This window comes from Ziziphus jujuba, chromosome 10 (assembly GCF_031755915.1).
Source record: "Ziziphus jujuba cultivar Dongzao chromosome 10, ASM3175591v1".
Taxonomy (NCBI): Eukaryota; Viridiplantae; Streptophyta; class Magnoliopsida; order Rosales; family Rhamnaceae; genus Ziziphus; species Ziziphus jujuba.
The window spans coordinates 5964592-6108770 of NC_083388.1; the positions used below are offsets into that span (position 1 = coordinate 5964592).

At 32.8% G+C, this 144179-nt stretch overlaps 5 protein-coding genes and 1 long non-coding RNA gene across 38 annotated transcripts; all 6 read right to left on the reverse strand.

Moving 5' to 3' along the window:
* Positions 1-970: 970 nt before the first annotated feature.
* On the reverse strand, positions 971-10938 carry LOC107410624 (10 kDa chaperonin, mitochondrial-like). 11 transcript variants are annotated; one of them, XR_009634558.1, is made up of 7 exons: positions 10693-10926; positions 9402-9507; positions 7837-8737; positions 3514-3996; positions 2485-3415; positions 1512-1626; positions 971-1367 (listed from the first exon to the last, which is right to left on the reverse strand). XR_009634558.1 is itself a non-coding variant. In XM_025070736.3 (2 exons), the coding sequence occupies exons 1-2, from the start codon at positions 10795-10797 to the stop codon at positions 9398-9400; spliced, it is 249 nt and encodes an 82-aa protein (XP_024926504.2). In that variant the 5' UTR covers positions 10798-10936; the 3' UTR covers positions 8781-9397. The 11 variants fall into 11 exon arrangements, 1 of the variants encoding a protein (XP_024926504.2); XR_009634556.1 differs by having other exon boundaries at positions 1512-1616; positions 10693-10924; XR_009634557.1 differs by having other exon boundaries at positions 1489-1616; positions 10693-10924.
* Positions 10939-12122: 1184 nt separating this feature from the next.
* LOC132799747 (disease resistance protein At4g27190-like) lies at positions 12123-25363 on the reverse strand. 3 transcript variants are annotated; one of them, XR_009634532.1, is made up of 6 exons: positions 21657-25363; positions 19124-19555; positions 14435-14890; positions 13417-14349; positions 12544-12648; positions 12123-12400 (listed from the first exon to the last, which is right to left on the reverse strand). XR_009634532.1 is itself a non-coding variant. In XM_060812254.1 (4 exons), exons 1-4 carry the CDS (start codon positions 24441-24443, stop codon positions 13420-13422), a joined length of 4605 nt encoding a protein of 1534 aa, XP_060668237.1. In that variant the 5' UTR covers positions 24444-25363; the 3' UTR covers positions 13177-13419. The 3 variants fall into 3 exon arrangements, 1 of the variants encoding a protein (XP_060668237.1); XR_009634531.1 differs by having other exon boundaries at positions 12521-12648; XM_060812254.1 differs by lacking the exons at positions 12123-12400; positions 12544-12648 and having other exon boundaries at positions 13177-14349.
* Positions 25364-35215: 9852 nt separating this feature from the next.
* LOC132799750 (uncharacterized) lies at positions 35216-86225 on the reverse strand. Of its 2 annotated transcripts, none has more exons than XR_009634534.1 (3): positions 85836-86225; positions 36222-36311; positions 35216-35309 (listed from the first exon to the last, which is right to left on the reverse strand). It is a non-coding gene; the product is annotated as an uncharacterized LOC132799750 (long non-coding RNA). The 2 variants fall into 2 exon arrangements; XR_009634533.1 differs by having other exon boundaries at positions 36222-36335.
* Positions 75689-85714, reverse strand: LOC107405336 (probable disease resistance protein At4g27220). Of its 4 annotated transcripts, none has more exons than XM_060812258.1 (5): positions 82509-85714; positions 78280-78762; positions 77252-78181; positions 76209-76313; positions 75689-76065 (listed from the first exon to the last, which is right to left on the reverse strand). In XM_060812258.1, the coding sequence occupies exons 1-3, from the start codon at positions 85305-85307 to the stop codon at positions 78107-78109; spliced, it is 3357 nt and encodes a 1118-aa protein (XP_060668241.1). In that variant the 5' UTR covers positions 85308-85714; the 3' UTR covers positions 75689-76065; positions 76209-76313; positions 77252-78106. The 4 variants fall into 4 exon arrangements, with proteins under 4 accessions (XP_060668241.1, XP_060668242.1, XP_060668243.1 ...); XM_060812259.1 differs by having other exon boundaries at positions 76186-76313; XM_060812260.1 differs by having other exon boundaries at positions 76209-76323.
* Positions 86226-89294: 3069 nt separating the features above from the next.
* Positions 89295-95436, reverse strand: LOC112490580 (uncharacterized). 14 transcript variants are annotated; one of them, XR_007239000.2, is made up of 4 exons: positions 95166-95424; positions 90991-92878; positions 90675-90826; positions 89295-89847 (listed from the first exon to the last, which is right to left on the reverse strand). XR_007239000.2 is itself a non-coding variant. In XM_060811694.1 (4 exons), the coding sequence occupies exons 2-4, from the start codon at positions 92873-92875 to the stop codon at positions 90714-90716; spliced, it is 516 nt and encodes a 171-aa protein (XP_060667677.1). In that variant the 5' UTR covers positions 92876-92878; positions 95166-95436; the 3' UTR covers positions 90547-90713. The 14 variants fall into 14 exon arrangements, 4 of the variants coding, with proteins under 4 accessions (XP_060667677.1, XP_060667678.1, XP_060667676.1 ...); XR_007239004.2 differs by lacking the exon at positions 89295-89847 and having other exon boundaries at positions 90547-90826; positions 90991-91444; positions 92109-92878; positions 95166-95434; XR_007239002.2 differs by lacking the exon at positions 89295-89847 and having other exon boundaries at positions 90547-90826; positions 90991-91063; positions 91151-92878; positions 95166-95425.
* Positions 95437-107106: 11670 nt separating this feature from the next.
* Positions 107107-113307, reverse strand: LOC107410629 (probable disease resistance protein At4g27220). 4 transcript variants are annotated; one of them, XM_025070972.3, is made up of 6 exons: positions 112592-113307; positions 109662-112462; positions 108958-109422; positions 107620-108579; positions 107400-107459; positions 107107-107301 (listed from the first exon to the last, which is right to left on the reverse strand). In XM_025070972.3, exons 2-5 carry the CDS (start codon positions 112455-112457, stop codon positions 107403-107405), a joined length of 4278 nt encoding a protein of 1425 aa, XP_024926740.1. In that variant the 5' UTR covers positions 112458-112462; positions 112592-113307; the 3' UTR covers positions 107107-107301; positions 107400-107402. The 4 variants fall into 4 exon arrangements, with proteins under 4 accessions (XP_024926740.1, XP_015873565.1, XP_015873564.1 ...); XM_016018079.4 differs by having other exon boundaries at positions 107107-107459; positions 109662-112458; positions 112592-113304; XM_016018078.4 differs by having other exon boundaries at positions 107107-107459; positions 112592-113304.
* Positions 113308-144179: the final 30872 nt, after the last annotated feature.

A 144179-nucleotide genomic window follows, 5' to 3' on the forward strand; every position in this document is an offset into this window, starting at 1 on the left:
CATCTATTTTCTTTTGTAAAAATAGAATAAAAAAAAAGACTAAGAGACTTACAAATTTATAAGCAAATAAACTTGACTTGAAAAACAAAAATATTAGACAACCACCTTAGTATTTTTCCTTTACATTTTTAAGAAATATTTTGAGTGTTTATTTATTGATAAGCAATCAAAAAACTAATTCAAAAAAAAAATATATATATATATATATATATATGATTGAAGGTACAGGCAACGCGGCTATATGTGAATGCGTCGCCTATTACTTTAATTTAAAAAAAAAATTATTTCTAACAAACTTGCAAATTTGAATAGCAAATATGCTGTACTTGAAACAAAACAAAAAATAATAATAATAATTTCGGGGCAATGTTTGCCATTTTTTTGTTTGCAATTTCCACTTAATTTATTTTTGTAATAATAACTACTTTGTTTGTTAAATTAAGGAGTTTCAATTTTTTTTAATCGTATTAAATATTATGTGACACATTTTCTATTATAAATGTCACCTATTTTCATATGTTTCTTTGGTATTCATATAATTAAACTTTGTGATTATGTAAACATAGATAAGTAGTTGGTTAATCATTTTGCATGAGTCTAGCATTTAAACAATACAATTGAAATAAAAATATAAAAACAATATTAAAGACGTCGCATTTCAGATACATATTCAGTGAAAAAGCAGCATCGCCTATTTATGTTTTTAGCGACCTTTTAACTTCGTCAGTTTTTGAATGCGTCGTATATTTATAGAATTTTAACTGATCTGTTTGCCTCGGCAGCACAGTTTAATTTTTTCAAACGCTTTTGTTTCTTAGCATCGCTAAGTTAGTGTCGCTAGATCTCAATTTTCAAATATTGGTATTTCAGTATATGCTGCTAGTTAATGTTTTTTTCTGTTATGCTCTTTCATCTCTCAGTCTCACTTGTCGTTACTCCTAATAGGATCTCATACAACAAACATTTGCACTTCTAATCAAAAAATGATAATTTATTGTTGATTTAAAAAACTATTTTACATTAAAATATACTACAGGTCCACTAACACACATAAATAATTGACATACAGCCAAATTCACAACATGCATACAATGGAAACTGTTCAAATCCCCACGCACAACTGAGCCAATATATAATAAAGAACTACAAATTAATAAAGAAGATCAACCATATCAGGATTGTTGACCACAATGTCTAGAGGATGTACTCTGAGCGTGTATCAACTTCATATAGATTAATCAGCTTTACTTCTGGCTTCAAATCTAATAAAAGCACAAATTAAGATATGGGTCATCCTCTTTAATTACAACCATAAGCTACCACTCAGCAAACAATCTCGGCCACCCTGTGACAGCCAATCTTGTACCCTATTATAAAACAGAATAGAAACATGAGTTCCTTTATTTGTGATACTGTACTGATTAGATAGGTTTACAGAATCTCCTAAATATAAAAGTCTCAAGTAGTGAATTAATGTAGTATTCAAACCCTTTAAGTGTTACTGTGCTCACTTCAATATCTACAGCCAAAGAGCATTGCCGCCACAAGGAGATGTTTGAGTGCATGAAAGATTTTTCCTTGTTGGATGTTTCTGATTCTGATAATTCTGAATATATCTGTATAAAACTTTATAATATGTTAAAGAGTCTCATGAACCTAATAAAAGTTATGTAAGAGTTAGCTAATTAAAATCTTTTACATTCTTAAGTTTGTTTTTTCCTAACACAACTTGTTTTTAGTACACGAGTAATAGCTGCATAAAATTTAAATATGTTTACTCTGCAGCTTGTGGTATTTGGACTTTAGCCTTTATTTTTAAAATGTTGCAATAAAATTGAGATCTTCTAATTCAAATTGCCTAACAATATGGAGATATGTTCTAAAATGAAGGTCTGAAGTCCAACTTCTCCCAAACTATAGGCACTAAAAATGCAATTACAAAATGAAAATAATACTAATAAACAAATTGGCAGGTACAGATAAGTGAACATGTGGATATATATTGTACTCTTGATAGCCTACAAATACATGAACTGGCCTTCGACTGTCTCTGCTAATCCATTCAGGGATAGAGAATTTTAGTCCAAACACCTTCACCTTTCTTTATATGATTCTTTTCCTTAGATAAGTTGGTTCATGGTGTATGGGTGTATGTGTGTGTGTGTGTGTGTGTCTATATATATATATATTTCCAGCGGTTATAAATATTATAATTTCTCAGATAATAGAGAAAGGATTACTAAAGCAAAAACAAGCCTCATGCTCATATAGTCATATTTAATTAATCAATGTTGAAAATTTTATTATTTTGAAAGAATATTAATGGTGATGAACTGAATTAATAAGATTGTATTTACTCTCTGACCTAATCCCTCTTATCAAATGCATGCCTCGTTGACATATCTCCACCACCACAAACATTAAATTTGTCTTCTTCAAGAAATTAATAAATAAATCATCATCTTCTAAAGAGATAATACATACCATGTAATGTTGCGTTGTGATGAGATAGCAGCAGCTTGATGGTCCTCCCAAAGCTTATGTAGAGTTGTATTAACATCACCCTCCAAAACTCCTGGTATTCCACGTTGTAATTTTTTACAAGCTCCGTAAGATCAATAAGCAAATTATATGCTAGTTTAATCGTTATTCTATACAACCTTGGGCTGTGTACAGTACCATGAGAAAAAGTTCTCAACTCAGGGCATTCATTCACAATTAATTGTTCCAAATTCGGAAGTCTTATTATGTTATTTCCAGAGTAGAACATTCCGAGGCTGCACAACTCATGAAGTCGTAAAATCTTCAGGTTGCTAAACCCAATCTCGTTTTTCTCTGTTTCAACATCAAATTCTGCTTCATGATTACTCCCCATTATTTGTGTCATTCTTTTGCAATTGCATAGTATCATTTCTGTAAGTTGTTGCAGACTTTGAGCCGCTGCTGCCGAAGCCATTAAATTTTCCAATGCATCACAATCTGATACGTACACTCAAAAGTTGTCAAATTTTGGAAACTCATTGAACAAGTCATTAGGCTCTTTAATCTCTCACACCTCCATACTTCTAGAACTTCCACAACCCGAAAGGTTTTGCATGTTTGGACACTTTCGTCACACAGATGCATCAACTTTGGAAGTGAAATCAAATCCATTCTTAAATGCAATGAGTATGTCATGTGCTTCATCTGAACTAATTAGTGATTCCATGAATAGACAGTAAATACGAACATGCTCAAGATGTTTAAGTCTTTGAACGAATTTGAATGAAAATTTATATGATTCAGAGAAATTGGAATCCAACGCTATACTCTTTAGCTTCGGAAAAGGCAATGTTGAGGACTAATCACCATGGCATATCTCACTAATGACATCAATCTTGTGAATCTTCAGTACTTCTAAGTTTGGGAATTTAACCTGATTATTAAGATATTTAATAATAAATAAATAAGTAAATAAAAATACCAAAAATAATTAAAAAAAAAAAAAAGGGGGAAAGAAAGAGTGGAAACTACCTTATCCTTGACGAAGAGAGGTTGTTTATTGACTGATTCTATTTCTTCATTTTCATTGTCAATGTGACTTGGAAGAGAGTTGCTGATGAAAGTCTCCATTTTTCGGCAATTTTTTATATCTAGTTCTTTTAATGATGGACATTCAATACAATCTCCGGCACAAAACCTCTTAAGCTTTGAAAGGTCATATAGCTTAAGAGATTTAAGTTGAAGGAACAAAATCTTTCCCGGCTTTTCTTGTCCTTCTGATTCTTCTTTGGAAACGACCTCTCTTATGTTTTTACATCCACCTATTTCCAGCCATTCTAAATGCACGAGACTTCCACACAAAGATGAAGGCATTAGACTTTTCAAATTATGACAGCCATTCACAGTCACTCTCCTTAAATTATTATCAAACTTTTCAAGAAGTTGCATGTCCCATATCATTTGCAAACTATTAAGTGATAGCAACTGCAATTCCTCCATGCTGGGAAACTGATCCTGTGGAATAAATAATAAATAATAATCAATCACTTATTGTTTGAAATAATAATCAATCACTTAATCAAGCATGGCACATGGGCTTAATTATTTAATTAAGACAATGCAATGAATTAAAAACGACATTGATAACTAATTATTTAATTAAGAACAATGCAATGAATTAAAAACGACATTGATAAATAATTCATATAAACTGTATATGTGGGGAAGTTCGCCTTGCTTAAAGGTTAATATTTTGTATTGCCACTCCAAATAATAACAATACTAATAATAACTATAACTCACTACAATAAATAAATTATCAAAATAAATTTATCTTTTGGCCAAATAAATTTCCCAATTTTTGTTTGCTAAGAAAATAAATTTCCTAAGTAAAAGCATAGTTTAAAGCAAATTTATTTTCAATGAAACTAAAAGTACCTTTCAGTAAAAATTTACAACGTTAACGTACAGCGTAACATTAGGTTATAAAACATTTTGTTATCTAGATCTATGCTTGCCTTTGGTAAAAGTGTAACCAAATATGGAATTTCATTTTTTGCACCCCACCCACCAAAAAAAAAAAAAAAAACAAAACAAAACAAAACAAAAAAGCATTTTATTTTATTTTATTTTATTTATTTATTTATTTTTTTGGTGCTAAAAATCACCAAATTATGGTTGTGATATCAAATACATAACATCTTGTCACAACATATATATCACTGCAAAATATATTTTGAATTGGCAATTCCACACCATAAATGGTTAGACACATATTCATATCAAGCATAAAAAACAATGAAAGAGAAAAAATTAATTAAAAAAAAAAGGACTATTAACACTTAAAAAAATAAGTAATACAAATATGAATAGAGACGATATTTTCACTTCACTAAAATCTTACACACTTCATTTTAACTTTTATAAAGTTTTCTGAATCGAATTTAACCTCACCTAAAAATGGAAAATATATATATATATATATATATAAGTAGATAAATAATTCAGTTCAAATAAGATCTATTTTAATTTATTAAATTAAGGTTGGAAAACTCAACATGAGAATTCATTCCACAAACAAAACAATAAATTAAACTCAGAAGACACACACACATATACATACACATACACATACATACATATATACATCTATATATATATATATATACACAATTGAATTTATAACTCAATTTTTTTAACTCAATTTTTTTATGTGGCAACCAATATAAATGACATAGTTTGCCATATAAAATGTCCTTACGATAAGGTTTTTCCAGCATCCTTACTATATCAAAATTCGATATATATATATATATATATATATAAATCAACTAGCTATACAAATTAAGAACATTATCATTTGATTGAAGAAAAATTAGTTGGTCAACAAATTCTTACATGGGAGATAAAACAAAACATTTTGTTATCCAGATCTATGCTTGCCTATGGTAAAAGTATAACCTAACATAGCATTTTATATTTCACCAACACCCCACCCCATCCCCCCCCCAAAAAAAAAAAAAAAAACAAAAAAAAAAAAAAGAAAAAAGAAAAGAAAACATAGCATTTTATCACCAAATTATTATTATTTTTTTTTTTGTTTTTTTCATTCAATCATCAATTATGGTTGTTATCAAATATATAAAATCTTGCCACAACATATATATTAGTGAAAATATTGGCAATTCCACCCCATAAATGGTTGTCATATATTCATATCAAGTATTAAGAAAAAAGAAAAAAAAAAAAAAAAAAAAAAAAGAGAAAATTAATAACAAAATATAAATAGGACTATAACAGCATTTTCAATAGCTTTATGGATCGTTTCATATATCTCATATAGGTTGAGAACAGTTCTAGTCTATGTGGTATAAATGTTTATTTAATAGACATTCAACCCAAAAATCGTTCTCCAATGATTTTATCTAAACCTCAATTGATAATGTCTATATATATATATATATATATTTTTTTTTTTTCCCCTTAAAAAAATAATAATTAAAAATGATTTATTTGTCTATTTCTTCTTTTTGAAAAATATCATGATGAGGAATATTTTGATAAATCATACTATCTAATAGACGTCTAAAATACACAGTTTTTTTAACAATGTTTATTTTATTTTTTGCCACATCAGTTTGCAGGGTTCATAGACAAAATCATTGGAAATGTTTTTTTTTTTTTTTTAAATATCTATTTATATTTCTCAAGTAGCAGCAAAAATATAACAATCCATAAAGCCATAGAAGTTTTTTTAATTGACTAATTTGGCCTCACTTAAATATGGAAGTGATATATATATATATATATATATATATATAACTTTGATCAAGTGGGCTATTTATTAACCTTAGGGGCCAAACAAGAGTTGCATGAAATTTTCATTTTTCAAAGAAAAATTTAGTACAGCTACAATTTAATTGGCTACTATTAAAGGATTCACTTTCTCCTACTAAGCTTTTAGTATTAAAAATTAAAAAATAGAAAGGTATTGAAAATTAATACTACCATTTATGATTTACCAATTATACTCCAATGTAGCTAACCAAAAAGTAAGCTAAGTAGTTCGCTGAATCATAATTGGATATATATGTATATATATATATATATATTTTTTTTTTGACATGCTTGTTATAAAGAATATTAATAGAAAATAATGTGTATGTATATAGAGCTTGGGATAGAGTGAGCAGTCAATGATAATTAAGCACCACTTATTATTTAACCTGGAAGAATATGATTTCCATTATATTTTTTTTTTTCTCAGCATTTTATCATCCTTGCTCTTATATTCCTACCCGTCACTCATGTAACATGAAAACAACCTTCAACATGGAAAAACACTCCATAACCTGAAAATTTACATGTGCAAGATTGTTTTTACATGATTAGTGAGAGATGACCAAGAATAATATTAAAGCAGGGATGAGAAAATACAGTGGAACAATACAAGATAAATATTTTTTCTTTCCGTGTTAAAGAGGCGCATACCATAAGCATTTAAAGTGCTTTTATGATCCAAAGCACTACTTTTTCTTGCCAGTACATTGCCAAAATGCTTTTAATTCTTAAAAGGCATATCAATCACATGCACTTAGCAAATGGCCTCTTGCTAAGTGGCCATCTTTCATACGTTGAAATTTTCCAAAAAAGTTCAATGTTGTTTAAAAAAAAAAAAAAAAAAAGGGATGAATTCGTTAATAAATGAATAAAACTATAATTTTCATATAAGATAAAACTATAATTGCTGTTTGTAAATTATATTCTTTATATATATGGATAGATAAGATAAAAGATTAGATGTGTCATTATGAATAAAGTATATAACTTCACAAATAATTTGATTAATATAGGGACTAAATAACTAAATATGAAATGTAAGAGAGTGTGAAACATATTTTTCTTTTTATACTGAATTATAATATTACAAAATCATATGGTAGATTAAAGAAGATGGCAAATAATCCATTTAGACTTAGAATCTTAAAATACATAAAACTCAATAAATTATTAGAGAATATTTACATCAAGACAAATTGATAGAAAATATTTATTCAAGCAGGTCAGAATTTTGTTCAACCAATTAAACTAAACTTCAAGTTAAGTTAGAATACCCAGAGAATAGCATATATATATATACACACACGTAGATTGAAGAGGTATTAATTTTTATTCTTTTTGAGAATTTGAAGAGGTATTAATTAATTAGAGAAACAAATGAACACCGAAGAAACCATACATGCGAAACCAAACCAATTCCATCCGTAGACCTTGGCAGATAAGAAATATTATGGACATCAAAAGAAGAAAAATCAACTATAAATCGAATTTATAGAATAGATATATGTTACATACCTTTTCATTAAAAAGAGGAATGGAACTGGTATTAGTTGTACTCTTTGGTTGATGATCAGAGCAATACTGTAGAAGCTGCGGTAATCCTCTCAACCGTAATGAGCGCAAACGAGGAAACTCAATCTTAGCATTAATGGCTTCATCGTTGTCAACTATCTCCTCTATCATCTCGCAATCTATCACATCAATTTCCTCAAGAAGTTTGGCTATGGAGAAACAGAAGATACTCTTCAACCTATCACATCGAATTACAGTAAGCCACCTCAAATTGCGAAAAGAGTCCGGTGCGAGTCTTCCACAGCAAATCTTTTCCAACTTCACCAATCTTTCAAGTCTCAAAATCTCCAAATTCAGAAAGGCAGTTTGTCCAACCGAGTTTACGATGTACAGAATGCTAGCGTTATGTGCAACTATAAGATGCTTACAATGTGGAAAACCCTCTTTATCTAATTCATAAGCAACACTATTCACACCCTCTAATCCATCTAGTCCTATCAAATCAGACCTTTATAACAAATCTCCAAGCCCAAGCTCATCTAATTGACTGCTTCTTTCCAGCTGCATCGACAATTTTCTGTAATGATAACTTCGATCTTCGTCATAGTCTATCAAACTCATTCCCAATTTTATGGAATCGCTTTCCAGTTTTTCCCCGAAGATGCCTTTTGGTAGAACATTAACATCGGGAATTCTTAGATGTAAACTATATCTGGTTCTTCAACTCCCTAACACTCTCTCTGCCCTTTACTCATGTCTCACCCTGATCTCAATTCTCAACTACACTTCATAACCTCAGGCACCATCAATACCTCACAGCATTAACATCAATCATTCACTATTATTGGTTCCTTTAAGAGCTTGGCTCCAACGCAAACGAACAGGACATGTGCAATTCTATGCTCTGCCATTGAAATGAAATTCAATGAATTGTTCTAAAGCTGTAAAAAAACTCATGTTTGGCCACACATAACATTAGAGGCTATACTGATTTGACTAACAGATATCAGCAGCAGACATGAAATTCACTACCACTTACAAAGCATGATACAGATTTACACACTGCAAGAGAAATGAAACTACAATGCATAATTCTAAGCAATTGACTTTTACAACTAAATAACAATGGGACTTCATTTGTAAATCAGAATACATTGAACCTCATAGGATAAGATTGCCTCTATGGAATCACTGCCCTGGAACAGGCTACTATAACCCTACAAGCCTTTCATATATGATCATTGTAGATAGACAGCTTGCCTTCTTAGAGAATGCTCCAAATAGCACAAAGGTTAAGCAAGCCAATTCTCACCATGAAGAAAGGAAAAAAGAATGCTTTCTTGGGAATCAGGGAAAACTTTATTATTTATAATTATTTAAATCATGTAAACTGTAAAGTGATTCCAAGTGCCATTACAATGATGCTAGAAGATAATATATCTATTTCTACACCATTCTCTAACTGTAGCTCAATGAGCTTATAAACTGATAGTAGAAATTAATTACTTGCTGATAAAGCCGAAATGGTATGGGTGACAAGCATATAATAAAAATAAACAAAATCTTACTCCTTATCATTGAGCTTCACTTCAGTTCCTCCATATTCAGGCAAAAGAACTGTGTCTCCTTCCTTCACATGTAGAGGAATAAGTTTCCCATCTCTGTCCCGAGCTCCTGGGCCAACAGCAACAACTTTTCCAGAGTTAAGCTGAATTATCAAGCATTGACAAAGAAGATATAAATCAATCCAGACGTATAACAGCCATGATATGAAGTGGCTCAACTTAGAGGATAAGTATGTAATCTGTCATTAGAGTATTGCATTTTCGGCAACCTTCTAATGTAGAAACAACTTTTGCAGGAGTCATAGACATCAATTTGAAACCATCAAGTGTATTCAATTTATAACAAGAGGACAAAAGGAAGTCGGATAAGCTTTGTCAAATATTTCAGTCTATCATTTTTCATGAAACAGGGAGAAAGTAACTAACAGCTTAATAGTTGTCTCTACTTTACAAAGACCATCAGCATATTAGTCAACTTTACGTTTTAACTTTCTGCTAGTTGTTATCTGATTTTCCAATAGATAAGCAAGAGAACAGAAAAACATAATTTTAAAGATATTAAGACTTCAGAAAGGGGTAAAATTACAGTACATATATCAAGTCCATGAACCAAAAGGCAAAAAAAAAAAAAAAAAAAAAAAAAAGAGCAGAGAAAAATGAACATATGGAATTAATATAATGAATTGAGAAACAATCCGTTACTGCCAAAAAAAAAAAAAAACAAAAAGGTAGAGAACAGCGTAGAACCACACATCAAAACGCACTCAGAAGATTAAAATCAAAAAGCGATTACCACACTAGGAAAAAGCTTAGGCAAAGAAACAAACTAGATTTCTTCTAGATACAAATAAATTCACAAAATCAGCTTAAAAATATTGAATTACCAACAAGGAACAAAACCCATTTTCAAAAAATATAGCTAAGACCCAGATGACGTGCATTACCGATCAAAACAAGAACCAAAATCCAAAGAGAAAAGAACTAAAATCCTAACTACCCAAGACCCAATCGCAAAAGATAAACAGAACCCAAATGACTCAAAGTTGGAAATTTTCAAAACCATCCAGTTTTGCATAAGCTCTGCAGAAGAAGAATGGTGGTGAAGAAAGGGGAAATGGAGAAGAAACCAAAATCCAATGAGAAAAATACTAAAATCCTAACTACCCAAGACCCAATTACAAAAGATAAACAAAACCCAAATGACTCAAAGTTGGAAATTTCCAAAACCACCCAGTTTTGCAACAGCTCTGCAGAAGAAGAATGGAGGTGAAGAAAGGGGAAATGAAGAAGAAACCTTGGTGGTTTTCTCCGGAAGAATGATCCCGGAGTTGGTCTTAGAAGGAGGAACAATTTTCTCAACCAGAATGCGATTGAATAACGGGATCAGACGCTTCGCCATTGCGACCCAAAACAAGGCAGAAATGGAGACACAGCTTGAAAGCGACAAGAAGCTTGTTCTTCTTCTTCTTCTACAATGGGTTCGTAGCCTAATTTGTAGGGTTTTAGAGGGATTTAGTGGATCCGTGAAGTTACGTTATTAACCCCCGTGACTTTAAAATATGAAATATCATATTCAGTATGGGCATGCCACAGCCCACTCTGTGTGCGGGGTTCGATCCTGGGGGGGACGGGTGCCTGGAGGCCATGCCACACTAGCCCAAAAAAATAATAATAATAATAATAATAAATAAATTCTCAGCCCAAAAAAAAAATAATAATAATAATAAATTAAATTAAACTTCTTTTTTTTATATGTATATATAAATATATTTTAAAAAAATATATTTCACGTTTAGTCCTTTGGTCTTTTTAATTTTATTTGAATTTAACCCATCATGATAATTTAAATTGTATTATTCCTGTTTGGCTATTTGCTTAATCAATCGATCACTGTACATATAATGAAATAAATATATATGAAGTAGTTTTTTGGAGCAAATTAACTAAAGTATTGCATTATTAATATAAAACCAATAAATTCTATTACTTCTTTAATTAAGAGTAAGCAAGTAATTAATTATTAAAACTGAATAGCTAGATTTATTATTAACGAGAGGTAGCTCAGCAAGTCTATTTCTACGCGGACGACAAGTTCATCGATAGACTGGAGATGAACATCCTATGCTGATGACAAACTCCTACTAAAAGTAGATTAAATTGGGAAATTCTTCTCAAACATCCATATCATTACATAAAGCATCTTGGATTTCGTAAACAATGGCTTCCCTTATCTTCTTTACTTTCCTACTTGGCCGATGCCTTGAAAGTTGAAACCAAATTCAGAAATGACCAAATTGATGAACAATTGGTTGCTTGGCCTTCAAGGCATTTCTCCGTCTCTTAACTGATTCCACATACTCTATTCAGCCACTTTCAAAGTTGATCTTCAATTCCATCACCTTTATTCTTCTACCATCATCAATAGAATGCCTAAACTTATCTTTCAAATGTCTCAAATGCTGGATCTTCTGAGGCTGTCAAGGTTGTTTGCTCTTTCCTCTCTCACTCTCGCTTGTCTTTACTCCTGATAGGATCTCATACAACGAACATTTGCACTTCTAATAAAAAAACCGATAATTTATTGTTGATTTAAAAAAACTATTTTACATTAAAAAAATATACTAGAGGTCCACCAACACATACAAATAATTGACATAGAGCCAAATTCAGAACATGCATACAACGGAAACTGTTCAAATCCACATGCACAATTGAGCCAATATATAATAAAGAAGTACAAATTAATAAAGAAGATCAACCATATCAGAATTGTTGACCATGATGTCTAGAGTGAGTATTCTGAGCCTGTATCAACATTAAACAGGGTTTTACACTAAAATGTCATCTTCAAAAGTACAACTTCACATAGATTAATCAGCTTTATTTCCGGCTTCAAATCTAATAAAAGCAAATTGAGATCTGGGTCATCCTCTTTAATTACAACCATAAGCTACCACCCAGCAAACAAGCTCAGCCTCCCTGTGACAGCCAATCTTGCACCCCTATTATAAAGCAGAATAGAAACATGAGTTCCTTGTTTTTGATACCGTACTCATTAGATAGGTTTACAGAATCTTCTAAGTATAGAAGTCTCAAGTAGTAAATTAATGTAGTATGCAAACCTTTGAAGTGTTACTGTGCTCACTTCAATATCTCCAGCCAAAGAGCATTGCCACCACAAGAAGATGTTTGAGTGCATGAAAGATTTTTCCTTGTTGGATGTTTCTGATTCTGATAATTCTGAATATATCTGTATAAAACCTCATAACAAGTTAAAGAGTTTCATGAACCTGATGAAAGTTATGCATTATGTAAGAGTTAGCTAATTAAAATCTTCTACATTCTTAAGTTTGTTTTTTTTTTCCTAACACAACTTGTTTTTCGCACAAGATTTCACTGCATAAAATTTAAATATGTCTACTCTGTAGCTTGTGGTATTTGCGCTTTAAGCCTATTTAAATATGTCTACTCTGTAGCTTGTGGTATCTGCATAAAATTGAGATCTTCTATTTACAGTTTGTTATCTATAGGTCCAATCCAAATAATTCAAATTGCCTAAAAATATGGAGATAAAGTTCTGAAAAATGAAGATCTAAATTCCAATTTCTCCCAAACTATAGGCACTAAAAATGAAATTACAAAATGATAATAATAGTAATAAACAAGTCCGCAGGTAGAGATAAATGAACATGTGGAAATATATATATATATATATATATATATATATTTCCAGCAGTTATAGATATTATAATTTCTCAGATAATAGAGAAAAGAATACTAGAGAAAAAACAAGCTCCATGCTCATATAGTCATATTTAATTAATTAATGTTGAAAAGTGTATTATTTTAAAAGAATATTAATGGTGATGAACGGAATTAATAAGATTTTATTTTCTCTCTGACCTAATCCCTCTTATCAAATGCATGCCTCGTTAATATATCTCCACCACCACAAACATCAAATTTGTCTTCTTCAAGAAATTAATAAATAAATCATCATCATCTAAAGAGATAATACATATCATGTAATGTTGGGTTGTGATGAGGTAGCAGCAGTTTGATGGTCCTCCCAAAGCTTTTTTAGAGTTGTATTAACATCACCCTCCAAAAGCCTCTGGTATTCCACGTCATCATCACTTGCATATTCCAGAAAATCAATAAGCCAATCATCTTTTAATTTAATCGTTATTCTATACAGCCTTGGGGTGTATACAGTACCGTGAGAAAACGTCCCCATCTCAGGGCATTTATTCACAATTAATTCTTCCAAATTCGGAAGTCTTATTATGTTATTTCCAGAGTAGAACTTTCCGAGGCTGCACAAGTCATGAAGTCGTAAAATCTGCAGGTTGCTAAACCCAATCTCGTTTTGCTCTGTTTCGACATCACATTCTGCTTCATGATTATTCCCAATTATTTGTGTCATTCTTTTGAAATTTCGTACTATCAGTTTTGTAAGTTTTTGCAGACTTTTAGCCGCTGCTGCCGAAGCCATTAAACTTTCCAATGCATCGCAATCTGATACACTCAAAGTTGTCAAATTCTGGAAACACATTGAAGAAGTCATTAGACTCTTTAATCTCTCACACCTCGATACGTTCAGAACTTCCACAACCCGAAAGGTTTTGCATGTTTGGACACCTTCATCACAGAGATGCACCAACTTTGGAAGTGCATCCAAATCCAATTTTCTTAAAGGCATGGGTATATCATGTGCTTCATTAGAACTAATAAGTGATTCCATGAGTAGACTGCTAATACCAACATGGTCAAGATGTTCAAGTCTTTGAAAGAATTTGAATGAAAATTTACATGATTCAGAGAGGTTGCAATCCAACTTTATACTCTTTAGCTTCGGAAAAGGTAATGTTGAAGACTGATCACCATGCCATATCTCACTAATGATTTCATTCCTTCGAATCGTCAGTTCTTCTAAGTTTGGGAATTTAACCTGATTATTAAGATATTTAATAATAAATAAATAAGTAGATAAAAATAATTTAAAAAAAAAAAAAGAAAGAAAGAGAGGAAAGTACCTTATCTTTGACGAAGAAAGGTGTTTTATTGACTGATTCTATTTCTTCATTTTCATTGTCAATGTGACTTGGAAGAGAGTCGCTGATGAAAGTCTCCATTTTTCCACAATTTTTTATAGCTAATATTTCTAATGATGGACATTCAATACAATCTCCGGCACAAAACCTCTTAAGTTTTGGAAGGTCATATAGATATCTAAGTTGAGGGAAAAAAATCTTTCCCAACTTTTCTTGTCCTGCTGATTCTTCTATGGAAACTACCTCTCTTATGTTTTCACATCTACTTATCCCCAGCCATTCTAAATGCACGAGACTTCCACACAAAGACGAAGGTATTAGACTTTTCAAATTATCACACTTATTCACAGTCACTTTTGTTAAATTATTATCGAACTTTTCAAGAAGTTGCGTGTCCCATATCATTTGCAAACTATCAAGTGATCGCAAATACAATTCCTGTGGAAGAAATAATAAATAATAATCAATCACTTAATTAAGCATGGCACATGGGCTTAATTATTTAATTAAGAAAAAGCAATGAATTAAAAACGACATTGATAACTAATTCATATAAACTATATATGTGGGGAAGTTGGCATTGCTTAAAGGTTAATATTTGGTTTTGCCACTCCAAATAATAACAATACTAATAATAACTATAACTCACTACAATAAATAAATTATCAAAATAAGTTTATCTTTTGGCCAAATAAATTTCCTAATTTTTGTTTGCTAAGAAAATAAATTTTCTAATTAAAAGCAATATTTTAAAGCAAATGTATTTTCAATGAAATTAAAAATACCTTTTAGTCAAAATTTACTTTGTGATAAAAATTTGCAACATACAGCGTAACATTAGGTAATAAAACATTTAGTTATCTAGATATATGCTTGCCTTTGGTAAAAGTGTAACCAAACATAGCATCTCATATTCAGCCCCCCAAAAAAATAAAACGACGTAGCATATTATCACCAAATTATGGTGGTGATATCAAATATATAACATCTTGTCACAACATATATATGACTGCAAAATATACTTTGAATTGGCAATTGACACCAAAAATGGTTAGACAAATATTGAGACCAAGTATTAAAAAAAAAAAGGTAAGAAAGAAAATTAATAATAAAAAGTAAACAAGACTATAAAGACTTACAAAAGAACAAGTAATACAAATATGAATAAAGACCATATTTGCACTCCACTAAAAGTTTACACACTTCATTTTAATTTTTATAAAAGTTTTTTGAATTGACTAATTACCTAAAAATGGAAGTTATATATATAAATATATACACTCCAGCTTAAATAAAATTCATCTTAATTTATTAAATGGATTGAAATCAAGTATAAAAAAAAGGAAAGAGATTAAATTAAAAATAAAATGGACTACAAACACTTACAAAAGAACAAGTAATACAAATATGAAAAAAGACGTTATTTGCACTCCACTAAAATTTTACACACTTCACTTTAACTTTTATATAAGTTTTTGGAATCAATTAATTTGACCCCATCTAAAAATGGAAGTTATAGATATGAATATTTACACTTTGGCTTAAATAAGATGCATCTTAATTTATTAAATTAAGGATGGACAATTTAATATGAGGATTCATTCCAAAAACAAAATCATAAACTAAATACAGAACACACACACACACACACACATATACACCATACATATATATATATATATATATACACACACACAATTGGATTGATAATTTATTTTTCTTATGTGGCTACTAACATAGATGATATAACTTGTCTTATAGAATGTCCTAACCAAAAGATTTTGATGGCGTCTTTACTATATCGAAATTATATATATATATATATATACTAGCTATACATAAGATTATCATTTGATTGAAGAGAAATTGGTCTGGTCAACAAATTCTTACTTTGAATTTCATTCTTGAACGCTTATAATTTGGTAGCAATAGCACAAATTAATTAAGTTTGAATAGGAGTTTTGGCATTAATCTAGGCTAGAAGAAACGATGATGTGTCTCGTCTTCGTCGACTCTAATTAATTAACAACCAAACCATTCATAACAGAAATGTTAATCATTGTTTCATGGAAGATAAAACAAAACACTTTGTTATCTAGATGTATGCTTGCCTTTGGTAAAAGTGTAACTTAACGTAGCATTTTATATTTTGCCCACAAAAAAAAAAAAGAAAAAAAGAAAAAATAAGCATTTTATCACCAAATTATGGTTTTTTTATTTTATTTTTATTTTTTTTATAATTCAATCACCAATTATGGTTGTGATCAAATATATAAAATCCTGTCACAACATCTATATTAGTGCAAAATATTGGCAATTCCACCCCATAAATGGTTAGTCGTATATTCATATCAAGTATTAAAAAAAAAAAAATAGAGAAAATTAATAACAAAATATAAATAGAACTATCAGAGCATTTTCAATGGCTTTATAAATTGTTTCCTATAGTACATATAGGTTGAGAAGACTTCTAGTCTATGTGGTATAAATGTTTATTTGATAGATATTCAACCCAAAAATCATTCTCCAATGATTTTATTTAAATCTCAATTGATTGATGATGTTTATATATATATATATATATATATATTTTCCTTAAGAAAGAATAATATGATTTAACTTATTTATTTTTTCTTCTTGAAAAATATTATGATAAGGAATATTTTGATAAATCATACTATCTAACTAACCACCTAAAATAAACCGTATTTTTAACAATGTTTAATTTATTTTTTGCCATATCAGTTTGCAGAGTTAATATACAGTCATTTGAGTTTTTTTTTTTTTTTAAATATCTATTTATATTTCTCATATAGCAGCAAAAATAGAACAATCTACAGAGCCATGGAAGCTTTTCTAATTGACTGATTTGACCTCACTTAAATATGGAAGTGATATACATATATATATATATATATATACATATATACAGTTTCGCTATAGAAAGGACCAAGTTCTCTCCATAAGGTAAAAACTTAATGTTAAATATCATTTTGGAAGAGCCAATTTTACACCGGTACAAACAGGTGTATATATATATATATATATAACTTTGATCTAGTTTGCTATTTATCTATTTATCAACCTTATGGCCTAAATAGTGGCAAAATAAGAATTGCATAAAATTTTCTTCTTTTTTTTTTTTTTTAAGAAAAATTAAGTATGAGTGATAATTTATGATTTGCCAATTATACTCCAATGTAGCTAACCATAAAATAAGCTAAATAGTTCTCTAAGTCATAATTAGATATATATATATATATATATATGTATGTATATGTATATGTGCAGGGTTCCACTTACAAAAGTTTTTGGACAAAGATATTTAACAAATAATCTAATATTTTTAATTTATCTAATCTAAAGGTTCATATTTGTCTTTTTAAAAACCTTTAAATATCTCATATTCATATCCAAACAACATTATTTTTATTTTTTTACCTAAACTATTGATTGCTTCCAAAATAATCTTTCTTTTTTCTCAATCACAATCATCTATCTCTCTCCTTAATCCCCAATTCTTTTTTTTTTCTTTTTATATGTATTATACTTATTATTTGAAATAGATCCTTATATCCTTCAGATCTCTCTAAAATATACTATTTAAATAATTAAATGATGAAACTGAAGAATAAACTCTTTTTTAGAAGAAAAAAACTTATAATTTTTTGTGCCAAAAATCACTAAAGCCATGAAACTCTTCTTCAATCTTCATATATATATATATATATATGAATTTTGGTGAGAATAAAATAAAGTATATATGTTATAATTAGAAACCAAATAAGAGCGCGAAAAAGCATTTGAACTTTATTAGGAGAGAATTGAGTGTAATTTTAGCAATAATAAATGACATAGGTAAATAATAACAATGTTTGAATATGAATATAAAATATCTAAGGATTTTGAAAAGATAAATACGAACACTTAGTTTAACATTATTTGCCAAATATCCTTGTCAAAAACTTTGTATGGGAACACTCCTCTATATAGCATTTCTTGTATGGTTTTTGACCAATATTTATGATAACATAATGGCCATTTAAATGGTCTAACCCAATGTTGGATAAAACAGGGGAGGTTATATATATATATATATATACACATCAAGGGATACTTTTAAAACTTCCCTTTTAGTTTTAAACTTTTCCACATTAACCATTTTATTTTAATTCCTTTTGTGGTTTGAATTTTTTTTTTTTTTTTGGGGCAGACTTCACTTTTTCTACGTACAATTTATTTATTTTTTTAGAATAACATATAAAATTTAATTGTAAAGTGGAAAAACATAATAAAAATAATAATAATAATAACCATCTCATTGATAGAGTAAAATAAAAATATTAGATTTTATAATGACAATATTTAAATTATAACATCTTTGGAAATTAAAATTTTGAGCATTAGTTATTACTTTTTTTGTATTAAATCTGAAAATATACATGCTAAATTAATAAAAACTAGAAATAAAAAATATATATGATAAAAAGACAGTTGATATTTTAATAATGTAATAATTAATATTTGTTCACAAATAATAATTAATATAATTTTCTTTTTCAAGTGAGAGCAAAATTAGTTTATTTAAAGAAAACAATAAACGTGGGAATGCAATTGAAAAGATATATAACAAACATAAAACAAGAAGGAAAGTAAAAAAGAAGAAATTACCTTAGAATTGAAAAGAGGTTGTTTATATGCCACCGAGTCAATTCCTTCAGCTTCATTGTCAATGAGTGTTGACTTGGAGTCCCTGATGATTGTTCCAAGCTTTGGAATCGATCTTAGAGAAAGACTTCGAAGTTTAGGGAACAAAATATTGTCCAGCCTAATTTCTTCCCCTGAATCTTCTGTACTGTAAACTATCTCTTCCATGACCTTACAACTTTCAACTTTTAGGTCTTCGAGATGCACAAGACTTGTAGCCAAAGATAATGGTATTAAAGCCTTCAAATTATCACACCCAGACACTTCAATGTTTTTTAAATTACCTAATGCTCCTTGGTCAACAAATGTTTTCTGATAATATTGAAGTTGATCACTCCATACCTTTCCGATATTGAGGTGGAACAATCTCAGCCGCTCTAAGTTGGAAAACTCAACCTGAGGATTCATTCCACAAATAAAGCAATAATTATTTTGACATGCTCATTATAAAGAATAAGAATAGAAAATAAAGTATATATAAAGCTTGGGATATGGTGAGCACTCAATGGCAATTAAACACCACTTATTATTTAACCCAGAAGAATAGGATTTCTATGATATATGTTTTTTTCTCAGTATTTTATCATCCTTGCTCTTATATTCTTGTCCTCTCATGTAACATGAAAAACAACCTTCAACATGGAAAAACACACCATAACCTGGAATATTACATGTGAATAATATTAGAGCAGAGATAAGAAAATACAGTAGAACAATACAAGATAAATATTTTTTCTTTCCGAGTTAAAAGAGGCGCATACCATAAGCATTGGCGTTTAGTATTGAGTGCTCAATATATCAAAGTTCTATTTATGCATCAGAAAATTTACAGCAATTACTTAAAAGGGTATACAATATATATATATATATACACACACACACAATTGATTCGATAAATACCATGAATATATTTTTTACAACTCTGCTATAGTGGACAGCACACATCCTATTATTGTTGGTGGAACGAAAAATAATAATAATAATTCAACATGATGGATACATCTCATCAAAATTTGTGTGATGTGTGTTATCACATGTACATTGGAAATTGGGTATTGTTAAACCACGCACTGCATGCCCAGTTGGAATTATGTTTTTCCAAAAGAGTTAGGGAATGTTTGGTAGTGTTTTTCTATAAGCACTTCTGTAGTAATATTTTCTTCAGTGGTACTTTTTCAAATAGCACTAAAAAAAAAAAAAAAAAAAAAAAACGAAAAACAAAAAACAAAAACAAAACAAAAATGAAACAGTTATCGGTTAAATATTGTATAAAGAAATTTTAAAACCAAAATTGAGTAATTTTAAACAAAATGTTTCAATTAAAAAAAGAAAATTATTTGTCACCACCACTAGGTGATCATCATCAGTAAAATCTATATTTACATTTCAATTAGTAATAAATTCATGGTGCCAAAGGTTATTTTCCTTTTAGGATTTTAGTTTTAAAAAGTCAAAACTGATTTACATGTATTCAATTACTAATTGTTTGATATGTAAGTATTTATACCACTAAATGGTCACTAATAATGATAAATAGCAACACTCATTAATTAAAGCATGAAAAACTTTTTGTTTTGCACCTTATGTGCTTTTATTATCCAAAGCACGACTTTTTTTCGCCAGTACATTGCCAAAATGCTTTTAATTCTTAAAAGGCATATCAATCACATGAACTTCGCAAATTGCCTCTTGCGAAATGGCCATCTTTCGTACTTTGAAATTTTCCAAAAAAGTTAAGTGTTGTTAAAAAATAAAAAAAAATAAAAAAAGGGATGGATTTGTTGATAAATGAATAAAACTATTATTTTTATATAAGAATAAACTATAATTGCTGTTTGTAAATAGATTCTTTATATCTATAGATAGATAAGATAAAAGATTAGAAGGTCATTATGAGTAAAATACATAACTTGACATACAGTTTGATTAATAGAGGGATTAAATAACTAAATATGAAATGTAAGAGAGTGTGAAACGTATTTGTATAACAGAAAGGCTATGTAATTTGGCCTTTTACTATTACCATTTTGTTATACTGAATTATAATATTACAAAATCATATGGTAGGTGGCAAATAAACCATTTAGACTTAGAATCTTAAAATACATAAAATTCAATAAATTATTAGAGAATATTTACATCAAGACAAATTAGTAGAAAATATTTATTCAAGCAGGCCAGAATTTTGTTCAACCCATTAAATTAAACTTTTAACTTAATTTAGAATCCCCGGAGAATAGCACATATATATATATATATACACACACACACACACATGTACATTGAAGAGGTATGAATTTTTTATTCTTTTTGAGAACTTGAAGAGGTATTAATTAGAGAAATAAATGAACACCAAAGAAACCATACATGAAAAACCAAACCAATTCCATCCGTAGACCTTGGCAAATAACAAATATTATGGACATCAAAAGAAGAAAAATTAACTATAAATCGAATTTATAGAATAGATATATATATATATATATATATTACATACCTTTTCATTAAAAAGAGGAATGGAGCTGGTATTAGTTGTACTCTTCGGTTGACGATCAGTGCAATACTGTAGAAGCTGCGGTAATTTTTCCAACCGTAATAAGCGCAGACGAGGAAACTCAATCCTAACATTAATGGCTTCATCGTTGTCAACTATCTCCTCTATCATCTCGCAATCCTCCACTTCAATTTCCTCAAGCAGTTTGGCGATAGAGAAACAGAAGATATTCTTCAATCTATGACATTCAAATACACCAAGTCGCCTCAAATTGACAAAAGAGTCCGGTGCGAGTCTTCCACGGCAGATCTTTCCCAACTTAACCAATCTTTCAAGTCTCAAAATCTTCAAATTCAGAAAGGCAGTTTGTCCAACCGGGTTAACGATGTACAGAATTCCAGCGTTATTTGCAACTAGAAGACGCTTACAATGTGGAAAACCCTCTTTATCTAATTCATAAGCAACACTATTCATACCCTCTAATCCATTTAATTCTATCGCATCAGACCTTCTTAACAAATTTCCAAGCCCAAGCTCATCTAATTGACTGCTTCTTTCCAGCTCCACCGACAATTTTCTGTAATAATAACTTCCATCTTCTTCTTCTTCGTAATCATAATCTGTAAAACTCTTTCCCAATTTTATGGAATAGCTTTCCAGCTTTTCCCCAAAGATGTCTTTTGGTAGAACATTAACATCGGGAATTGTTAGATCTAACAAAGAGCTAAGTTGAGGTAGATTTTTTAGCTCACCGAGACTGGCATTTCTTCTTTCATGGCCATTTACTCCTTCAACCTCCCAGTTTGTAAAGCTGGGATATAAATTCAGCCATTCTAGATTTCGCAAACTCCCCAGGACATTTGGTTGAATAACTTTAAGTTTCTCACATTTTCTTAAATCCAACACCCGCAGTCGAGTCAGTTGTCCGATTTCACTTCCCAACTCCACAACTGTAGATCTTGAAAGGTCAAGAATTTCTAAATTTTTGAGCTCTCCAATTAGAGCTATGTTGCCCAATCTGCATCCCTCCAAACGCAATGTTCGAAGATTCTGAAGAAAACGAAAGGATGAAGGCAGTGGATCCAAAGTCACAGAACCCAAATATAAAACTCTAAGCTCTTTCAATCCTTCCAAAAATCGATCTGCAATTTGACAATCAGACGATCCACGGCGGTGCCCGGCAATCAATAATAACTTAAGCTGTGGACATTCTGGAAGCTGTTCAACGACATCTGGGCAGCTAAGGAGTGAAATTGCAATGGCATCTTTGAATTTTTTGTGGTCCCTCCTCATGTATTCATCCAACTCATGAAGATTTCTGATATTATACCAACGCCTCTCTTTGGATGCAATATCTATAGCAACATCACGGATCACATCATGCAATTTTACCCTGTCCTTGTAATAACCATCCAACAGAAGACTAGAACGTTTAAGATTTTCAACAAGCGTATTCATCTTACTTTTTGCCGTTTCCATCTCAGGAAAAGGGCCTTGAAGCAAGTCCAAACCAAAAGCATATTTCAACAAATCACCAGTGTCGATGTTTTCATCTTCTGGAAATAAACTACAGAGCAACAACAATGACTTTGCTTCTTCACTTGGCAGAAAATTGTAACTTAACTTGACACTGGAGTACACTTTGTCATGCATTCCTTCGATGTTATCTGGCCTTGCCCTTCTTAACTCATCCAAAGCATTCTTCCAAACGTGGCAATTAGGTTCCTTCTTCAATGCACTTGCTACTACTGTTATCGCAAGCGGTAAGCCAGCACATTCTTTAACAATCTGAGTTGCCAAATCTGGAAACTCGGGCTTTCCATCTGAATCGTCTGTTGCTGTTTTATTAAATAAATCCATGGATTCACTTTCAGATAATTTTCCAACCTCAAAAGTATTTTCATTTCTCACATCATTCTTTAACGCATTATAAAACCTGGATGTCAATAGTATCTTGCATTGCTTCTGATCACCCCCAAATGATATACCAACATCTTCATCCAAGTCGATCCTCTTCCACACATCATCTACAATTATGAGTATCATCTTTTCTTGCCTCAATCGACTTCGTAGTCGATCTGCTCTGGCAGTTAAGCTTTTCTCGTCGAGTTGTAGACGAAGCTTCTCTGCAATTTGTTGTTGAATATCTTCATACTTTGGGTTTTGGGATACAGTAACCACAATAGCTTGAGTGAAAAGCTTTTCTTCCACTGCTTGTCTAGCAACTTCTTTAGCCAGCATGGTTTTACCGACGCCTCCCATCCCATACAATCCAATCATATTGACATTGGGATCTCTCAGTGCCTCCATCACCTTCGTCAAAGTTGACATTCTCGATCCAAATTCCTCGTAACCTTTGTTTCTGATTGAACTTTGACGAGTGGGCAGGTAAGAAACCTGATCAAACCTGTCTGCAACTTCAATTTTACTGGTAATGCTCTGTACCGTCTTCTTTGCTTTTCTGCTCAGCCGATGTCGCCACACCGGGTTTGGAAATGAAACATTTAAACACCTCGTATTTGCTCGGCATTCGTCTCTTCGAAAATTTCTAGCCTCCTTAGTGACACTGTCAAGCCACTCTTGAACAGCCGGATAGATTTCATGACCATTGTTTTTGGCCTCATCAACAGATTGTTGAAGCCGGTCTTTCTTATATTCCAACTCATCAATTTTGGAGTCGAGGTTTTCCATATTGCTTCCATACGAAAAAACATAGCCAATTTGTCGACCAATCGGTGCGACTGTGTATTCAACAATTTTCTCAACAATTGGTGCAATCACAACATCCATTTTTAATTCCAAAGCCCTGCCTCCCTGTTAGGTACTGTAGCTCTCTATGTCTCTCTGTATTCGCTTCTTTTTTTACTTTTTTTTTTTTCAATTTCACATAAACAAATAAAAAGGACAATACAATATGACAGCAAACGAAATGAAATGATGCTGATCAATACATAGCGTAGATGAAAATATGGAAAAATAAATGAGAATCAATATCACCAGCAGAGAAAGGCTCCGTCATGGATACTGATTAACAGAGGAAGCTGAAATAACAGGTATAAACTATGGATTCCACAACAACCTTCTTTTTTTTTCTTTTTTTTTTTTTTTTAAATATTCTTTAGCAAAACTAAAACAGATCTATGTGCAAAAGTGCTCCCTTCTTTTTTTTTTTTTTTTTTTTTTTTGGGGGGGGGGGGGGGGGGTTTCAAACAAACAACAAATCAACAGCAAGGAGACTGAAAATCAAGAAAAAGAAAAATAAAAAAGGGAAATTAAGTGCATACGCAATTATATACTGAAACGGGGAGAGCTGCTGCTTGCCTGCAAATGAATTCACTCAATTGGATCATAAAGCAATCAAAGATAGTCCACGCGACCTAGCTGATGAACGAGTGTTGGATATGAAAATTGTTGAATAATATTGGTAAAGTGTTGCTTTGAACAATAATGGATGGTAAAGTATCCTTTCTTTTCTAAAGGGAATCCTACAATATCCTACAACACTGGTTTAAATTTAATACTGTAAGTTTATCTTTAATCAAAGATAAGATGCTCCCATTTCTTTTGATTAATTTATTTTGACCTTAATCCAATTTACGAGTCTTCTGAATAATTCTCCACAACTTTCAAAAGTTACTTTTATTGTGGGGTCATACATGTTCACAAATTACGTTGTTTTTTGGACATATATGATCACCAATTTGAGATGCAGCCAGAAATTAAAGGAATGCAGATAGACAGCCTTTTATAAAGAGGAGACAATGAGGACACCGATTTTGAAATTTCAAAAAGTATATATTTTCAAATTTTATAATTTTGCCCCTTTAACACGAGGGACCCATACACTGTCCGTTTGTAATTGTACCTTGTAATTTTTAAAATTGGAACGCTAATGGACCTTTGGACCAATTTGCACCGATTTAAAAAGTTGAGAGTCCAATTATAATGTTGAGGGCCCAAAGTTAAGAGGCAGAGCTTTACCATCTCTGTTTTATAATGGAAAGAGTAAAAAACAATTAATAATTCAAATATAATAATGTGAAAATACAATTCTAAACCATTAATAATAAAATTTTACTGATGGAAGGTAAGTTAATAATGATTTTTCAAAAACGTATGATTTAAATGTAATGAAGATAAAATTAAAAAGTCTAAATCAAAATTTCTTAAATATATATATATATATATATTATTTGTATATGTATAAAGTTCCTTTATTAGCTTGTAGTAGTATTTCATGTAAGCTTCCATCAATTATCTCTTTTCTATGTTTTAATAACTATATCTTTTCTCTTTATTATTTTATTGGATGGACTGACTACAATTATATTAGGTCTATAATATATTAGATTGCGTTCAATTATATCTGGTCTAAGGCATTTATGATCCTCTCTCACTTTTTATGTCAACAACCATGAAATGATCATTTAAACCTTGCATTTTACATATAAATTTAAGTCTAAATCCATATCCATGCACATGCATGTTAATAAAAAAAATTATATTTAAAAAAAAAAAAAAAAAAAAACAAAGACGAAGCAAATTGTGATAGTAAGTACTCAAACAACTACTAGCTGCTGCATATTGTTTCCAGCGTCGTTTTTTGCTTTCCTATACAAACCGTGTGTAATCAAATCCCTTTTTTAAAAAATCCCTTTAAAGATTTGGACAAATTACATTCCTCATTCCTATTACTAGAAGAATCATTGAAATTGATGAAGAACATTCATTCTTCATTATTTTTCCCTTTTATTATTATTATTTTTACCTGACTTTTGTGATCTTTCTGTTTGCTTTCGTATCCGTACTGTCGTTATATATATATATATATATATGTATACACATATATACATATATATATATATATGTATAAATATATATATATATATATATACATATCAGCGTGCACATATGCACATATATAAACATATATATATATATATATATATATAATTTCATAAGAATTTTTTCTGTTTTTTGTTTTGTTTTTTTCCTTGTTCCCTCAAAGCCCAAGCCTGAAACCTGGCCTCGTTCTTGGCTTCTTGGCCTTATTCCCCTTTGGGCTGGATATGGAGCCCTGAACTGAATTCGTACTTCCAAGTTGGTTCAGCATGGCTCAGTCCAATATCTCGATAAACTGAAGGATCTGCTCCCACATTGACGTGCTCAAAATTAAAAACAATGTTTCACAACAACAACAACAACAACAAAATCCCAAAATTTCATGTTTTTTAGTGATAATTTGTTCACGTTGAATATAAGTATGCAATTCAAGTAATATATCAATGAATTTATCATTTATAAGACAGTTATATATGTGTATACATGTAACCCTTATAGGCTTATACAGCAAAATATATATATATATATTGGAGCACACCTCAAACATTTTTTTTTTTTTTGGACAAATCATCTCACACATTTTTAAGTTGTCAATTAACAAGTAAATTCTAATATACTGTTATTTATCCTCTTTGCAAGAGAAAATTCTTATAGTATATCATCAGTTTATATTCTTAAACCCCACCAATGACATGCATGTTGCTAATGCCACGTCACTCGTGAAAACTTTTTTTGTTCTGACAACTGACAAAGATAATTTATCCTGATCAATAAATTAACTATTCAATTTTTCTAACCGCCAAACAAAATTTAAAGTAATTTCTACTGTTATGTTCCATTTTTCTACTTTTAATTTCTAACGGCCAAACAAAATTTAAAGTAAGCTAAGCTAACTCTAATTGTGGAATGTCTATAAAATATGCTCTTGTTAATTTTGTTACGTTTATTTCCAACTTCGAGTTAAATAGTTAGAGTAGTTACTCTTTATTATAAAATTAATTTCCGTATATATTATTAATTTGTGTATTTCGTTTTGTCTTTTGGTGCAGATCTACAGGGGGGATAGTGTTGATGATGAAGCAGTAAAACGAAGAGAGGGGAATATGAATATAGTTTTTGTGGAAAATGTGAAAATATTTGAATTAAAAACAAACATTAAATATTTTTTTCATATTATTTTAATAAAATTCCATAGTCTTTAATTTATTTTTGGATTTGTATTCAAAGCGAGCCCACTTAAAACATAATTTCACTACACTAAAACAAGCTTAATTTACCTTCTTTGAACTCAATAAATTGATAAGCTAGTGGATTCAGAACTAAGCTTACTCATCATAATTTGATAAACTCAACCATAAGATTTTTTTTGTTTTATTTTTTTGTTTTATTTATTTATTTTTTTTTGGGTGACCAGCATAATTTGATATAACTCAACCATAAGCTTGTTTATAGCTGACCAGCATTACTCAATTGTGAAAGCTTAACAAATATGATAGTGATACACACACACAACACACATAAATTTCACCACTAATTAAAATTGAGGAAATATTACAAACATTTATTTATTACTTGTCCCGTTTTATTTGTATTAGTTTTATAAAATTACTTGTGCTTTATGAGTTCTTTTGTAATTTTACAATTAGCATTTTTTTTTTTTAAAAAAGAAGAAGAAGCAAAAGCCAAGCTTCGGACTCAAATATCAAGCCCAAGCCAGGTACTAATTCTCGGCGTTATTGTATCCATAGCGGCTGAGTTTGTCCAAGTTCGAAGATCTATTTGTAACTCACGAACGACCAAAGAAAAAAGGGGGGAAAAAAAATTATAATTTTGCTTTTCGGGTTTAGATACGACCTCAATCACATAAGTTTGATTATATTGGTAACATAGCCGAACTGCATTTCTCAACTAGCATACTATATTATAAATATTATAAATTTACACATTGAAAAGCAAGGCAACGTGAAAAATCTACACTGTATCCTCAAGGCAATGCCGCAATGGCATACTATACCATTTTCAATGATATTGGAACAGGTGTTGAAATGCGGTAGCTGGATGGCACTCCCAAAGACTCTGTAGAGTTTATTAACATCACCGTCATCATCGTCCAAATGCCAAACTTGTTTTTCAATTTTCAAATCATCAAAATGCTTTGCCAAATTTTCTTGTCGCCAAAACCGCTTCCTTTATAGTTCAACAATTATTCCATCCAACCTTGGTGTATCCACTAAACAATGGGAAAAGCACCAAATTTCTAGACATTGATTCACCATCAATGTCGTCAAATTTGGAAAACTCATAAATATTATTTCCACTGTAAAATTTCCTGAGACTGGGTTAATCATGGAGTATTAAAATAATCATGGAGTATTAAAACCTTCAGCTGGTTAAATACAATCTCATCACTTTCTCTTTCAAAACCTTTTATTTATGTCATTCTTCTGCATTTCGACACACTCATTTCGGTGAGTTGTCGCAAACTCTTTGCAGTTGAAAAAGACATTAAATTTGTCAATGAATGGCACCCTGAAATACTCAAAGCTTTCAAGTTTTTGAGACACATTGAGGAAGCAATTAGGCTTTCCGATTTGTAACATCTTCGAATGTCCAGAATTTCCACAGCTTCCAAAGGCTTTGCAGGGTTGGAGTAGACTAATTTTATGACATAGATGCATCAACATCGGAAGTTCGAACAACTCCAGTTTCACTTCTATTCTATGTTTTTAATTTTTTTTTAAATCTTTAATATATAATGTGATTCCATTTGTTCTTAAAAAAAAAAAAAGAAAAAAAAGAAAAAACAAAGAAAGAAGAAAAAAATGATTCATCAATCTTTAAAAAGGTAATAAATAAAAATTGCATTGAAAAAGATATAATTAATGCTTTTTTAAGATAATAATTAATGTATGTAGTTGTAAGACATATTTATTTTATTATTATTTTTTTAAAGCGACTATAGTTGGAAAGTCTTTTAATTTAACTAGAAGAGAAAAGTAATCTTAACCGTATAACTGCTTGCTTGCCATACGTCGTTAAATTTTTAAATGCTTAGGTAAAACTTTAGATGATAAGAGGATCTACATCCATATATAAAAAGGAACTAAGAAATAAATGTTAATGCTTCTTCACATTTGCCTAAAAATAAAAAATAAAATATAAAAATTGGTACAAGTAATAAATAAATAAATTGCTGAAGTATTTTCCTTTTGGATATGGTAATGAAATATGATTTAAATATTGAGTTATAGTTTATGTCAATTTAGAACTGATATGAATAATTCCCTTTTTTTTTTTATTGCTTCAAATAAATTTATTTATTTATTTTTGGGTGGATTAATATTTCTATTACATTTTTACTATTGATTTAGATTTTTTTTAATAAAAAGAAAACTTTTTTTAAATTTATTACATTTGATCCTTGAAAAATGACCAATCATACCTCTGACTGACATACCTCGTGACATGTACGTGCCACTAAGCGGATGGAAAATTTAAGAAGAATTAGGGTGGACTTTTTATTGTATTTGAGGATCAAAAGTAAGAAAATAGATAGAGGAACGAAAGTTAGAATCACCCTATATAGTCTAGGGATTAATAGTTAGGATTATTCACAAAATAATGTTTTTTTATGTTTTATTATTATTTACAACTCTTTAGCAAAGGAAAGTTAAAGGAAAGATATAGGGAAACAATAACAAATTAAAGTCTAGAGGATAAAAAATGGAAACAGAGTTAAATGATCAGAAAGTGCAATACACACATACACACACACACACACACACATATATATATATATATATATAGCCAATTTCAATGAAAATGCTAATTGAAAGATATTGTGGGAGTCAAATTCATCACACCTCCCACAACATGCTGCACAATATATATCCATATAATATTCTCAAATTAACATCTTCATTAGAGCATATATATATATATATATATATATAAAACAAAACGATTTACAAAGAATATTAAAAACGAAGAGACAGAAAATAATGATAAAGACAAATATTAAGGAAAGGAAAGTGCGTACCTTATAGAGGAAGAGCACTAGCTGCTTGTGTAGGTAGGTGCACCTTAATCAGCTAACTTAGACCAATCAAAGCTCACAGGGCTCCAATGAATTTTGAATGGATATGGGAAGTGGATTTGAATATTAGTGCTGTAAAGTTTAGGATGTGAATGCTCTTGAATAAAAAAATGTAATCCTGTTCTCATTGTCTACACGGTGCTATATAATGCCCCTATTCTAGCTACTATTTTATTCCAAACCCATAGCTTTTATTTAACCCAATGTCTGAGTTTGGAATAAAGAGTGTTTTTTTTTTTTTTTCCCCTGCTATGAGTTTTGGAATAGAGTATCATATGTTTATCTTTTGCTTTAGGTTAATATTTAAAGAACAAATTTCCGCCTAAGCAAAGCATGGTGTTCCTGATGACATAATATTATAAAGTTTTCTTCTTTCTTCTTTGGGCTTTGATTTCTCTCAATTTGTGGGGTTATAGAGGTATTAAATGGAGCTGTGAATTTACGTTGATGCCTGCGACTTGTCATTGAATTATGCTTTTCTTTTTCCAATAGTGCTACTTAAAACTTCAAGTTTCCAAACACAACCTCAGCATTTGTGTCATCTCCTTCATTCGCCACGATTTCAATAATCCCCTCGCAGTCTGTTATGCTTAGCCTTATAAGTTGCGATAGACTTGTGGCCATTGAGGAAGCCAGTAATGCATAGCATTCTGATACTCTCAGAGCTGTCAAATTCCGGAAGGACATTGAGGATGGCACTAAGCTCTTTAATCTTCCACATCTTATTACACCTAGAATTCTCAAGTTTCGAAGGACCTTGTCCTTTTGAACTTCTGTCAGCAAATGCATCAGATTAGGAAGTCTGGACAATTTCAATGCACTTAAGCATATCGGTATAAAAGCAGATCCAGCAACAACCCCTTTATGACAGTAAATCTCTTTCAGAAAAACACCACTCAAACAAGACTCTCAAGATTCTGCAATCTATAAATACGTTCGAAAAACAACTGGTTTATGTAGAACAACTCAAATGCAGTACCTTTAGCTCGTAGAAATATGCTGCTGGAGATTGTGTATGCCATATCTCATCCATGACTCCACTCGAATCCACTGTCAACTCTTCTAACTTGTCCAAGACGACCTGTGAAATGAAAGTTTAATTATTAAACTTTAGGATAGTATAATCCTCGAGAACATCAATGAAACTTAAATATTGTTGCAAAATATGGAGTAGGCATACAGTATTTGCCCCTGGTTAACGCATTCTCTGCTATATGTTGGTATTAATTATTTTACAAAAATTACAAAATTAAGAAGATGACAATGACAATGTTGTTACCAAAGAAAAGATGGAAAGAAAAAGACAGAAGGTAATGGTATTGTAAACACAACAAAATCAGATTTCCAAAAAATAAGGCCTAAAGAGATAAGAAAACAAACAAGGATATTGGGAAAGGAAAGACAGAGAAGATGAAAAAAGAAAGAAAAAAAGAAAAAAAAAGAACCTACCTTATCGTTGAATAAAGGTAGCATAGCCAGCGAGTTTATTTCTTCAGGTTTATCAGTAAAATTTGAAATGAATGTCCTTAGTTTACAATAATTTTCTATCATCAGTTTTAACAAGGATGAGCATTCAATACAATTTCCCGAACAAAACTTTTCAATGACCTTACATTCACTTACCTCTTGGTTTTTCAAATGAACAAGGCTTTTTAAAAATACATGATATTAAATTCTTTAGCTTACGACAGCTTTTCACAGCCAATCTCGTTAACTTATGCGTGTATAACCTTTTTGGAAATTGATTGTTCGAATTTTTTTGTAAAATTAAGTGAAAATAGTTCCAAGATCTCCAAGTTGGGGAACTCAATCTGTGAATCAAACACAATCATGAACACAAGTACTTTTCTTTCATGAAATTTGGTAGAGATTGCAATATCAGGGAGTGTAACTATGGAAAACTCAAAATCACATCATCAGCTACATTATTAATGCTGTGAGCTTCATTTTATCTTCCACATGTGACTATCTTCTGCATGATTCTGCATTCACTCATTTTGGACAGCCTATACTTCCCTTTCTTGTGCTTTGTTTTATAAATATAAAAATCATGTCTACCAAAATAGCCATAAAAGTAAAATTCCACAGTCTACCCATCAACCAAAATGTACACAGCATGACTTAAGGGGGGAAGGAATTCCCCTACTCTTTACAAACTGACAATTTGCTAGTAGATTGCATACCACTTCAATAAACAGTTTTCCTAAGTAAGCGGTAACTGGATGGTCCTTCCATAGCTTTTTCTTGGTTGCACTAATATCACTCTTCCAAAGATGCTAGCTGTTTTGGTTTATGATATTCAATGAATTGAAAATACCAATCTATTTATTTTATTGTTTCCAAATGCATTTTTTGTCCTCTATTTCTGTTGAAATACCACTTATTTCAAAAGCTTAAGCTGATGGAAGGTAGACTTTTATCATTTGATTTATATTTTTCTCTAACACTCCCCCTCAAATGTAAGCCCGCCTCTTTTGGATTTCTTTTTGGGTATTTACATTTGTTTTTTTATTTTTGGTGGAGTTGTTAAGTTTTGAACTCAAGACCTCTTGGATCTTTGGCTCTGATACCATGTTGAAATACCACTGATCCTAACAATTTCTATTGTTATAGCCTCATAAGAGTAAATCTGCATCTCAGGGGCACATTGACTCCCACTTTCTTTTTCTGAAGATGGAAATTTCATTATACTATATCCAGAGTAAACTCTTCATCGAATTAGGTAAATGGTGGGGAGCCTAAATCTTCAAGTTGCTAAACAAAACTTCAGCATTGTTGTCACCTACCACATTTGCAGTTATTTCAATTCACTCTCTTGCAGTATGCTATTCTTAGTCTTGTAGCTTCTGAGGAAATTAATTGATTTATCGATGCTGTCAAATTTAGAGAGGACATTGAGGATGAAACTTAGCTCATTAAACTGCCATATTATTTCCCAAAGTCTAGAAGGCTTTATGGACTTCTGTACATATATGCATCAACTTAGCAATTCTATCCAATTTTCAATGCTCTTATGCATGTGGATCGTTCAATCCATTTTCAGCTTTTCTAAGATAACCAAGACTACCTGTCAAATGATTATTAGAATGTTTAAGTAAAATAGTTAAATACACCTTCTTAGTTAAAAAAAAAGAAAATGTTAAAATACACCTTAAAAGCTTTAGGATCAACTTATGTTTTGGCATTGTTCTTTTAGAAGGGGAAAGAAAGAATACAAAATTCTACAAAGAATTTAACACAGTGATCATGTTGCTAGATGGGGGGATAAAAAATGAAAGGAAAAGGACATCAGGTAATGACATATAAACACAACAACAATTAAATTTCTATAACAGAAGACCTAAAGTGAGAAGTAAACAACCAAGGATACCAGGAAAGGAAAAATTGAGTAGCTAGAGTTATTATTGATTAGAGTTAGCTCAGCAAGTCTATTTCTATGCTAATGACAAGTTTATCTGTAGAATGTAGATGAACATCCTACGCTGATGATAAGTTTGTATCCAAAGTTTTAACAACGATGGACAGTCAATAGAGCTTTCCATAATGTACAGCTTCATCTGCCTTGAAAGATTTGAGTGTATTTTTTTTTTTTTTGGCCCACAATGTTGGTAAACAAACTCCATGCTTCATTTTCCGCTAAAAGTAGATTAGGAAATTATTTTCAAACATCTATATCATTACATAAAACATCTTGGATTCACTAACAATGGCTTCATTCATCTTCTTTGCTTTCCTGCATGGTCGATGCCTTGAAAATTGAAACCAAATTTAGAAACGACCAAATTGATGAACAATTGATTGCTTAGTCTTCAAGGCATTTCTCTGTCTCTTCACTGATTCCACATACTCTATTCAGCCACTTTCAAACTTGATCTTCAATTCCATCACCTTTATTCTTCTACAATCATCAACAGAATGCCAAAACTTGTCTTTCAAATGTCTCGAATGCTGGGTCTGGCTTCTGATGCTATCAAGGTTATTTGCTCTTTCCTTTCTAACTCTCAATTGTCTTTTATAGTATCTCATACAACAAAAATTTGCACTTCTAATCAAAAAATGATAATTTATTATTGATTTTACAAACTATTTTACATTAAAACATACTAGAGGTCCACTAGCACATACAAATAATTAACATATAGCCAAATTCACAACATGCATACCATGAGAAACTGTTCAAATCCACCACACACAACTGAGCCAATATATAATAAAGAACTAAAAATTAATAAAGAAGATCGAACATATTAGAATTGTTAACCATGATGTCTAGAGTAAGTATTCTGAGCCTGTATCAACATTAAACAAGGTTTTACACTAAAATGTCATCTTCAAAAATACAACTTCATATCGATTAATCAACTTTATTACCGGCTTCACGTCTAGTAAAAACACAAATTGAGATTTGGGTCTTCCCCTTTAATTACAACCATAAGCGACCAGCCTCTATAGGACATCCAATCTTGTACCCTAAATAAAACAGAATAGAGAGTAAGAGCTCTTTAGCTGTGATACTATACTCATTAGATAGGTTTACAGAATCTCGTAAGTATAGAAATCACACGTAGTAAATTAATGTAGTTTTCAAACCTGAAGTGTTACTGTACTCTCACTTCAATATCTTCAGCTAAAGAGCATTGCCACTACAAGGAGATGTTTAAGTGCATGAAAGATTTTTCCTAGTCGGATGTTTCTGATTCTGATAATTCTGAATATATCTGTACAAAACTTTGTAATATGTTAAAAGTTCCATGAACCTAAGAAAACTTATATAGCTTTTAATATGTTAGGAGTTCCATGAACCTGATGCATCATGCAAGAGCTAGATAGTTAAAATATTTTACATTCTTAAGTTTGTTTTTTTCTAACACAACTTGTTTTTTGGACAAAAGTAATCACTGCATAAAATTTAAATATGTCTACTATGTAGCTTGGGGTATTTGCACTTTAAGCCTTTATTTTTAAAATGTTGCAATAAATAAAATGTTGCAATAAAATTGTGATCTTCTATTTACAATTTGTTATATATAGGTTTGAAGTCCAACTATTCCCAAACTATAGGCACCAAAAATGCAGTTACAAAATGATAATAATAGTAATAAACAAATTGGCAGGTAGACATAAGTGAACAAGTGGAAATCTATTGTATTCTCGATAGCCTACAAATACATGGACTGGCCTTCGACTGTCTCTGCTTATTCATTCAGGGATACAGAATTTTGGTCCAAACACCTTCAACTTTATTTATCTGATTCTTTTCCTTTAGTTAAGTTGGTTCATGGTGTGTATGTGTGGCTTTGTGTGTGTGTGTGTGTGTGTGTGTATTTATGTGTGTGTATATTTCTAGCAGTTACGAATATTATAATTTCTCAGATAACAGAGAAAGGAATACTAAAGAAAAAACAAGCTCCATGCTCATATAGTCATATTTAATTAATTAATGTTGAAAATTGTATTATTTTGGAAGAATATTAATGGTGATGAACTGAAATAATAAGATTGTATTTTCTCTCTGACCTAATTATTAAATGTATGCCTCGTTGATACATCTCTAACACCAGAAACATTAAATTTGTCTTCTTCAAGAAATTAATAAATAAATCATCATCATCTGAAGAGATAATACATACCATGTAATGTTGGGTTGTGATGAGGTAGCAGTAGTTTGATGGTCCTCCCAAAGCTTTTTAAGAGTTGTATTAACATCACCCTCCAAAAGCCTCTAGTATTCCACGTCATCATTACTTGCAAGATCCAGACGCTGAATAAGCCAATAATGTTTTAGTTGTTGTGGTTCTCTGACCATTTGAGAGAAGAAATGTGAGAAGAAAAATAAAAATAAATCTATTACTCTCTTAGAAATAAATTACAAAACATGAAAATTCTCTCTTGGAGGATTCTCACGTGGAACCTCTCTCTACATTATCAAATTCTCTCTGGAATTGCTCACTCTTCTCTCAAGCTCTCTCTGGAAGTTAGACACTCTCTCATGGAGTTTACTCTCAACACTCCCCACTTAGGATAATATTGAGCTTTCTTGGGTTTGCTTGCCATGCATGCAATGGGATAAGCCTATTTATAGGCTTACAAGTTCTGACAGTTGTCCACAATTGTTGAGCAAGTTGGAGTTCGGTGTTAAATGCAGCAATGGCCATTGTCATAAATGGTGAGCTGCTGGTTTCACACTGTCGGTGCAGTGTGGTGTAGCTGGACTTCACAATTCTACCCTTCCAGCCGCATTTAAACTAATGGCCATCTGCCATCCATTCCAGCTATGTCTCTGCACAGCTTAACTTCTCTTGAGCAACGACTTTTGTTAGCATATCCACTGGATTCTCCTTTGTATGGATCTTCATCAGTTTCAACAACTGTTGATCTATTACTTCGCATATCCAATGATAGTGGATATCAATGTGCTTTGTACTGGAATGATACATTAAGTTCTTGCTCAAATCTAGGGCACTTTGGTTATCACAATGTATCTTGTAGTTTTCTTGCTTGATGCCCAATTTTGTGAGAAAACGTTTTAACCACATTGTTTCCTTACCCGCTTCTGCTGCAACACTGTACTCTGCTTCTGTAGTGGATAAAACAACACACTTTTGCAATCTTGATTGCCATGACACAGCTCCCCTTGCAAAAGTGTAGAGATAACCTGATGTAGACTTTCTATTATCATGGTCTCCAGTTATATCTACATTTGTATAGCCTTCTAAGACTGGATCACCTTTCCCGTAGTACAAACATAGCTTTGATGTACCTTTAAGATATCTAAGAATCCACTTGACTGCTTTTCAGTGTTTTTTTCCAGGATTTGAAAGAAATCTGCTCACAATACCTACTGTGTGAGCAATGTCTAGTCTGGTACACACCATTGCATACATCAGACTTCCTATCGCTAAAGAATATGATACTGAAGCCATCTCCTCTATCGTTTCTTTGGATGAGGGGCACAATCTTTTGCTCAACTTGAAATGATTTGCAAATGGAATGTTGACTGGTTTGGCTTTATCCATGTTGAACCTCTTTATCACTCGTTTAACATACTTCTTTTGAGTTAGCCATAACCTTTTGTTCTTCCTGTCTTGGATTATATACATTCCGAAAATTGTTAAGCTGGTCCTAAATCCTTCATATCAAAGGACTTAGATAGTTCCTTCTTCAGCTGACTAATTTTCATTGCATCTTGTCCAATGATCAACATATCGTCTACATATAGCCAAAGTGCAATGAAGTTTCCATCTGGAAATTTTTGAATATAAACACACTGGTCTGCTGCAGTCCTCTTATAGCCTTGACTCACCATAAACGAATTAAACTTTTTGTACCATTGTCTTGGTGCTTGCTTGAGGCAATATAAGCTCTTCTTTAGCTTACATACGATTCTTTCCTGAAAACCTCAAATCCTTCTAGATGCTCCATGTAGATTTTCTTATGTAAATCACTGTGAAGAAATGTTGTCTTCACATCCATCTATTCAAGCTCTAGGTTTAGACTTGCTACTAAACCAAAAATGACTCGAATTGAAGTCATTTTTACTACTGGTGAAAAAATATCGTCAAAGTCAATTCCTTTCTTCTGAAGAAATCCTTTGACCACCAATCGAGCTTTGTATTTCACTACCCTTTTGCTGCCATCTTTCTTGAGCTTGAACACCCATTTATTCTTTAGTGACTTCTTTCCTGTTGGAAGCTTAACCAACTCATAAGTATGATTTTTCTACAAGGATTCCATCTTATCTTGCATTGCTTGCAGCCACTTTTCCTTGTTTTGATGAGAAATAGATTCCTGGAAACTCTCTGGCTCCCCTTTTTCAGTAAACAGAATATACTTAGATTCTGGAAATCTCTTTGATGAAATTCGACCTCTCTCAAATCTCCAAACTTGTAAACTACTGGCTTCAAGAGGTGTACCATCATTTAACTACTGTGATGGCCCTGCAGCTTCTTAAAAGGATTGAGTCTCCTCCTGCTCAACGTCCCCTTCTTCCTCCTGGTTTACTTCTGGCATATCTTCACGCACCTCATTATCCTCTGTGGCTATTTGTGCTGGTGCTAGATTAGGACCAAAATTCTTGGCACTAGAACTACAATTAGAAGACATGCTAGGCTAGAACTACAATTAGGAGACATTCTGGGCTTTTTGATGTCTTCAATTGTCTGGTTTTCATGTAATATTACGTCTCTACTTCCAATAACTTTCCTTATTTTTGGGTCCCATAACCTGTATCCGTATTCTTCATCTCCATATCCTATAAAGATGCATGGAGTAGATCTTGCATCGAGCTTCTGTTTGAGCTCCTTGGATACATGTACATAAGCTAAACAACCAAATACTCTTAAGTGAGAGTAGGAGGGAATCTTACCCGATCATATTTTCTCTGGAATTTCAAAATTCAACGGTACTGACGGTGATCTGTTGATTAAATAGCAGGCGGCATGAACAACTTCTACCCAGAATGGCTTTGGCAGCTTAGCCATACTAATCATGCTTCTGACCTTTTCTGTAATTATCCAATTCATCATCTCGGCTACTCCGTTATGTTGTGGGGTGCGAGGGACCATCTTCTCATGTCAAATGCCGTGTCTTATGCAATAGGCATCGAACTCCTTGGAAGTATACTCGCCTCCATTATCTGAGCGGAGACATTTCAGCTTCTTTCCTGTTTCATGCTCTATCATGGCATGAAATAGTTTGAAGTAATCCAATACCTGGTCCTTTGTCTTCAAGAAGTATACCCACACCTTCCGAAAAGCATCATCAATGAAGGTCAGAAAATACCTGTTGTCACTTAGTGATTCCACCTCCATGGGACCACAAACATCAGAGTGCACCAGACTAAACAACTCTGATCTTCTCGATGCATAGGAATTGAAAGAGACTTTATGTTGGTTACCAAACAAGCAGTGACTACAAGGATTTAGCATAACATCCTTGCAAACAGTGATAATCTTTTTCTTTGCCAAAGTAGACAACTCTTTTTCACTTATGTGATCGAGTCTCTGGTGCTACAGATTTTGAGATGCCTCACCTTCTGCAATGATGAGGCTGTCTGCACATATCTTCACATGAGTCTTGTATAACGTTCCATAAATATGTCCTCGGGTAATAACTATGGCACCTCTCATCATTTTCCATATGCCTTTGCTGAAATGGTTATCATAGCCTTACTTATCTAAGGCTGCTCCCGAAAGTAGATTAAGCCGAAGGTCTGGAACATGACAGACATCCTTCAAAGTGATTGTACAACCAACATTTGTTTTTACCTGAATATCACCAGTTCCCACTATTTTTGTGAAACTGAAATTTTCCATCTTTACTGTACCAAAGTCTCCTGCTTTGTACATTTTGAAGAAATGTCTATGTGGAGTGACATGGTAGAATGCTGCAGTATTGACTACCCACTCAATGTCTTGGGTTGATATATGACGGTATGTCTCTTCTTTGGTGGAGCAGAGCGCCACTACTCCTATAACAATGACTAGTGTCTCTCCATCCTTCTTCGGCTGATTACCTTGGAGTCTCAGCTTTCTCAACAACTTTCTGCAGTTCTTTTTCAAGTGACCCTCCAGGCCATAATGATAGCATTTATATGATGATTTCCTACTGTCTGTAGATCTACCTCTGCTCTTTCTCCTTCCTCTCCCCCTATCTCGACCACCTCTTTGCTGTCTTCTCTTTCTGTGACGAGGGCATGTGATTGGTCCATGCCAATGTCCTTTCTCCTGGCCTCTTCATTAAATAGGGCATCCTTAACCATAGATATAGTAAGTTTGCCATTCGAGGCTAAATTATTGAGAGAGACTACCAATGTTTCCCAACTTATCGAAGAGAGATTAAAAGTAGGAGAGCTTGATCATCATCCCCTAGTTGGTAATCCACAGCAGATAGTTGATTTACCAAGCTCTGGAACTCACTGGTATGCTCGACTACAGAAGTTTCACTCTGTGATTTTAGATTTACCAATCACTTAAGCAATAGGGCTTTGTTCCAAGCAGTCTTGGTTTCGTACATTTCCTCCAATTTTGTCTAGAGGACATATGCATCCATTTCCTTCACTACATGATGGAAGACACTGTGGTCGATCCATTGTCTAATCTGACCGATCATTTTCTTGTTTAATTTCTTCCATTTTGCTTCTTTGCTGGGATCATGGTTTGCTCCTTTAGCTTCTATAGGATCAAACAAATCCTTACAATTGAGGAGATCTTCCATCCGAGGTCTCCAAAGTATATAATTTGTGGCAATGAGCTTAACCATAGCTCCGAAGATGATTCTTCCATTGACATAATGATTTGATAAAAAACAGAGCTGAATTTGGTAAAACGAAGTTAACCATTGCGTTCGGAATAGCCGAAAATGGTGGACTTGACTTGTCCGAGGTCAAAATATAATTACCAGAAATTTTAAGGCAAAAATGCAGTTTTCCAAAATTTTGGAGTCAAACTATAAATATAGAAACTACAGTGGTCAATATGTAAATTTTGAAAATACAGGGGTTGTTCCGTAATTTCAAAAATTTTTGCTGGCGTCGCAGATTGTGATGACGTGGTGATAGCGTGGCTGATGATGTGTTGGATCGCGTGGCTGATGTGTCTGATGATGTGTCAGCTGACGTGGTCATTTTCAACCTCCAGACGGAGCGTGTGGTGCGTGACCTATTATAGAAAATTTTGGGAGGCGCGTGTGGGCACGTGGAACATCGCGTTACTCTTCTAAGAACTTCTTTTTTCTCATCTTGTCATGTTCTTTCACCTGGTATTTTTAAATTATTGATTTGAACAACTTTTTGAAACACCATCTTGAAGAACAGAGGCTATGTTTCTTCAAATTTGGAACCCAAGCTCTCAACCTGGAGCTCTGATAAAATTTGTTGTGGTTCTCTAACCATTTTAGAGAAGAAATGTGAAGAAAAAAAATAAAAATAAATCTATTACTCTCTTGCAAATAGATTACAAAATACGAAACTTCTCTCTTAAAGGATTCTCATGTGGAACCTCTCTTTACACTATCAAATTCTCTTTGGAATTGCTCACTCTTCTCTCAAGCTTTCTTTGGAATTTAAACACTCTCTCTTGGAGTTTACTCTCAACACTCCCCACTTGGGATGATATTGAGCTTTCTTGGATTTGCTTGCCATGCATGCAACTGGATAAGTGTAACAACCCAGTCCACCCGTATGAGATATTGTCTGCTGTGGGCCCAGCCTGCACGGTTTTAAAAGACCTCTCAAGGGAAAGGTTCACACCCTCTTATAAGGTATGCTTTGTTCTCCTTTCCAACTGATGTAGGATCTCACAATCCACCCCCTTTAGGGCCCACCGTCCTCAATGGCACACTGATCCGGGTCTGGCTCTGATACCAACTTAACAGCCCAGTCCACCTACATGAGATATTGTCCGCTTTGGGCCAGGCTGTACGATTTTAAAAGGCCTCTCAAGGGAAAGGTATCCACATCCTTTTATAAAGCATGCTTCGCTCTCCTTTCCAACCGATGTGAGATCTCACAATGAGCCTATTTATAGGCTTACAAGGTCGGTTGCAAGGCCACCATCTTCAACAAGTTCTAACAATTGCCCACAATTGTTGAACAAGTTGGAGTTCGGTGTTAAATGCAACAATGGCCATTGTCAAAAATGGTGAGCTGCTAGTTTCACACTATTGGTGCAGTGATGTGATTCTGCCCAAGCCCGCTCAACCGATAACCCGCTGTGGTGCTAACTCGACACGGATGAAGACTAGGCCAATCACAAGAGCTCAAATTAAGAGATTTAAGGAAAACCTGGGAGTATTTATACAGGGGGTAATCAATCTCAACAGAGCTTGTCCATACTAGAAGATACAAAGTCTATTCTAAGCATCCAAGTGGTGGAAGCCGATACGGACCCGGGTGACGGTTTTGGTACATTTTTGGAGTCCGAGAAGCATGAAATGCTTCCAATGCTTTATGGGTTCAATACATATGCCTAAGAGGTCATGGAATCAAGTTAAAGCAGCCTCAAATGCAATCAAAAAGGGCTTGTACAGACAGCTTCAACAATTTGGCCGAATTTGCTGTATTGCTTGCTGGCTTTACTGTATTAGCCTTTTCTTATTTTTCCAAGCATGGGCAACGTGTGGGCCTTCATATTCAGTTTATTTGGCATCCTACAAAGCATCTAGAAGCTGATTTGGAGCTCAATTTGGTCAAAGATTGATCAAAGTCAACTTAGTCAAAAAACTAGTATTATAGTTTCCTAATTTGATTCTACTTTTTGTTTTAGGAAATTACCATTACTTTTTAGTTTTTATTTATTTATTTTCTGGAAAAATAAGTTTAGGAAAGTTATTATTTTATTAATTTCATTGTAAATTAATTAATTCCTAATTCAAAATAAAGGAATTAATTAATCCAAATTAGATTAGGAAAGGAGTGAGAATTTCGGCCACCATAGAACTCTTTATTGTGTGGCCTGTTTTACCTAGGGTTTTTAGGGTTTACTTTGTTTCTTTCAAAGCCTATTTAAAGGCTTATTTTTCAATATGAATACAACTTGGATTTGATAAAGAAAATACTTGTGAGATTAATTATCTCTTTGTTCTTTGAGAACACCTAAAACACCATTAGAGAATTGGTTGTTTTAGCTTCACTTATCAATAGGTTTTCCATCCCCTATTGTGGCGTCTACATTATACCAAGGTTTCTAACCACAGGTTGGTTAGGGGTTGAGGTCAATTCCATTAGAACCTAAACTTAATTAAGATCCGGGCTAATATAATACGGGTTTAGGAGCAGGTCGTCCTAGGTTCGTATCATGCAGTGTGGTGCAGCTAGACTTCACTTTAGTTTAATTGTTATTCTATACAGCCTCGGGGTGTATACAGTACCATGAGAAAAAGTCCTCATCTCAGGGTATTTAATCACAATTAATTGTTCCAAATTCGAAAGTCTTATTATGTTATTACCAGCGTAGAACTTTCCGAGGCTGCACAAGTCATCAAGATGTAAAATCTTCAGGTTGCTAAACCCAATCTTGTTTTGATATGTTTCAACATCACATTCTGCTTCATGATTATTCCCAATTATTTGTGTCATTCTTTTGCAATTGCGTACTTTCATTTATGTAAGTTGTTGCAGACTTTTAGCGACTGCTGCCGAAGCCATTAAAATTTCCAATGCATCTCAATCTGATACTGTAAGAGCCCAATTCACCCGCATGAGATATTGTCCACTTTAGGCCCAGCCCGTAAGGCTTTAAAAGACCTCTTAGTGGTTTAGGGGTCCCACCCCTTCACCTGCTAGTCCCACTGACCTGGACCTCCCAGGCCCAACCGAGATATTGTCCGCTTTGGAAGCTAGGTGGTGAGCCCAATCCTACCCCTCACAGTTTTATTTCCTCACATGAAGGCCTCTCAAGGGAAAGGTATCCACACCCTCTTATAAGGCATGCTTTGTTCCCTTTTCCAATCGATGTGGGATTTCACAATCCACCCCCCTTGGGACCCAGCGTCGTCCCTGGCACATCGATCCGGGTCTGGCTATGATACCAATTGTAATAGTCCAATCCATCCGCATGAGATATTGTCCGCTTTGGGCCCAGCCCGCACGGTTTTAAAAGGCCTCTCAGTGGTTTAGGGGTCCCACCTTTTCACCTGCCAGTCCCACTGGCTCGGGCCTCCCAGGCCCAACCGAGATATTGTCTGCTTTGGAAGCTAGGTGGTGAGCCCAATCCTACCCCTCACAGTTTTGTTTCCTCACAGGAAGGCCTCTTGAGGGTAAAGGAAATGTATCCATACCCTCTCATAAGCCATGCTTCGTTCCCTTTTCCAACCGATGTGGGACTTCACAGATACACTCAAACTTGTCAAATTTTGGAAACACATTGAAGAAGTCATTAGGCTATTTAATCTCTCACACCTTAATACATTCAAAACTTCCACAACCCGAAAGGTTTTACATGTTTGGACACCTTTGTCATAGAGATGCATCAACTTTGGAAGTGCATCCAAATCCAATTTTCTTGAAGGCATGACTATGTCAAGTGCTTCATCAGAACTTATTAGTGATTCCATGATTGGACTGCGAATGCAAACATACTCAAGATGTTCAAGTCTTTGAACAAATTTGAATGAAATTTATATGATTCAGAGAATTTGGAATGCAACTTTATACTCTTTAACTTTGGAAAAGGCAATGTTGAAGACTGATTACCATGCCATATCCCACTAATGACTTCAATCTTGTGAATCTTCAGTACTTAAGTTTGGGAATTTAACCTGATTATTAAGATATTTAATAATAAACAAATAAGTAAATAAAAACAATTAAAAAAAAAAAGAAAGAAAGAAAGGAAACTACCTTATCTTTGATGAAGAGAGGTTGTTTATTGACTGATTCTATTTCTTCATTTTCATTGTTAATGTGACTTGGAAGAGAGTCGCTAATGAAAGCCTCCATTTTTCCACAATTTTTTATATCTAGTTTTTTTAATGATGAACATCCAATACAATCTCCGGCACAAAACCTCTTAAGTTTTGGAAGGTCATATAGCACAAGAGATCTAAGTTGAGGGAAAAAAATCTTTCCCAACTTTTCTTGTCCTGCTGATTCTTCTGTGGAAACTACCTCTTTTATGTTTTCACATCCACGTATCTCCAACCGTTCTAAATGCACGAGACTTCCACACAAAGATGAAGGTATTAGACTTTTCAAATTATCACACTTTTTCACAGTCATTCTTTTTAAATTATTCTCGAACTTTTCAAGAAGCTGCGTGTCCCACATCATTTGCTAACTATTAAGTGACTGGAAATACAGTTCCTCCATGTTGGGGAACTCAACCTATGGGATAAATAATAAATAATAGTCAATCACTCATTGTTTGAAATAATAATCAGTCACTTAACAAAGCATGGCACGTGGGCTTAATTATTTCTTGAAGACAATGCTATGAATTAAAAATGACATTGATAACTAATTCATATAAACTATATATGTGGGGAAGTTCGCATTGCCTAAAGGTTAATATTTGGTATTGCCACACCAAATAATAACAATACTAATAATAACTATAACGCACTACAATACGTAAATTATCAAAATAAATTTATCTTTTGGCCAAATAAATTTCCTAATTTTTCTTCGCTAAGAAATAAATTTCTTAATTAAAAGTTTAGTTTAAAGCAAATGTATTTTCAATGAAACTAAAGATACCTTTTAGTCAAAATTTAGTTTGTGATAAAAAAGTACAACGTACAATGTAACATTAGGTTATAAAACATTTTGTTATCTAGGTCTATGCTTGCTTTTGGTGAAACGTAACCAAACATAGGATTTCATATTTGGGTCCCCAAGAAAATAGAACAACATAGCATTTTATCACCAAATTATGGTTGTGATATCGAATATATAACATCTTGTCACAACATATATATGCCTGCAAAATATAATTTGAATTGGCAATTGCACACCATAAATGGTTAGACAAATTTGAGATCAAGTATAAAAAAGGGAAAGAGAGAAAATTAATAATAAAAAGTAAACAGGACTATAACACTTACAAAAAGGACAAGTAATACAAATATAAATAAGACATTTCACTTTAACTTTTATAACAGCTTTTAGAATTGATTATTTTTACCTCATCTAAAAATGGAAGTTATATATATAAATATATACACTCCGGTTCAAATAACGTTTATCCTAATTTATTAAATTAATGATAAAAAAACTTAATTTGAGAATTCATTCCAAAAGTAAAACCGAAAATTAAATACAGAAGACACACACATATATAAACACTACACATACACACATGCATACATATATATATATATATATATATATAAACATAATTGGATTGATAATTTTTTCTTTTTTATGTGGCGACCAATATGGATGAGATAATTTGGCATACATAATATCCTTACTATAAGGTCTTCACATCTTTACTATACAGAAATTATATATATATATATATATATACAACCAGCTCTACAACTTAAGAAGATTATCATTTGATCGAAGAGAAATTGGTTTGGTCAACAAGTTCTTACTTTGAATTTCATCCTTGAACGCTTATGATTTGATAGCAATAGTATAAATTAAATAAGTTTGAATAGGAGTTTTGGCATTACTCTACACTAGAAGAAACGATAATGTGTCTAGTATTCGTTAACTTTAATTAATTAACAACCAATACAATTCATAATAGAAATGTTAATAATTGTTATGTGGGATAAAACAAAACATTTTGTTATCCAGATCTATGCTTGCCTTTGGTAAAAGTGTACCCAAACATAGCATTTTATATGTCGCCCATTAAAAAAAAAAAAAAAAAAGACAGCATTTTATCGCCATATTATGTTTTTTTTTTTTAATTCAATCACCAAATTATGGTAGTGATCAAATATATAAAATATTGTCACAACATATATATATATATATATATATATAAGTGCAAAATATACTGAGTTCACAATTCCACCCCATAAATGGTTAATCATATATTCATATCAAATATTAAAAAAAAAAAAAGAAACAGAGAAAATTAATAATAAAAAATAAACAAGATTATAAGAACATTTCCAATAGCTTTGTAGATTATTTCCTATGTGGCACATAAATTGAGAGGATTTCTAGTTTATGTGGTATAAATGTTCATCTGATAAACATTCAATCCAAAAATGATTCTCTAATGGTTTTTATCTAAATCTCAATTAATTAATGATATCTCTTTAAATTTTTCTATAAAAAAGAATAATAATTAATAATGTTTTATTTATCATTTTTTTCTTTCTGAAAAATATTTTAATGAGGAATATTTTGATGGGTTATACTGTCTAGCAGACCATCTTTGACAGTATTTATTTTATTTTTTTACTGCATCAGTTTAAAAGAGTTTATAGACAAAGCTATTAGAGATGCTTTTTTTTTTTTTCCTTTTATTAAATCTATGTCCATATTTTTCATGTGGCAACATTTGCACTCCACTAAAATTTTACACAGTTTACTTTTAACTTTTAGAGTATCTCTAAAGGTTATGTCCATTGGAACTTAGATGGCAAGGGATTTGGAAAGTGTTAAAGCTTGGATAGCATAGTATCTATTAATGAACAATGTCTATTTAAATTTCTTTTCCAATGGATCATGTTTAGAATTTTAAATGAAATGAGTTGGCATTCTGTAAGAGGATATGAGAAGAGATGAGAAAGAAAAGGCTGTAAATTAATGATAAGAAAGGAGAAAGGAGAAAGGAGAGGGAATATATTGAATTTATGATTCACATTGTCTAACAAATCTCCTATGAAGAGAGGGTACAATTTCTTTTCTTTTCTTCTTTTTTTTTTTTATCACTTCACCTTAACAAATCTCTTGCACATGCCAGTAGAAAATATTGATTTAAAAGGTTATTTATCCATTTGATGTGGTAAAAATATTTTTAGACGGATAGAACTAATTGATATTCTATTGAAGATGCTCCTATAGAATTTTTTGAATAGACTAATCTAACCTTGCTTAAAAATGGAAGTGATATATGTATACACATATAGTTTTGATCTAGTGAGCTACTTAGTTCACCTTATGGTCAATGATATGATGTGCACTATACTCAATGCGAGCAAAAAAAAAAAATTGCATAAAATTTTCATTTAAAAAAAAAATTAGTATAAGTGACAATTTAATTGGCCGCTATTAAAAGATTCATATTCCTTTCTAAGTTTTTCATATTAAAGAATGAAAAATAAAAAGATATTGAAAATTAATATTACCATTTACAATTTTCAAATTTTACTCCTATGCAACTAACCATAAGATAAACTAAGTGGTTCACTAGATCATAATTCGATATATACACACACATAGGTGTTAGGTCCCATGCAAAATTCCTCACCGGAATTCTAGACAAGCCCTAATCCCAAAGAAATCCTATTGGACCTTCCGATGGAAAATCCAGCAGCATCTCCCCTAAGGGTTGGACTTACTACAAAATTCCCTGCCAAAAAAAAAAAAAAAAAACACACTTCTAACAATATCTCCTTATTCCTCCCACCTTACTACAATTTATTCCCACAAAGTTTAGCACATCAAATTTTAACAGGGAACCAGTGAAATATTTTATAAATACATCCATATAATATACGGTGCGTCAAAGGTTTACAATTAATTTTGGAATTAATACAACAAAGTATATAAACAAATAGTGCAAGGTAGAACAGAAAAGAAAGAAAGGACTCCTTGGAATTCGGCAGCAACTAAAACATCGAGCTCACTCCAGTCGATCACATCTACTAACCTGGGTCTAGGGAAACAAAATTTAAAAACGTGAGATGCTAATCATCTCCATGAGTGATCCAATCCATTATACAAAATAAACTTAACCAATTAATAATAAATAAGTTAATAAATATATACTAAGCATTTGAAATAATGTTGTCTCTCAAAACCCTCACAGTTCACTCAGTTGGAAATGTTCCCCTTTTAAAACATTTCACAAAACCCAATAATTGTATATGACCCAAAAACCAATAAAGTAATTAACCAATAAAATAAATAGAATACAAAATAATTTTAGAATCTAAAATTTACACTTTGAGATTAATAATAACAAATAATTGAATCCATAATAATGATCATAATACAATCACAAATAAATTAACCAAGCCAAGGGAATAATCAAGGAATATTAATAAATAAAATGCAAATAATATGCAACAAATCAATTTAGTAATAAATGGGTTTAACGTAAAACAAAATTGATTTTAATGAATCTTAAATTTATGTAATCCTTAAAAACATGATAAAATATATTTTTGGACACAATAAAAATAAATAATAAAATCAATATAAATAAGATTCATGTAAAAACCTCGATTTAAATAAATAATAAAAACATGAATAAAATACTTTTAATTTCAAATATCACTTTGAAAAACATTTAATTTTTGATAATCGATCGGGAAAATATCTTGACGCATCATACTATATACCAGTGATGTCAAACGGTGTCCAGCGTCCCAAAGCACTGTCTGACGGGGAGATTAAGAGAGAACCCGCATTCGATCACCGTGGTGTCCCACCGGGCCAATGCTATCAACAGTCACCAGGCCATGGAGGGGACGGCTGATGCTCACTGTGCATTATATCCTACCAGCCCTCAAGTCCAATGGCCTAATCATGTGCCCTAATCATATCCATGTAAATCCAATACAGAATACTAGTATTGTATGAGTGCATCTAAAAATCATAAAATCAATATATTTTTAAATATCCAAATCTCATAAATCCCACTTTTCAAATCCGTTGGTTCACATCACATTTAAACCCATAATATTTTTACATTTCTTTTTAATCATCAACATCATAAATCCACCACTTAAAAATCCATCAATTTCAAATCCATTGATTTAAATATAACAATTTTCAACACCATGAAATCCAGATCAATAATCAAACGTATAAATACGGATTTTGAACTCAATACTTTCATACAACTATTTTTCTCAAAACCTTAAAATCAATTTATATCAAAATCACATAAATTTCATATTTGCTTAAATCCACATCAGTACATTTATTATACGCAATAAATTCCATAATATAAATTTAACAATAATTGACCATAATTTAAATCCATAACTTCTTTAAAACCAAATATATGAATTCCATGCAATATGTGCTTAAATCAATAAACTTTTGGCATCATAAATTCAAAAAAATAAATTTAATAACAATTTAAAACATAATTTATTTAAAAACCTGAAATATAATTTTTGATGCAATACATGCACTAAGTCAACATAAATCATCATCATAAATTCAAATAACAATTTCTTAAATATTAAACATATATAGCACATTTTTCATAAACTAGCACATTTTTCATAAATTCAATTAACACCATATATATATATATATATTCACAATCCCAAAATATAGTTTGGTGACATTACATATATTAATTAATCATAAATTGACATTATAAATTTTAAATACCAATTTGTCTCAAATATCAAACACAATTATTTTTCATAACTTCAAATAACATAAAATATTCATAATTTAAAATCTGAAAATAATTTGAAGGTGGGTCACTCACATCAAGCATGCAATTCAATCAAGATCCTCCATAGGATCGATTCCACAATCCACACATGCTCCTCTCGGAGATCGGACCCGTGGTGGCTAGGATCTCACCGGAAAGCTCTCGGATTTAATGCCCTTGATTCTCTCAAACCGTTGCGAATTGGAGAAAAATGATCTCAAATTTGGGTTTAGGGAGGTCAAATTAGTGGAGAAGAATAGGTGGGATGATAGGAAACTCACTGGAACTGGGTTTTCTGGCGAGCCGACATGGTCACCGGAATCCGCCACCTCCGGCGGCCATGGGCTATAAAATTTGGTGGGGAGGTAGATCTGGTGATGGATTAACCAATGGGATCGGCGGTGAGGAAACGTAGATTTGGTTTGGGAGAAATCGACCGAAGAAGGAAACGGGCCACTCACCGAAAAACACCCCGATCCCGGCACGTCGCAGCTATCTAGCCATGATTTTTAGCTAGTCGGCCAGTTTTGATGGGTGGGTCAAGGTGGTCAGGCATGTGTACTGTTCTAGTGGCCAGAAATGGGTGAACAGCGATTGCCGATGGTGGTGGCTTCTCTCCCTCTCTCTCTCCTCCCCTCTTTCTCTCTCTTTCCCCAGGCCCACAAGAGTTTTGGCCAAATAAAAGCCACTCGTGGGTGACACTGTTCACTCATGGGATTGGCTGAGAGAGCAACACGTGGCACACACTGTTCACTTAATTCAAATATATATTAAAATATTACGGTATTCGGAAAATGTTGCAGGTTCATAACTTTTCAACCAAATGTCCAAATTAGGCGTGCCGTTTGTCTATGAACTTGTATTAACAAGTACTTTATCATTATATAAGAGTCAAATCAAGATTCTACATAAATAAAAAGTCAAACTCGGCACCCTCGGACAACTTGGACCGCAACTTGTCTTGCTCATAACTTTCAAACAGTAATTCTGATTTTGACGTGCTACTTGTCAGGACCCATCCAAAATTCCTCACCTGGAGCATGCCTCACCTCAAACCAAATAGTTTCCAAAATGATTTAAAATCTCAATTTAAATACCAAAATATTTAACTACTCCAAGTTCACTTATGAACCCATTAGAATATAAAACCATTTAATACATTGTCAAACCTTACGTAAAATGACAACTCATATTTAATAAGGCAAATATTTTATATGCATAATCCAAACATTCAATCAAATGGTATATAAGCCAAATTATTCGAACACATATATATTATATTATACCCCAAAACAATTTTTTTTAAAACTAATAACCATAGCAATAATTACAATAAATCAAACCACAATTTCTTTAAATTTCCAATATATTCTTTTGGCACCAAAACGTATATTAAAAACATTATAAATTAGCAATACCATTTTAGATAGAAATTCTCATGATATCGAACACATAAACATATTTTAGAAATATTCAATTATGAAATATTCCAACAAATTAATTTAATAATTAATAATTTCAAATTCAATTTCGTAAAATTCTTTGAATCAAAATATTTTTTTAATATATAAATATTTTGATTCACTCAATTGGGCATCAAATTTTCACAAATAAATCCACTAAATATTTGGCACATAAAAATATCAATTTCAAATATTCAATTCACACAAAATATTCACAAATTTAATTCCCGAAATTAATTTGAAGGTGGGTCACTCACCTGGAGCACGCCGTTAAACCAAGATCCTCCATGGGATCAATTCCACGACGCATCCGTGCTCCTAAAACAACAATATTACACAACTCAAATAAATTAATATTTTATTCGGGTAAATAATACCCGGTACCCGAGGGGTTAAACACAAACGTTAACCAAAATTGACGGGTAATATATCGAATCGAAGCTTGAGTGACAAGGATTACGAATCTGGTCTTACTTCCCGGAGATCAGACCCGAGGTGGCCGGAATCTCGCCAGAAAGCTTTCAGCTTTTAGAGCCTCGATTCTCCCAAACCGTCGAGAATTGGAGGAAAAGGACACTGGATCTGGGTTCAGGGGGTTGGAATTAGTGGGGAGGGACCGGAGACGTGACTAGGTACTCGCTGGAACTGGATTTTCCGGCGAGCCGCCGCGGTCACCGGCAACCGTCACCGGCGGCGGCGCGACCGGTGGCCGATGGTTGAGATTTTTGGGGGTTTTGTAGATCGAGGGGAGAGGGTTCCAATGGGACCGGCGGTGAGGCAAACGGAGGTCGGACGGCGAAGAGATCTGGGTTTGAAGATTTTCGACCCCTTGCCGGAAAATACTCCGATCCCGTGGCCGTGAAATTTGGTGGGCTGGCCGGAAATGAGGAGGTGGTGAGGAGTGGCTGGAGCGTGTGGCCTGAAAATGGCCGGAAATGGGTCAAACGGCAGTGGCCGGTGGTGGAGGGGAAAAATCACCGTCGCCGAAAAACGCTCCGATCCCGATGCGTTACTAGCAGGTTGGCCGTGAGATTTGGGTTGCCGGTCGGAATTGAGGAGGTGGAGGTAGTGGGGTGGCACGTGTGGCCCTCCGGTGGCCGGACGATGGCCAATCGGTGGTGGCCAGTGGTTCTCTCCCTCTCTCTCTCTCTCTCTCTCCTCTCTCTCTTTCTCTCTCCTCCCCTCCCATTTTGCCAAAATAAAAGCCACCGTGGGTGATACTATTCACCCACATGGACCTCTCAGATGTCGACACGTGGCATCACTGTTCACTGATTCAAAAATATTAAAATATTACGGTAGTCGGAAAACTTCACACGTCCATAACTTTTTAACCAAATGTCCAATTTAAGCATACCATTTGTCTATGAACTCGTATCGATAAGCACTTTACAACCATACAAAATTCAAAGCAAAATTTTACAACCATAAAAAGTCAACTCCCCGCACCTTTTGGACAATTTGAATCTCGACTTGTTTTGCCCATAATTTTCAAACCGTAGCTCCGTTTTCGACGTGCTACTAGTCTACGAACTCTTGCCAACGTGTACTTCGTAACGGTACTTCAGTCAACCTAGAATTCCATCCGAGTCAAAAAGTCAACTTTTGACCCCTTGTTCAACGGTCAACGGTCAACGGTCAACCTCGATCAAAGTTGGAAAATTTCCTTTGTACTTTGGGACGGGGTGTTACACTACCAGTCTACAAACTCGGGATGATACGTACTTTGTACTGGTGCCTCGCTCAATGCAAAATTTTACCCGAAACAAAAAGTCAAAAATTTACCCCTTCTCGGTCATCAAAGTTGGTCAATCTCGGTCAATGTGAGAAATTTTCCAGCGTACTTCGGGATGTGGTATTACATAGGTTTCACATATGAAGTTTTTGGACAAAGGTATTTAATAATAATCTAATCCTTCTAATTTATCTAATCTAAAGGTTCATGTTTGTTTTCTTCAAAACCCTTTAACATCACATAATCATATCAATTAAACAACATTTATGTTTTACCTAAACTATTGATTAGTTCTAAAATAACCTCTTTCCTCAGTCTGAATCATCTATCTCTCTCATTCCCCAATTCTTCTTCTTTTTTTTTCCCTCTTTATCTACATTACTATTATTTTTATTTGAAATAGATCCTTATATCCTTGAAACCTCTCTATCTTATACTATTTAAATAATTAAATAATGAAGTTGAAAAATTCTCTACATGATCAACAAAAGATAAAAATTCTATATTATATCCTTATAGATTGTTTGTATACACAGACAAATAAGATAAAAGATTAGAAGTATCATTATGAATAAAATATATGACTTGACAAATAGTTTGATTAATATAGGGACTAATAATAAATATGAAAGTAAGAGAGTGTGAAACATATTTCTATAGTAGAAAGGCTATGCAATTTGCCATTTCTATTATTACCATCTTGTTATACTGTAGGTCAAAAGAAGATGGCAAGTAAACCCTTTAGGTTTAGAATCTTAAAATACATAAAATTTAATAAATTATTGGAGAATATTTACATCAAGAGAAATTGGTAGAAAATATTTATTAATTTTTTATTCAAGTCGGCCATAATTTTGTTCAACCAATTAATTAAACTTCAACTTAATTTAGAATCCCCATAGAATAGCGTACATATATATATATATATATGCGCATACGTTGAAGAGGTATTAATTCTTTATTCTTTCTGAGAATTGGAGGAGGTATTAATTAGAGGAATAAATGAACACCTAATAATCCATACATGAAAAACCAAACCAATTCCATCCGTAGACCTTGGCAAATAAGAAATATTATGGACATCAAAGGAAGAAAAATTAACTATAAATTGAATTTATGGAATATATATATATATATTACATACCTTTTCATTAAAAAGAGGAATGGCGCTGGTATTAGTTGTACTCTTCGGTTGATGATCAGAGCAATACTGTAGAAGCTGGGGTAATTCTTCCAACCGTAATATACGCAAACGAGGAAACTCAATCTTAGCATTCATGGCTTCATCATTGTCAACTATCTCCTCTATCATCTTGCAATCATCCACAACAATTGCCTCAACTAGTTTGGCTATGGAGAAACAAAAGATACTTTTCAATCTATCACATTTAAATACAATAAGTCGCCTCAAATTGTGAAAAGAGTCCGGTGCGAGTGTTCCATGGCAGATCTTTTCCAACTTCACCAAATTTTGAAGCTGCAAAGACTCCAAATTTAGAAAGGCAGTTTGTTCAACCGAGTTTACAATGTACAGAATTCAAGCGTTATCTGCAACTAGAAGAAACTTACAATGTGGAAAACCCTCTTTATTTAATTCATACACAACACTATTTTTACCCTCTAATCCATATAGTTCTATCACATCAGATCTTATTAACAAATTTCCAAGCCCAAGCTCATCTAATCGACTGCTTCTTTCCAGCTCCATCGACAATTTTCTGTTATAAAAAGTTCTAAACATGTATTCGTGATGATGTATCATGGGAAGTCTTGGACACGGTGCTAAGTTTATGGAATAGCTTTCCAGTTTTTCCCCAAAGATGTCTTTCGGTAGAACATTAACATCAGGAATGCTTAGATTTAACAAAGAGATAAAGGTAGATTTTTAGCTCACTGAGACTGGCATTTCTTATTTCATGGCCATTTACTTCTTCAGCCTCCTAGGAAATTTGGTTTAATAACTCTAAGTTTTCCCCATCCTCCCAAATCCAACACCCACAGTTGAGTCATTTGTCTGATTTCACTTCCAAGCTCCTCAACTTCAGAGTAGGAATGGTCAAGAATTTCTAAATTTTTTAGCTCTCCAATTAGAGCTATGTTGCCCAATCTGCATCCAATCAAACGCAATGTTTGGAGATTCTAAAGAAAAGGAAAGGATGAAGGCAATGGATCCAAATTAACTTTATTCAAATATAAAAATCTAAGCTCTTTCAACCCTTCCAAAAATCGATCTGTAATTTGAGCATAAGACAATCGAATCAATAATAACTGAAGCTGCGGACCTTCCAATCTTTCATCTGGAAGCTGTTCAATGACATTTGTGCAGCTAAGGAGTGAAATTGCAATGGCATCTTTGAATTTTTTATGGTCCCTCCTCATGTATTCATCCAATTCATCAAGATTTCTGATATTATACCAACGCCTCTCTTTGGATGCAATATCTATAGCAACATCATGGATCACATCATGCAATTTTATGCTGTTCTTGCCATAAAAAGTATAACCATCCAACAGAAGACTAGAACGTTTAAGAATTTCAACAAGCGTAAGCATCCTATTTTTTGCCACTTTCCAATTAGAAATAGGGCCTTGAAACAAGCCCAAACCTGAAGCATATTTCAACAAGTCACCAGTGTCTATGTTTGTATCTTCTAGAAATAAACTACAGAGCAACAACAATGACTTTGCTTCCTCACTTGGCAGATAATTGTAATTTAACCTAACACTGGAGTACACTCTTTCATGCATTCCTTTGATGTTATTTGGACTTGACATTCTTAACTCATGCAAGGCATTCTCCCAAACATGGCAAGGTTGCTTCCTCAATGCACTTGCTACTACTATTAACACAAGCGGTAAGCCATCACATTCTTTAACAATCTGACTTGCCAAATCTGGAAACTCGGGTTTTCCATTTGAATCGTCTGCTGTTTTATTAAACAAATCCAAGGGTTCACTTCCAGATAATTTTCCAACCTCAAAAATATTTTCATTTTTCACATCATTCTTTAACGCATTATAAAACCTGGATGTCAACAGTATCTTGCACTGCTTCTGATCACCCCAGAATGATATACCGACATCTTCATCCAAGTCGATCCTTTTCCACACATCATCTACAATTATGAGGATCATCTTTTCATGCCTCAGTCGATCTGCTCTGGCAGATAATCTTGTTTGATCATCCAACTTTAGACCTAGCTTGCCTACAATTTCTTGTTGAATACTTGTTAGTGTAATGTCACTTTTGTTGCTGTCATAAGTTGCTTTGTAATGATTAGTTACTGTACTTCAATTTTTGGTAAAAACACTATTGTATTAGGTAGCCAAAGTATGGCTTGTCTTTTGGCAATATGATTACTACAGTAGTAGGTGAAAATTAGGTGGTTTACTGTTTCTGAAAACTTGTGGTTATATGTTCTGTCCAAAATGAATGATGGTGTACACCACACCAATTTAAGCTTCTTTCTCTTTCATTTTTGTTGTTTTTTTTGTTCAAAAAATCCTACAAATGGTATCAGAGCTCTAATGATCTTAGTGGGGCTATAAGTGAAATAGCAAAAAATACAGAAATCTTCCTTCTACCTTTCCTTCCTATTTTAAATGGCTTCAACTCATTTTTTTGCTCCATCACCTCCTATATTTTCTAGAGAAAATTATGCCATGTGGTCTATAAAAATGAAAGCTTACCTTTAAGCTTTTGACTTGTGGGAAGTAGTAGAGACCGAAAGAAATCATCCCCCTTTGACAACAAATCCCACTATTGCTCAAATAAACCAACATAGTGAGGAGGTTGCTAAAAAGTTTAATGCTTTATCTACCTTATATGCTGGTGTTTTAGAAGTGATGTTCACTAAAATTATGGCTTGCACTACAACTAAAGAAGTCTGGGACAAACTGAAAGAAGAGCTCCAGGGAAGTGCAAGAACAAGAAAAATGTAGGTATTGAACTTAAGGAGGGAGTTCGAAACTTTAAGAATGAAGGATTCTAAGTTGGTAAAAGACTTTATTGATAGACTTATGAAGGTAGTAAACCACATCAAAATTCTTGGAGAGAAGCTAGGAGATAAAAGAGTGGTGGAGAAAGTGCTGGTCAACTTACTAGAAAAGTTCGAAGCAAAGATCTCATCCTTGGAGGAGTCAAGAGACCTGAATCAGATTTCTTTTTCAAAGCTTGTTAATGCTTTACAAGTAACTGAATAAAGAAGATCTATTAGACAAGAAGAAACCTCATAAAGTGCTTTTTTAGTATTACAAAAAGGTAAGGCTTCAGTAAACAATAATCAAAGGAACCAGCAAGGTGGAGGAAGTAATGTCAAAGAAAAACATGATGTTGGTACAAGCAGAGAGGGTGAAAGAAAGAAGTTTATGAAGTGCTCTCATTGCAAAAAGGACAACCATCTTGAAAAATATTGTTGGTTTAGGCCTAATATTCAATGTAGAGCTTGCAAACAACTTGGACATATTGAAAAAGTTTGCAAAAACAAAGGAGGACCAGTGCAACAAGCACACCAAGTACAAGTTGCTGATGAAGCACGGCAAAGTGAGGAAAGGATGTTTGTTGCTACATGTTATGCAGAAAAAGGCAGCAAAGAAGCTTGGTTGGTGGATAGTGGCCACACTCAACATATGACTCATGATGCTGATCTCTTCAAGACCTTGGATAGAAGCTTTGTTTCCGAAGTCCAAATAGGAAATGGAGATTTTATTCAAGTTTAAGGCAAAGGAGAAATGGATGTGGAAACTTCAATAGGTACTAAACTCATTTCAAATGTGTTATATGTATCCGAAATTAATCAAAGCTTGTTAAGTGTGGGACAAATGCTTGAAAATGGATATTCTTTGAATTTTCAAGATAAGTCTTGCATAATATATGATCAACATGGAAGTGAAATTCTAAATGTTGGAATGAAAGATAAAAACTTTGTGGCAGAGTGGAATAAGAAGGAAAATAATATTTTTTACGCCAAAACTAGTGATGAATCTAAGTTGTGGCATAAAAGACTTGGTCATTTTAACTATCACTCATTGAATCTAATACATGAAAAGAAATTGGTGGAGAATATACCTGCTGTTAGCAAAAACCTGGAAGTGTGTGAAGTGTGTTAGCTTGATAAGCAACAAAGGCTACCATTCCTTTTGAAAGGTCCCTAGCGAGCCTCTGAAAAGCTTCGGTTGATTCATAGTGATGTATGTGGACCTATGAGTGAGAATTCTATCAATGGTACACTTTCATAGACGATTTCTCCAGAATATGTTAGGTGTATTTTCTTAAACAAAAATCTGAAGTTGCTGAGATATTCACCAGCTTTAAAGCCATGGTAGAAAATCAAGCAAAATGTAGCATAAAGGTGATACGATCAGATAATGGGACTGAATATACAGCTCAAAAGTTTGAGTTGCAATGGAAAGAAGCTGGAATTCAACATCAACTGCCTTCTCCCTATACTCCTCAGCAAAATGGGGTTAGTAAGAGGAAGAACAGGACTATTATGGAGATGTGTAGATGCTTGTTGTTTGAGAAGCAATTACCAAAGAAGTTTTGGGCTGAAGTAGTGAATACCTTAGTGTATTTGCTAAATAGATTACCAACTAAAGCATTGGAGTTTAAAACTCCATATGAGGTATGGTATGGGGTCAAGCCTACTGTAGAGCATTTGAAGATATTTGGGAGCATTTGTTATACACATGTTCCTGAAATTAAGAGAGACAAGTTAGATCAAAAAGTTGATATGGGAATTTTTATTGGTTACAGCAGCAACACAAAAGGGTACAGAGTATATCATTTGAAGACTAATAAGTTAATTGTTAGTAGGAATGTTCAAGTTGATGAAGTTACTGTTTGGAATTGGGAAAAGAGTGAAGTTCAAGCCTCAGAAAAGAATTTTATCCAAGAACATGATGAGATTCAGGAGGAGAATGATTCAAATGATGAAAATGCTATTGGAATCGAGCTACAAAATCCTTGACTGATGTATATGAGAAAAGCATCCGAGGTACAAGACCTCTGAATGATGCATCCGAGGTACAAGACATTTGACTGATGCATCCGAGAGAAGCATCCAAGGTACAAAACCCTTCATTGATGCATCCTAAAGAAGTGTCCGAGTACAAGACACCTATCTGATATCCGAGATACAAGATCCCTATCCGATGTCTGAGCTATAAGACCCCTGTCTGATGTCTGAGATACAAGACCCCTGTCCGATGTCCGAGATACAATACCCCTGTCCGATGTCCGAGCTATAAGACCCATGTCCGATATCTGAGATACAAGAACCCTATCCGATGTCTGAGCTATAAAATCCTTGTCCAATGTCTGAGATACAAGACTCCTGTCCGATGTCCAAGTTACAAGACCCATGTTTGATGTTCAAGGTACCAGACCCTTGACTGATGAATATGAAATATGCAACCTAGCATTGTGTGATCCAATTACTTTCTATGACGCCAATCAGTTCGAGACAAGGAGAGAGGCCATGAAAACCGAAATCAATATGATAAATAAAAACAAAACTTGGAAATTGGTGAACAAACCCCAAGGCAAAAAGGCCATTGAAGTTAAATGGGTCTTTAGGACCAAGGTCAATGTAGATGGTACAATAAATAAGCATAAAGCAAGATTGGTAGTTAAAGGTTTTGTGCAGCAACCTGATATTGATTATGGAGATACGTTTGCACCAGTTGCAAGACATGAAACAATCAGATTTCTACTAGCACTTGCCGCTCAAAAAGGCTAGAAAGTTTACCATTTAGATGTGAAATCTGCATTTCTAAATGGTTACCTACAAGAAGAAGTATATGTTGAACAACCTGAAGGCTTTGTTGTTCAAGGAAAGGAAGACAAAGTTTATAAATTGCATAAGGCTCTTTATGGCTTGAAACAAGCTCCTAGAGCTTGGTATAGCAGAATTGACTCATACCTTGTTGGAAAAGGATTTAAAAGGAATGAGAATGAGCCTACTATGTACGTGAAGTCAGGTTCAAATGATGAAAAATTGATTGTTTCTCTATATGTTGATGACTTGTTTGTTACAAAAGGAGATTCACAAAGTGTGTTGGAGTTTAAATCTGAAATGCAAAAGGTGTTTAAAATATCAGATTTAGGAGTGATGAACTACTTTCTTGGCATGGAGATATATCAATTTAGTCATGGCATTTTCTTATCCCAAAAGAAGTATGCTGTGGAACTACTCAAAAAGTTTGACATGGAGAAGTGTAATCCAGTTGACACTCCAATGGTTTATAATCAAAAATTTGAACTCGAAGATGGTGCTGCCAAGATTGAAGTTTCAACCTATAGAAGCCTTATTGGAAGTTTGCTGTATTTATGTGCTTCTAGACCTGACATTATGTTTTCTGTGAATTTGCTTTCCAGATGTATGCATGCTCCATCACATATGCATTATTATGCAGCTAAAAGAGTGCTAAGGTACATTGAGGCACCATAGACTATGGTGTTTGGTTTTTGAAGCAAGAAGAAGGCAAGTTGATGGGCTATGTTGATAGTGATTGGGCTGGAAGCATGGAGGATTCAAAAAGTACTTTAGAATACTTATTTTCTCTTGGTTCAGGTCCTTTTTCATGGAGCTCACAAAAACGAGGTTCGGTTGCTCAATCCACAACTGAAGCTGAATATATTGCTACTGGAGCTGCTTCAAATCAAGCTTTATGGCTAAGGAAGTTGCTTGTTGATTTAAATGAGAGGCAAGAACAAGCTACCACTATATACTGTGACAACAAGTCTGCAATTTCCATTGCTGAAAATCCGGGTCAACATAGAAGAACAAAGTATATTCCAGTCAAATATCATGCTGTGAGAGAAGCTGAAAGAAATGGTGAAGTGAAGCTGATTCACTGCAGTTCTAAGGTTCAGTTTGCTGATATTTTGACAAAAGCTTTTCCAAGAAACAGGTTTGAAACATTAAGAAATGATCTTAGTATTTCCAGCAAAAGTGCCAAGGAGGAGTGTTAGTGTAATGTCACTTTTGTTGCTATTATAAGTTGCTTTGTAATGATTAGTTACTGTACTTCCAGTTTTTGATAAAAACACTGTTGCATTAGGTAGCCAAAGTATGGCTTGTCTTTTGTCAATATGATTACTGCAGTAGTAGATGAAAATTAGGTGGTTTACTGTTTCTGAAAACTTGTGGTTATATGTTCTATCCAAAATGAAAAAGGGCATACACCACACCAGTTTAAGTTTCTTTCTCTTTTGTTTTTGTTGTGTTTTTTGTTCAAAAACTCCTACAATACTTTTATAATCTGGGGTTTGGGATGCAGTAACCAGAATAGCTTGGCTGAAAAGCTTAACTTCCATTGCTTTTCTAACAACTTCTTTAGCCAGCATGGTTTGACCAACACCTCCCATCCCATACAATGCAATCATATTAACAATGGGATCTCTCAGTGCCTCCATTACCATCCTCAAAGTTGACATTCTCACTGCAAACTCCTCATAACCTTTGTTTCTGATTGAACTTTGAAGGGTAGGAAGGTAAGAAACCTTCTGACCAAACCCGTCTGTAGCTTGAATTTCACTGGTAATGCTCTGTACCATCTTCTTTGCGTTTTTGCTCAGCCGACGTCACCACACCGGGTTTGGAAATGAAACATTTAAACACCTCGTATTTGCTCGACATTCATCTCTTAGAAAATTTATAGCCTCCTCAGTGACCCCATTTGCTCTGCTAAGCCACTGTTGAACTGCAGTAAAGATTTCTTTATCGTTTCTCATGGTTTCATCCACAATACGTTGAAGCTGGTCTTTCATAGTCCCCAACTGTTAAGTTTTGTTCTTGAGATTGTCTATATAGCTTTTATAGGAAAAAACATAGGCAATTTGTCGACCAATTGATGCCACTGTTTATTCACCAATTTTTGCAACAATCGCAAACACAACCTCCATTTATAATTCTAAACCTTTCTTTCCTTGTCTTTTTTCACCTCCCTACCTCTGTTAGGTACTGTAGCTCTCTATGTCTCTCGCTATTCAGCTTCTTTTCTTTCTTCTTTTTTTTTCTTTTTTGTTTTTTTTTTTTTGTTTTTCATTTTCACATAAACAAGGGAAAAAGAATGTGACAGCAAAAGAAACAAAATGATGCTTATCCATTAGTGTAGATAAAAATATGGAAAAATAAATGAGAATGAATCTATGGATTACGCAACAATTTTTTTTTTTTTCTTCTTTTTGGACTTTTTCAAGTAGTCTTTAGCAAAACAAAAATAGATCTAAGTGCACAAGTGCTTTTTTCAGGTTTTCAAACAAACAACAAATCAACAGCAAGGAAACTGAAAATCAAGAAAAATAAAAATAAAAAAGGTAAAGTACATATGCAATTATATACTGAAAGGGGAGAGGAGTTGCTTGCCTGTAAATAATTCACTCAATTGGATCACAAAGCAATCAAAGATAGTCAACGCTAGCTAGCTGATGTATGAATGTTGGATATGAAAGCTGTTGAATAATAGTGGTAAAGTGATAGCTTTGAACACTACTTTAATGGATGGTAAAGTATCCTTTCTTTCCTAAAAGGGAATCCTAAAATATCCTACAACACTGGTTTAAATTTAATACTATATCTTTAATCAAGATGGTATGGTCCCATTCCTTTTAATTAATTCATTTTCATCTTATGCTTTCCACCTTAATCCAATGTACGAGTCTTTTGAATAATTCTCCACAATTTTAAAAAGTTACTTGTATTGTGGGTGGGGTAATACATGTTCACCAATTATTTTTTTATTTTTTGGACATATATGATCCCCATTTTGAGATGCAGCCAGATAAATAAAATAATGTAGAGAGACAGCCTGTGTGTTGGGGCAGCTGACCGCACGCTGATTTTGAAATTTTCAAAGAGTATATACTTTCAAATTTTATAATTTTGCCCCTTAAACATGAGTTAGTTAGCCATGCACTGTCCGTTTGTAATTGTACTTTTAATTTTTGAAATTGGGACGTTAACAGACCGTTGGATCAATTTAAAGAGTTGAAAGACCAATTATAATGTTAAGGGCCCAAAGTTAAGAGGCAGAGCTTTACCATCTCTGTTTTATAATTTTTATTACTATTATTTTTTAGAAATATTTTATTTATATTTATGAAATTTGGTTTAAATATAAAAACATCTTTCAGATTTCTAATAGTATCATCTATACCCTTTGAAAGGGTTTAAATTACCTTTATATATTTATTTAACTAAATTACTTTCAACATTCATTTTATTTCTTTTCTCACAATAATTAATTCGAAATTTCAAAATTTTGTTAATCTATATTTTAATTGATTTTATTTAAACTAAATGATAAGTTTTCAATATGAAAAAAAAAAAACTATGTGGTGATTTTAGTTTTAAAAAATTAAGTTTTTTTTTTTTAAACCAAGTGATAATTTGTCAAATATATTTTTACTAAATGTATTTAACTAAGTATATTATAATTTTTCAAATATATTTATAAATATATAACTTACTTAAGAAAGCTTATGTAATTAAAATTATTATATAATTTTTTTTATAAAACATGGAAAAAAAATTTATCACATAATTTAAATAAAAATTAATTAAAAATATTATAAAAAACTTTAAAGTTTTCATATCAATTATTGTGAAAAATTAAAAATTAAAAAATTAAAAGTAATTTAACTTAAATAAGAGTATAAAAATAATTTAGATTCTTTCAATTAATATAGATGATATTGTTAAAAACTTTAAGGATATATTTTTTTACATATTTAGTCCAAATCTCTAAATGAAATATTGCTTTATTTTTTTGTTCTTATTTGTTTTTCATATTCCCTTCACTTTGCTTTTCCTTGGAATTGCACATGCATATTTATGTGCAGTGTCATTCCCAGTCCCCACTTGTCCCTTGCTCACGGGCTCTTATATATGCACCTTTGGTTTACTTGTCTCTTTCCACCTTGGACATGTCGTCTTGGGAGGACCTATCCTCTACAACTCATTTTACTTTTACCTGTAATCGGATCTGTCTTTTATTTGCTTGGGCCTTGGAATACAAACAAAATACTGTCCAGTGTTAGTTTTTAGTGTTTGGCCAACCAGGGAGTGCCACATTTTTGTTTGAGAATATTATTCATAACCAGATAATCATACTCATTCATCAAAGATAACAAAAAATAAATAATTAATTTTTGTAGCTTGTGCTTGGTTGCATTAATATCACTCTTCTAAAGATGCTAGCTGTTTTGGTTTGTGATATTCAATGAATCGAAGATACTAATCTATATATATATTATTGATCCCAAATGATTTTTTTTCCCCCTCTATTTCTATTGTCATTGCCTCCGCAAGAGAAAATCTGCATCTCAGGGGCACATCGACTCCCAACTTCTTTTTTTGAACATGGAAATTTCATTATACTATATCCAGAGTAAACTCTTTATCAAACTAGGTAAATGGTGGGAAGCCCAAATCTTCAAGTTGCTAAATAAAAGTTCACCATTGGTGTCATGCACCTACTACATTTGCAGGTTTTTCGATTCACTCTCTTGCAGTATGCTATGCTTAGTCTTGTAGCTGCTGAGGAAATTAATTAATTTATCAATACTTTCAAATTTAGCGAGGACATTGAGGATGAAACTTAGCTCATTAAACTGCCACATTAGTTCTTGATGTGTCAAATCAACTCGCAGTACACAAATCGTTTTCAAATAAAAAAGTAGAAAAATAGGGTTGTCGTACCCAAGGGATTAAAAATTAAGTACCAAAGATAATTAGGTTTTGATAATATTTGAACTAAAATTTAAGATGGCAATTGAAAAGAAATAAACTAAATTAAACAAAAGCAATCAATTAAAATTAGATGAATTTCAAGTAAAGAGAGAGTTAAATTAATAATTATGAATATTAGGGCATTTGATTTCACCACTAACTATTCCAATTTAATTACTTAAATATGTGAATTTAATTAACTAGTAATTTTGTTAACCACACTTAATCACAAAATTAATCAAAAGTAGTTTCCACTCACAATTGATAATATTCACCTAACCTAATTTATTCCTTCCGGCCTATAAATTAAATCATGCAAATTCGTCAAGCATAGATTAAGCAAATAATATGGCATGAGACATAACTATTTTCCAATCAATTATGCATTCATGTAAATCATTGGAGATCCATAATATTATCCTTTTCCAAGCTCAAATATTGTTAAAATCATTCATTTCTTCCGACCTATGAAAGCATCAAGCATACCAATGATTTATTAATAAAACATATTACTAATTAAATAAAACTCAACATATATTAAAATAATTAAACCTTCACAGTTAGGGCTACATCATAGCTCTAGCTATGAAAATTAGTTCATGGAAAAAATAAATTCAACATCCATAATTATTAAAAATAATAAGATTCACAATTAAAGAGAAAGGAAAAGAGAATAAAAACTATTGAAGAAATTCTCCTCCAAGAGCTCTCAAAGTCGTAGCCTTCTTCTCTAAGCAAGCCCATGTCTCTATGCCTCCTCCAAGCTCTCCAATTGATTTTCTAAAACTCTAAAACTTTAAAACTCTAGAACCCTTAAGAGAATCTTAGAAACTCCCAAAATTTGGTTTGTTTCTATTTAAGCCTCCTAAAAGCTCTTAAATAACTCTCTAAACTTGTATATCTCCTTTCAATGTGGTGGGGGCTATATATAGGACCTTGGGAACCTTTTTCTCTCTTTATTTTCAATGTGGGAGTCTTGTAAGATACCTTTTTTAGGCCATGAAGAGGGTTGGACGAATTTCATGTGTAAAAAGGAAACTTGATATTACTTGCTCTCCAATACTTTTTTTTTATCTAATTCCTCCTAAAAAAAATAGTTAATTAGTCTAATTTACCCTTAATGAAGCATGTGACATGACATGTGCCTCATTAATGATAAATTAACCAATTATTAACACTTGTTTTTATCTTGGCCCTCAAATTGCCTTGATTCCCTCTTTTGATCAATGGTAGAGATTTAACTAGAATATTCCTTTTTATAAATTCCAAACTTTAAATGATGATAACTCTTTACACGTACCTCAAAATTCAAAAATAATGAGACATTTGAAATCCTCAGATCGTGATGATTCATATGACATCCACTTCTACCATGAAATTCCCGATAGAATCTTTATGAAATCTTCAAGGTATCTTTTTGGAATCTTTTTAATGCTTAGTCCGTTCGAGCTTAATCTTGCTTCCTACCATAATGCAACCCAAGGAATCCATCTTTATGGTTGTTTTCTTAAAATTCCTCCTCTTTCACCTAGATTAAGAAAAATACATAATTAAGTATTTTTCCATAACAAATTACACAAACTAACAAATATTAAGCTATAAATATGGTATAAAATAGTTCTCAAAGTCTAGAAGGCCGTTTCCTTATGGACTTCTGTATTAGATTCATCAACTTAACAATTCTATAAAATTTTCAGCTCTTCTAAAACAACCAAGACTACCTGTCAAATGATTATTAGAATGTTAAGTAAAATAGTTAAATACACCTTCTTAGCTTTAAAAAAAAAAAAAAAGGTTAAAATTCAGGTTAAAAGCTTCAGGGTATACTACAAGAATCGCAATGATAGACGACGTAATTAATGCGTCGCACAAAATAAAAACCGACGTTTTATGAAACATCACCTAATATCCTGTTGCTAAAACTATAAGACAAAAGGCGACGCATTAATAATGTCGCTTAATATTAAAGAAAAGCCGATGTTGTACAAAATGCATCGCTAAAAGTTTAAAGAAAAACTAACAGAGTTAAAATACATTGCCTATTTTTTTAGTTTTTAGCGACGCTTTTTCAAATGTGTCGCCTATTTTTTGAGTTTTTAGCGACTTTTATATTAATTTTTAACGACGCTTTTTTGTAATGCGGCACCTTTTTTTAAATTGATTAAAACTAGTAAAAATATAAAATAATTAAAATACAAAAAAAAAATTAAAACTAGCTTCATCCAAAATTATTAGAATACAAAAATTTAAAATAAACATTTTCATAACAAAATAATTATCAAATAAATTAAATATTATTTCATGAAATATTTTTACAATTTGGTAAACTATTGTATATGCAAAAGCAAAAGCCATATTAATTAAACTTCCATGAATGCATAGTCATTGAGATGGAAGTTGACATCTTCTTGTTGATGATATTACACCCTCATACTGCATATGGAAAAATTAAAAAAAAATTATTAACACTTATGCAAAATAAATAAATGTTAATTATCATTAATAAGTAATTTAGTGAATGAAAATTTAAAGAATATTACCATTGTTGATACGAACCTAGGACGACCTGCTCCTAAACCTGTATTATATTAGCCCGGATCTTAATTAAGTTCAAGTTCTAATGGAATTGACCTCAACTCCTAACCAACATGTGGTTAGAAACCTTGGTATAATGTAGACGCCACAATAGGGGATGGAAAACCTATTGATAAGTCAAGCTAAAACAACTAATTCTCTAATGGTCTTTTAGGTGTTCTCAAAGAACAAAGAGATAATTAATCTCACAAGTATTTTCTCAATCAAATCAAAGTTTATTCTTATTGATAACTAAGCCTTTAAATAGGCTTTGAAAAGACAACTTAAAAACCCTAGAACATAAAGAAAACTGGCCACCACACATAAAGAAACCTAGTTGGCCGAAACTATACTTCCTTTCCTAATCTAAGTTTGATTAATTAATTCCTTTATATTAAATTAGGAATTAATTAATTTACAATGGAAAGAATAAAATAAAAACCTTCCTAAAGTTATTTGTCCAGAAAATAAATAAATAAAAGCCAAAAAGTAATGGTAGTTTCCAAAAACAAAAGGTAAAAATAAATTAGGAAACTAAAAATGCTAGCCTTTTGATCAAGTTGACTTTGATCAATCTTTGACCTCTTTGAGCTTCAAATCAGGTTCTAGATGCTTTGTAGGATGCCAAATAAGATGAAAATGAAGTCCCACACGTTGCCCATGCTTGGAAAAATAAGAAAAGGCTAATACAGTAAAATATAGTAAAGTCAGCAAGCAATACAAATTCGGCCAAATTGTTGATGCTGTCCGTACAAGCCCTTTTTGATTGCATTTGAGGCTGCTTTAACTTGATTCCATGACCTCTTAGGCATATGTATTGAACCCATAAAGCATTGGAACCATTTCATGCTTCTCGGACTCCAAAAATGTACCAAAACCGTCACCCGGGTCCGTACCAGTCTCCAGCGCTTGTGTCAGCAAAACAGGTCTTGGTTCTTTGGTCATGATCATTCCTTCTTGATTATGATTTATCCTTTGAATAAGCACAGCAAGGTTATCCTTGAACTTCTTGGCTTGTGCTCTAGTGATTGGTCCCACCTTCATTCGTAACGGATCGGCACCCCAGGCGGTTGTTAGTTGTACGGGTTCGGGCGGATTCACATCAATTGTTCTTAAAATTTGGTGAGACACATTTCTTCTAATTAAAAGTGAAAACTCATAATAAAGTGGTCAAAAAATTAATTAAATGAATAATAATAAATGTCATATATATTACTTAAAACATAAGCAATAAATCTACGTATCACTTTATTTAGAAGATATTTTTTATTCAATATTCCTTCACAGTCAATATGAACATAGTCACTCTCACATTCATCCTCATTATTATTTTTATCTACACTTGGCAACTGTATGACAAATAAATTGTGAGCCATCGTAGTATCACCAAGAACATCTTCTTCAACAAAAGTACGATGTTATGGTGAAGTTAAAACAACAGACCATCTAGAATCAAATTAATCTTCAACATAAAATACTTGTTGAATTTAGCAAAACAATGTCAAGCAATATCACAAACAAAATATCCACAAAAGCAAGATTAGGAAAACGCAACAAACCTAATTAAAAAAACCCAACGAATCTAACCTGAGGTTAAAAATAAAAAATAAAAAAAAAATAACCCACCACATGTCTTTGCCAACCACAAAGAAAAAAGAAACTCGCCTAAACGATGGAGGCAAACGAAAAATGAAACCCAAAATATACCACTCTTCAAGTCTCTCTTAGATTTCTTCCAAATCTCATATCTATTAGGTAGTGTACTTGATATAGTTTTAGAAAAGAAAAGGGATTTAAAGGCACGTGTAAAAATTTTAAAACACGCCAAAACTTTTCGCAAAATGGCAAAAAGGCAATCCTTTTGAAGATTTTAAAAAAAAAAAAAATAAGAGAACAGGCGATGCATTTACATCTTAAAGCTACGCCTATTGCATCAATGTCATTATTTTTTTTGTTTTTTAATTAGTTTTTTATTCTTTATCTAAAAATAAATACTAAAAATATTTCTTATATATGTGAAACAAAATTACCAAAATGGTACTTTAATTATTTTGTTTTCCAAGTATAGTTTATTTACTTTAAAATCTTGTAAATTTCTAATTTTTTTTTTTTGGGTTAATCACACTAAGCACCCCCGAGGTTTCCCTTACTTACAACCGGGTACCTTCCATATTTCCATAATTACATTGTACATCCTCGAGGTTTCCCTTATTTACAACCAGATACCTATATGTTTTCATAATTACATTACACACTCTCGAGGTTTTTCCCTTAATTACAACCGAGTACCTTCATGTTTATATAATTACATCCGCCTCCCTTCTAACAAGGTTTCATCTATAAAAATGTACTATCTCTCTTGTGTAGCAGTTAAAATTTTATTAATTGTCCCTTGTATATATATTAATTAAATGCGGATTTTGATTGATTTGAAAAATTAATTTTTTTTTTTTTTAATTTGAAAAGGTTGAAGCCTCATCAATAGTAACTTGTTTGGCCATTCATTTACAAAAACAATTTTTGAAATCAAATTTAAAAAAAAAATGAGAAAACATAAAATTATGTTTTAAACATTTCAGAGTGTGCCGTTAAAAATTGGTAGTTATTCTTCTACTTACTATCTGTTAGGCTTCAACCTTTTCAAATTAAAAAAACTTTATTTTTCGAATCAATCAAAATTAACGTTTAATTAACATATATAAGGGACAATTAATAAAATTTTAACAGCCAGATAAAAGAGAGAGTACATTTTTATAAATGAAGTTTTGTCAGAAAGGATGCGGATGTAATTATAGAAACATGAAGTTACCTGGTTGTAATTAAGGAAAAAACCTTGAGGGTATGCAATGTATTTATGGAAACATAAAGGTATCTGGTTGTAATTAAGGAAAATCTCAAGGGTGTGCAATGTAATTATAGAAACATGGAAGACAGCCGGTTGTAATTAAGGGAAACATCGAGGGTGCTCAGTGTAATTAACCCCTTTTTTTCAAAAAGGGAATAAGCGATGCATTTACAACAGAAAACATCGCCTGTTCTAAGTTTTATTTTTTGTTCCTTAATTTGATAGAACAAGCGATGCATAAAACGCAAAAAGAGTCACATATACTTTTTATTTTTTCCTTTTTTAATAGTTATTAATTTGCTTTTAAAGTAACGTTTATTTATTTTTAAAAGTTGCAAGTATTAAAATGTTTTTTTTTTCTTAAATTAAGAGAACAGGCGATGCATTTGCAATTTAAAGCATCGCATTTTCTCTCAATTTCATTTTTTTCTTTGATTAATTTTTTATTCTTCATCTACAAATAAACACTGAAAATTTTTCTTAAAAATGCGAAGCAAAATATTGAAGATTGCTATTTATTTTTCTGTTTTTCAAGTACACTTTTATTCTTTATAAAATTTGCATGTCTTTTAATTTTTTATCTTTTTTAATTAAGAGAACAGGTGACACATTTTCTTCAAAAAGAGTCACCTGCTCTTGAATTGTGGGATCAAGCAACTCAATATGGTCGAAAAGTGTCGCCTGTTCCATTTTTTATATTTTTTATAGTCTTTAAATAGTTTTTTAATTGTTTATCTACAAACATATTCACGTAGCACTCCAATGAACATCAATTGCATTGATCTAAAAACAGAAAACAATCTTGTCAATTCTCTTATCAATTATTCACATATATATGTATTCACGAAACACAAAATTTTTCAAGAGATATACCAAATGTAGAATTCTAATTCAACAAGGACTTATTGACCAATTTCTCTATATAAAAATGTTAAATGAGCTGAACTTTCAGGTGTTTATATTTTAATGATAGTTTATTCGCTTTTTAAAAATTTGCGAGCCTATTAAACAAATTTGTTTCTTTATTTAATTTGAAAGAACAGGCGATGCATTTACAGGAAAAAGAGTCGCCAGATCCTTTTTTCTTTTTCTTTAGTTAGTTATTAATTATTATTATTATTTTTTTTATGTTTTCAAGTACAATTTATTTGTTTTTAAAATTTGCAAGTCTCATAAATATTTATTTAAAAATAATTAAGGGAACATGTGATGCATTTACAATATAAAGCACTGATTCCTATAATATCAATTATTTTTTTGGTTCTTTAATTAGTTTTTTATTGTTCATCTACAAATAAACACTGGAAATATTTCTTAAAAATGTGAAGTAAAATTACTAAGCTGGTTGTTTAATTTTTCTGTTTTTCAAGTACAGCTTTATTGTTTTTAAAATTTGCAGGTCTCCTGAATTTTTTTTTTTAAATTGAGGGTACAGGCATATTTCTAGCAAAAGGTGTTGCCTGTTCATAAATTTTTGGGCACAAGCAATGCATTTTGCTCAAAAAGAGTTGTCTGTTCCGTGTTTTATATTTTTGTTTTTTCTTTAATTAATTTTTTGAACTTTCATCTGTAAATATATTAATGTAGCAATCCAATGAACATAAATTCCATTGATCTAAAAACAAAAATAGTTTTATCAATGTTCTTCTCAATTATTCACATATATGTGTATAGAAGAAATACAAAAGATCTTAAGATCTAATTTAAGATAGGGTACCGAATATAGAATTCTAATTCAACAAGGACTTATTGATCAATTTATCCACATAAGCATGTTAAATGAGCTTAATTTTCATGTGTTTGTATTCAATGACAGCTTACTTGTTTGTAAAATTTGAAAGTCTATTAAATTGTTTTTTTTTTAAAAAAAATTGAAGGAACAGGCGACACAATTCCATCCAAAAGCGTTCCCTATTCCATGTTTTATTTTATTTTTATCTTTAATTTTTTTTTTGAATGCTCATCTACAAATTAAAAAAATCATATTTACAAAATAAAAAAATATATATTTACTAAAAACAACTTTCAAATTAAAAAAAAAGGTAAAAATTAAAATTAAATAAAAAAAGGTAAAAATTGGTTGGGTGAGAAGGCAACACATTTGTTGAAAAATACATCACATATTCCTATATTTGGCGACTCTTTTTTAAAAGCATTGCCGGTTTCATTTTTTTTTTAATTTTTTCTTTAATTCTAATTACTTTTTATCTATAAATAAGTGCTAAAAATATTTGTTGAAAAAGGTAAATAAAAAGAGGCAAAAATAAAAATTTTAAAAAAAGGTAAAAATTGGTTGGGTGAAAAGACGACGCATTTGTTGAAAAATGCGTCACCTATTCCTATATTTGGCGACTCGTTTTTAAAAGCATCTCATGTTCCATTTTTTTTGTTTTTTCTTTAATTATTTGTTTTTTCATCTACAAATGAAAATACTTGTTGAAAAACTTTTTTTAAAAAAAAAGGTAAAAAATTTAAATTAAATAAACAAAAGGTAAAAATTGATTGGGTGAAAAGGTGATGAATTTGTTGAAAAATGCATCACCTATTCCTATATTTGGCAATTCTTTTTTAAAAGCGTTGCCTGTTCTATTTTTTTATTTTTTCTTTAATTATTTTTTTTTCATCTGCAAATAAGCATTGAAAATATTTGTTGAAAGAGATAAAAATTAAAATTAAATAAAAAAGATAAAAATTGGCTGGGTGAAAAGGCAACACATTTGTTGAAAATGCATCATCTATTCCCATATTTGGTGACTCTTTTTTAAAAGCATCGCCTATTCCATTTTTTTCTTTAATTATTTTTTTTCATCTACAAATAAGCACTAAAAATATTTGTTGAAAAAGGTAAAATAAAAAAAATGTAAAAATTAAAATTAAATAAAAAAAGGATAAAAATTGGTTGGGTGAAAAAGCGAAGCATTAGTTAAAAAATCCGTCACTTATTCCTATTGTCACACCCCTAGTCTATACTTAGAATGTGATAAAGATCATATTTACAATACTTAATAAAACTTATAATACGGAACATAAAAACTCTTCAAACATCATTAATAAATAATATCTAAAAAATATCTCCAAATAAAAATGAACAAATCTATTAGCATCGTCTGTTCTTTTTTTTTCTTTTTTCTTTAAATAACTTTTTTTCCAAGTACATTTTATTTTTTGTTTAAACTTGCAAATCTATTAACTTGTATTTTCATTTTTTTAAAATTATATTTGTAGATGAACAATCAAAAAACTAATAAAATAAAAAAAATTCTTAAAGTACGAAACAGGGGATGCGTTTTGAGATTATTGCATCGCCTATACACTAAATTAAAAAAAAAAAACAATTTTAGAGACTTGCAAATTTTAAAAGAAAATAAACTATACTTGAAAAGCACAAAAATTAACCAACAACCTTAATAACTTTGCTCCACATTTTTAAGAAATATTTTCAGTATTTATTCGTAAATGAACAATCAAAGATCTAAATAAATAAATAAATAAAAGAACAGGCAACACGTCATGTTACTAATGCATCGCCTATTCCTCAAGTTTATTGTAAACTAAAAATTTAATAGAATTGCAAATTTTAACAATAAATAAACTGTACTAGAGAAACAAAAAAATTAAATAACAAGCTTATTAATTTTTCTTAACATTTTAAGTAATATTTTAAGTGTTTATTTGAATATGAACAATCAAAAAAAAAATTACAAAGAAAATAGTCGATGTGTTTTTAAGGTAACGCGTCATCTATTTTCTTTTGTAAAAATAGAATAAAAAAAAGATTAAGAGACTTGAAAATTTATAAGCAAATAAACTTGACTTGAAAAACAAAAATATTAGACAACCACCTTAGTATTTTTCCTTTACATTTTTAAGAAATATTTTCAGTGTTTATTTATTGATGAGCAATCAAAAAACTAATTCAAAAATATATATATATATATATATATGATTGAAGGTACAGGCAACGCGGCTATATGTGAATGCGTCGCCTATTACTTTAATTTTAAAAAAAAAATATTTCTAACAGACTTGCAAATTTGAATAGCAAATATGCTGTACTTGAAACAAAACAAAAAAAAATAATAATAATTTCGGGGCAATGTTTGCCATTTTATTGTTTGCAATTTCCACTTAATTTACTTTTGTAATAATAACTACTTTGTTTGTTAAATTAAGGAGTTTCAATTTTTTTTTAATCATATTAAATATTATGCGACACATTTTCTATTATAAACGTCACCTATTTTCATATGTTTTTTTAGTATTCATATAATTAAACTTTGTGATTATGTAAACATAGATAAATAGTTGGTTAATCATTTTGCATGAGTCTAGCATTTAAACAATACAATTGAGATAAAAATATAAAAACAGTATTAAAGGCGTCACATTTCAGATACATATTCAGTGACGATGAAAAACAACATCGCCTATTTATGTTTTTAGCGACCTTTTAACTTCGTCAGTCAGCATCACAGTTTAATTTTTTCAAACGCTTTTGTTTCTTAGCATCGCTAAGTTAGTGTCGCTAAATCTCAATTTTCAAGTATTGGTATTTCAGTATATGCTACTAGTTAATGTTTTTCTGTTATGCTCTTTCATCTCTCAGTCTCACTTGTCTTTACTCCTAATAGGATCTCATACAACAAACATTTGCCCTTCTAATCAAAAAATGATAATTTATTGTTGATTTAAAAAACTATTTTACATTAAAATATACTACAGGTCCACTAACACACATAAATAATTGACATATAGCCAAATTCACAACATGCATACAATGGAAACTGTTCAAATCCCCACGCACAACTGAGCCAATATATAATAAAGAACTACAAATTAATAAAGAAGATCAACCATATCAGGATTGTTGACCACAATGTCTAGAGTATGTACCCTGAGCCTGTATCAACATTAAACAAGGTTTTACACTAAAATGTCATCTTCAAAAGTACAACTTCATATAGATTAATCAGCTTTCCTTCTGGCTTCAAATCTAATAAAAGCACAAATTAAGATATGGGTCATCCTCTTTAATTACAACCATTAGCTACCACTCAGCAAACAATCTCGGCCACCCTGTGACAGCCAATCTTGTACCCTATATAAAACAGAATAGAAACATGAGTTCCTTTTTTTGTGATACTGTACTGATTAGATAGGTTTACAGAATCTCCTAAGTATAAAAGTCTCAAGTAGTGAATTAATGTAGTATTCAAACCCTTGAAGTGTTACTGTGCTCACTTCAATATCTACAGCAAAACAGCATTGCCGCCACAAGGAGATGTTTGAGTGCATGAAAGATTTTTCCTTGTTGGATGTTTCTGATTCTGATAATTCTGAATATATCTGTATAAAACTTTATAATATGTTAAAGAGTCTCATGAACCTAATAAAAGTTATGTAAGAGCTAGCTAATTAAAATCTTTTACATTCTTAAGTTTGTTTTTTCCTAACACAACTTGTTTTTAGTACACGAGTAATCGCTGCATAAAATTTAAATATGTTTACTTTGCAGCTTGTGGTATTTGGACTTTAGCCTTTATTTTTAAAATGTTGCAATAAAATTGAGATCTTCTTATTCAAATTGCCTAACAATATGGAGATATGTTCTAAAATGAAGGTCTGAAGTCCAACTTCTCCCAAACTATAGGCACTAAAAATGCAATTACAAAATGAAAATAATACTAATAAACAAATTGGCAGGTACAGATAAGTGAACATGTGGATATATATTGTACTCTTGATAGCCTACAAATACATGAACTGGCCTTCAACTGTCTCTGCTAATCCATTCAGGGATAGAGAATTTTAATCCAAACACCTTCACCTTTCTTTATATGATTCTTTTCCTTAGATAAGTTGGTTCATGGTGTATGTGTGTTTGTGTTTGTGTGTGTGTGTGTCTGTGTCTGTGTGTCTGTGTGTGTGTGTGTGTGTGTGTGTGTGTGTGTGTGTGTGTGTCTATATATATATATATATATATATATATTTCCAGCGGTTATAAATATTATAATTTCTCAGATAATAGAGAAAGGATTACTAAAGCAAAAACATGCCTCATGCTCATATAGTCATATTTAATTAATCAATGTTGAAAATTTTATTATTTTGAAAGAATATTAATGGTGATGAACTGAATTAATAAGATTGTATTTTCTCTCTGACCTAATCCCTCTTATCAAATGCATGCCTCGTTGACATATCTCCACCACCACAAACATTAAATTTGTCTTCTTCAAGAAATTAATAAATAAATCATCATCTTCTAAAGAGATAATACATACCATGTAATGTTGCGTTGTGATGAGATAGCAGCAGCTTGATGGTCCTCCTAAAGCTTATGTAGAGTTGTATTAACATCACCCTCCAAAACTCCTGGTATTCCACGTTGTAATTTTTTACAAGCTCCGTAAGATCAATAAGCAAATTATATGCTAGTTTAATCGTTATTCTATACAGCCTTGGGCTGTATACAGTACCATGAGAAAAAGTTCTCAACTCAGGGCATTTATTCACAATTAATTGTTCCAAATTCGGAAGTCTTATTATGTTATTTCCAGAGTAGAACATTCCGAGGCTGCACAACTCATGAAGTCGTAAAATCTTCAGGTTGCTAAACCCAATCTCGTTTTTCTCTGTTTCAACATCAAATTCTGCTTCATGATTACTCCCCATTATTTGTGTCATTCTTTTGCAATTGCATAGCATCATTTCTGTAAGTTGTTGCAGACTTTGAGCCGCTGCTGCCGAAGCCATTAAATTTTCCAATGCATCGCAATCTGATACGTACACTCAAAGTTGTCAAATTTTGGAAACTCATTGAACAAGTCATTAGGCTCTTTAATCTCTCACACCTCCATACTTCTAGAACTTCCACAACCCGAAAGGTTTTGCATGTTTGGACACTTTCGTCACACAGATGCATCAACTTTGGAAGTGAAATCAAATCCATTCTTAAATGCAATGAGTATGTCATGTGCTTCATCTGAACTAATTAGTGATTCCATGAATAGACAGCAAATACGAACATGCTCAAGATGTTTAAGTGTTTGAACGAATTTGAATGAAAATTTATATGATTCAGAGAAATTGGAATCCAACGCTATACTCTTTAGCTTCGGAAAAGGCAATGTTGAGGACTAATCACCATGGCATATCTCACTAATGACTTCAATCTTGTGAATCTTCAGTACTTCTAAGTTTGGGAATTTAACCTGATTATTAAGATATTTAATAATAAATAAATAAGTAAATAAAAATACCAAAAATAATTATAAAAAAAAAAAAGGGGGAAAGAAAGAGTGGAAACTACCTTATCCTTGACAAAGAGAGGTTGTTTATTGACTGATTCTATTTCTTCATTTTCATTGTCAATGTGACTTGGAAGAGAGTTGCTGATGAAAGTCTCCATTTTTCCGCAATTTTTTATATCTAGTTCTTTTAATGATGGACATTCAATACAATCTCCGGCACAAAACCTCTTAAGCTTTGGAAGGTCATATAGCTTAAGAGATTTAAGTTGAAGGAACAAAATCTTTCCCGGCTTTTCTTGTCCTTCTGATTCTTCTTTGGAAACGACCTCTCTTATGTTTTTACATCCACCTATTTCCAGCCATTCTAAATGCACGAGACTTCCACACAAAGATGAAGGCATTAGACTTTTCAAATTATGACAGCCATTCACAGTCACTCTCCTTAAATTATTATCAAACTTTTCAAGAAATTGCATGTCCCATATCATTTGCAAACTATTAAGTGATAGCAACTGCAATTCCTCCATGCTGGGAAACTGATCCTGTGGAATAAATAATAAATAATAATCAATCACTTATTGTTTGAAATAATAATCAATCACTTAATTAAGCATGGCACATGGGCTTAATTATTTAATTAAGAACAATGCAATGAATTAAAAACGACATTGATAAATAATTCATATAAACTGTATATGTGGGGAAGTTCGCCTTGCTTAAAGGTTAATATTTTGTATTGCCACTCCAAATAATAACAATACTAATAATAACTATAACTCACTACAATAAATAAATTATCAAAATAAATTTATCTTTTGGCCAAATAAATTTCCTAATTTTTGTTTGCTAAGAAAATAAATTTCCTAATTAAAAGCATAGTTTAAAGCAAATTTATTTTCAATAAAACTAAAAGTACCTTTCACTAAAAATTTACAACGTTAACATTAGGGTATAAAACATTTTGTTATCTAGATTTATGCTTGCCTTTGGTAAAAGTGTAACCAAATATGGAATTTCATTTTTTGCACCCCACCCACCAAAAAAAAAAACAAAAAAACAAAAAAACAAAAAAACAAAAAAACAAAAACAAAAAAGCATTTTATTTTATTTTATTTTATTATTATTTTTTTTTTTGGTGCTAAAAATCACCAAATTATGGTTGTGATATCAAATACATAACATCTTGTCACAACATATATATCACTGCAAAATATACTTTGTATTGGCAATTCCATACCATAAATGGGAAGACACATATTCAATTCAAGCATAAAAAAAATGAAAGAGAAAAAATTAATAATAAAAAAAAAGGACTATTAACACTTAAAAAAATAAGTAATACAAATATGAATAGAGACGATATTTTCACTTTACTAAAATCTTACACAGTTCATTTTAACTTTTATAAAGTTTTCTGAATCGAATTTAACCTCACCTAAAAATGGAAGATATATATATATATATATATAAGTAGATAAACAATTCAGTTCAAATAAGATCTATTTTAATTTATTAAATTAAGGTTGGAAAACTCAACATGAGAATTCATTCCACAAACAAAACAATAAATTAAACACAGAAGACACACACACATATACATACACATACACATACATACATATATACATCTATATATATATATATACACAATTGAATTTATAACTCAATTTTTTATGTGGCAACCAATATAAATGACATAGTTTGCCATATAAAATGTCCTTACGATAAAGTTTTTCCAGCATCTTTACTATATCAAAATTCGATATATATATATATATATATAAATCAACTAGCTATACAAATTAAGAAGATTATCATTTGATTGAAGAAAAATTAGTTGGTCAACAAATTCTTACATGGGAGATAAAACAAAACATTTTGTCATCCAGATCTATGCTTGCCTTTGGTAAAAGATTAACCTAACATAGCATTTTATATTTCACCAACGCCCCACACCCCCCCCCCCCCCCCCCCCCCAACAAAAAAAAAAGAAAAGAAAACATAGCATTTTATCACCAAATTATTATTATTTTTTTTTTGTTTTTTTCATTCAATCATCAATTATGGTTGTTATCAAATATATAAAATCTTGCCACAACATATATATTAGTGAAAATATTGGCAATTCCACCCCATAAATGGTTGTCATATATTCATATCAAGTATTAAGAAAAGAAAAAAAAAAAAAAAGAGAAAATAGTAACAAAATATAAATAGGACTATAACAGCATTTTCAATAGCTTTATGGATCGTTTCATATATCTCATATAGGTTAAGAACAGTTCTAGTCTATGTGGTATAAATGTTTATTTAATAGACATTCAACTCAAAAATCGTTCTCCAATGGTTTTATCTAAACCTCAATTGATAATGTCTATATATATATATATATATATATTTTTTTTTTCCCTTAAAAAAATAATAATTAAAATGATTTATTTGTCTATTTCTTCTTTTCGAAAAATATCATGATGAGGAATATTTTGATAAATCATACTATCTAATAGACGTCTAAAATACACAGTTTTTTTAACAATGTTTATTTGATTTTTTGCCACATCAGTTTGCAGAGTTCATAGACAAAATCATTGGAAATTTTTTTTTTTTTAAATGTCTATTTATATTTCTCAAGTAGCAGCAAAAATATAACAATCCACAAAGCCATAGAAGTTTTTTTAATTGACTAATTTGGCCTCACTTAAATATGGAAGTGATATATATGTATATATATATATATATATATATAACTTTGATCTAGTGGGCTATTTATTAACCTTAGGGGCCAAACCAGAGTTGCATGAAATTTTCATTTTTCAAAGAAAAATTTAGTACGGCTACAATTTAATTGGCTACTATTAAATGATTCACTTTCTCCTACTAAGCTTTTAGTATTAAAAATTAAAAAATAGAAAGGTATTGAAAATTAACACTACCATTTATGATTTACCAATTATACTCCAATGCAGCTAACCAAAAAGTAAGCTAAGTAGTTCGCTGAATCATAATTGGATATATATGTGTATATATATATATATATATATATATTTTTGACATGCTTGTTATAAAGAATATTAATAGAAAATAATGTGTATGTATATAGAGCTTGGGATAGAGTGAGCAGTCAATGATAATTAAGCACCACTTATTATTTAACCTGGAAGAATATGATTTCCATTTTTTTTTTTTTCCTCAGCATTTTATCATCCCTGCTCTTATATTCCTGCCCATCACTCATGTAACATGATAACAACCTTCAACATGGAAAAACACTCCATAACCTGGAAATTTACATGTGCAAGATTGTTTTTACATGATGAGTGAGAGATGACCAAGAATAATATTAGAGCAGGGATGAGAAAATACAGTGGAACAATACAAGATAAATATTTTTTCTTTCCGTGTTAAAGAGGCGCATACCATAAGCATTTAAAGTGCTTTTATGATCCAAAGCACTACTTTTTCTTGCCAGTACATTGCCAAAATGCTTTTAATTCTTAAAAGGCATATCAATCACATGCACTTAGCAAATGGCCTCTTGCTAAGTGGCCATCTTTCGTACGTTGAAATTTTCCAAAAAAGTTCAATGTTGTTTAAAAAAAAAAAAAAAAAAAAGGGATGAATTCGTTAATAAATGAATAAAACTATAATTTTCATATAAGATAAAACTATAATTGCTGTTTGTAAATATATTCTTTATATATATGGATAGATAAGATAAAAGATTAGATGTGTCAGTATGAATAAAGTATATAACTTCACAAATAATTTGAGTAACATAGGGACTAAATAACTAAATATGAAATGTAAGAGAGTGTGAAACATATTTTTCTTTTTATACTGAATTATAATATTACAAAATAATAATGTAGATCAAAGAAGATGGCAAATAATCCATTTAGACTTAGAATCTTAAAATACATGAAATTCAATAAATTATTAGAAAATATTTTTATCAAGACAAATTGATAGAAAATATTTATTCAAACAGGTCAGAATTTTGTTCAACCAATTAAATTAAACTTCAACTTAAGTTAGAATACCCAGAGAATAGCATATATATATATATATATACACACACGTAGATTGAAGAGGTATTAATTTTTATTCTTTTTGAGAATTTGAAGAGGTATTAACTAATTAGAGAAACAAATGAACACCGAAGAAACCATACATGCGAAACCAAACCAATTCCATCCGTAGACCTTGGCAGATAAGAAATATTATGGACATCAAAAGAAGAAAAATCAACTATAAATCGAAATTTATAGAATAGATATATATTACATACCTTTTCATTAAAAAGAGGAATGGAACTGGTATCAGTTGTACTCTTTGGTTGATGATCAGAGCAATACTGTAGAAGCTGCGGTAATCCTCTCAACCGTAATGAGCGCAAACGAGGAAACTCAATCTTAGCATTAATGGCTTCATCGTTGTCAACTATCTCCTCTATCATCTCGCAATCCTCCACTTCAATTTCCTCAAGCAGTTTGGCGTTGGAGAAGCAGAAGATATTCTTCAATCTATGACATTCAATTACACCAAGTCGCCTCAAATTGACAAAAGAGTCCGGTGCGAGTCTTCCACGGCAGATCTTTTCCAACTTAACCAATCTTTCAAGTCTCAAAATCTCCAAATTCAGAAAGGCAGTTTGTCCAACCGAGTTTACGATGTACAGAATGCTAGCGTTATGTGCAACTATAAGATGCTTACAATGTGGAAAACCCTCTTTATCTAACTCATAAGCAACACTATTCACACCCTCTAATCCTCTTAATACTATCGCATCAGACCTTTCTAACAAATTTCCATGCCCAAGCTCATCTAATTGACTGCTTCTTTCCAGGTCCACCGACAACATTCTTTTATAAGTTCCAAACTCCATTTCGGGATGACGTGTCAGGGAAGGTCTAAAACACGCTCCCAAGTTTACGGAAAAGCTTTCAAATTTTTCCCCGAAAATGCCTTTTGGTAGAGTATTAAAATTGGGAATGCTTAGATTTAACAAAGAGCTAAGTTGAGGCAGATTGTTTAGCTCACTGAGACTGGCATTTCTTCTTTCAAGGCCAATTACTCCTTCAACCTCCCAGTTTCCAAAGCTGTAACTTAAATTCAGCCATTCTAGATTTCGCAAACTCCCCAGGACATCTGGTTGAATAACTCTAAGTTTCTCACATCCTCCTAAATCCAACAGCCGCAGTCGAGTCAGTTGTCCGATTTCACTTCCCAACTCCACAACTTCAGATGTTGAAAGGTCAAGAATTTCTAAATTTTTGAGCTCTCCAATTAGAGCTATGTTGCCCAATCTGCATCCATACAAACACAATGTTCGTAGATTCTGAAGAAAAGGAAAGGATGAAGGCAGTGGATCCAAATTAACAGAACTCAAATATAAAACTCTAAGCTCTTTCAATCCTTCCAAAAATGGATCTGCAATTTGACAATAAGACGATTCAATCAATAATAACTTAAGCTGTGGACATTCCAATATTTCATCTGGAAGCTGTTCAACGACATCTGTGCAGCTAAGGAGTGAAATTGCAATGGCATCTTTGAAATTTTTGTGGTCCCTCCTCATGTATTCATCCAACTCATCAAGATTTCTGATATTATACCAACGCCTCTCTTTGGATGCAATATCTATAGCAACATCACGGATCACATCATGCAATTTTACCCATTCCTTTTCTGGTTCAAGAAATTTTAGATGGGAATTGCCATCCAACAGAAGACTGGAACGTTTAAGAATTTCAATAAGCGTAAACATCCTATTTTTTGCCATTTCAAAATTACGAAAAGGGCCTTGAAGCAAGCCCAAACCAAAAGCATATTTCAACAAATCACCAGTGTCGATGTTTACATCTTCTGGAAATAAACTACAGAGCAACAACAATGACTTCGCTTCTTCACTTGGCAGAAAATTGTAACTTAACTTGACACTGGAGTACACTCTTTCATGCATTCCTTCGATGTTATCTGGTCTTGCCCTTCTTAACTCATCCAAAGCATTCTTCCAAACGTGGAAATTAGGTTCCTTCTTCAATGCACTTGCTACTACTGTTATCACAAGCGGTAAGCCAGCACATTCTTTAACAATCTGAGTTGCCAAATCTGGAAACTCGGGCTTTCCATCTGAATCGTCTGTTGCTGTTTTATTAAATAAATCCATGGATTCACTTGCAGATAATTTTCCAACCTCAAAAGTATTTTCATTTCTCACATCATTCTTTAACGCATTATAAAACCTGGATGTCAATAGTATCTTGCATTGCTTCTGATCAACCCCAAATGATATACCAACATCTTCATCCAAGTCGATCCTTTTCCATACATCATCTACAACCATGAGGATCCTCTTTTCTTGCCTCAATCGACTTCGTAGTCGATCTGCTCTGGCAGATAAGCTTGTCCGATCATCCAACGTAAGACCTAGCTCGCCTGCAATTTGTTGTTGAATACTTTTATAATCTGGGTTTTGGGATACAGTAACCAGAATAGCTTGACTGAAAAGCTTTTCTTCCATTGCTTTTCTAGCAACTTCTCTAGCCAGCGTGGTTTTACCAACACCTCCCATCCCATACAATCCAATCGTATTAACATTGGGATCTCTCAGTGCCTCCATCATCATCGTCAAAGTTGACATTCTCGATCTAAATTCCTCGTAACCTCGGGTGGGGAGGTGAGAAACCCGATCAAACTCGTCTGCAACTTGAATTTCACTGGTAATGCTCTGTACCATCTTCTTTGCTTTTCTGCTCAGCCGCTGTCGCCACACCGGGTTTGGGAATGAAACAATTAAACACCTCGTATTTGCTCGGCATTCGTCTCTTCGAAAATTTCTAGCCTCCTCAATGACTGCAGGTACTCTGTCAAGCCACTCTTGAACATTGGCTTCGATTTCATGAGCATTATTTTTGGCCTCATCAACAGAATGTTGGAGCCGGTTTTCCTTATACTCCAACTGTCGAATTTTGGAGTCGAGGTTGTCCATATTGCTTCTATACGAAAAAACATAGCCAATTTGTCGACCAACTGGTGCCACTGTGTATTCACCAATTTTCGCAACAATTGCAATCACAGCATCCATTTTTAATTCCAAATCCCTGCCTCCTTGTTAGGTACTGTAGCTCTCTATGTCTCTCTGTATTCGCTTCTTTTTTTCTTTTTCTTTTTCTTTTTTTTTTTTTAATTTCACATAAACAAATAAAAAGACAATACAATGTGACAGCCAAAAAAATGAAATGATGCTGATCAAAACGTAGCGTAGATGAAAATATAGAAAAAATAAATGAGAATTAATGTTACCAGCAGATAAAGGCTCTGTTATGGATATTGGTTAACAGAGGAAGCTGAAACAACAGGTATGAGCTTTGGATTACGCAACAATATTTTTTTTTTTTTCCTTTTTTCTTTGTAACTTTTTCAAGTAGTCTTAGTAGTCTTTTAGCAAAACAAAAAACAGATCTAAGTGCACAAGTGTTACCTCCTGCTCCTTTTTTTTTTTTTTTTTGGGGGGGGGGGGGGGGGGGGGGGTTTCAAACAAACAACAAATCAAGAAGAAGGAGACTGAAAATCAAGAAAAAGAAAAATAAAAAAGGAAAATTTAAGTGCGTACGCAATTATATACTGAAACGGGAGAGCTGCTGCTTGGCTGCAAATTAATTCACTCAATTGGATCGCAGAGCAATCGAAGACAGTCCACGCTAGCTAGCTAGCTGATGAATGAGTGTTGGATATGAAACTCGTTGAATAATATTGGCAAAGTGATAGTTTATGGTAAAGTATGCTTTCTTTTTTAAAGAGAATCCTAAAATATCATACAACGCTGGTTTAAATTTAGTACAATAAGTTTATCCTTAATCAAAGATAAGATGGCCCCATTCTTTTTAGTAAATTATTTTGATCCTATGCTTTCCACCTTAATCCAATGTACGAGTCTTCTGAATAATTCTCCACAACTTTCAAAAGGTCTACTTCTAGAGTGGGGTCATACACATGGTCACCAATTTAAGATGCTGCCAGAAAATTAAAGTAATGCAGATAGACAGCCTTTTATAAAGCTGAGACAGTACGGGGCAGCTGTCCATGCGCTGATTTTGAAATTTCCAAAAAGTATATATTTTCAAATTTTATAATTTTGCCCCTTTTACATGAGTTACACGTGAGCTGTCCGTTTGTAATAATATTGTACTTTTACTTTTTCAAATTGGAACGTTAATGGACCGTTGGATCAATTTGCACCAATCTAAAGATTTGAAAATTCAGATTGTGCAACTATAAAGTTGAGATCTAAATTAGTTTTATATATTTATTTAAGTTAAATTATTTATACAATTTTTTTTTGTAATAATTAATTTTAAAATTTTAAAATTTTGTTGATCTATATTTTAATTAATTTTATTTAAACTAAATGATAATTTTTCAATATTAAAAAAAAAGCTATATGATCATTTTAATAAGATTGGCTTTTTAAACCAAGTGATAATTTGTTAAATATATTTAACTAAATATATTCTAATTTTTCAAGTGTATTTATCAAATAAATAACTTACTTAAGAAAGTTAATGTAATTAAAATTATCATATTTTTTTTTTATAAAATATAAAAAATATATTGCATAATTTAAATAAAAATTAATTAAAAATATTAATAAAACTTTAAAATTCTCAAATTAAAGTTTACCAATTATGTTTCAATTTGAGATGCAGCCAGAGAGAAAATCTTCTACGACACGGTGGTACCACATCAGATGCTACCACTCCCTTTAATGTATTGCCATCTGTTAAAATATTTAGCATGTGTCTTTTTAATATTAAATTATCCAGCTCAGCATTATTTTGAAATATAGAATAAATTTTAAAAAATTTTAAAATCTTCCGTGAGGAGATAAATAAAATAATGCAGAGAGACAGGCTGTGAGTAGGGGGGGCTGCCGACAACACGCTGATTTTGAAATTTTCAAAAAGTATATATTTTTCAATTTTACAATTTGGCCCCTTTTCACATGTGTTACACATGCACTGTCCATTTGTAATTGTACTTTTAATTTTTCAAATTGGAAAGTTAATGGACCGTCCACCTGCAAGTGAAATTGCATGGATCAATTGGCACCAATTTGAAGCGTTGAAAGTCCAATTATAATGTTGAGGGCCCAAGGCACAGCGGCGTAAATATAAAAACATCTTTCAAATTTATAATAGTATCATCCATAACCTTTGAAGGGGTCTAAATTATCTTTATACATTTATTTAAACTAAATTGCTTTCAAAATTTATTTTATTTCTTTTTTTAAATAATTAATTTAAAAACTTCAAAATTTTGTTAATCTATATTTTAATTAATTTTATTTAAACTAAATGATATTTTTTCAATATAATAAAAAAAAAACTATGTAGTGATTTTAATAAAACAAATTTTTTTAACCAAGTGATAATTTATCAAATATATTTTACTTAATATATTATAATATGTTAAATATATTTAATTAAATAAATTATAAATTTTCAAATATATTTTATCAAATATATAACTTATTTAAAAAAGCTTATGTAATTAAAATTATCATATAGTTTTTTTTAATAAAATATCGAGAAAAAATTATCACATAATTTAATTAAAAATTAGTTAAAAATATAAAAAAAAAACTTTAAAGTTTTCAAATCAATTATTGCAAAAATAAAAATAAATAAATAAATAAAAGAAATTTTAGAAATAATTTAATTTAAATAAGGGTATAAAAATAATTTAGATGCTTTCAATAAATATGAATGATATTGTTAAAAACTTAAGGGATATGTTTTTTGTAAATGAAATATTGCTTTCTCTTTTTTGTTCTAACTTGTTTTTCATACCTCCCTTCACTTTGCTTTTCCTTGGAATTGCATATGCATATTTATATGCAGCGTCATTCTCAGTCCCCACTTGCCCCTTGCTCATTCGCTCTTATATATGCACCATTGGTTTACTTGTCTCTTTCCACCTTGGACATGTCATGGTGGGATGACCTATCCTCTACAGCTCATTTTACTTCAGCTCATTTTACTTTTACCTTTAATCGGATCTGTCTCTTATTTGCTTGGGAATGTCCATTGGTAGTTCTTTATGTTTGGCCAACCAGGAAGTGCCATATTTTTGTTTGAGAATATTATTCATAACCAGATAATCATACTGATTCATCAAAGATAACAAAAAATAAATGGTCAGTTTTTTTGTAACTTGATCGAAAGGTGGAAATCAATCATTCAAATAATTTATGAAATCAAGACAATATCGAAGGGGTAGAGCAGGAAATGGCAGATTGAGGAAGTGCATATGTGAGTCGTGTGTACAATGATAGGTAGTAAATAGTAGTAAAGAGCAAAAGAAATAGAAAAGGAAAATGGGGGGTTTGTAATTGTGCTAAATGAGCTTTGCTCCTCGTAAACCCTTCACATTTGTAGGGAGTGTCTAAAAATTGATTAACTTTCCAGAGAGATAAATAAAGCTGAAAATCGTTTGAATATGAAGAATATTTCTATATGTTTAAGGTGTAAAATATGCAGTTTTGAATATCACTTTCTTAGAGAACAGGGAATGAAAAAAAATAAAAAAAGAAGAAACAAAATTCCTACGCTAAACTAATGAAAGAAAAATAGTGGAATGAGTAAAAACAACTAATAGTTCGAGTATAATATTGTAAAAATACAATTCTAAACCTTTAACAGTAAGATTTTACTGACGAAAAATAAGTTAGTAATAATTTTTCAAAAATGTATGATTTAAATGTAATTAAAACAAAATTAATGAGTCTAAATCAAAATTTCTCATATATATATATATATATATGTATGTATGTATAAAGTCCCTTAATTAGCTTGTAGTAGTACTTCATCTAAGCTTCCTTCAATTATTTCTCCCTTTTATATTTTGATAACCATGTCTTTTCTCTTTTCTATTATTATATCCGACAGATTTTTTTTTTTTTTTGGTAGATTGCCTTCAATTATATTCGGTCTAAGGCATTTATGATCCTCTCTCACTTTTTATGTCAACAACCATGAAATGATCATTTAAACCTTCCATTTTACATATCAATTTAAATCTAAACCCATACATATGCATATTATTATTAAAAAAAAAATTAAATAAATAAAAACCACCCGAGACGAAGCAAATTGCGATAGTAAGTACTCAAACAACCGCTAATTGCTGCATATTGTTTCCAGCATTGTCTTTTGCTTTCCCATACAAGCTCTGAGTAATCAAATAATCATTCAAATTGATAAAGTACATGCCATTTCATTCTTCATTCTTTATTCTTTTTTCTTTTTGCTTTCCTTTTTGCTTTTCTTTTTTGTTTTTGTTTTTAGACCTGACTTTTGCGATCTTTATGTTTGCTTACTTATCCCTACTTTCGTTATATATATATATATATATATATATATATATTCATAATAATTTTTTTTTTGATTTTTCTTTTTTCTTTGTTTGTTCCCTTGCAGCCCAAGCCTGAAACCTGGCCTTGTTCTCGGCTTCATGGCCTTATTCCCCTTTGGGCTAGACATGAAGCCCTGAACTGAATTTGTAGGTCCAAGTCGGTTCAGCCCAATATCTCGAGAAACTGAAGGATCTACTCCCACATTAACGTGCTGAAAATCAAAAACATTGTTTCACAACAACAAAATCCCAAAGTAACATTTTTTTCAGTGATAATTAAACGATATATATTGTCTCAAAAAAAATAAAATTAAACGATATATATTATCAAATTCATAATATATATAATTCGTAATATCTATCGTATATCATTTTGTCTGCAATCTGTTGTTTATTTCTTCAATTCAAATAGTGAACTTTGATGCTTTCAATTCTATAATTATTTTCTCGGTCTAGTTTACTATATATCTTATTACAACAAATTCCAAGTTACAATACTTTTTTTCTATTTTCTAACAAAATTATAATAGGCCCATTTTTCCTTTCAAAGAAAAAACTTATTTTATTACCCAGCGGGATCATTAACGGGTAGCATATAATCACATATAGTCAGTTAGGACAAACCAAGTATCTTTACTATGTATGACTTGACAAATGATTTAGGATGGGCGTTCAATGTACAAATCTAAATATGACTTTTCTAAAGCGAACAATGTCGTTTTGGAATAAATTATTATTTTATTAAGAAGAATTTATAATAAAATTCGATAAGTGGATTTTCTTACCTTCATTTTGAGTGATATATAATAGAACTTCACTAATTCAGATTTTATTTGGTGTAGTTTTTAAAACTTAAAAAGAAAGTCTTTGGATATTTTTTAAAAAATACTTCAACGATTTTTAACCAAAGCTAATAAAAAATAGCTTATTGAGAAATTACTTATAGAAAAGCAAAAGCAAAAACAAAATCAGAAACTACACCAAATAAGGGCTACTAAAAAGAACATGAATAATTGTATAGGCGTTCCAACTCTAATACCAATTTATGCAGGACAAGCAACCATTTCTTCTCATCCTATCAATCACCTGACCTAGATCCGGTCCAAAACTTCAAATTTTGCAGACTTCTATTGAGAGAGGAAAACAATTTGGAAATCCAATATAGACTCACTCCGACTTCCGACAATGGTCCTGCATCAAATAATTATAATTTATAAATAAATCAAGATCAAAGAATGGTATATATATGGATTAGCAATCAAAATGATTGAATGTATGCGATTTAACCAATGGTGATTTATATATATATATATATATATAAATGAATTGGCCTAGAAGTGTTGTGATCACATAACTGGATTGTCTTCATAAAACTTAGAAAAAGTTGCATTAACATCACCCTTCAAAAGCTGATATTCAACTGTACCTCTGTCTCCTACAAAATATTGATTCATAGTCGTTTCATCCCAACCAATGTATTCTACTACTTTAAAGATAATGGGGATGTAACAGTACCGCCACAAAAGCTTTTCATTCTGTTGCATCGATTTGCCAGTAATATGTCCAAACTTGGAAAGCTTATAGCATTTTTCCCATTACAGAAGCTTTTCAGATTGTGCATTTGAAAAAGTAGAATACCATACAATTTGCTGAAAGCAACCTCATTTTGATCTTCATCTTCGTCTTCAAATTCTTTTTCCTGGCTGATAATTGCTGTCATTCCATCACAATGAGATATGTTCATTTTCCTGAGTTGTTTTAGACTTTTTGCAGTTGAAGAAGCCATTGTATTTGTCAATGAATGACATTCTGAAACAAGCAAGCATTTCAGATTTCCAAAAGTCATTGAGGAAGTCATCATTAGAGAGTTTAGTTTAAAACATTTATAAACACGCAGAGTTTCCACAGCTTCAAAGGCTTGTAATTTGGATGGTTGGGCTACGCTGTCTTTACACAGATTCATCAACTCTGGAAGATTTATCAAACTCAACTATCTTAAATTTGTGAGTGACTTAAGTTGTTCTTCATCATCCCATATCTTACTCAAAAATTTATTCCCTTTAATACTTGGTACGGCTAACTTGTTAGAGGCATGACCACCTGGTCATCAAAATAAACTCTTAGCACTTTTAGACATACGGTTAAGAATGAAACAATTTAATTTAAACAATCTAAATACTTTAACATTCGATAGACAAATATGCAAAACAGAGGAATCATGAAACGAAAATTAGGAAAGTCATGTTTTGGCTGAAGAAAGATTGTCGTTTTCCCCACCAAGTCGACATTGTTTATGAAGGTTTTCATGTTCTCACTGCCATTTATTTATTCCAAGATAAACCAAAGATGGACATTCAATATAATCTCCTGTATAAAACCATTTGATTTTCTTAAGCCATTTCAGCTCCAGAGTTTTAACATTAGGAAACAAAATTTTTCCCAACCTTCTTTCTCCTGATTCGTCTGTGATTACCTTTTCAACTGCATCACAATAATCTATTCTCATAATTTTCAGATGCACAAGACTTGTAGCCATAGATGATGACATCACAGTCTTCAATCTACAACAATAAAGCACTTCCAACGTTGTCAAGTTATGAAACCATCTTCCTTTAGACTTGTCAATATCCCATGCTGTTTTAACGTTGAGTGTGTGTAATTGCAATTGCTTAAAGTTTGAGAGAATAACCTGCATGTATGCACACATTTCTCATATTTTTTCCTTTAATAAATAAGAATGTACAATACCAAAAAAAGAATAATAAATAAGCAAGAAAAACAAGTCCATTTAATGATCACATTATAATTGAAGAGAAGTTGTTTACCACATGACCATGTCCATTTCTTCAACTTCATCATACATTTTCCCATTGTCACTTGTTCGAGTATTCAATAATGGGTAATCAGTATAATCTCCTTGACAAAATCTTTTAAGATTTGCAAATACTCCATGTAGCTTAAGAGATTCAAGTTTAGTTAACAAAATATATCCAATCCTTCCTCGACCTTCTGATCTGTCAATGGAAACTGCCTCTTCCATGACATCACATATACTGATATCTAAGCTTTTCAAATGAACAAAACTGCTAGACATAGACGATGATAATAGACTCTTTGATTTATGACAATACCTTTCAGTGTCGCTAAGTTATGAGACCCTCCTTGAACTTTATGGTCACTATCCAACAGTTTTCCAAAACTGAGTGAATACTGTCGCAGTTCCTCTAAGTTGGAGAGCATAACCTGTGGATACATTGCAGCAAGAAAAATTAATTTTATCATGCAGTACACACAGAGAGAAAATTGTGAATTATTACTCTTTTCCTTTTGACTTTCGTGAAACCCAAAAACAAAACAGAGAAGAATGCCTTAGGGTTGAAAAGAGAGGGGTTTGTCATGATCAGGGGGTTCGTTTCTTCAACTTCAATGTGAAACTGATCTTAAAACTGCTAACGAAGAGTCAGTTAGGACAAACAAGTATACCTGTCCTTTATGTACTTGATAAGGATGAAAATTAGAGATATATACATACATATTTCCAATGGTTGATTATGCCCTTGAACTGAAAATAACTAAAGTTTTGTGCTTTCTAACCTTTATGCGAGAAGTTTATAAACATTTGGGAAGCTAAGGATTGAAAATGCAATTGAATCTTCAAATTTTATGTTCTTTAGGTACTCTCCCAACTCAACAAATGATTCATGGCATACCAATGTTTATCTCTATATGCAATCTCTATGGCAACACCATGAACGATATTATGCAATTTAACTTGATCTTCTAAAGTACTATCTGACAACAAAGCAGAACTTTTCAGATTTTCAACAAGCGTTGTCACCCTGTTTATTGCCTCTTCCAAATTCTTGAAACAGGCACAAACCAATACCATATCTCAAGAAGATGTTTGCATCTTCTCAAAATAAACTACAAAGCAACAACAATGACTTTGGTTCTTTGTTTCGTAAAAAATTGTAACTTATCATTACACTAGGGTACACTTTTTCGAGCATTCCTTTAATGTTATTTGGATTAGACATTCTTAGCTCATGTAAGACATTTTTCCAAATAGGACACCTCCTCTTTCTCAATGCACTTGCTACTGTTGCAATTAGAAGTGGTAAGCAACATGTTCATCAACAATTTGGATTGTCGAAGATTAAAACTTAGTTTTTTCAGCTAATCATCACCTGCAATTTTATTAAACAATTAGATCGATTCACTTTCCAATAAAGTTCCAACATGGAAATTCTTTTCGACCCCATATCATTACATAAAGCATTTTGAAACCTAGAGGTCAGTAGTATCTTGCATTGCTTTTGATAATCCCCAAAAGATATTCCAATTCTGTACAGGTCAAGTTCTTCCCAAACATCATCTACAATTATGAGGTTATTCACTCAATTGATGTCTTAGCCAACTTGCTCTTGCAGATAAGGTTTTCATGCCGAACTCCAATCCTAGATTATCTCCAAATTCTTGTTGAATATTTTCATAACTTGGGTTATCGGATACGGTAGTACAAACTACCTTACTGAATAGGCTTTTTTCCATTGCCTACTTGGTAACTTCATTAGCCAACAACATGGTTTTGCCAACGCTTGCCATCCCAAATATTCCAACCATCATAAAATTAAAATCTCTTAGTGCCTCCATCATTCTTCTCAATGTCAATTTTCTTGATTCGAACACCTAGTAGCCTTTGGTTTTGGTTGACTTCTTCGAATGGGATGGTAAGAAATGTTGTGTGACTAATCTGCTTCTGGAATTTTAGCAACTATATTCTTGGCCATCTTCCTTGCTTTTCTGCTTAGTTGATGCCGCGAAACCAGATATGGAAATGACCCATTTAAACACCTGGTAGTACTTGCTTGGCTTTAGTTTGTTAAGAAATCCAGAGCCTCATCGATGACACCACTTACTCTGCTCAGCCAGACTTCAATATCAATTTCTATTTCTTCACCTTTTCTTACAGCCTCATTAATAGAATGTTGCAGCCTTCTTTTTGTAAGCTTCAACCATTGAATTTTGGTTCTGAGCTTCTCTTTGATACTCATATAGGAAAATAGATACCTCACCTCTCGACCAACTAGGTGAAAAGTGTACTCACAATTTTTGCAACAAGCTCATTAATAACTAATTCCATGCCTTATTCCATGCTCTGATTCGCTTCCAGTGTATTATTCTTCTAGCTGTTTTTCCTATCAAAGTTCATAGCTAGCTAGCTCTTTATATATATATATATATATATAATGATCTAAATCAAATTGAAACAAAAAGCACAAGGTGGAAAGCAAAGGAAGTGGAATTAATGATGGTACCTAACCTAACCTCACACAAGCTTTTTAGATATATAGATATTTATATATATATATATATATATTTATATAGAAAGTTAAACTAAAATTAAATAGAATTTAAATTCAAGTAGATCAAGTAAAGACAGATCAAGGAATAAAAGTGAACGTATGAAAACAGCACAACAAAGTAAACAGGGCAGTAATATGGAAGAAGTGCTGTTGCTTGCCTGAACCTTAATTTTGTTTAGAACATAGGACCTAGACCGTCCTTGCTGATCACGAGTGAATGCATACAAGAAATTGAATGTATATCAAATTTTATCTTATGGATAACTTTTTAACGAAATACGATGATGTAACATGTTTGATTTTCTGGACACTTTGTAACGAAACATGGTTAGGTGCCGTGTTTATTTCTCTTACACTAACTACAAAGAAACAAATAAATACTTGTCAAAATCTATGCTTTTCAAACCCAAATACAACACGCCGCATTGAAAATTCACTCTCCTTTATGCAAAAATATTTGTCAATAATGAAATTCTCAAGAACCGGTGGGGTGGGGTATGTATATATATACATATGATGAAATTCTACGATACACAAACCATTTCAAAGACGATAGTTTTTAAAGAAACTGTCGTCAATGCTCATCTCTGTGTGACAATATTGAAGACAATTTTTTTTTAAAAACCGTTATTTTTACAGAAGTCTACATGATAAAACATGCAGACGTTCATATCATAGACCGCCTATATATTGTTCAAAGTATCGTACCCTATTTTGTAGGGTTGAATTTATTATTATTATTATTATTTTTTTGAGTCGACTAGGCTTGAAATTAATTGATTAAGTTTATTTTTACTTATTTTATTGGTTTTTTTTTAATATATTTACTTAGCTTATTACATTAATTTGTTTAAGTGAAAAAACAGTAATAATTACCAAAAAAGGTAACTTTCAATGACAAAATTTACTGGACGGACCATTGACGAAAAGAAATCCAATCCAAAGCTTTAGCCAACACCCGAAAGATTGTTCTTTAAGTAAAAAGTCCAGCCCATTGTAGCAACCCGGTTATAGATCTAGATTTTTACCCGAGCGCTTTTGCTGAAAGGGTTTTATTGAAAACTAACCACTTTACAAATCACTTTTTGAAAAATAGCAAAATTTTTATTTTTTTAATTTTTAGCCAACTTTTAGTACATCAGGACCAAAATACCCTTTGTACTTTTTTTTTTGGAGTATTTTTTCTCTACCGAAATGCAACTTTCTTTTATTTTGTTGTTTTTGGTTTTTTTTTTCCTCCTTTCCCTTTTCCTTTCGAAACACAACTAGGGCTTTCGAACAAAGCTAAGCTTTCCCTTTCCCTTTAGAAACACACCTGCGCCATTTTCACTTCAAGCAAAATTGTCCTCCCATTCGCCGGTGTCATAGACGAACCAGTTTTTGGAAAATTGTCCTCCCTCCCCATGCCCATGCGATGTTGTTTGATTTTCGTCTTTGAGCAGAGAGACAAGTTTCTGGAAAATCAAAATTAGCTTGCAAATTTCTATAGAAGGTCCACATTTTCGTTATTTAGTTTGCCGAAGAAGAAAGTGAAGGAATCGTGACAGAAGAAAGTGAAGGAATTGCTGAAGAAGAAAGTGAAGGAATAGCTAAAAGAGGTAAGAGTTTCAAGAACTTTTTTTTGACTAAAAATATGGACTGAAAATCAGATTGTGGAATGTAGGGGCCACGTGAAGCCGATTTTCTTCTACATACTGTCTCTCTCTCTTTCTTTTTCTCTCTGCCTTTGCTAGCTTCTATCACTCTCACAAGAACACTAAGCTCAGAGACTCACACACTTAGATCTGAAATCCACAAACCCCAAAATTTCTTAGTTTCTAGGATGATCTGGGTAAGCATTTTTCTCTTCTATACTAGCAGTTTTGTTTTTGTTTTTTTTCGTTGTTAATTCGCTGTTTATGGTTCTGTGGAATTGTTTACTTGTCTTTGATTCGGGAAATGGTAGGCAATCTAAGAAGTAGAGCTTTGGTCCTGCTCTTGGCTTTTAAATGTGGCGTTTTTGGGTTTAGGGTGGTGGTGCTGCATTTTTGGGGGCTCTATGTTTGTCGATGCTCTAGTTTGAAATGGGTTTAATGAGATTATGTTGATGGAAGCTTATAGTTGCTATTGGGTTTATGATCTTGTTCATGTAATCTATGATTTAGTGCTTTAATTTTGTCAATTAAGTGATTTAGGTGGAATGAGCTACTAGTTCTTTGTGGGGTGAATATTTGTGGGGTTCTGCTAAATTGAGTTAATGCTCTGTTCGGGTCGAGAGAAAATGTGAGAAAAGAAAATGTAATCTTGTTCATGTAATCTTCGTCAATTGCATGTAGTTACCTCATATCCTGACATCTAAAGTGTTGTCATTTTTTTGGATGTTTGGATAGAAAGAAAAGAAAAAGAAAAAGAAAATAGAAAGGATGTTTCTCCTTTTCATTATTGTAGAGTTATTAGTTAAGCATTTCTGATCCTAGTTTTTGAAAATTTTGTGCAACCCCATTTCTGATCTTTAGGTTGCTGTAAGGTTTCTCTTCTTTCTTGCAAACTTTTCGTTCTTAGTTTTGAAGCTTTTGTACTATTAGTTAATATATTTTTGATCATTGAATTTGTTTTGTTCGATTTTGATTTCCTATTAATGAGTTTTGTTCTTTCTCTTTGTTTTGGACTACGGCAAGAAAATTTCAGTTACTTTGACAAATCATATTCTCCTCCAACTCCAAACATTAGGCTCAAAAAATATCAACTATATTAAATATAATCAAAACAGTATAATAGTACAAACTCAAGAAGAAAATACATTTAATAATATATAGGGAATACAAATTGAAAACCAAAAAGCTGTGGATGATATAGTGCATAGTTAAGTAGAATGTCTAAATCAATGCCTGATTAACAAAGTAGCATTCACCAGCTTTATCAACTTGATGGTTGATGCACAGCGCATTCTAAATTATTTTACAAGACATTAATATCCAAGTGAAGGTTTGACTTCTCATTAGCATCATCGAATAGAACTTATTATGGGATAGCTTTATAATTTTCATTCAATTTGGACTTCATAAGCACCATAAAAAGTTATAGATATATGTGCGAAAATCATCAAACCTCACTTGTTTTGAGCTTACCGACCCACCTCATTAAAGTTTATGTTACAACAATGCATGATCGGATTATATATATATATATATATATATTAAGAGTCAAATATAGTATCCAAAGGACCATAGAACCATCATGTTTCAATCAAACCATGTTGCTCTTGTTCTATTACACAAAATGTATTTTTTAGGTGGATATAGGGAATTTTTTTTAGTTCCTTTTCAGCGATATTCATATTGATCATAAATGATACACAATTAATGCTAAAGATGATTGTTAGTGGGACCTATGTATCATACGGTAATCTAAGTTGTTACTAGTAAATTATTTATTTTTAAAGATTTTACTATAAAAAATAATATAATTAAATATATTAATTAAAATTTATGAGGTAAGCTAATAATTATCATCAATAATATCAAATAGTAGGATTCGATTATTTAGTATATAAAATATTTTTAAATCAAAACAAATTGTTATAAGAATTATAATATTTAATTTGATTTTTTTAAAACTAATATTGAAGAAATTCCAGTAGCACATTAATCTTTCTCATTTCAACTACAAGTTATTTAATGGTTCAACGAAAAAGGAAGTGGAAAAATGAAAAAGCCTTTCTCTCTTCCCTCCTAAGTAAGAACTTACAGAATGAAAAAGAAAAATGAAGTCCACAATCAATAATAGTACTGCACCCCATTCTATACCCTTCAAAAATACACGCCTCCAAGTCATTAACTATTTTTTCTTTTTTTTTTTTTTTTGGGTAAACTCCAAGTCACTAACTTAAGTCAAAAAAAAAAAAAAAAAATCAAACATGCTTGATCTTCCAAATCCTTATTGCAAAAAATACAACATTGAATTTAAATCTTATTTTTATTATTATGTGCTCAAAACTTAAGGGGAAAAAAAACTCTAATTAGTATCTTTTTTTTTTTTTAATAATTTAACTCTTTCTCTAACAAACAATTCGTAATTTTCATAAGGAGAAGATTAAAATACATTGAAATTTATTTGCAGTTGAAGCTGTTATGTATGGATTTTAGTAGACTACATATATATATATATATATATATATATATGTTAAAACAACTGTATTTAGAACATGTAATTTTGATTGGCCATCAACTAGGCATAGCTTAGAAAATATGTAACAGTAGTACTTTGATTAGATTTATGAAATACACTTGAGCTAGCTTGCCATTTCTTGCCACCAAAAGGAATAAATAAATTCCTTATAGCTGTCAGCAGACGAAATTAAACAAATTAATAAGACAAGTTAAAATATTATCCTTCTTTGTTCGTCTTGTAAATGTCATTTGTAAATAATTCACCTTTATTTTATTCATGTTATTGGGGATGATGATGGTCAGCTTGCAATCCTTAATTTATATCTATAAATATAACAAGGGGACAGATTGTCAGGTCCAAAACAGCAAAATTAAAATATTGCAAATAATTTTTTTTATGCTATGCTAGTGAGTGAGTGTTATTATGGTTGCATAAAAAAGAAATAGAGAGAAATGGCAATGGGGATTGGTGTTATGGTTTAATATTCCTACTTTAGTATTCCTACTTCTTGATCCAAGAAACAAAATAAAACCTTTTATATTGCCCTTTGAAATATATAAAAAGTGAGGAAATCTGGAAATTTTATGCAATGATTTTTTCCTTAATTTATTTTTTTATTATTTTGTATATTTTTGTAGTTATTTAGTTGTTAGTAGTTCTTGTGGTTTTTTTCTGTTGGTGGAAAATTTCCAAATTTCTCATATGCTCTTGTTCATTTGAATAGAAATCAAAGAAAGAATATACAAGAAGACATTTATCTATTTGAACCTCCAGACTCCATCTTATCATTAACTAGGTAAGCAGTATTCTGTGCCCTTTCATATGCACATCTTACACATATAATATGCTAAGTTTGATTGCTGCATGGTTACTAATATTGATTTTCTATTTCTTTCAGCATTGGAGGAGCAAGTGATGGACCGAGCAGAAAATTGAAGCACAAAATTTGCGATCGTAGAGTTACAAGTGCAAGATGATAAAATTACACATACACTCACAGAGATAGAGAAAGAGAGAGAGAGATATATAAATAGATAGAGAAGCATTGGTGGTGGTTTGTCCCCCATTAATGTAAGTTGCTTCTCTGAACAACATAGAAAATATTTTGCAAACTAATTTTGCTTTAATGTAACGAACTTATCTGAAAACCTTTAGTTGTGCTGTATTGAATGAGTTTTAGAATTGTTGATAATTTCCATGATGGGTTATTTTAGAGATGATAAGTCATCTCTTTATAAATTGCTCAATTTTGAACCTTTGTCATTATGCGCTATGCTTATAATATTGTGTTATTTGGTATGACGGAAATGTTTGTGTTGCATGATTAGAATGTGAAATGTGAAATTAAAACTATTGTGAAGTTCTGTTTTTGTTTGAATTTAATGGGAGGTTTGAATGTGAAACCATACTATATCTATAGGTTATCCTTAGAAAGCAATGTATAATGTACACTACTAATGTATAATGTACAATACTATATAGAAGATATTGTAGCTTTTAAATCCACATATGAATTGGTTCGAAAAGATTCTTTAGCCATTTTCATTATATTGTTGCACAAATCCCGTTAGGTGTATGTCATTTAGGTTCTGGAAAATTTTCCATCCGGAGGAAAATATTTCCTCTTTTTTTCCTCTTGGAGGAAACTTTTTCCTCGAGGCGAAAATTTTTTTACTCCAGGCAGAAAATGTTTTCCTCCGGGATGAAAATTTTTCCTCCAGGTGGAAAATTTTTTCCTCCAGGCGGAAAAATTTTCCTCCAGGCTTTCCTCGTGTTGGAAAAAACATTTCCTCCATCTGTTATGCTTTGTTGTATTTGATTTGCAGATAAATAGATTCAAATTACCAATGAAGGTTTTGGGACTCGGAGATATCGAGGGTAAAGGTTAATTGTAGATCAAACTTCTGGAAAGCCGTGTCGGATATTAAGTTCAAGCTGACTCCAACCCAAATAAAGAAGTTTGAGGATAGCTGTTTTGGCCACTTTTTGAAGGCCAACGAGATACAATTTAGTGGCCACATCGTCAACAGCATGCTGTATAGGCAGTGTGGTTGCGACGACAAGGATTTTATGGCATTCAATTTTGGAGGGCGTGGTGCTAAATTTACATCGAGAGACTTCACCATAATTACAGGTCTACAGTTTCGTTACGAATCCAATAGGCGAGTTAACATCTCTACTCGTATTAGTGACACGTATTTTGGCGGAAAGCGAAAGGTCACTAACTCGGAGATAACCGAAGCTTTCATGACCGCATAGTGTCAAGATGATGATGAAGCCGACGAAGATAGATTGAAGTTGGCTTTATTATATTTCCTAGAGACGGTTCTTCTAGGCAAAGAAAGCATGGCCACCGCACCTCATAATCACTTGGAGATGGTGGACGATTTAGAGTACTTCAATAACTATCCATGGGGTACTTTATCATATACTACCATCATTAGATCGTTGAAGAGTGCTTTTGAGCATAGAGAGTCCATGGCTTTAAACAAGTCAAAGAGTTATAGTCTTTGTGGGTTTCCTTTGGCTTTCATGGTAAGTTTGTTACACTATTATTTAAAGTTTGTTACACTTGTATTTATGGTGTGTATTTCTTTACTTATTCATTATTAGTTAATTGTTTGACAGATTTGGGGTTTTGAGATAATTCCTTCGTTAGGTCAAGCATTAGAAAAGAAGTTGCCAGACATGGCATTCCCTCGAATTCTTAATTGGCATATTTCACAAGTGTCAAGATTTGAGAAGGCCACTGAACTCTTCGATCATCGTGATGTAAGTATATGAGTTCTTTCACTTATATGTACAAATATATATATATATATATATATATAAATATACATTCCAACATAGTAATATTATTTATACACTTTTGCAGTATTTGTAGGAATATTAGTATTACTTACTACTTGATGATAATCCCTTTTGTCTTTTGCAGTATCCTGTTCATGGCTTAATGAATGTAATTGAATTTGAGCATGCATATATCGGCAACTTTGCATGGGATGTACGTCATGATAGTACTCCATACAATGTTACACTTGTTGTCCGAGACAAGCCACCACAGGCAAGTCATGATGAAAAAGATGAAGGTCTTCCACTTACAAAAAGTGGAAGAAGTAAGAAACAGAAAGAGGAGTCTGTGGAAATTATGGGTAAAGGAGGGAGGCGGCAAATGGGACATAAGCTGATAGACCAGCCTTCATCATCGATTGCAGAAGTTGCTGCTCATGTTCGTGTTAAACCATCGACTCCATCCCAACCTCCAGCGACTCCATCCCATGATGAGGTTTGAATAAATTGTATGAATGTTTATCTTTTTTATTATTGCAAGTATTAATCATTATTGTTTCTTTTAGGTACCTTTGAGAGAGAGATTAACAATCCTTGAAGGTGAAGTGGCTAATGTACGGCAAGACGTTAAGGATTTAAGAATCGCCATGCTTAGAGAGTTTGCAAGTTTTGAAACCATGCTTGATAAGTTAATAAAGCACCAAGGAATGGGAGTTAGTGCTGACAGGTTGGGAGATGGGATGGAAGTGGACGTTGAAGGGGATGAAAATAAAGAAGAGTTTGGTCCCGATGCGACCCCCCTTTGATAGACAGTCACATCCATCTATTGTAGACGATGCAGGAGCAAGTGTTACAATTATCGAGAAAGTGTCTCCATCAAAGTTTCCTGCCGGGAGACGTGTAAGAAAGGTAGCAGCTGCTAAGTAAAGTATAGATATTGGGAGGTGGGATAGAAAGGCGGCAGCAGCTATTACAACTCCTTATAGTGTTGGAGGCTTGCGGAAAAAATTATAGCACACTTTACCCGGTGCATCTTCTACTTTGAAGTTCGACCCATACAAACCAGTACCCACGAGACTTGTAAAAAATTTTGACCAATTTATGAAGTCTGGTTGGGAAGCAAAGGTTGATATGGACATTTTGACTGCGGGTAAAGACTTTTTCCAGTTGTTTATAACCAGTGAGAAGTGGCTGAATCACGATATAAGTATTTTTCGATCAAGATTTTTATTTTATAATTTGATAAATTCCATAGATAGTTGTTCAACTGCATGGATGTAATTTAAAACTAACTTGTATTTCAATGCAGTATATGGAAGTCCTGCCTTACTTATTTCGTGTACGTGCCAATCGATTTCCTGATATTTTTTATCCTAGTTTTGAGGTGATAGATGGAGGATTTTGGATAAGTAACGACCAGGTGTCCTATATGTGGCTATTGTGATTTTGGGTAACTAATAAATTATTTTGTTGTAGGTATACATTGAGCAGTGTTATGAAAAGTTCCTCGTCAATCCATCTAAGTTCCAATTCTCATACGCAATGCAAGAATATGTGGTGGGGATTCGAATAAAGGAGTCAAAGCCATGGAAATGTGTAAATCATGTAAAATATACATGTCCAAATTGTGTAATGTTAACTATTCATTTATTCATGTGCCTTCCTTTATTTGTTGTACTAACTAAAATCCTGTAATGTATTGACAGTTGTTGATTCCACTAAACAAGCGCAACATACATTGGCTGGTAGGGCACGTGGACTTGAAAGAGCGTTGTATGACTGTATATGACTCAGATAAGGTTGGTAACCGAAACAGGGGAGAAATTTATTTCCACAAATTATGCACAATATTACCATATTTACTGCTGTCTGCATCCTTTTATAAGCAGCGGCCGAATCTTGTAGACCCCGTTGATGAGTTTACATGTGAATTGGCACAAAATACCCCTTAGCAAAGTAACGGATAAAACCCCTTAATATGTACATGTTTGTTGAATAAATATTAACTATTGAATATGGTTCTAATAATACTAATATATGTTATAATAATTGTTTTTTTTTTGTAGTGGTGATTGTGGCATGTTTACACTCAAGACCATCGAGTTTTTACATGCTAGATTACCAGTGATATTCACACAAGATGACATGGAGTTCTTTAGGAAGAAGTATGCATATGAGGCTTACGACAAAGAACTAAGCATATGAGCTGAGTGGTGATGCATTTTTCTTTCCTTTTGTCATGTATATAGATGCATATTCTTTATTATATTTGACTTTTAATTGTAAATATAATGGTGGCTTATAATGTTCATTTAACAAAGATAACAATGTGGTATTGATGTAAGGATAAGTAATTGACCTTATAGGAAATGTGCCGTGTTTATTTATTAGAATTCCGTTATGCACAAATGCCTTACGAGCTCAATTGCAAATTTTAAAAAATTTTCCGCTTGTCGGAAAATATTTCCTATAGGCGGAAAAATTTTCCTCCAGTCGGAAATCCCATATGGAGATAAATTGAAGCCTCTGGATAAATTTCCGCCAGGCAGAAAATTTTTCCTCCAAGCGGAAATAGTTTTCCTCCTGTTGGAAAAAATTTGCTTGAAGCGGAAATCGTTGAATAATTTTTACTCCTATCAGAAACTAATTTCCTCCACTTGAAAAATCAATTTCTAATAGATTATATAAGTTAATAGTGGGGTAAAAAACAATTGAGAGTGGAGACAAATATTATATAAGATAAAGATGGAATTAACAAAAAATGTAGTGACATTTAAAATCAATAACCATTTTAAATAAAAGAAAAAATGATATATGTTTGTTTTTCTTTTCAAAATCATTTGGACATTTCATAAAATGATATGTAAACTAAAGATTTAAAATCAACTCCAGAAAGCTTCTTTTCATTTGGGATTAAATTAAAAAAAAAAAAGATTGCTAATAAATCTTCCACCATGGAGTAGAAAATATTATATCCAATATATGAAATAATTATCAAAACATATTAAACCATAACACTAAATTAAAACTTTCTAATTCGAAGCACAAGACAATGGATTCGTACATCTCTGCCTATAATGTCCAACACCACCGCATCGGCTACATCTACGTCCAATAACATCTTCACCTTCGGATGGTATGCGTTGCATCCTCGGCCTACCGGCTCGCTTTGTGTCCATCTTGGTGGAAGAACAATACGACTTGCCATGTCATTCGGGGCATGTTACTGTTTTTCATCTAACAAAGGGTACTCAGCATAAGCTACACGATATGCATCTGCGGTGTAGTAATGAGAACACATGCCATAAGGAGCAATTTTACGGTCTCTGCAAGCGGCAATACAATGATCACAAGGATATTGATCAAGATCGAAGACTTTGCATGAGCATGTTTTTGATTGGAGATTAACTGTACCCCTCAAACTCCCACCTTCCACAAGAAATTCATGCATATTAATTGCTTTCACGCGTAGTCCGATGGACTCCAAATTTCGTAGTTTGAGTTGCTCTTCCATATGGTCAATCACAGGCTTTGTCAATTTTGCACATGCAGTACATCGCTCATAAAACCACCTTTGCAGTAAATCCCGTATGTGCTCTATTAATGCTACTATTGGCATCTCTCTATCATCTAGCAAAATGTCATTCAAGCTTTCTGCAATATTGGTGGTCATGATAGTATACTTTCTACATGGACAAAGAGAACATGCCCACCTTGTAGGGTCACATGATCGAATGTACTGGGCAGCACTTTTGTTTATAAAACTCAAAATCTTCAACCAAATATGCACTAGCTGAGAGCATGAAACATTGTATTATTGATTCATCTTTCACATGTCCATTTGCTTTAATATTTCTGCTTATATGGTACGTGCACAACGCATGGTATGCATTGGGAAAAACTTTGCGTAATGCCCTTTCAATAGCGGGGTGTCTATCACTCACAAACACCAAATCCGGAAAATCTCCGATGGCATTCTTGAGGTTTTGGAAAAACCATGTATATGCTTGCTCGTTCTCTCCATCTCCAATGCCGAAAGCCAAAGGATATATTTGCTTATTGCCATCCATGCCCGATGCAATATACATGTACCCTTTTTATTTCCCTTTCAATGTAGTTGCATCAACAGCCAACACGGGTCTTATGTGGGATTTAAATCCCCTAATGCTTGCTCCAATTGCCATAAAGAAATATACAAAATTGTTATTATCGTCTGTTTTGATATGTGTAACAGTCCCAGGGTTCTTTGACACTAACTCATAACAGTAGGCAGGTAACTTAGCAAAATTCTCCTCTGGAAATCCCCTAACAATATTAAGTGCATACTCTTTACCTCCGTTTCACCATAAACAGAGGAAAATTGGTGAAAAATTAGCGGAAAACTTGTGAAAACTGACAAACTGGAGGAAAATGGTGTAAGTTCATCTTTTTCGCCAAATTTCCTCCGTTTTTACTGTTTTTCGCAATTTTTCAGTTTTACACAAAATTTCCCCCATTTTCAAACTATATGCCACCTAAGTATCTTTAAAATCACATATAACAGCTCATAAATTAATTTCTTGCATACCCATATTAAATAAAAAGCTTAAAAATTCCAAAACTAACAAAAAATACAAGAAAAAAGAGAAAGAAAAAAAGAAAAAAAACACATATTTCCTTAGTTTCATCTAATAAGAAAAAAGATAAAAATTTTACCTGAGTTTAGTTTCAGATATGAGAAAATACAAAAAAATGAGAGTGAAAGGAGATGAGATGCAAAGAGTGGCTTTAGAGAAATCCTTAGACGAATGGCTATGTAGAGGAAGAAGGAAAGGGTAAAAAAAACCTTTTGCGTAATTTTCAGTTTTATCAAAGGTATTTTTGTCCCAAGGTGGTTATTTTTTTTTAAAATTTTTTTTCTTATTTTTCAAAAATGGAGTTGTAAGGTGGCTATTTTTCGAAATAACCCTTTGCTGAAATATTTCGTTCTGAATATGACCTGGGCCAGGCAACCTCAATTCAATCTTTTTATTTATTATTATTGTTATTATTATTATTTTGTAAATAACCTCAATTTACAAAGCACATAAATGAAACAATTGGATAAAAAAAAAGTACATAAATGATCAATTATACGAACAGGTGTAACATACTAATAAATTTTTTGGATGAATGAAACTAACAAACTAACAAATTAATATCACTTTAGTTGCTATTAAAAAAAAGAATGGTACAAACTGTTATTCATAGTGTTATCACTATAAATATCCTACTATTTCAAGTTCTCTTTAATTTTCTTTACATATTAGTAAATGTGTAAACCAATTAAAATATCAATAAACGCAAATATTTGCATAAAACAAAATAATCATTGATGTGGTCCTGCGGAAAGACAACCATATAGTATCAAGTCCATGGTCTATATGGATTGAAATTGTAAAGCTTTTTCTTAATTTGCTACGCATAGAAACAGAGTCTACCTTCTAGATTCTACATTCAAAGGATGAGCTGCAGGCCTCCTCTTCATAATTCTGGACATCCTGTTACAAGCCAAAGAAAAAAAAAAGGAATAAGCATATTGAGGCAGAGCAAAATTTGCTGCATTATTTGTCTCATACTATAGAAGATGGACAACAATGGCATGCCTCATATAATTAGCAAAAGAGAGAAACATTTATAGAATAACTCATTCAAGCATACCGCTTCAGTAAACAATCGTTGCAATGCAGTAACTGGATGATGATCCTCCCATAGCTTGTGCACAGTTGCATTGATATCACCCTCCCAAAGCTGCTTTATTGGTTTATCATATTCAATGTATTCAAAATACCATTCTATATTTTCTGGTTCAGAATACCATTCTATATTTTCATGTTCCCATATCCATTCTTTCTCTATTTCTATAACTATTGAATTGACCTTCCTGCTGTCTATAATTCCACAAGAGAAACTCCGCATCTCAGGGCACTGACTCACAACTACTTTTTCCAAGCATGGAAATTTCAGGCTACTGTTTCCAGAGTAAAAGCTTGTTAGACTAGGTAAATGGTGGAGAGCCAAAATCTTCAAGTTGTCAAACACAATCTCAGCATTTGTGTCACCTCCTTCATTTGCAACTATTTCAATAATTCCCTTGCAGTCTGTTATGCTTAACCTTGTGAGTTGTGATAAACTTGTAGCTGTTGATAAAGCAAGCAAGTTTTTCAATGCATGGCATTCTGATACTCTCAGAGCTGTCAAATACTGGAAGGACATTGAGGAGGGAACTAAGCTCTTTAATCTTCCACATCTTATTACATCTAGAATTCTCAAGTTTCGAAAGGCCTTGTCCTTTTGAACTTCTTCTGTCAGCAGATGCAACAGATTAGGAAGTCTGGACAACTTCAATGCACTTAAGCATATTGGTATACCAGCAGGTCCAGCACCAAGCCCTTTATGACAGTAAATCTCTTTCAAAAGAACACCACTCAAACAAAGATTCTCAAGATTCTGCAATCTATAAATATGTTCAATGGAGAAGACAACTGGTTTATATCGAGAACAACTCAAATGCAGAACCTTTAGCTTGCAAAATGAGGCCGCTGGAGATTGGCCGTGCCATATCTCACTCATGACTTCACCCCAATCTACTGTCAATTCTTCTAAATTAGCCAAGATAACCTGTAAAATGAACATATAAGAATGTTCAGTAACATGTTTAGATACAGCTTAAAAAAAGTACAGGATAGCACATATAATCCTCGACAACATCAACTTGATGCACATCACTGTAAAATAACGAGTAAACAAACATTGTTAGCCCCTGGTTAGTGCTTTCTCTGAGTTTTTGGAATTAATTATTTTACATAAATACAAAATTCAGCATCAAATTTGAAACAATGACAGTGTTCTTACCATATCAAACATGGAAAGGAAAAGAAAAATGGCAATGGAAATGTAAACACAACAAAAATTAGATTTCTGAAAAACAGGGCCTAAAGAGAGAAGAAAACAAACAAGGATACTGAAAAAGGAAAGAATGAGAAAAATAAAATTTACCTTGTCATTAAAGAGTGGTAGTTTAGCCGGCGAGTCCATTTCTTCAGGTTCATCAGTAGAATTGGATATGAATGTCCTTAGTTTACAACAATTTTCTATCCTCAGTTTCAACAAGGATGGACATTCAATGCAATTTCCTGAACAAAATCTGTTGAGGTTCGGAAGGTTCAAAAGTATAAGAGACTCTAGATTCGGGAGACATATATTTTCTAACTTTCCTTTGTCTCCAGATTCTTGAGTTCCTATGACCTCTTTAATTATGTCACAGTCACTTACCTCTAGGTTTTTCAAATGAACAAGGCTTTTACAAATAGAATATGATATTAGATTCTTTAGCTTACCACAGCTCTGCACAGTCAATCTCGTTAATTTATTGGTGTAAAACCTTTCTGGAAATTGATCGTTCCAAATTTTTGTAAAACTAAGTGAGAACAGTTCCAAGACTTCCAAGTTGGGGAACTGAATCTGCAAATCAAACACATAACTTTTTCATGAACACAAGTACTTTTCTTTCATGAAATATGTTAGATAAATTAATAAACCATGGTTCATATGACATGTTATAAATAGAGAATTACATAAAAGCTAGCTCCTTGCAGAAAAAGAAATGCAAACAATAATATCAACCAATTCTTAACAAAGAAGTCAAGGCAAGGAGGACGGAAGAATTAGACATTAATTAAATTTAAAGAATGTACATTTACCTTCCCATTGAAAAGAGGCATAGAAACATTTGCAAACAAATGTCCTTCTCTGCTTTCAGATTGAAAGAACTGAATAAGATTGGGTAGAGATTGCAATATAAGGGAGTGTAACTGTGTGAATACAATCACATCATCAGCTACATTATTAGCGCTGTGAGCTTCATGTTCATTTCCACACGTGACTATCTCCTGCATGATTTTGCATTCACTCACCTCAATTTCTTCAAGCTGTTTAACGATGGGCAATGAGAAGATACTTTTCAGCCTATCACACTTGATAACTGTGATACTTTTTAATTTTCCAAAAGACCCTGCTGTGAGTTTTCCATGGAATATGTTTTCCAAGACTATCAATTTGTTCAGATACAATGACTCCAAACTTGGAAAGGCACTGCAAAGAACAATCTCTTCCATTGGTTGAAGAATGTAGCGAATCTCAGTATTATTTTCAAATTCAAGATGTTTCAACCGTGGAAAACCTTCCTTATGTAACTCATAAACAACATTGTTGACACCCTCTATACCATCTAAATACAACTCTTCAGACCTTTCCAGCAATAATTTGAGACCGTGCTTGTCTAATAGACAACTTTTGTTGAGCTTCAATTTCAACATCGTCCTTGGATTTGATCTTCCATGCTTATCATACCAAAATACATCTCCAACTAGTATATTAAATCTCTCCAGTTTTTCACTAAACAAGTCTTCTGGCACAATGTTAACATGTGGTATATGCATATATAAAGTTGTCAAATGAGACAAGTGCTTTAGTTCCCTAATATTGGCATTACTTTGTTCAGCATTCACTCCTTCAATTTCCCATTTTGTAAAGCTTGCTTTCATATTCAGCTCTTCTAATCTTTGCAAGTTCGATATGATGTTGGGTTGAATCACTTCAAGATCGTAGCAACATCTCAAATCTAACAGCCTTAGATTAGTGAGTTGACCTATTTGTTCGGGTAATTGCTTGATATTAGTCCTTGAAAGGTCAAGAATTTCTAAATTCTTTAGCTCTCCCAAGAGACTTATATCTCCCAGTTTACACTGAAACAAACACAATGTTTGGAGATTTTGAAGGAAACATAAAGATGATGGCAGTCGTTCAAAACATAGAAAAGTCAAATCTAAAACTTGAAGCTCTTTTGTTTCTTGAAAAAAGTTATCTGGGATTTCCAAAGATTGATTTATGGAATTGATAAAAAAGAACTCAAGCAGTGGACATTCCATCCGATCAGGAAGTTTATCAACATTAGTGGATAGTAGAGAAATTGCATAGGACTCCTTGAGCTTTTTCTTCTTCAGGCATTCATTTATCTCAGCAACACTTCCTATATTATATATTTGTCTTTCTTTCGAACCAATTGATGTGATAACATCACGAACAACGTCATGCATTTTAACTGTATCGGCATAATCACCGTCCAATAACAGGCAAGAACTTTTAAGACTTTCGAACAGCGTAAGCACCCTGTTCCTTGCCTCTTCTAATTTCGTGATACCTTGAAACATGCCCAAACCAACACCATATTTTACTAAGTAGTTAAGAGTTATGTTTGCATCTTCTTCATGTAAACTGCAAAGCAACAGCAATGATTTTGCCTCTTCACTACCTAAGAAGTTATAGCTCAACTTGATAGTTGAGTACACATTTGCATGCATCCCCTTGATATTAGTAGGGTTGGACATTTTTAGTTCTTGCAACGCATCCTTCCAAACAGGATAACTTTTATTCTTCAACGCATTTGCAACCGTGGTGATTGCAATTGGCAAGCAAGCACATTCTCTAACAATTTGAGTTGCCAAAGGTTGAAGGTCAAAATTTTTAACAAAGTCACCCACAATTTTGCCAAACAAACTCCGTGCTTCATCTTCTGATAGAAGTTCTATCTTGAAATTCTTTTCAACACCCATATCATTGCATAAAACATCTTGAAACCTAGAGGTCAGCAATATCTTGCATCCCTTCTGATCATCCCCAAAAGATATTCCAACATCATGCAAGTCAAGTTTCTCCCAAACATCATCTACAATTATGAGCATCTTCTTTTCTGGCCTCAACCTATGTCGAAGTCGATCTCCTCTTGCAGATAAACATTTTTCTGTAAATTCTAAACCTAACCTGTCTCCAATTTCTAGTTGAAACTTCTTATAATTTGGGGTTTGAGACACAGTAGCCACAACCACATGAGTGAACACATTTTCTTCCTTTGTTCGTCTAGCAACTTCTTTGGCCAGCATAGTTTTACCCACACCACCCATTCCAAACAACCCAACCATGCTGACATTAGGATCTTTTAGAGCCTCCATAATTTCCCTTAAAATGGGGGTTCTCGTTTCAAAGGCCTCATAGCCTTTGACATCGACAATTCTCTCCAAAACAGGGCGGTAAGAGACCTTATCAAATCTGTTCCCATTTTGAATTTCACTAAAAATAGCTTCCTTCATCTTTTTGGCTTTCCTACTTATTCGATGCCTTAAAGCCAGATTCGGAAACGACCCAATTGATGAACACTTGGTATTTGCTTGACCTTCATGTTCAAGGTATTTCTCTGTCTCTTCACAGATTCCACATACCTTAGTCAGCCAAGTTTGAACTTCAACTTCAATTTCATCGCCTTTCATTGTAGCATCATCAACAGCATGCTGCAGCCTGTCTTTCACATATTTCAAACGCCTAATTTCGTTTCTGAGCTCGTCAATGTTTTTCTTGTAGCGGAAGAGATAACCCAGATGATGAAGTACTGGTGAAACCATGTATTGACCAAGTTCTGACACAATCGAAATAATAGCCTCCATGCTTACTTGTTAATCATATGCAAATTTAAAGCCATAAGTTCAAAGGAGAATAATAAAGAATAAAAATAAAAAGTGAAACTTAAATATAAAAAAAGAAGAAAATGAAAACAAAGAAAGGAGAATGTAATACGTACCTAGTGCTTCCTTGTATGGTGCTAATAACAAAGTGAAATGAGGGACAAACCTCAAAAACCAGAAATCTAAATCTAAATTTTTTTTTTTTTTTTTTTGGGGGTTGTTGGGGGGGTAGGCTTGTGTATTATGTGTATAATTTAAGGAGTATACACATAAAACCAACAGAAAATGTATGGTTCTGCAATAAAAATAGTGCAAACGAAACTCAAATCGAACTACAAAATAAAAATGGCGAGATGAAAACTACTTTGCAAGTCGTTTCTTGATGTCAACAGAAGAGAAGCTGCGTTTCTGCACCTTAAACTGGCTTTGCTTGGAAATATCAGCGAAAAGAGTCGTAAATGGTAGGCAGGGAGAGAAAAGCTAAAGCTACCCAGCCAACGAAAAAACTCTAGTACTCCCGGAGTCCTGGGTGGGTGGCTACTTCTGCATACGTATTTATGCCACGTGGAATGATTTTCCACGTCAGCTAACACTAGACTTAAAACGGCTCTTTCCCTATCATAACCAAACATCTTCTCTGCAACAACAAGCTAAAACCCTGTTTCTCTTATTTTTCCTACAAAAAAACCAACTACTAACCAGAGACCCCGCATCAGAAAACTTGAAAACTCTCACTCCCCTGGACTGTACTGCCTATTTTTCCCTTTCTTTTCTCTTATCTTCTCTTGTTCAGCAAAACAGTGAACCATTTAACTAGTTGATCAACAAAATTTACAAATAGAGACTCTTTCCCACTCTTTCTCTTCCGCAATCTGATTACGAACCATGACCCAACTCCATTCATCAACAACTGTGGCTTCTCCGTTGGAATAATCAAATAAAGACACTCACTCTCATTATTACAGAAAATACAAAATTAAATTAAATTTTTTAACAAAATCATATCTCCTTTAGTTAAACAAATGCCCAACTGTTGGTAAGTATCAATATTTTTCATCAATTTAGTTTTGAGTCGTTTTGGACCCTTGTGACTTTGAAAGGAATCTATGGGTCTATTTTTCAAAGAGTGAGAATGATAATTTTTTTCTTTTTTAATATAATTTTGTGACAACATTGTTTACCCAAAAAAAAAAAAGAAAAAAGAAAGCAAAATCCACATGGCATAAATATACGCAGGAGTAGCTATTCGCTCAATACTTCGGGAGTACTAGAGTTTTTTCCCCCACCTAACGAATAATTTTTTAAGATTTTGGAGAAGAGAAAGCATAAAGCATATGTTGACTAATTCAACGTGCTAAACCCCACGACTTTAGCTAATATTTTCATTAGAGAATCTCGTCCACTATTATCTCTTTGGAACTTGGAAGTCATTTCTTATAAAACCTTTATTTAATTAACAACTCTTTAATTATTGTTATCTATATAATTTTGCTACAATGGTATCAATATTCATATTATAATTAGTGTTTAATTATGTATAATTAAAAAATAAAACACAATTTTATGAACATTGACTTTAATTATGATTTAGGCATCGAGTTCCATCTTAAAATTTAAAAAAATTAAAAAAACCTTTATAAAAACATCATTTTATATATATATATATATATATATGTAATATTATAGATTATTTTTAAAAAGCATTTATTATAGATTTTTTTTTAAGGGCATTCCACAAGCTTTAGCACAAAGGGAGATTATATTGGCCAACACCTCGACTATTTAATTTTATTTTACACCCATCTTGTCCCATGACAATTTGATTGTGATTTCACCAAGGAACAACCTTGGTGCTTTCCAAATAAAAAACAGGAACTATCTTAGTGGTAACATGCCTCTAGATCCGGAATGAGCTTTACGAATTAGAAGTTGAAATACAAGCTCATCGTTTTAATTTTTCTTCAAGGTATCAAATTTATAAGTTGAAATAATTAAATAATGAATACACTGTATGTATTCTGTATAGGTCCATGCTTGTATAATTTATCAAGACCAGTCCCCGACTACAAGGGAAATCTCTTTCTTTAATTTTATTCAACCTTTTCATCGTGCGACAAGCCAGATAGCATAGGTCCAAAAAAAAAGAGGAAGAGGGGGGGGGGGGGGGGGGGGGGGGGGGGGCGCAAATATTCCAAGATAATATGTACTGGCATGTTATGCAAAAAGTTTAGGGACACTGCAAACGGACGGAGTATGGAAAAGATTCAAAGGTAAAGTTCCTTATAAACCAATAGTTCAAGGGGTCAAAATACAAACATGAAAAAACCAACTGATCAAAGTACAAATATCCAAAAGTTTGGGATCAAATTGAGAATATTAGAAAGTTGAGTGGTCAAAGTACGAATATGGAAAAGTTTCAGGTTGATTGGAAAATATACAAAAGTACAGGGATCGAAAAATGAAAACTTAAAAAAATGTAATATTTTCAGCAGCTTGGAGAACATGTTTTGTGAAACTGTCCCCCTTAAGCTTGACAAATTAGTTGACTTAATCAAAATGCAAGTTTTTGCTTAATTAGCAACATTACAAAGGAGATGATGTTGAAAAGAAAATACAGATTCAGAAGAATAAGAACCAATACTATTTTATTTTCAATGATGTTGGACCTAATAATTGTTAAAATGCTGTTGATGGATGGTCCTCAAAAAGCTTTTTTGGACTTGTAGTAGTATCACCCTCCCAAAGGTGGTTTTGAATTGTATAATTTGTCATACCTCCAAAACACCATTCCATGTTTTCATGTTCCCAAAGGCATTTTTGTTCTTCAAAAATCGTGAAGTAGTGAAGTCTTCAGCTGGCTTAAAACAATCTCTTCTTCTTCCTTATTATTCTTGTTGGCTATTATTTTTGTCAATCTATCGCATTTAGATAAGCTCATTTCTGTAAGTTACTGCACACTTTTCACTGTGGAGGAAGCTATTAAATTTCTCAGTTCATCACATCCTGATACATTTAAACTAGTTAGGTTTTGGAAGGACATTGAGATGGTCATTAGGGCTCTTAGTTTGCCACATTTATGGAGAACAAGATCTTGCAAAGGCTTTGCATGGTTGGACACTAGTACCAGTTTCCTCCGACAAAATTAGTTAGTTAATTATACCATTATCACATGGAAGAATTGTGAATAATAATCCAATTGAGTTTTATACTTGTGCATACATAGCCCACATGACAATAATATATGGTATCAAGAGAAATTTCATAATCCAAATTCGATGTTATGAACTCACAAACTAAGACTTCTGAGTTTACCCTTTTTTATTTCTTAAATTAATTATTTTAATTTCCTTAATGATTGTTAATTATTTTAATTTCCTTAATGATTTTTTTATTAAGTCTATCTTCGATTTTTTTTTTTTTTGTTCTTTTCAAAATTCTTAAAATGCAAATATTTTCTCATTCATGGACAAGAAGGGGACATATAAGGGAGACAGGGGATCTGTGTCTATCAATTTTGTGGTTTTAAAATGCTGCCTTAGAACAAAAGACAGAGGATTAGTAAAACTTCAAGTTTAAAAGGTAGTACAAGGAAGATTTAATCCAACTGAGTTTACCATGTACTGAAATAGTTTCAGTTTAGAAAACTAAGATCCTTACATAAACCCACATTTCCTAATTGGTAAACAACATAATCCGTACCCTCTAATCCTTTTAAATGCATTGAAGTGGATCTTTTCAACAAATTTCCAAGGCCAAGCTCGTCTAGTGTATTCTTATTCTGGAGTCTTTAGCATCAATACTCATGAATTAGTTTCATGATGAATAGTGTAGTCTGTCCCATCCATTCTGAGAAGTATGTGATCTCCTTACAATTTCTCATTAGGGGTATTGCTTTTTGGCAAAGCGTTATAACTTCTGGTAACATAAAGATAAAGTGTTAAGTTGAGGCAAATTGTTCATTTCATTGCGGCATTTTCTTCTTTTTTTGACCGTTTGTTAATCCTTCAACCTCCCAGTTTTGAGAGCTCCTTTCCGATATTCAACTTTTCTAAACGTGACAAACTCCAAATCATGCTAGGTTGGTCTATTAATGTCCTACTATTTCAAACCTTTCTATTATTGTTCTGAACACCTTTAATTTTTCTTTACATATTAGTAAGGGTGCAAACCTAGAAAAATATCAATGTGAGAATTAATCCTCAAAACTTTTGTAACATGTGTTCACTGGTTTGATATTGTGACAGAAGAAAGAAGAGGAGAGAAGCTGCAGTTTTGGTTGTTAGTTTTTTGATAGAATGGCATCGTTTATGGAGCTGAAAATATATTTGTTGTATTGCCACATCAGCAAAGTTATTGGGCTCACTTAAACAATGTTGTGTCGTTTTGTTTCTTATCAGTTATATCAGTTTTTGATGCCACATCACAGCAAAACAAGGTGTTTTTAAGAGAGGCAGTTCACAAAGAAATACGGGGGTCTTTTTTCAAGCTTAAAAAAAAAAAAAAAATAGAGAGAGCAGCTGGTGTGTGTCTTCTTCGTGGTTCTAGAGAGAGAAAGTTCCAGAGCAGTTTTTTAGAGAGAGAAATTCCAAAGTTCTTTGTATGGGTTTTTCTACACCTTGTTTTTCTATGTGAAAGAGAGTGGTTTCTTTGTGAAACACAAGAGTGAGGGTGTAATTGGGACTTTGGGATTGGTTTCGGGTTTCTTGTGTGAAATCACCATTGTTGATTTGGTTTTGAGCTTGTAAACATAGATTTTCTTATAGTGCAGAAGCTTCACATTGGAGCATGAGGACGTAGGTCAATTTCGACCGAACCTCGATAAAATTTCTGTGTTGATTTGTAGTTTAGATTCTTGGATTTTATTCTTAGAATACGTAACATTGGTATCAGAGCTTGTGTGCTCGTTCTTGGAGGCTTATTCTTTGAGTCTTGATTATCTAAGTTTCTGCAATTGGGTTCTTTGAATAATCAACAATGTCTACGAGACTTGAAGTGAAGGTTTTCAATGGAAAGGGTGATTTCTTGCTCTGGCGCAAGAAGATGAAAGCCGTGCTGGTTCAACTGAAAGTTGTGAAAGGCATTGACAAGTCCTTTGCTGCAGACGTTCCAGAGGAAAAACGTTTAGAGATTGATGAAATTGCTATGAGCACCATCATTCTACATCTTTCAGACAATGTTTTAAGGAAAGTTGATGAAGTTCAGATCACTGCTGAGATGTGGGCTAAATTGGAGAAATTATATCTGGTAAGATCTCTGCCAGATCGTATTCTTGTACTTGAACAATTCTTTGGATTTAAGATGGATGTCTCTAAGGATTTAGATGCTAATTTGGACATCTTTAATAAGTTGATTCTTGATCTTACCAATTGCAAAGTTGTTTTCAATGATGAATATAATGCTGTTATTCTGTTAAATTCATTGCTTGAGACTTACAGAGAGGTTAGAAATGCCATTAAGTATGGTAGAGATTCTTTGTCATTAGATGTAGTAGTAAGTGCTTTGACGTCCAGAGACTTGGAATTAAAATCTGAGTCTAAAAGGGTAGGACTTGCTGTGAGAGGAAGTAGTACTACCAGGAATTGGGTACAAAATGATCACAGGAGCAAGTCTAGAGAAACTTCAAGGTCTAAGTCTAGAATTAGAGGCAAGAAGTGTTTTTACTATAAGAAAGAGGGACATTTTATCAAGTATTGCTTCAAGAAAAAGAAAGACGAGAAAGCAAAGAACCAGGAAAGTGGAGATTTGGCTATAGCCTCCACAGATTCAGACCCTGCTGAGGTGTTAGTTGTAACACCTAACCAAAATAACTTTGAGTGGGTTTTGGATTCAGGGTGTTCCTTTCATATGTGTCCAAACTTAGAGTATTTTCAGTTCTATACCAAATATGATGGTGGTCATGTTTTGTTGGGTAATAATGTCTCATGCCAAGTGGTAGGAATAAGTAATATTCAATTACAAATGTTTGATGGAACTGTGAAGACTTTATCTTTTGTTAGACATGTGCCTGATTTGAAACGAAATTTAATATCACTTGGTGTGCTTGATGAATCTGGTTACTCTTGTAAGACTGAAAATGGAAGTATGAAAATTTCTAGAGGTTCTTTTGTTGCAATGAAAGGTACTATGAAAAATGGCTTGTATGTTTTGTGTGGTAAAGCTGTTTTGAATGCTAGCAATGCATCTGTAGCATCATCAATTGATAAAACTAATCTGTGGCATAAGAGATTAGGCCATATTAGTGAGAAAGGTTTGTTTTATTTGAATAAAATGAATGTTTTTGGAAAGGACATGGTCAGCAAGCTTGATTTTTGTGAAAATTGTGTTCTTGGAAAACAACATAGGTTGAGTTTCAACTTGAGTACAAGTAAAGCTAAATCTATGTTAGATTATGTGCACGCTGACTTATGGGGCCCTGCCAAAGTGCAAACACAATCTGGAAATAAATATTTTCTTTCTATAATTGATGATTACTCTAGAAAAGTTTGGATTTATTTGTTAAAATCAAAAGATGAGGCTTTTACAAAGTTTAAAGAGTGGAAATTGTTAGTAGAAAACCAAACCAGCAAGCTTGTTAAAGCTTTGAGGACTGATAATGGTTTGGAATTTCGCAACAAAGAATTTGATGATTTCTATAAAAATCATGGCATCTTGAGGCATAAGACTGTAAAGCATACACCACAACAAAATGGTGTAGCTGAAAGAATGAATAGGACACTTCTTAATAAAGTTAGATGCATGTTAGTGTCTTCTGGTTTGCCTAAAATGTTCTGGGGTGAAGCTGTTATGACAGCCATGAATTTAGTGAATTTATCACCCTCAACAGCACTTGATTTTAAGACACCAAAATAGGTTTAGACAGGTAAGCAAGCAGATTATTCGAATCTGAGAATTTTTGGGTGTGCTGCCTATGCTTATCAATCTGAGGGAAAATTAGAACCTAGGAGTGTTAAATGTGTTTTCCTAGGCTATCCACAAGGTGTCAAGTGGTATAGGTTATGGGTTAGAGAAAGTTAAGGATTTAAGGTGATTATTAGTAGGGATGTGATATTTGATGAAAATACCATGCCTTGTAAAGCTACTAACCATGCAGGTATTGAAGCCAATGAACAATTAGAAACAAGGCAGCTTGATTTATTCTCTAAGGTGGAGACTCAAAGAGCTGTTAAAGGAGATGATGACTCTCAAGTGGAGACAATTACGGAACCTACTGAACCTGTTATATCTAGACAGCAAGCATTTGATCAATTGGATGAAGAATCAGATGAAGAACAACCTGTCCAACCTTCACCAAGATCAAATCAAAGGAGATATGCTTCACCAAGCTATTTGCTCACTCGAGATAGAGCAAGGAGGCAAATCAAGCCTACCAGAAGATATGGTTATGCATATTATTTAGCTTATGCCCTGGTTTCTTTTCAAGATTTAACCGAAAGTGAGCCTAAGACTTATGCTGAAGCAATTAAGTCAAAGCAAGCAGCTCAATGGAAGGAGGCAATGGTTAAGGAGATGGAATCATTGCACATGAATAAAACGTGGACTTTGGTCCCATCCCCAACAAATCAGCGAGTTGTAGATTGTAAATGGATTTACAAGGTCAAAGAGGGTTTAACTAGTTCTGAACCAATGAGATTCAAGGCAAGACTTGTGGCCAAGGGGTTCACATAAGTTAAAGGTATTGATTACAATGAAATCTTCTCACCGGTAGTTAAGTACACAACAATCAGAACTATGTTAGCTTTAGTGACACAATTTGATTGGGAGCTGGAGCAACTTGATGTAAAAACCGCTTTTTTACATGGAGAGTTGGAGGAAACTATATATATGAGACAACCTGAGGGTTTCGAAGTCAAGAAGAAGGGGTGAAGAGCTTGTGTGCTTATTGAAGAAGTCATTTTATGGGCTTAAACAGTCACCAAGACAATGGTATAAAAGATTCGACTCTTTTGTGGTGAAAATTGGTTTCACAAGAAGCAGCTTTGATAGTTGTTTCTGCTTTAAGGATTCCATGAGTGATGAAGTAGTATATCTATTGCTTTATGTGGATGATATGCTGGTTACAGGTCCAAAGATGAAGATCATACAATCGGTGAAGGAGCTACTCAAGTCTGAATTTGATATGAAGGATCTTGGTCCAGCTAAGAAGATTTTGGGAATCACAATTCTAAAGAATAGGAAGAAGTCTGAAATGAAGTTGTTACAGTCATCATAAATACAGAAGATTGTTTCAAAGTTTTCAATGGAGAATGCTAAAGTGGCAAATGTGCCACTTGGGGGACATTTTAAGTTGTTTATTGATCAATGTCTAACCACAGATCAAGAAAGAGAAGAAATGTTAAGAATTCCTTATTCGAATGCTGTTGGTTCTGTAATGTACCTCATGATACGCACTAGACCAGATTTGGCTTTTGGAATTAGTGTATTGAGCAGGTATATGGCTAATCTGGGAAGAGGTCATTGGGAAGCGATGAAGTGGCTGTTGAGATATCTTAAGCAAACAACAAATGAAGGACTAATTTTCAAAGGAAATCAAGATGAAATTAAGTTAAATAGTTACTTAGACTCGGACTATGCAGGAGATAGGGACAAGAGGAGGTTTATTTCTTCATATGTTTTTACCCTATGTGGTAATTATGTGAGCTGGAAATCACATCTACAACCTGTTGTAGCTTTATCAACAACCGAGGCAGAATATATAGCTGCAACAGAGGTTGCTAAGGAGGCAATATGGCTTAAAGGTCTACTAATGGAGCTGAAAATACTTAATCAAGATGTGGTGTTGTTTTCGGACAGCCAAAGTGCAATACATTTGTGCAAAAATCCTGTTTTTCATGAGAGGTCTAAACATATCCAAGTAAAGTATCATTTTATTCGGGATATGGTTTCACAACAAGTGTTTAAGTTGGAGAAAATTCCAACTGTGTTCAACCCATCAGATATGGGAACAAAGGTCCTACCTATGAGCAAGTTTAACGCTTGTAAAAACTTGCTCAGGATTGGGGCAGGTTAGACTTGAAGAGAGATGAGATTGCTGGGAAGGAGTTTGAGTTTCTGCACGTTTTGTGTTTTGAGGATCAGGTGGAGATATGTGAGAATTAATCCTCAAAACTTTTGTAAAATGTGTTTAGTGGTTTGATAGTGTGACAGAACAAAAAAGAGGAGAGAAGCTGCAGTTTTGGTTGTTAGTTTTTTGATAGAACAGCATCGTTTATGAAGCTGAAAATATATCTGTTGTATTGACACATTAGCAAAGTTATTGGGCTCACTTAAACAATGCTGTGTCATTTTGTTTCTTATCAGTTATATCAGTTTTTGATGCCACATCACAGCAAAATGAGGTGTTTTTAAGAGAGGCAGTTCACAAAGAAATACGGGGTCTTTTTTCAAGATTAAAATTAAAAAAAAAAAAACAGAGAGAGCAGCTGGTGTGTGTCTTCTTCGTGGTTCTAGAGAGAGAAAGTTCCAGATCAGTTTTTTAGAGAGAGAAATTCCAAAGTTCTTTGTATGGGTTTTTCTACACCTTGTTTTTCTATGTGAAAGAGAGTGGTTTCTTTGTGAAACACAAGAGTGAGGGTGTAATTGGGACTTTGGGATTGGTTTCGGGTTTCTTGTGTGAAATCACCATTGTTGATCTGGTTTTGAGCTTGTAAACACAGATTTTCTTATAGTGCAGAAGCTTCATACTGGAGCACGAGGATGTAGGTCAATTTCGACCGAACCTCGATAAAATTTCTATGTTGATTTGTAGTTTAGTTTCTTGGATTTTATTAGAATACATAACAATCGATAAATACAATATATGCATGAAAAAGAAATAATCATTGCTGTGGTCCTGTGATAATGTTCAGAAAATGAACTTAAGGTTTGAGAACTGGTGTTTGACAGAAAAGAAAATGAAAGGAAAAACAAGAAAAGCTGAGAAAACCAGCAAGTGATAATGTTCAGAAAATAAACTTAAGGTTTGAGAACTGGTGTCTGGCAGAAAAGAAAATGAAGAGAAAAATAAGAAAAGCTGAGAAAACCAGCATGCAAAACGAAAAGAAACAGAGGAAAAATTTCAGAGAATAATAGACAGAAAAAAAATGATTATTGCTTACACTGCAAAATAGTTCGAGAGCTATTTAAATAGCTCATTACAATCTAAACAACTAGCCAACTAGAAAGGCAGCTACCAATCTTATTGATACACGTAGGAGGATTAAAAACTGATTTTAGAAAAACTAACTCTGACTGTATAAAAGAAAAGCACGTGCAAGCACATGGCTATTTTAACAAACTCTAACATCCTGTGGAAAGATAGGCACACAGTATCAACTATCAAGTCCATGGTCTACATGGAATGAATGTGCAAACAATTTGTAATTTGAATTTGAAAAGTAGTACATTCTAGATATTAATTCCAAAGGATGAGCACCTTGTCTTCATGCTTCAGGACACTCTGTTACAAACCAAATATGTATATTTATACATATATACATATATATATATATATACGCAAACCAAAATTTGCTATTTTATTATTTGACTCATGTTATAGAAGATGGACAACAATAACATGCCTCACATAATTAGCTAAAGAGAGAAATGTTTATAAAATTAATGAATCATGCATTCCACTTCAGTAAACAGTCGTTGCAACACAGTAACTGGATGATGATGATCCTCCCATACCTTATGCACAGTTGCATTCATATCACCCTCCCAAAGCTGATGTTTTGGTTTATCATATTCATTGTATTCAAAATAACATTCTATATGTTACGGAATTGAGAGAAAAAAATAGCAACAGAAACAAAGAAAGCGAAGAACAAACACACAATTTACGTGGAAACCCTTGACGGGAAAAACCACGGGCAGGGAGAAGCAAATCCAATATCGAAAAATTGGTACAAAGGTGAGCAAAATTGCGCGATATCCTCAAATCCCAATTACAGCCGAAAAACCCCAAAAGCATCAAAATATATATATTGTACGGAAGACACCTTAAAATTGAACAGGTCCGTACCTATCGGCCCGAGACCTCCGCTTCCACCACAGAGCCCCAAATTTTTCTCCAAAATTAGTTTCACCAAATGGGTCGCACCGCGAGCTTTTCGGGTCGGGTCCACAAGAATTCGGGTCACTAACTCTAACAATCTCCACCTTGACACGAATTCCATATAAGGAATAAAAAAAAACATACAAAACTCCAATCTTCGATAAAAGTTGCCATCCTCTTCCACAAAAGCCCCTAAAGGCAAAGCTCAACAACAAACACCAACCAAGTCCAAGCAATGCTCAAACTTGGCTACTGGAAGTGCCTTGGTCATCATGTCAGCAGGATTATCATGAGTACTCACCTTGCTGACAACAATATCTCCACGGGCAATAACATCACGTACAAAATGATACCGAACATCTACATGTTTTGTCCTCTCGTGAAACATCTGATCCTTAGTGAGATAGATAGCACTCTGACTATCACAATTGATGACCGTACTCTCCTGCTCAGAGCTCAACTCACCTATCAACGCCTTTAACCAAATAGCTTCTTTCACCGCTTCAGCTATAGCCATATATTCAGCTTCTGTAGTTGATAGTGCAACTGTTGCTTGCAAAACAAACTTCCAACTGATAGAAGTATCTCCATGAGTAAATACATAACCAGTAGTGGACCTCCTTCTATCAAGGTCCCCAGCAAAATCTGCATCAACATATCCACTTACACCCTCCTTACTTCCACCAAACTCTAAACAAGTGTTAGTAGTGCCTTTCAAGTACCTTAGAATCCACTTGACAGCTTGCCAGTGTTGTTTGCCAGGATTAGCCATATACCGGCTCACAACACTAACAGCATGTGCAATGTCAGGACGGGTACACACCATAGCATACATCAAACTACCAACAGCACTAGAATAAGGAACATGTGATATATACTCAATATCTCTATCCGACTGTGGCGACATATCAGCAGACAATCTAAAATGAGTAGCTAATGGAGTACTTACAGGTTTAGCGTTCTTCATTCCAAAACGCTCCAGAACTTTCTCAACAAAAGATCTTTGAGTCAAGAAAAGTTTACCTGCAGATCTATCTCTCTCAATCTCCATACCAAGAATCTTCTTTGCCGCTCCCAAATCTTTCATCTCAAACTCACCACTCAATTCTGCTTTCAATCTGTTGATATCGGATTTCTTCTTGGCCACTATCAGCATATCATCAACATAAAGCAACAAATAGATAAATGAGCCATCTTCCAACTTCCTAAAATACACACAGCTATCATATTGGCTTCTAGAATAGCCATGGCTAACCATAAACCCATCAAACCGCTTGTACCACTGACGAGGGGATTGCTTCAAACCATACAAGGACCTTTTCAACAAACACACATGATCCTCTTTTCCTTCAACCTCGAAACCTTCGGGTTGCTGCATATAAATTGTCTCCTCAAGCTCACCATGCAAGAAAAGCGGTCTTCATATCTAGTTGCTCCAACTCTAAATCATGCATAGCAACTAGCGCTAACAAAGCACGAATAGAAGTATGTTTAACGACAGGGGAAAATATATCATTAAAATCAACTCCCTGTACCTGTGAATACCCCTTCGCTACTAAACGTGCTTTGTACCTTGCATCTTCAACACCAGGAATGCCTTCTTTCTTTTTGTAGACCCACTTGCATCCCACAATCTTCTTACCCTCTGGAGGTAATGCCAACTCCCAAGTGTGGTTCTTATGAAGCGACTCCACCTCTTCCTGCATAGCATTAACCACTTTGCAGAATCCTCACATGAAATGGCTTCATAATAGTTGCAAGGATCACTGGGACTCTCGATCTATTGTGCTGCAACACAAGCAAAAGTGACATGCTCCTACACCTCCTCAATTCTCTCTTCTTCCACATGAGTGGGTGTCTCAAATGGGCCTGAAACTGAACCATTCTGTGAAGTACTTACTTCCTCCACCCTAAACTCCACCTGCTTTGGCACACTGTCTGAAACAACGAGCACCTTTTTCGGATGCAGCATTGCCATCTCATCAAACACAACATCCCTGCTAATCACAACCTTAGATGACTTTGGATCAGGAAGCCAAACTCTGTATCCTTTTACACCCTACGGGTAACCAAGAAATATGCCCTTCTTCGATCTAGGCTCAAGCTTACCATCATTAACATGAACATAGGCAGGGCATCCAAACACCTTCAAATCTAAATAATTAGCACGTTTTCCAGACCATACCTCTTCAGGAGTCTTGCAATCGATTGCTGCCGATGGCGAATGATTCACCAAGTAGCAAGCTGTAGCAGCTGCTTCTGCCCAAAAGTCCTGTGCTAACCCAGAATTTGACAGCATGCATCGGACTTTCTCCGTAAGAGTTCTATTCATCCGCTCAGCCACACCATTTTGCTGCGGAGTTCCTCTAACTGTGAGATGTCTAACAATCCCTTCGTTTCTACAAAACTCATTGAAAACACCATCACAGAACTCCAATCCATTATCTGTACGAAGGCGCTTCACCCTTCTTTCCGTCTGCTTCTCTACCAAAGCTTTCCATTGCTTGAAGATAGCAAATACGTCATTCTTGTGCTTCAAAAAATATACCCAGACCTTCCTGGAGAAATCATCAATGAAGGTCAACATATATCTGCCACCACCCTTAGAAGCAGTACGTGCGGGTCCCCAAAGATCTGAATGAATGTAGTCTAGAGTACCTTTAGTTTTGTGAATTCCAGTACTGAAGCTAACTCTCTTCTACTTCCCAAACACACAATATTCACAAAACTCCAACTTCGAGATACTCTGATCACCAAGCAAACTCCGTTTGCTCAAGATCGCCAAACCTTTCTCACTCATATGGCCCAATCTCATATGCCACAAACGAGTAACATCCGAATCTGACATGGACACTAAAATAGCAGCAGACCCCATTACCACAGAACCCTGTAGCCTGTATAATGTACCAACCAGGCTAGCTTTCATCACCACCAAAGCACCCTTCAGAACCCTCAAAACTCCACCTCCACTAGAAAAAGAACAACCAGATTTGTCCAAAACAGATAAAGAAATTAAATTTTTAGACATATCTGGAACGTGACGTACCTCAGATAGTGTTCTGATAATTCCATCATGCATCTTCACCTTTACAGTTCCAATGCCGATGACATAGCAAGAATGATCATCTCCCATCAGCACAACACCTTTATCCACCGGAACATAAGAAGAGAACCAATCCCTGTGGAGACAGATGTGAAACGAACAGGTTGAATCCAAAATCCATCCCTGCTTGCCCGAACTATCCTCAGTCACTGAATAAACATCTCCATCTTCAATTTCCTCATGTGTGACACTGGCTTCGGCATGTTCCTTACCCTTTTCATTATTTTTATTCTGAAGCTTACGACATTCAGTTTTGATGTGCCCTTTTTTCTTACAGTAGTGACAAATAAGGTTTCTGAACCTTGACTTCGATCTTGGCCGACTACCACCATTGTTATTTTGATCTCTAGATGATGTTCTACCTCTAACAATCAAACCCTCTCCTCCGGAACTCCCAAAGTTATTGTTATCCGAACTGCTGGTCAACTCCTTATCAAACAACTCCTTAGAATACAAAGAAGCTTTCACGTCCTCCAATTTTAGGGTTTTATTACTGTAAATCAAAGTCTCCCTAAAATTTTTATACGACGGAGGTAAGGAACACAGTAGCATTAGGGCTTGATCTTCATCATCATATTTTATGTCCATGTTCACCAGATCCAACAAAATAGTAGAAAAGTCATCTATGTGTGTTTTAATAGATGTACCTTCAACCATAGAAAGGGTGTATAGACGGTGCTTCGCAATCAGTTTTGTTGTGAGATTCTTTGTGATGTACAAAGATTCCAACTTGTCCCATAAGTCCTTTGCTGTCTTCTGATCAAGGACCTCCCTCAAAACTTCATTGGACAAGCATAGCTGAATGGTGGATAGGGCACGCTCATCAACCTCGGCTTTCTTTTCGGTATCCCACGAAGACGGCATCTGCTCCTTGCCAACCAACGCCTTGTGTAAACTGTTCTATGTCAAAATCGCCTTCATCTTGACTTGCCACATGGAGAAACTCATGTTGCGCTCAAATTTCTCAATGTCGAACTTTGTTGCCATGATTGAAAAAAAAATTTCCCAAATAGATCGACGCGGCTCTGATACCACTTGTTACGGAATTGAGAGAAAAACAAATAGCAACGGAAACAAAGAAAGCGAAGAACAAACACACAATTTACGTGGAAACCTTTGACGGGAAAAACCACGGGCAGGGAGAAGCAAATCCAATATCGAAAAATTGGTACAAAGGTGAGCAAAATTGCGCGATATCCTCAAACCCCAATTACAGCCAAAAAACCCCAAACGCATCAAAATATACATATTGTACGGAAGACACCTTAAAATTGAACAGGTCCATACCTATCGGCCCGAGACCTCCGCGTCCACCACAAAGCCCCAAATGTTTCTCCAAAATTAGTTTCACCAAATGGATCGCACCGGGAGCTTTTCGGGTCGGGTCAACAAGAATTCGGGTCACTAACTCTAACACTATATTTTCTTGTCCCCATATCCATTCTTTCTCTATTTATATAACTATTGCATTGACCTCCAGATTATCTATAATTCTATAAGAGAAACTCTGTATCTGAGGGCACTGACTCAACTACTTTTTCCAACCATGGAAATTTCACGCTACTGTTTCCAGAGTAGAAGCTTCATAGACTAGGTAAACGGTGGAGAGCCAAAACCTTCAAGTTGCCAAAGACAATCTCAGCATTCGTGTCACGTCCTTCATTCGCAACTATTTCAATAATTCCCTTGCAATCTGTCATGCTTAGCCTCATGAATTGCAATAGACTTGTGGCCGTTGAGGAAGCTTAAGTTTTTCAATGCATGCATTCTGATACTTTCAGAGTTGTCAAATTCTGGAAAGACATCGAGGATGGAACTAAGCTCTTTAACCTTCCACATCTTGTTAGATTTAGAATTCTTAAATTTTGAAAGGCCTTGTCCTTTTGAACTTCTTCTGTCCACAGGGGCATCAGATTAGGAAGTCTAGACAATTTCAATCCTCTTAAGCTTATTGGTATATCAGCAGGTCCAGCACGAAGCCATTTATGGTAGTAAATCTCTTTCAAAAGAACACCACTCAAATAAAGATTCTCAAGATTCTACAATCTATAAATATGTTCCATGGAGAAAACATCTGGTTTATATCGAGAACATCTCAAATACAGAAACACTAGCTTGGAGAAATATGCTGCTGGAGATTGGGCGTGCCATATCTCATCCATGACTCCACTCCTATCCACTGTCAACTCTTCTAAGTTAGCCAAGACAACCTGTGAAATGAGCATTTAAATACACATCAAAAACTTCAGGATAGTATAATCCTCGAGAACATCAATGAAACGTAACTATCGCTGCAAAATATGGAGTAGGCATACAGTATTTGCCCCTGGTTAATGTATTCTCTATTAGACGTTGATATTAATTATTTTACAAAAATCACAAAATTCAGCAAAGAATTTAAAACAATGGCAAAGTTTTGTTACCAAATAAAAGATGGAAAGAAAAGGATAGAAGCTAATGGTAATGTAAACACCACAAAAATTAGATTCCACAAAATAAGGCCTAAAGAGATAAGAAAACAAACAAGGATATTGGGAAAGGAAACACTGAGAAGATTATTAAAAAATATAAAAAAAAAGCCTACCTTATCATTGAATAGAGGTAGCGTAGCTAGCAAGTTTATTTCTTCAGGTTTATCAATAGAATTTGAAATGAATGTCCTTAGTTTACAACAATTTTCTCTCATCAGTTTTAACAAGGATGGACCCAAAAAAAATTTTTGAGGTTCGGAAGGTCTAAATGTATAAGAGACTCTAGTTTCAGGAGACAAATATTTTCTAACTTTCCTCTGTCTCCATATTCCTGAGGTCCTATGACTTCTTCAATGACCTTACAGTCACTTTCCTCTTGGATTTTCAAATGAACAAGGCTTTTAGAAATAGATGATGATATTAAATTCTTTAGCTTACTACAGCTCTTCACAGCCAATCTCGTTAACTTATGATGCATAATCTTCTGGAAATTGATTGTTCCAAATTTTTGTAAAATAAAATGAAAACAATTCCAAGACATCCAAGTTAGGAAACTCGATCTGTGAATCAAACGCAATCATAAACACAAGTACTTTTCTTTAGTGAAATTTGTTGAGATTGCAATAGCAGAGAGTGTAACTGTGGAAAACTCTAATCACATTATCAGCTACATTATTAATGCTGTGAGCTTCATTTTCTCTTCCACATGTGACTATCTCCTGCATGATTCTGCATTCACTCATTTCAGAGAGCCTATACTTTCCATTCTTGTGCTTAGTTATATAACTATGAATGTCATGTCTTCCAAAATAGCCATAAAGTAAAACTCCACACTCTATCCATCAAATAAAATAGTACACAACATGAGTTATAAACGAGTGAGGGGCCAAAAAAAAAAAACAAAAAAAGATGAATACCACTTTAATAAACAGCTGTTGCTAATTAAGTGGTAACTGGATGGTCCTCCCATAGCTTTCGCTTGGTAGCATTTTTTTTTCCCCTCTATTTCTATTGTGATTGCCTCAAAAGAGAAAATCTGCATCTCAGGGGCACATTGACGCCCAACTTCTTTTTCTGAACATGGAAATTTCATTATACCATATCCAGAGTAAACTCTATCAAACTACGTAAATGGTGGGGAGCCCAAATCTTCAAGTTGCTAAACAAAACTTCACCATTGGTGTCACCTACCACATTTGCGGTTATTTCAAGTCACTCTCTTACAGTATGCTATTCTTAGTCTTGTAGCTGCTGACGAAATTAATTGATTTATCGATGCTGTTAAATTTAGAGAGGACATTGAGGATGAAACATAGCTCATCAAACTTCCACATTGGTTCTCAAAGTCTAGAAGGGCTTATGGACTTCTGTACATAGATGCATCAACCTAGCAATTCTATCCAATTTTCAAAGCTTTTATGCATATGAATCCTTCAATCCACTTTCAGCTTTTCTAAGATAACCAAGACTACCTGTCAAATGATTATTAGAATGTTAAGTGAAATAGTTAAATACACCTTCTAAGCTTAAAAAAAAAAGGTTAAAATGCACCTTAAAAGCTTCAGGATCTACTTCAGTATGTGCCGCTATTTAATGTATTTTCTGTTATGTTTTGGCATTGGTTCTTTTAGAAGGAAAAAAAATATATATATATATACAAGATTCAGCGAAGAATTTAGAATAGCAGTCATGTTACTAGATTGGGGGGGGGGGGGGGGGTAGTAAAAAATGAAAGGAAAAAGACATCAGGTAAATGACATATAAACACAACAACAATTGAATTCCTGAAACAGAAGACCTAAAGTGAGAAGTAAACAAACAAGGATACCAGGAAAGGAAAAACTTAGTAGCTAGATTTATTATTCATGAGTGGCAGCTCAGCAAGTCTATTTCTACGCTGATGATAAGTTTATCTGTAGAATGGAGATGAACATCCTACGCTGATGACAAGTTTGTATCCAAAGTTTTTATTAAAAAATAAAATAATAATAATAATATAATTTGTAATTTGCCAAAGTCTGAGTGGTTTTTCCTTGAGATTGAAGAAATGACACCTGGTTGCAATTAATGGAAAGGATGTCCAAATAGTTTACGTAAAAATATATTAAGTTAACATGTGTAAAAGGTAAAAACCATGGGCTTGGGCTTGGTTTCTAACTTGGGCAAGAATGGCGGTTGTGAACCTTTTCACCGCCTCTTTAAGCTTATATATAGGCTTGTACCAACTTTTTTGCTTGTATTAGACATAGCAATAATGACGTTCATAAACTTTTCTTTTAGCTATTGTATCAGAACCTAGTTTAACCCCTTCATAAAAACCCATGATAGCCAATAACCATTCAACCTTTAATTATGCCCAAAATCTAATTTCCATCTTTATTGGTGTGAGTTATGATTTTTGGTGCATCCAAATGAAAACTCTTTTTATCTCACAAGATTTGTGGGATATAATTGAAGAAGGCTATGATGAGCCTGAAAGTCAAGAGCAACTACAGTAGTGGACGGAAGCAGCAAAGAAAGAGTACAAGCAAAACATCCAAAAGGATGCAAGAGCACTGCTTTTTATTTAACAAGGGGTAAGCAAAAGTATCTTCCCTAGAATATCAAATGCAACAAAATCAAAAGCTACATGGGAAATCCTAAATCAACAATTTGGAGGCCATGAAAATGTAATCTCCATTAAACTTCAAACTCTTTGGAGAGAATTTGATAATTTAGCAATGAAAGATAACAAAACTATTCAAGAATTCTCTTCAAGAGCTTCTGCAATTATTAACCAAATTAGAAGTTATAGAGATACTACTGCCGATCAAAAAATTGTAGAAAAAAATATTAAGATGTTTACCAACAAAATTTGAGCATATTGTTGCGGCTATAGAAGAGTCCAAAGATTTGAAAACATACTCTTTGGATCAACTATTTGGCTTTCTCGAGGAGCATGAAAAAAGAATGAGCAAGTTTTCTAACCAATCTGTGGAGCAAGCATTCAAATCAAATTGCAACATCACAGAAAGGAATTCGGCAACCTTAACAAGCAACTCAACAAGAAGAGGAGGTTCCTTCAGAAGAGGACGTGATAATCAAGGCTGAGGCAGAGGAGGAATAAACAATTATGAGCAAAGAAATTTCCTGGGTAATTCTAAACCTTATTACATTATTTGCAAAAAACCTGGGCATGAGTCAAAAGATTGTAATTTAAGTGCACAAAGTGCAAAATTTCTAATCATTCACAAAGAGATTGTTGGTATAAAGACATGCGAGAAAGAAATGAAGTTAACTATTCTGAAAAAGGTTGAAGAAAGTCAAGTATTTTATTCATGCATGTCTGTTAAACAAGAATCAAAACATACATGGTATTTGGATAGCGTATGCAGTAGTCATATGACAGGTGATGCACAACTCTTTGAAAAGATGGATAAGACATTTTTATCTGAAGTAAAGCTTGGAGATGGAAAGTCACATGAAGTTAAAGGAAAAGGAGCAATAGCAGTAAACTCCAAAGGAGGTAATTGTAAGCTTATCCATGATGTGCTTTATGTTCCTAGCTTGACATCAAATCTCTTAAGTGTTGGCCAATTACTTCGTAGGAATTATTCTATAATTTTTTATGGAGAAGAAAGCACAATTATCGATAAAAATAAAAACATCATGGTGGCAAAAATAAAAATAAATCAAAATAATGTTTCTCCTCTTGTTATGCCTTATGATGAAAAATTAGCTTTTCAAAGTCAAAAATTGGATGAGTCATATTTATGGCATATCCGATATGGCCAATTAAATTATAATGGCTTAAAATTATTAAAAGATAAAAATATGGTTTTAAGCCTACCTCCTATTGCCCACATAAATAAAGTCTGTGAGGCATGCATATATGGAAAAATGCATAGACTGCCATTTCCTAAAAATACTTGGAGAGCAAAGGAACCATTAAAGTTGGTACATTCTGATATTTTTGGACCAACTCGAACTCCATCTCTAAATGGAAGAAGGTACTTCCTTCTATTTGTTGATGATTATACCCAAATGATATGGGTATATTTCTGAAAGAAAAGTCAGAAGCTTTTTTGGTATTCCAACAATTCAAGGCGCTTGTAGAAAATCAAGTAGAGAAGCTGCTGAAGACACTCCGAATAAATCGTGGTGGAGAATTCATTTCTAAACCATTTATGGAGTACTGCAAGAAAAATGGAGTTCAAAGATAGGTCACTGTTTGGCACACCCCCCAACAAAATGGTGTTGTAGAGCTAAAAAATAGAACAATTGTAGAAATGGCTAGAAGCATGCTAAAGGAGAAAGGCCCCAAATGACTACTAAGCAGAAGCCGTCAACACTGCCATCTACATCTTGAATAGATCTCTAACAAAAGCTATCATGAACATGACTCCATATGAAGCGTGGCATAAACAAAAGCCCCATGTACAAATTTTAAAAGTATTTGGATGTATAGCTTACACATATGTCCCCTCACAATACAGAGAAAAATTTGATAAAAAAGGAGAGAAATATATATTCCTCGTATACAGCAGTGAGTCAAAAGATTACCGACTATACAATCCAAAAACAACTAAGCTGATAATTTCTAGAGATGTTATCTTTGACGAATCAGCAGCATGGAATTGGGAAAGCACTCCCGAGACAGGGCAAAAATATTTGAAGAAATTCCTATTTAGGATAAGTCAACTTCTCAACCAAGTCAAGACCCTGGTCCAAGCATAATTTGTCAAGAAACTCCAAGCCCAAATCCAAAGAATGAATATGTCTTCAGACGATGAATCACCGCATAGAAAGGTACACTCACTCGTAGATATCTATGAATCTACAAATATGGCATTTTTTGCATGTGAGCCTCAAAATTTTGAAGAAGTAGTAAAAGAAGATGTTTGGATTAAAGCAATGGTTGAAGAAATTACAACAATTGAAAAGAACGATACGTGGGAACTAGTGGATCTACCTGAAGGCAAAGATGTTATTGGACTCAAATGGGTCTACAAAACCAAGTACAAAGAAGATGGAATAATTCAGAAGTACAAAGCATGTCTAGTCGCCAAGGACAATAGCCAGGAATCAACTTCAATGAGATATTTGCACGAGTTGCTCGAATGGAAACTATTAGAATAGTCCTTGCATTAGCTGCTCAAATGGAGGTATCCGTTTATCAACTGGATGTCAAATCTACCTTCCTTAATGGAGAACTCAAAAAGGAAGTATATGTGGAACAACCTTTAGGCTATACCATCAAAGAAAAAGAAAACAAAGTCTTACGATTAAAAAAGGCACTATATGGACTAAAACAAGCACCATGAGCTTGGAACAACAAAATTGATTCATACTTCAGACAAAATGGATTTCAATGGAGTCTAAGTGAGCCTTCCTTATATGTCAAAAAAGTACACAAGATATTCTCATTGTCTGCTTATATGTTGATGAAAAATCTCATTCTCATTGTACTTGAAGCTGATAATTTCTAGAGATGTTATCTTTGACGAATCAGCAGCATGGAATTAGGAAAGGACTCCCGAGACAGGAGCAAAAATATTTGAAGAAATTCCTATTTAGGATAAGTCAGATTCTCAACCAAGTCAAGACCTTGGTCCAAGCACAATTTGTCAAGAAACTCTAAGCCCAAATCCAAAGAATGAATATGTCTTCAGATGATGAATCACCACCTAGAAAGGTACACTCACTCATAGATATCTATGAATCTACAAATATGGCATTTTTTGCATGTGAGCCTCAAAATTTTGAAGAAGTAGTAAAAGAAGATATTTGGATTCAAGCAATGGTTGAAGAAATTACAACAATTGAAAAGAACGATATGTGGGAACTGGTGGATCTACCTGAAGGCAAAGATGTTATTGGACTCAAATGGGTCTATAAAACCAAGTACAAAGAAGATGGAACAATTCAAAAGTACAAAGCATGGCTAGTCGCCAAGGACAATAGCCAGGAATCAACTTCAATGAGATATTTGCACGAGTTGCTCGAATGGAAACTGTTAGAACAGTCCTCGCATTAGCTGCTCAAATGGAGGTACCCGTTTATCAACTGGATGTCAAATCTACCTTCCTTAATGGAGAACTCACAGAGGAAGTATATGTGGAACAAAATTTGGGCTATACCATCAAAGAAAAAGAAAACAAAGTCTTATGATTAAAGAAGGCACTATATGGACTAAAGCAAGCACCATGAGCTTGGAACAGCAAAATTGATTCATACTTCAGACAAAATGGATTTCGACGGAGTCCGAGTGAGCCTTCCTTATATGTCAAAAAAGAAGATACACAAGATATTCTCATTGTCTACTTATATGTTGATGATTTGATTTATACTAGGACTAATCCAAAAATGGTAGAAGAATTCAAAAGTGTAATGATGAAAGAATATGAAATGACAGATCTTGGCTTGATGAAATATTTTCTTGGCATCCAAGTTCAACAAGCAAAAGGAGAAATATTTATTTCTCAGGGAAAATATTTAAATAATCTTCTCAAACGGTTTTATATAGACAACTGTAAACCGGTATCTACACTAATGGCGTCAAATGAAAAGTTGCATAAGGATGATGGCGCAGAGAAAGTTGATGCAAAAAATTACAAAAGCTTAGTTGGATGCCTCATTTATCTAACAAATACCAGGGCAGATATTGTCTTTGCTGTTAGTTATGTTTCCAGATTCATGCATGAGCCAAGTAAAAATCACCACACTGCAGCAAAGAGAATCCTTCGCTATATACAAGGTACCAAAAACCTTGGAATTAAGTATGCAAAAGAAGCAGATAACAAGCTCATTGGATATACGGACAGTGATTGGGCATGCTCTGTAGATGATGTCAAAAGGACCTTAAGATATTTATTTTGCTTGGGTACAAAACCAATTTCTTGGTCACCAAAGAAGCAAAGGACCGTGGCATTATCTTCAGCATAAGCAGAATATATATTTGCTACAGACGCAACAAGTGAAGCATTATGGCTCAGAAGAATTTTATCAGATCTGCAACATGAAGAAATTGCTTCAACAATTATCAGATGCGATAATATGTCAGCAATAGCAATGACAAAAAATCCAGTCTTCCACTGCAAGACAAAGCACATAGAAATTCGACATCACTTCATTAGATATTTGATCGAAGAAGAAGAAATTAAACTTGAATTTGTCAACATATCTGAGCAACTGACAGATATTTTTATAAAGCCAACAACAATAGAGAATCTAGAAGATTTCAAAAATGTTACCAAAATTACAAATTAAACGGGTGTTAAAAAATAAAATAATAATAATAATAATATAATTTGTAATTTGGCAAAGTCTGAGTGGTTTTTCTTTGAGAATGAAGAAATGACACTTGGTTGCAATTAACGCTGCAATTAATGAAAGGATGTCCAAATAGTTTACGTAAAAGTATATTAAGTTAACATGTGTAAAAGTAAAAAGCATGGGCTTGGGCTTGATTTCTAATGGGCAAGAATGGCGGTTGTGAACCTTTTCACTGTCTCTTTAAGCTTATATATAGGCTTGTACCAACCTTTTTGCTTGTATTAGAAAGAGCAATAATAACGTTCATAAACTTTTCTTTTAGCTATTCCTTCCAATTGCCATCAGTCTCGGCCCTCTCCTTTTCTCTTTACCAAACAGTATTTTTTCAATCTCCTTTTATATTCAAGCCTTCAATTTTAAATATATTTTGCATATTATCCAACAGTTTTAACAAGGATGGATAGTCTATAGAGCTTTCTATAATGTACAGTTTCCTCTGCGAAAGATTTGAGTTTTTTTTTTTTTTTCCTCACAACACCCATGATTCATTTTCTGCTAAAAGTAGAATAAATTAGGAAATTCTTTTCAAAAATCCATATCATTACATAAAACATCTTGGATTTCTCTAACAATGGCTTGACTCGTCTTCTTTGCTTTCCTATTTGACTGATGCCTTGAAAGTTGAAACCAAATTCAGAAACGACCAAATTGATGAACAATTGGTTGCTTGGCCTTCAAGGCATTTCTCTGTCTCTTTTCTGATTCCACATACTCTATTTAGCCACTTTCAACCTTGATCTTTGAGTCCATCACCTTTATTCTTCTACCATCATCAACAGAATGCCGAAACCTGTCTTTCAAATGTCTCAAATGCTGGGTCTGGCTTCTGAGGCTATCAATATTATTTGCTCTTTCCTCTCTCACTCTCACTTGTCTCTTATAGGATCTCATACAACAAACATTTGCACTTCTAATCAAAAAATGATAATTTATTGTTGATTTAAGAAACTATTTTACATCAAAATATACTAGAGGTCCACTAATACACATAAAAGGTTGACATATAGCCAAATTCACAACATACATACAATGGAAACTGTTCAAATCCACCACGCACAACTAAGCCAATATATAATAAAGAACTACAAATTAATAAAGAAAGATTAACCATATCAGAATTGTTGATCATGATGTCTAGAGTAAGTATTCTGAGCCTGTATCAACATTAAACAAAGTTTTACACTAAAATGTGATCTTCAAAAGTACAACTTCATACAGATTAATCAGCTTTATTACCGGTTTCAAATCTAATATAAACCCAAATTGAGATCTGGGTCTTCCCCTTATAATTACAACCATATGCTACCACTTAGTAAACTAGCTAAGCCTATCGGTGACAGCCAATCTGGTACCCTAATATAAAACAGAATAGACAGTAAGAGCTCCTTTAGCTTAGCAAACTTATGCATTACGTAAGAGCAGCTAGCTAAATAAAATCTTTTACATTCTTAAGTTATTTTTTTTTTCTAACACAACCTTTTTTTTTTTTTGGTACAAAAGGAATCACTGCATAAAATATAAATATGTGTCTACTCTGTAGCTTAGGGTATTTGCACTTGTAGCCTTTATTTTTAAAATGTTGTAATGAAATTGAGATCTTCTATTCACAATTTGTTATGTATGGGTCCGATCCAAATAATTCAAATTGCCTAACAATATGGAGATAATATTCTAAAAATTGAAGGTCTAAAGTCCAACTTCTCCCAACCTATAGGCACGAAAAATGCAATTACAAAATGATAATAATAGTAATAAACAAATTGGCAGGTAGAGATAAGTTAACATGTGGAAATATATTGTACACACGATAGCCTACAAATTGCTGAAAAGATTAGGGCAAGGTTAAGCTAAAGAGAACAAGGTTTTATGTTTGGAAAATTGATTTGGAGTTTGGTTGTTCTTGGCTTTGCTTTGGTTAATGTGAAGTTCCATATCGGTTGGAAAGGGGAATAAAGCATGTCATATAAGTGGATGTGGATAGTTTTCCCGTATGACTCGTTTTGACAAAACCTTGAAAGCTGAGTTGTAAGAGGATTCCCTAGGCCCAAAGAAGACAATATCAGACACGGGTGGTCTGGGCTGTTACAGTTGGTATTAGAGCCAGTACCCGAATCAGTGTGCCAATGAGGACACTGGTCCCCAAGGGGGGAGGATTGTGAAGTCCCACATCGGTTGGAAAGGGGAACGAAGCATGCCATATAAGTGGGTGTGGATACATTTCCCGTACGATGCATTTTGACAAAGCCTTGAGGGCTGGGTTGTAAGAGGATTCTCCAAGCCCAAAAAGGACAATATCGAACGCGGATGGTCTAGGCTATTACAGTTAAGCTGCTGGAAAATTCCAGTTTTGGCCGGTTTGTGTTTCTTTTGGTTTCAAAATGGAAACTAAGGTATTTTCTCCAACATTCAATTCAATTATTCATTTAAATGTAATACATACTTATAGTAGACAAAATAGGTGTGAAAGCACACAATTGCCAATTTTAAACACCAATACAAAACAAGTCCTTCATGGTGAAGCAAAACACATGTGTAAAGTAACTTTGCCACATGCATCATGGTTTGTTGACAAGTGTTGCTGCCTCATTAGGTGCTTCATGTTGAAGTAGTCTTCATGCATGATGACACATATCCTTCTATGCATTGGATGAGAAAGAGGCTGAATGGTTTTGTGAAGTCCCACATCGGTTGGAAAGGAGAATGAAGCAAGCCTTATAATGTGGTGTGGATACCTTTCCCTTACGACACGTTTTGATAAAATCTTGAAGGTTGGGTTGTAAGAGGATTTTTTAGGCCCAAAGAGGACAATATCGCATGCGGGTGGTCTGGGCTATTACAGTTGGTATCAGAGCCAAACCAGGATTGGTGTGCTAGAAAGGATGCTGGGCCCCAAGGGGGGAGGATTGTGAAGTCCCACATCGGTTGGAAAGGGGAACAAAGCACGCCATATAAGATGGTGTGGATACCTTTCCCTGCAATACGTTTTGACAAAACCTTGAGAGTTGGGTTGTAAGAGGATTCCCCAGACCCAAAAAGGACAATATCGCATGCGGGTAATCTGGGCTGTTACAAGTTTGGTTACATGTCACCAAGTAGCTTCCATGTCATTATCTTGGTCATCAAGATGCTTTCCATGTCATCAAGGTACTTCATTTCCCTAAGCTTCCTAATTCTCTAATTTAACTAATACATATTAACTAACACATTTTGATGTCTTTGTGCACCAACTTAACAAGCTTAGAAAACATCACAAAAGGACTTACTTCAATACAAAACTGAAATACAAACCAAACAAAGGAAGTTGTTTCTCGGCCAAGGCATTAGGCTTGGTCTCGGGTTTGGCTTGTTTATGGCTAGCAATTGCCATGATTCTCTAACAAGTACATGAACTGGGATTCGACTATCTTTACTTATTCATTCAGGGATAGAGAATTTTGGTCCAAACACCTTCACCTTTCTTTATATGATTCTTTTCCTTTAATTAAGTTGCCTCATGGTGTGTATGTGTATTTGCATGTGTGTGTATATGTGTACACACACACATATATATATATATATATATGTGTGTGTGTGTGTGTGTGTATTTCCAGCAGTTATAAGTATTATAATTTTTCAGGTTAATAGAGCAAGGAACACTAAATAAAAAACAAGCTCCATGCTCATATAGTCATATTTAATTAATTAATGTTGAAAATTGTATTATTTTGAAATAATATTAATGGCGATGAACTGAATTAATAAGATAGTATTTTCTCTCTGACCTAATCCCTCTTATCAAATGCATGCCTCCTTGATATATCTCCACCACCACGAACACCAAATTTGTTTTCTTCAAGAAGTTAATAAATAAATCATCATCATCATCAAAAGAGATAATACATACCATGTGATGTTGTGTTGTGATGGAGTAGCAGCAGCTCGATAGTCCTCCCAAAGCTTTTTTAGAGTTGTATTAACATCACCCTCCAAAAGCTTCTGGTATTCCACTTCATCACGCGTAAACCAACCATGTTTAATCATTATTCTATACAGCCTTGGGGTGTATACAGTACCATGAGAAAAAGTCCTCATCTCAGGGCATTTATTCACAATTAATTGTTCCATATTCTGAAGTCTTATTATGTTGTTTCCAGAGCAGAACTTTCCGAGGCTGCACAAGTCATCAAGATGTAAAATCTTCAGGTTGCTAAACCCAATATCGTTTTGTTCTGTTTCAATATCACAATCTGCTTCATGATTATTCCCAATTATTTCTATAGACAAATATGCAAAACAGAGGAATCATGAAACGAAAATTAGGAAAGTTACCTTTTGGATGGAGATAGATTATCGTTTTCCCACCTAATCGACGTTGTTTATGAAGATCTCTATGTTCTTCTCACAGCCATTTATTTCAAGATAAACCAGAGATGGACATTCAATATAATCTCCTGCGTAAAACCTTTCCAAGTTTCTCAACTCCATTCAGCTGGAGAGTTTCAAGGTTTAGGAAACAATATCTTTGCCGACCTTCTTAATTTCTCCTCATGTCTCTGCGAGTACCTCTCGATCAACTGCCTCACAATAATTTATTCTCAATATGTTCAGTTACATAAGACTTGTAGCCATAGATGACGACATTGCAGTCTTCAATTTAGAACAATAAAGCACTTCCAATGTTGTCAAGTTATGAAACCATCCTCCATCAAATTTATCAATATCCCATATTGTTTCAAAATTGAGTGTGTGCATTTGTGAGTGTTTAAAGTTGGAAAGAACAACCTGCATGTGTGCACAAATTTTTCATACATGAAATTTTTTTCTCTTTAATTAATAAATAAGAATATACAATACCTAAAACAATAATAATAAACAAATAAGGAAAAAAAAAAAAGTACGAAACAAAAAGGAAATTTAATGATCACCTTACCATTAATGCGAGTCTGTTTACCCATGATCAAGTCCATATTATACTGAATGTATGCTCCTATATTCGGCATAATCTCCGGTTTTTGAGTTTTGCATACTCCCCATCACATATACCAATATCTAATTTTTTTAGATGAACAAGACTGCTAGTCATAGACGACGATATTAGACTCTTTAATTGATGACAATACCACACTTTCAATGTTGCAAAGCTGTGGAGTTTCCAACCTTTGAGGAAGCTTGCCTGCAATTTCTTGTTGAGCGTCCTCACCAACTTTTTCCACAATGCTAGTCCCAATCTCCATCTTTACTTTTCTTTTTTCACCTTTCCTATTCTTCCCAACTCTAGCACTCTATATATATATATATATATATTTCTCTCACTCTCTGTATTATTTATTTATTTATTTTGAAATGGATAAGGAAACAAATAAAACCCAATACCAACTCAATAGACAGGTAGATAAAATTAACAATAAAATAAAATGAGAATTGAATACCCAATAGTGACCCAAAAAAAAAAAAAAAAGTTTAATACCTAAACGAGCAAAGTGGCTTAACAGCAGGCAGAGAGTACGGTGTAACTTTTTTTTTTTTTTTTTTTCCTGCCCAAGTTTTTTGCAAAAGAAATTCAAATTGAAAGGAAAGATATATCTGGTGATAATAATAAAATGAAAACAAGGGGACAAACAAAAACACAAAAACACAAAAACACAAAAACAGAGTGTAAATCCTCAGAATTCAAGGTTTTTTTTTTTTTTTTCATGGTTTTTGAAATTTGTGAAATAAATATTGAAGATCACTCAAAGTAAAACTAAAAGAAAGATGACTAGCCGAAATTTAAAAAAAAAAAAAAAAAAAAGGGCTAAAAATATATGAAGTGCAAATTAGAGAGTGAAAATGAAAACAGAGAAAGTTCAGTACCATACTTCGCTTTGATGGGTGAGAGGGCCAAATCAATAAAATTATGTATGAATATATTGGATATATGTGAAGTTGATGAAATACTTGTGCTCTTCTTAATCCTTAACCAAAGCTCTTAATCTTCTTCCTCATTGTTTACATGGTTTCCTATAAAACCTCTTACAATTTTATTATAAATTTATTCCAAACGCATGCTGTTTGTTAAACCTATTGTTTGAGTTTTCGAATAATTATTAATTAATTAAAATTAATTATATCCTTACATTTGGTTTGGGTAATTAATTAATTAATTAATTAGTTCAAGTGGGTACTATAAACTAGACTCAAAAAGCAAAAGTTAATACTTACCAAAAAAATAAAAAAGGAAGCAAAAGTTAATTATTTAATTTGTAGTATGGATTATATTAACAAAGTAAGGTATAGGACAATTGTTGTAAATTATAATTAAAAAAAAAAAGTAAGATATAGGAAAGCACATAGGTACATATTAAATCGAGCAACATATGTAAAACTCTCTTTAATTTTATACCATCAAAGAATGAACTTCTCAAAATTAATAACAAATTCATCGGATCTAATAATATGCACTAAACCTTTATAATAACAAATTATAAGGAAAATGTCCAAGACAATAAGATAATATATAAAAATTTGTAATAATCACATAAAAATAAATAAAATAAATTTGATATGTTTATATTGGGGGTGGATAGATACGAACATATTGTTTTTACTTTCAAAGGATTACAGATTTGTTTAAAATTTTTGGTATATTATATGAATCGATCAGTCAGTTGCTCAAATTAATTGTAGTACTTCACTACCATAATTTTTTTTTTTTTTAATAATCATAAACTTATTTCTTTTGATTCATCCATTCTACCAAATAAATCTACTTTTTACATTGAAAAAAAACTATTTGATATTTATTAAAAAAGAAAAAAAAAACCCATTCACATAAAATTTACTCTTTTTTTTCACAACATGAATAAATTAATGCAATATTCACACAAATTGATTAATCAGGAATCTGCAATTGTTAGCTTGGCACCAAGAAACAGTTTTATTTCTTTTTACAGCAAGCCAAACAGTTTTAGCAAACCAATTAAACATTTATTAATTAAAGTGAAACCGCCATAGAGATGTGGGCAATGTTCCTTCCACAAGCTAGCTCTGTGACTGCATGTAAAGTTGTGAATATTAGAATATAAATGCATTGGCTGGGAATAAATTATCAATTTACTAACTTAATTGAATTAAAGAAAAATAAATTAATTTCCATAGCAAAGAAGAAATGAATATTGTAATCAAATTTTATGTACGTAAGTGGTTAGTAAACAGTAAACAGTAAACAGTACTCCATTAAACCTTGAATTTGTTTTTTTTTTTTTTTTGAAAAATAAATAAAATATATAAACAAGAGAAATAAACCATAAATCAAGATCAAATTAATATATATATGAATATATATATATATATATATATATATTCATATCAGTAAAGCTTAAATGTGAACATCTTTAACATTTTAAATTCAGAATAAGTGGGCCTAATTATTTATAATGCTTAGACTTGATATTATATCACTTATCGGATCCAAGGCCTCTATAAGATTAGGCTCGCTTAAAGTAAAAAGTTAAGGACATCCTTATTGGAGTCTTTTGTGCATACATACATACATATATATATATATATATGTATAAATATACATACCATTTCATTTAAGTATCTTTTTATTTTGTATAGAAATTTCAAAATTTTGGAATGGCTATGGAATTTTTTTTTATTTTTTATCAAAAAAATTCATAAATATTATTTATTTTTAGTAAAAAAATTTTACCTAATAGTTTTTTTCTCTTATAATTGTCTTTCAAATATTTAGCAAAAGTAAAATAAAAAGAATTGTATTGAATAACTTTGATAACTTCTATTAATTGATAGTGTGTATA

Bases quoted from the DNA above. Each gene is read 5' to 3' on its own strand.
- LOC107410624 (XM_025070736.3), bottom strand. From the start codon at position 10,797: ATGGCGAAGCGTCTGATCCCGTTATTCAATCGCATTCTGGTTGAGAAA. The intron at 9,542-10,692 runs GTTTCTTCTTCA...TTGATAATTCAG, and splicing joins TTCCGGAGAAAACCACCAAG to CTTAACTCTGGAAAAGTTGT.
- LOC132799747 (XM_060812254.1), bottom strand. From the start codon at position 24,443: ATGGATGTTGTGATTGCACCAATTGTTGAGAAAATTGTTGAATACACA. The intron at 19,556-21,656 runs GTATGTAATATA...ATGAATCCTCAG, and splicing joins TTCCTCTTTTTAATGAAAAG to GTTGAGTTTTCCAACTTAGA. The intron at 14,891-19,123 runs GTAATTTCTTCT...TTTCTTCCACAG, and splicing joins AACCTCTTTTCAATTCTAAG to GAATTGTATTTGCGATCACT.
- LOC107405336 (XM_060812261.1), bottom strand. From the start codon at position 85,307: ATGGATGCTGTGATTGCAATTGTTGCGAAAATTGGTGAATACACAGTG. The intron at 78,763-82,508 runs GTATGTAATATA...TTTATTCCACAG, and splicing joins TTCCTCTTTTTAATGAAAAG to GATCAGTTTCCCAGCATGGA. The intron at 78,182-78,279 runs GTAGTTTCCACT...CTTAATAATCAG, and splicing joins CTCTCTTTGTCAAGGATAAG to GTTAAATTCCCAAACTTAGA.
- LOC112490580 (XM_048467788.2), bottom strand. From the start codon at position 91,598: ATGAATCTGTGTAAAGACAGCGTAGCCCAACCATCCAAATTACAAGCC. The intron at 91,071-91,150 runs GTACTGTTACAT...AATATTTTGTAG, and splicing joins AATGAAAAGCTTTTGTGGCG to GAGACAGAGGTACAGTTGAA. The intron at 90,827-90,990 runs GTTATGTGATCA...TATTTGATGCAG, and splicing joins AGTTTTATGAAGACAATCCA to GACCATTGTCGGAAGTCGGA.
- LOC107410629 (XM_025070972.3), bottom strand. From the start codon at position 112,457: ATGGAGGCTATTATTTCGATTGTGTCAGAACTTGGTCAATACATGGTT. The intron at 109,423-109,661 runs GTAAATGTACAT...TTTGATTTGCAG, and splicing joins TGCCTCTTTTCAATGGGAAG to ATTCAGTTCCCCAACTTGGA. The intron at 108,580-108,957 runs GTAAATTTTATT...TTCATTTTACAG, and splicing joins TACCACTCTTTAATGACAAG to GTTATCTTGGCTAATTTAGA.